This window comes from Leptinotarsa decemlineata, unplaced genomic scaffold, assembly GCF_025532065.1.
Source record: "Leptinotarsa decemlineata unplaced genomic scaffold, Ldec_3_MD MMD2_tig00026328_RagTag_RagTag, whole genome shotgun sequence".
Taxonomy (NCBI): domain Eukaryota; kingdom Metazoa; phylum Arthropoda; class Insecta; order Coleoptera; family Chrysomelidae; genus Leptinotarsa; species Leptinotarsa decemlineata.
The window spans coordinates 19,907,304-20,040,209 of record NW_027412688.1 but is presented as its reverse complement, the minus strand read 5'-3'; the positions used below and the strand labels follow the sequence as shown (position 1 = coordinate 20,040,209).

Sequence of the window (132,906 nt, the reverse complement as noted above, 5' to 3'; positions counted from 1 at the left end):
ACAAATTGGGTAGTTGTTCTAGATTGGGTGACATTTTCGTTCATACTTTCGTTTAAGCTCATATTATGTATTTTCAAAACATGAATGTCAAAATCATATCCGTATTTTATTCATTTAATTGTTCGAACTTTAATGATGGTCGTCTTCGACCGAAACGGTTAAAATACATCAATCTTGATACATGACTTAATGTAGGATAGGAATGGATACAACATTTTATAGAGGAAAATACAGACACTATAGATAGAAGATAATTAGTTTTATTCATTCGTTGATAAAAACTAAAAATTAGAATAGTTCAAAGAATGTAAGCTTTCACGGCTGGAGATAGCTGTGTGAAAGCTATTTTCCGGGTCCTTTGGCCATGGTCTGCACGTTTTATACCTGACGTTTCGTCTAAAACTGCGGTTGACATTATCAACTGAATATTTGGATCCTAGTATTCATTTATTTCTTCCTTTTTCGCTTGAATTTAGACTTTGTTATCACATTTTAGACAATGGAAATCGGACCTCTGACATTCAACAAACACCTACTTTATATGTGCGACAGCTGGTTAACGGAAAAACAGATTTTAAACAGATTTAAACAGATATGTGATGGAATTCTGGAATTCCATCACATATCTGTTTTTTTAAGTGTTCTGTGAAAAGTGAAAATCTCACGATAAAGTATTATTTGACTACCGTACTCTCTATTTAAAAATTTGGGAGTTGTAACTCTATCTCTAACAAGGTATCAAATTCAATTTTGAGCAATATCAAGTAATTCTAAAATCTAATATTGACGTTTTTTAAAGTTTTTCCATAAACATGCACAACGATTGAATTAATCAATTCAGTCCATTTGGCTGCTCCACATTGTATATCTTCTGGTATGACTGGAAATGCAATAATCTCAGAACTATTCTTTTGTAAGAAGAGGGTAAACGTCATTTGTATTGCGGTTGAAGGTCCTTCTGTATATCCGCAAAGAAGCGACCAGGAAGTCAATTCCTTAGACAAGCTGTGACCTGGTTATTCCAATCAGAAGGGTTTCTTGGAAGTCAGTGAGCGGTTAATAATCGTAGATTATAATCCTCATTAGGAATTCAAACATTCATCTAAACAAAAAGTTTTATTGCACCTTGGCCGACATCAGCTGTGTGACCATGTAATACTACCTTGATAAACACTGTCTCATATATTTTTGATTTTTTTCATTTACACAAAGTCTCTCCATAATAACAACAAAGTTTAAAAAAACAGATATGCCTGATCATTTTTATTCTCAATATTGCAGAGTGCCTGTCGAAATCCGCGATTATTATAAATTCAGATGTGAAATTGTTGAGAATTGTCTCACTATATGAGACGACGTGATTTCATAAAAAAATTCGAATTTCATTAGTCCGGACTTCCAGTATTGTCTAATGTGATTCCACAATGATTCGAAATTTATGAAAGAACAAATAAAATTAGAATGAATAGCTAACATATTAATTATATTAGGCAATAATACCTGGAATGGAAATACAATACAACGAATAAAATAAACAAGATACAAAGTAAAACTGATTACAGAGTAAAAAGTAATGAAAAAAAAGGCATAAAAATAAAAATGGGCAAAAATTAAAAATCAGTTGAGAAATATTTCAAACCAAGATACTACACGACGTTTCGATTGTTAGTATCCACAATCTTCAGCGAAATGGTTACTCCAAATTGGTGGTGGAACAGACTTTGGCTAGAAGACAGCAATAGCTCGCAAGGAAGAAAAGCCGCCAGTCACAACCAGTGCTTGTACTTCCCTACATCAGAGAATCGTCGGAGAGGATAGGAAGAATTGAGTCCAAGTATAACATCAGAATCTGCTTCAGATCCGGAAACACCATCCGTAGGAAAACCAGACCACCAAACGCAGACTGCGATTCCAAAAATTGCATTTACCGGATACCCTGTGAGTGCGGCAAATTCTATATCGGTGAAACAAAGAGGCCATTGAAAGTCTGCATTGCACAAGCACAAGAAAAACACACAGCAAGAAGAAACCAGCAAATCGGGAATAGCAAAACATGTTTGGACTCATCAACATAACATTGAGTGGTCCCAAGCTGATATTAATCATAGAAAAGAAAAGTCCAGTCATCACCCGAAGACGATTGTGGATATTAACAATCGAAATGTGTAGAAATAACAAAGTATGGCATGAGAACTATCATATTGATAAAGTTCCTATTTATAACAGCCCATTATTTACCATCATATGAATAGTAATGTTAGAACTCAGCGGGAACTTTCAAAAGAAATTTTCAGCACATTTCTACCCGAAATCGTTGATGTGTGTCAAAAAGTTGAAGTTGACCCTGTCAGATATAAATAGGACAGCTTTAGAGTAAGGAATTATTTAACTTCATCTTCTGAAAACGCCAACTCGGTTGGTGAAATGTACGTCAAGAAGAGTGTAGTAGTTCTGGTATATGGAAGTAGTGTTTGTTTTGAATTGAATGATACATGTGATTATATTTTAACTAGTGATCCGCGGATACTGAATATAAATTCACCCCACCGAAAATTTGAAGGCATAGATAAACAGTGATAAATATATAATTTTGTTTTTGAACGCTTCTTTTTCCCGCGGCTGGTGCCCCAGTTGGAAATCTTTTCTTATTGCACATCTACAACATAAAACGAACCTACATATACAATTTCAGCCTCCGAAAATATAAAACAGTGATGAAACGGTAATTTTCATATGTAAACGCGTCCCTTTATTTCCAGGTTTAAAAATCCTTTCTTATTGTACATCTAAAATACAAAACGAACCCACATGCAAAATTTCAGCCTCCGAAAATCTAGTGTTACTTACCTACGGAGAAACACTGATGAGAAGGTAACTTTATTTTATGAACGCGCCTTTTCCACCGAGACTGGTCCCTCAGTTGAAATATTTGAAAATCTTTTGTTATTGTACATCAAAAACATAAAACGAACCTACATACAAAATTTCAATCTCCGAAAATATAGCGGTACGGAGAAACAGTGATGAAAAGGTAATTTTCATATGTAAACGCTCCCCATTTATCTCCAGGAGGGGTGGCCCAGTTGGAATATTCAAAAATTCGTTCTTATCGCACATCTACAACATAAAACAAACCTACATACAAAATGTCAGCGTCTGAAAATATAGCAGTACGGAAAAACAGTGACGAAAAGGTAATTTTCATATGTGAACGCGCCACTTTTACCACCACGGAAGGCTCTCCAGTTGGAATATTTAAAAATTCTTTCTTAGTGCGCATCTAAGACCCAAAAAGCACTTTTATACCAAATTTCAGCTTCCTAGTGCTCACCAGTATGGAGGAACAGAGATTAATGAGTGAGTGTCAAGTGAGTAACTTTCGCATTTATAAGTATAGATTGAATAGAACTGACCGATACTTGATGAAAATCCATATTAAAACTCATTGATACAGTTTATTATATGTTATATGTATGATTTTCACTATAAAGGGTTTTACAAAAACCGCGACACGTTTTCGCTATACAATAGCTTACTCAAGCGTTAACTTATTATGACGCTTGAGAAAGCTACTGCAAAACTCGTACAATAAACTGTATTAATGAGTTTTAATAATATTTTAAGCCAGTTAAGAAGTGAAACTATTAAAATACGTTTCAAATAGTGGCCTTCCAATTCGTATTCCGTTAGAAAAATTCTTAAAAAATATGAGATTGTTTAGTTATAATACATACAAGTAGGGTGCTAATGACGGTTCTGAACCTCCCCTCACCCCTTCTTTTCACTGCCCTCAGACTGACTTCGACCTTAAAACCCCTTTCCACTTTCTGCATAGGACTTGGCCTTGAGGTGCGTGTGACGTCACATGACTGAGTGACACCCCCTTTCACCTCTTCGCTTATGATTTAACCTTGAAAGCCGCAACGACCTTATCACCTTGGGTCGTATGTCACACGACCTCGAAAATTACAGCGGATTCTGAACCTCCTCCTACCACTAGTGAAGTCGCATGACATATTGACTTGTGTGTGTACACTTTCAGCTTGAGCGTGCTAGTATTATGTATCTGAATGCTCACAGGCCAGCTGGCCACTACACACTCGGATTCCACGTGAGCAGATGTCTGCATCAAAAGTGTTCAGTCTGTGAGGAGACCCAGTGGTTAGAGGACGTACTGCAAGCGACAGTAAGCTCTCGACCCTCTGCCATTTAACACACGGATGGCTCGATGAGCGAACGGTCACATGGAAGCGTTCTGTCTGAACGAAGACGCTGCGATGCAAGGACGTACCTGTAGAAAAAAAATCAAGAGAAAAATAACAAGTATCACGCAGTTCTCTCAGAATGACAAACAAATTGAATTGAAGAGTGAAAAAAAAACAACATTAATGATATCATATGACAATAAAAAGGATTATATCAGAAAAAAACATTGAAATTCAAAAGAGGATTTTGCAGTAACAGATGTATTTTGAAACAAGTGAAAAAATCTACGAAATCATCTTATTTAACTGAAAGAGGAAAAGATCCAAATTCATCAGCGGGCTTATTGAGGATTTTATATACGTAAAGATGTGACACTTGTTCACGATGTAACATTATGGAAATACAAAAAAATAAAGAAGATATGGCTTCAAGAGGATAAGAACACAGTTGAAATTATATGTCGAGACAAGAAATTGAATAAATATAATAAAACTGCTACTTGAATATAGAGAAAAAAGTGTTGAAAGTAATATAGACAATACTGCAGATAATTATATCTGGGTATATTCATTGACATTGGAAGGAAGTGAATTTCGAAGACAAATCCTTTGGGTTCAGGTTATGTTAGGCCGGGGATGGTAGGGATTAAATTTCAGTTTATTCCAGGCTGCATGCTGCCCACTATCTGATTCCCAGTGGATACTCCTTGAGGATATCCTGGATTTGCTTCGTCTGGTCTTCCATTGCTCCCAGAAGTCAGGCTGGGAAAACGGGGGCCTTTTCCTCGGTATCCTTCTAAGGCATCCACGAGGCGTTTAGGGTGTGGTCAGTGAATTGATGGCTGCGGTGTTATTGCTGCTCATATCGGCTTCGGAGTTCCTGAAATCCCAGGTTTATTGAGGTAATATTTGTTTTTTATATAAATCTTGGGAAGGGTATCGGTACGGAAGGTTATGGATGTTACGTAGGATTCTTTTCTCGGTTGTTAGGATACAGCGGGATTATCTCATAAGGGAGAGCGTACAGTAGATCGTGGCTTTATCTCCAGGATCGGTCTTATGAACATTTTGTATGTGTGTAATAGTCGTACTGTCGCATCTTCCGAGCTGGCCTCTCAGCACTTTGAGTAGACTTTTTTTTCCGGACTCCACTTATTGCACCATCAACCATTAATCATGATTTGAGATTGGGTTTTTAGGATTCGGGTGTTGAGGGCGGAGGAGTGAAGAATTATGTCATTAGCGTACTGGAAGATTTTTTGTGTGGTAGGGACGGCGTAGACGTATATTAGGAATAGGAAAGGGGTTAGGACGGAGCCCTGGGGAAATCTGGATTTGGAAAGGGCATCGCCGACTTTAACGCGGATTTGTCGGTTGGCCAGGTAGGAGGCCACTAGTCTGATGTCTGATGAAGTGGGAAGACGAATTTGAATAAGTTTTCAGATCAATCCCTCGTGCCATACCTTGTTGTAGGCTTTCTGGATATCTAGGAGAATTGCGACCGTGCCGAAGGAGAAGTTGATGATTTGGGAGATATGGGTGTGATGTTCTACGAGTGTATTTTGAGTCGAGTGTTGCGGCCTGAAACCATGTTGGTGGGGTTGGATAATGTTGTTGTGTAAAAAGTCGTTAAGTCTGTTAATCATCAGTCGTTCCAAGAGTTTGCTGAGACAACTTAGCAGGTTGATGGGTATATAGGATTCGGGTTTGGTAGGGTCTCTTTGGGATTTGAGGATCAAGATAGTGACTGTCTGTTTCCAGGCGGTTGGAAAGTAGGCATGATTTGGGCATGCCTCTAGAATGTAGTTGAGGTGGGGAAGGGAAGATTGGGGTAGGTTTTATAGACTCGGCGGTAAACCGAGTCAAGACCTGCGGCGGTATTTCTACTAAGGTGGATGGCCTTGAGGATGTCTTCCTAGCTGAATGGGGATCTTAAAGGAAAGTTAGGATCGAGAGAAACTTGTCCGAAATCTCTGTCTTGTTGTGCGGGTATTTGTTGGTGTATATAGTTTGAGTGTAGGTTCTCAAAGTATGCGTCAGTTGGTGATTTGTACGTGAGTTTCAGGTCTTCGCTAAATACTTCTGCTTTTTCCATTGGTGTGGAAATTATATTATCGTCAATCATTAAGTGACTGTCGATTTTTCGTTTTTGCTCGGTTAAGAATTTTAATTTATTTCAAAATGTCGTTTCGCCCTTATAGTCTAGTTTTTTTGGCTCCTCTCCCCACCTTCTCTGGATGAGTTGGTTGATGAGGAGACGTGTGCGTGCGTTAAGTCTATTCTATTCGGTCTTTAATGCAGGGTCTCTGGTCCATACGTATGTTCTGTATATTTTACCTGTGTTTTTGATTAGTGTTATTAGGTAGGGTGGAAAGGGAGTTGGTCGATTCGTCTGGTTGTCATTGGAGTGGCGATGTTGACCAAATCGTTCATAAGTTTTTGTAGTTTGTCTATTTGTAAGTCTATTTGTCTGAGATAGTTGAGGGGTGATTATCTGGGAGCGTGAATTTTTGGTTAATCGGTGATTGGAATTGTTTGAAGTCCGTGAATTTGTGGTTTTTGAAGGAGATGGTTTCAGGGGTTGGCGGGATTTTGATGTTGAGGTTGTTTTTGATGAGGAGAGGAAGGTGGCCCGACGTGATTGTGTCCACAATGTAGGTCAAATTATCCATCACCTTCACTAGGCTCTCGGAGCATAGGATGATCGAGGCCCCCTGATGACTAAAGAACGTTGGGTCCTGGCAAGGTACTGTATATATGTTGGATAGAAGTCTACCGTTAGTATTGTAGTTTCTATCTCCGAATTGGGTATGCCTGGAGTTAAAGTCGCCTGGGGTAAAAGCTTTAGGAAGAGAGGCTGCGTATTCAATTATTTCTCTAGAGAGTGTTTGAGGAGAATTATTGTAATATGTTACGATAGTTACGTTACCGGAGTTGTATAAGTTTAGAAGGTTGGGTGGGCGGTTGCTTTTTTTAACTAGTCCCTGTTTATTTAGGAAGACAATGCAGCGGGAATGTAAGTATTTTGTTCGCTCACTTGTCCGGCAAAGCACAGCACGGCGCTGTCCATCGCCTGATGGCAACGGGTAGTAGCATCGCCCACTTGTCCAGCTACAACCAGCATACTGAAGGTGCTGTTTGTTCGATTTCAAGGGAATTTCACTTGATCTCAAGCGGTAACAGAAACATCTCTATCACTAGCAGTTCTGACGAAGAAGTCGGCATTATAGTGGACGCATTATTGAATGTAGACGAAAATAGTCACAAAAAAGAATGTTGTGGGTCCATCCCATTAATCAAAAGAGGGCATATCCAGGAGAGTTTCATCATCTCCTCAACGATCTGAAAGAAGACGAGGAGAATTTTTTCCGTGATTTCCGAATGACTCCAGGCAAATTTTCAGAACTTCTGAATATTCTAGAGCCTGCCTTAACAAGCAACTCAATTTTTTTTCGCCCATTTTCATAGGTACCGTCTGATACTGTGCTGTCAACTGATGGAATAGCAAAACAGAAAGACTGAAACTTCCCAGGCACTTCTGGACAAGTTAATGCTGGCAAGCGCTGGCCAGCGATGGACGCTCTTGGCTGTGCCGTGCCGGGCTAGTGGGCGGTTGTCCATTCATTTTCATTGTTCCAATCCTATCCGATGGATGGGCCGTGCTGTGCTGTGCCGGACAAGTGGGCGATAAGATTAAAATAGCAGAGAGTCGAGAGCTTACTGTCTTTTGAAGTACGCCCCCTCACCACTTGATCTCCTTATGCTCACTGTGGAGTCAAGGCAATATGCCATGCAACGTCCCTAGTGATGGTCATGTGCCGTGCGACCCAAGGTGATGGAATTTTTGCGACTTTCTTTAACTCAAGGTCATGTGACGTCGCATAAACCTCAAGGCCAAGTCATTAGAGAAGAGTGGGACAGTGGTTTGAAGTTCAAAGTCATCTTCAAAGACAAAGATTAATCTTCCTCTTTGAAGATGATCACTTGGTGATCAAAATACGTGTCGAGATGTTAAAAATAACAATTTGGTGTTGGGAAAAACTCCAGTAATATTCTATGATATTCTGTACTACTTAAACATAATCATGGAATGTAATAACATCTTTTAATGAATATTACCGCCGGGAATTCTATTCCCTATTGTTGAATATTCTCGTGCTCAGATAAGTTTATCCTATCTGAAAAATAGTTTTGAATGAGTACTCAGTGCGCATCATGTTTCCTTTTTTTGCCCTGGTATTATAATTGTGGTCAATATTTCTTAGGCGACTTTTGTTTTCGTATTGATCTACCGCTACACGTAGAAAATAGATTTGCCTGAGGTCCAGTATTCCACTTTCAGAATATAGTAGGATCGATGAATACGTTTGACATTGATTGAAAAAAATTTTTGGGAACTTTTTCTGTAAAATATCTAGATGTTTTTAGTAACTACTGGCGACATCACCCCAACCTAGGATTCCATACGACAATCTAGACTCTATTAATGCATGGTACAGGATTTCAATTTGGTGAGTATTCAATATATCTTTGAAGTATAAACATTTAGAAATGATACTCCTCAAAAACCTCCAGTTTTTTTATGTGAACATCTCATATAATATGTCTGTCAATTAGAACTTCAACTGAGTAATATCACTATTTTTTATTTCCAGGCAATTGAAATCTGGGATGTGAGATGAGTAACAAGCGAAAGATAGAAACGAAGTTTTTTCAAAGTTTAGTCTTAATTTTTTTTATTGAAACAACCTATAATTATACTCATATTACTTTCGAATTTATTTTTCAGATTTTTCCAGGATGTATCTTCATAGAATATTGCCGTGTTATCTACAAAACTAATGATATCTCCGTTGGTCTGTGAGGTGAGTATATTATTCATGTAGATTATAAAGAATACCGGTCCCAATACCGTACCTTGCGGCAACCCATATTGTACTATTCTTTCTTCACTCAGTGTATTATCGATTATTACCTGCTGCTTTCTGTTGCTCAGGTAGTTTTCAAATAACTTGTGTACATTTCCCCTGAATCCTAGCTGTTTATGGTCAACAGTGTCGAAGGGGGCATTGATGGGGGGAGGTTCAGAACCGTCATTAGCACCCTACTCATACATTTTCATTGATTTTTTTTAAACACCTTATATTTTATCACCTTCTTCAACTCCTCTTGATGAACAATTTTCTGAACATATGCATTACTTATTATGGGTATAAGTATAGTAAGTAGTTCTTTGGTTTTAAGAAAAGTAGTATCAAAAATATAAAGGTAAGAACTTTCCTAGTAAACACTCGAATCAAAATTTCTGAGTCAAGTTAATAGATGCTCACGTGCTCACGTTGTCACTTAGGTTTATTCGGTAAAGAAAGTTCGACTTTCCTATAAAATTACATGAAATTTCTGAATTGAATAAGGTTTATATGAAAGAAAATTAGAGAAGATTGTTTCAAACCCTGAATTCTTCAGTATTTCTTAAATACACTGAACCGTTACTTAGTGAAAATCAGTACCACTATTCATGATAATAATTAAAAATCTTCACAATACACGTTTCACTACAACAGTAGTTTCCTCAGTTGGACTGGTCACCGGCCACTGCTCTGTGTACTTTCGAGTAAATTATTATATTACTTCGAACCGAAACATTATTTGTTGTCTAACGGAACATCAAAACAAATGTTTTTTCAGCTGTTACTATTTGTCCGGTAGCTACCTCCTCAAAAAATATTTGTGTGAAACTAACTAACATCATATATGTCCGCCTCTGCACGACATGTACAAGAACAAATCAACACCAATTTGGATTGTTGTCTCAACACTTGACAGTAGTCTGAAAAACAACATAGTTTTAATTAGTTATTTGCATGACAGAGCCAGTTTTTTCATGTGTCACATTCTATAAGAATAGATAAAGATCGCATTCAAGGTGTCTACATTGTTGGTATTTACATTGATTTCAATATGATGTGTCACTGTTCTACAGAAACTCAAATTAACTTTCTATAGAGAAGTCAGCTTTCGGCAAGGTTTTTTAAACGAATTATTTAACTCTGATAGGGACAAATATTGTAGGTCGTATTGAACATTACTTTCTTATGAAGATACTTCGATAACTAGTAGAATTTTCCACATTATCGAAATCACTTTAGAAAGCTCTGTACAATCTAGAGGAATTGGTTCAAAGAAAATGGATTTCTTCATTACAAACGCCATGATATATTCTCTTTCGTAAGGAATAGACTATCTCTCTATTCGATATATATGGACCTCCATTAAATTTGTGAAATCCAATTCCTAGGTATGTTATCATCGAGAGACCGAAGTCGAAGGTAGATATTAAAATATGAAGAATGGAGTTTTAATCAATATATGATAGGGCAATATGAATTGCACTAGAATTCTTAATCTGCAATTATACAAGGCACATTAAAAATAGTTATTTACTGCTCCTTCATTACGAATTGAAACACAACAATTTTATTGACTGTTATTCTCTCATTGTTTGAAAAGTAATTTGCCTAACATTGTTTCAAACATTATTTCTCATTTTTATTAAAAAAACACTGATTTTATAGGAAACTATTCAACCAGAGCTTAAAATTTTTTGGTATTATCGATTCCGAATAAACTTAGTTGACGATGTAATCTAATCTGTAGAATTTCCCTGTGATGATTTTTAATCATATTTATGATTTTTTCTGTGTTCAATAACACTGTTTACGCTATCCAGTTTAAGTTTCCTGAAAAAACTGCCACGACAAAAAACTATTATTTTTTTCATTACCTGAAGATCTATGAATAAATCAATGTAGTTATAAAATAAAAAACATATACATATTTACTAGGTCGGACTAATATGATTCAAACTCCCTGAAAGAATACATAAAATTAAAAATTAAAATAACAATTATATTGAGCAATGAATACAATAAAATAGCAAAAAATTAAAAATTGAACAATTGAAAAAGAAATAAAAATTAGCTGTTGTTTTTCTTGAGTTCCTTAAGAATTCTAAAAATTGTCGATCTATTGACACCGGTCATACTCATGCATTTTTGCCCTACTTTCTTCTTACTTTTTATATCGGGCGGATATTGTATTCTTAAAGAATTACAAACATTCATTTTTTTATTTATATTCAATGCTGACAGTTTCGGACGCTTCACGGTTCCCGAACAACTAGCTTCCATGTTGTTTAGCTTTTTATTCAACGCGCTCTCGAAGTAAACTGAAGAATATCACTAAGACTAAGACTAACCCCTCTACCATGGCCGTTAAACTCCCAGCAGAAAATAATGTAATATTTTTTTCCTATGGAAAAAGCTAAGTCGATCCTATTGATGGGTGCAGTGTGTCTATTGACGATATAATTCAAATGATTATATATTTATACCGCCCTAAAAAACAGTGTTTTTTCAATCCCCTTCTCCTGACAACTTATTTGTTGGAGAATGTTTTGGTTACTACTGGACATATTTTTACATTTGTCGTAATTGATTTGTTTTGTTTCTTATGAATGAGATTTTTCAAGAATGAATTTTGTATATTCATTTATTCAATTCGTTGAGAGTGAATGATTTGAATGCAGTATTAAAAAAATCGATGCCGTCACTGAAGGATTCTTGTAAGTAAGCGATGGACTAGTGAATACTGAGCATAATTTCAGAGCATCTGGCGGTAGACTTGAGATTGGACACCAGATTCAGACATTTTGGTCCCTCACCAGCGACAGAAGTATAGACGTGCACCTGAAAGTAAATTTTTGTAATGGAATAAAAGGATACATAGTTTCTATAAAATGTTTAAGCAATGTTCAAACTTTGCAATTTGGAGTGTTTCTCTTTCATTACAAATTAAATATACTAACTATTTGATAATAATCCAGAATTATCATATATATCAGTTATCAATAAATGTTCCATTTTATTTATTTTCAAAGATGTCACTTTTTTATAACACGCAGAGTTTTCTTCAGTTAGCCAACTACAATGAACAAGAGTACCCCGAGTCACATAGAAAACATTGTTTACAAGGGTGGTCCCAGAAGTAAACAGATCAACAAAGAAAACAAGAATTTTGGAAAAATAGTTATTCATTTTTCAAGGCAATTTTCTTGCAGCCCTATAATACACTTTTCCCAGAGACGTACAATAAGTTCGAAACCGTTTTTATAATGAGAATTGTCTTGCTCCTCAAAATAGCCATTAACTGCCGACATCACTTCTTCATCGTTAGAAAATCTTTGACTACTGAGAATAGAAAATAATACGAGGGGTTGAATCTGGCGAATAGAATACATGAGGTGGCAATTCAAACATTAATTCGTTAATTTTGGTCATCACGATAACGGATTTGTGAGCTGATGTATTGTCTTGATGAAACAACACTTTTTTCTTAGCCAACTGCGGTCGTTTTTGCTAGATTTTTTCGCTCAAACGTTGCAATAATTTTGCCTAATACTCGCCGTTTATAGTTTTAAATTTTTTAAAATAGTCAATGAAAATTATCCCACGGTCATCCCAAAAAACCGTTGCCATGACCTTACCCGCAGATGAAACGGTCTTCGCCTTCTTTGGGGCAGTTTCTCCTTGTTGAGTCCACTGTTTTGATTGTTCTTTTGTCTCGGGTGTAAAGTGATGGACCCATGGTTATGAAACGCCGCAAGAATTCTGTTTTGTTGCTGTGTAACTTCTCTAAACACTCAATTGAAACATTTTCACCACACTGTTTCTGCTAGACTGTGAGCAAACGCCGCACCCATCTTGCATACACCTTTCTCATTTCAAATTTTCAGATAATATACGATATACCACACTTTTTGAAATGCCTACAAAGTCTGCTGGCTCGCGCACTTTCAGTTGACGATCATTCAGAAACACTTTGTGGATTTTCTTCACCGTTTCTGGAGGCGTCACCCCATTTGGTCGACCACTGCAATGCTCGTCTTGGCAGCTCGTATGGCCTCGTTTAAACCATGTTACTAAATATTTTACTGTTGTAAACGGATGAGCAAACTCACTCAGGGTACATTCCAGTTCAACTTTTATATTGGTTGGGCTGGAGCCTTTCAAATTAAAGTATTGTAACAAATAAAGATGTGGACAAATTCACCAAAACCGTTCGCTATTGATGGCTGCTAAACAAATACTAAACAACTCAGCGTCTTCAAACTTGAAACATATGCTTTCTAGATTATGTACTTTCTTATACATTCATATTTTTCAAACAACTACCGCCTTCTCAAGGTCAAGCCGGGTACCTCTGGGACAACCCTCGTAGCCATTTACTTTGTTTCATAGTAGCGCATCGTCTCAATTGTAACTTTTAAGTATTTACAGTATCTACTAGCCCATTACACGAATGCATAGCATGAACACTCTTGTTCATTCGCATTAAGAGTAAGGGACATTTTCCTGGATCTCTTTGTTGCACATCTTCATTCGCATAAAATTTTCGCTATCTAAAGCTCGTCAAATGTCATTTAAGTCAATTTTCCGTTCGCAATAAAACAGCGCTTACTTTGATATGATATTTATCCCCTAAAATAACAAAATTTTGTCTCCTATGGAAATACTCTTTCAGTTTGCACTCGAGAATACTATCTAGTATTTATTTGCATGGGAGTACAGTCGAAGTAAACGATATTGTTCACATTTAAAGTTGGCGGCACTCTCAAAGGCCAAAAATACTAATACATACAAATGAACCGGCTGAGAACTAGTCCACGTGAAATGTAGAATTGGCGGTTTGTATTGAATAATTTTTTACTAACGGAGTTTTTATGATTGGCGGCCCAGGCGAAGCTCTCTGGCTTACAGAGACAAGCTTGTCTGGCCATCAGTGGTGCCATCAGTATCACACCGTCAACGGCCATGGAGATCCTTCTAGATCTACTTCCTCTCCACATTTTTTTGGAGAGAAAGGCTAGATGGACTGCATATAGACTTGTGCACATTTCCAATTGCACAAATCAATTTATTGCAGAGTGACACGGTCTGTTGGTTGACACTGGAAGTCACAGCATTCTGGAAATAACCTCTGACTTCATGCCTCCAACTGTCAACTACGAACTGCCTTATAAAGTACTGTTCACGAGTAGGCAGGACTGGATCCACCGGGAAAAGGAAATATTAAGAACAGATAGTTGTTGGTTCACAGATGGATCAAAAACACCTTCCGGTTCTGGTGCAGGTATTTTCAGTCGCAGACCCAAGACGGAGATATCAACCTGCCTAGGAACCTATGCGACTGTATTTCAAGCGGAAATTCACGCTATTGAATTGTGTGCGAAGAAATTGGAAGAATCCAACCTCATACATAAGTCAATAAAAATATTCTCGGACACTTAAGCGGCGTTGGAAGCTCTTGGCTCCTACCGAGCAACGTCTAAATCGGTAGCAAATTGCCAAAAACGACTCTTCTCGATAGAAAGAATTAACTCCAAGGCGTTTATTTATCCTTCGAAGCTTGATACAAAACAGTTGTTGGACTACAGTAGGGATGAACTACGATGTCTTAACAGGCCTTCTTACAGGTCACTGTCATTTGAATCATCATATGCAGAGACTCAGAATGTCGGAAGACAGTGTGTGTCGCCTCTGTTTGGAAAATGATGAAACAGTAGGGCACATACTATGTGCTTGCCCCGCTGAGGACCATCAGGTTTTCAGAGTTCGGCAGAGCCGTACTCTTATCATCTGACCTGAAAGACCACTCATCATACAAACTAATCGGCTTCGTTAAGAAGCTGGGTTTATTTGTGACTAGGTGTGACTAGGTGTGAGCCACAATAAACCCTTGCGGGTTGTGGTGGAGGGTCGAATAGACCCACTTACTTTGGACCTAACTTAACCTAACCTTTATGATTGGTTGAAGAGTCATAAAATTGAATTTGAAGTCATGTTACGGTGACGAATAGAAATCGGGGAATGCGGGGATGGTTATCGACGTCGTGTTCAGTTCGTGAACTGATCACGATTTGAGTGTTGAAATTCGATATTGGTGCAGATATAACTACTTGAAAATTTTGTTTAAATTGTGGCGTCCTTGGATAGAAACTAATAGTAATAACGAGTGTGATAACAACGCAGACTTTTTCCAGTGTAGTGATTCCAATATCAACGGTGAACAATGCGAAAACGATATACCGGTTAATAAGATTCGAATGCATTGAAATATTGAACCACAGAGAGTATGGTTCAATGTATATATAAATTTACAACATGGACGTAGTGTCCAACACTGACATAAAAACTTGGCAAGTTGACTTGGGTGTCACACCAATAGGTGGTTCCACTTATGTTTCGCTTGCGTTTACGCAGCTATTTTTATCAAGTACTTTCTTGGTTTGTTCTCATTTTGTCTTCAATCGAGGACCGCCTGCCCGGTACTGACGATGCTTAATAGGCTGAAACAGCTGTATACCGGTGGCTCTTAAATTGAAATCAATATGGGAATGATCAAAAAGTACTAATCTATTTATCTTTTGATTTTTATGGAATTATTTTCCAGCAGCTTGGCTGCATTAACCTTTCTCGATTTCATATCATTTCTAGAAACATGTGGATTCGTTTTCCGATGACATTTCAGGTTAGCTTCCCAAATTTCTGCCACCGCAGTTGTCGGTTGATTGGTCAAACCACCAACACTGACATAAAAACTTGGCAAGTTGACTTGGGTGTCACACCAATAGGTGGTTCCACTTATGTTTCGCTTGCGTTTACGCAGCTATTTTTATCTAGTACTTTCTTGGTTTTTTCTCATTTTGTCTTCAATCGAGGACCGCCTGCCCGGTACTGACGATGCCCAATAGGCTGAAACAGCTATATATATATATATATATATATATATATATATATATATATATATATATATATATATATATTATATATATATATATATATATATATTATAGTTATTGTGATTATTATATAATCAGAAATGATTATTGAATAACAAAATAAGTTAGCTCCCTAACTATATTATTCAAGGGAAGCTGTTGGAGGGAGGTTGCACTATATCGTTTACTTGAACTATAATTGTTTGGGAATATAAAACCCTGTGACTATACTCACATGATGTAGAGAATTGGGCCCCGGGTGTCATCTTCAGCTCCATCACAGGAGCGTCGGCTGACGCTCATTTTCTTGGTCATTGCTCCTGAGTTTTGCAAATATTCAGAAAATGATCAATTACGAATTTTGTGATAGTTTCGATACTCGAGTAATAATCAATCTACTCCTTTCCTTTTGCATACTATTGAAATCATTGTTAGTATCTCCCTTTAAGAATTATTTCAGTAAATAGTTTTTCAATCATGATTAACGGTCTTTAAAAATTTTTTACCAATGAATCTTATGAAGGAATAATGTTAATATAAATACCAAAATATCATTACTCGATATTTTTACACGCAAACATGCCATTAGAAACAGAAAGAAAATTCAGACACTTCAATGAAAGTGAAATGCTAATTTCTCCGGGAAGTTCAGGTTTAATAGGACTAAATTCGATCCATAGGCGTATCCAAAAAATGCTTGGAGTTACACTTTATAATTTCTTCACTTTAGTACTTTTGTCAAATCATGTAAAGGAACAATTCGTTCCTTTAGATTTAGATGATTTATGAAAATAGTACCTTTGAATCAGAGTTGAAAAAGTATTTTGAAAAAAAAATTTAGTTACAAGCTTTTATCTCATTCCATTTTCTTAAAAAATTTGGCAGACATTTCTGTATAATCAAAATTTCATATGTATATTACGAAATGTAATATATTTTTATTATTACAAGCTTTCATTATGATGGTGCGGAACAAATCTTTAAAATGAATTTTAAATTAGTTAACGTCGACCGATTGAACTTAAAGTTTACCCGTCTTTGGTTCTCGTGATAATAACACGATTAATTGAATGCCTTCATTTTAAGAAGCCGTGGGAGCACGTGACTAAATTATTATCTGTCAACGATATTTTCATCTCTCTTCTTGCTTTACTCTCTCTAGCCAAATTAATCAAAGACGCACGTCCCTGCTGGCGGGTAACGGAAGTAAGCAATCGAAATAAGTGCGACGAGAATAAAGAACAGCATTTCTTAATGAATGCCCACATTCGCCTGTTCATCACTTGGCAACGCTGCCCTGATTTCATTCGTTTCTCCAGTGGCGGGACCAGATATCGCAGTGGCTGTGTGCTTTGTGAAAAAATATTGAATTTCTATTTTTTATCAGAATAGGTTCGTGAAATTAGTATATTTGATGCATTTATGCTTGACATACTTCTAGAATAGCTATTTATGTAAAGAGTTACGAAAAGTTTAATTTTGTGTAACGAGCGCGAGAAGCGCAAGTTACAAAAAATTAAATATTATTGTGTCACATACAAGTTTTTTCAAATTTCATTAAAATATTGTTTTCATTATTTTTCAATGATAAAGTATCGAATCTACAAATATTTTCACTAATCAAGGATGCTATTCATCACATAACTTGTCACTTTGGCGTCTTCTATACATTCATTTTACTCCATTTTGAGTGATTTCATAGAGGCACAAGAGACAGAGTAATGACTAATCAGAGTTCTGAATGGAAATTTGTTCGTGTGTTGTGTGATTTCCGAGTTGAAAAGTATACTAAAATCACTGAACCAAGACAAGAATTAGCGAATGGTATGAAAATATAGTTATAAAAGGCACATTTAGTAATCATTTACAAAAAATAAAACATGTTGTGATTGTTTACGAAAAGTGAGGCGTTTTGTTTTCGTTAATTTCATAAATAAATTTTTTATATCATTCGGTAATTCTAAGCAAGGTTCAATCATTTTTCCTTACATTTCAACTTGGGAAATCACTCAATGTAAGTACAAATTCTGTACTTTTTCACATTTCAAAATCACTCGATGCGAGTTGAATACATTTAAGAAGACGTCAAATCGACAAGTTATGTGATAAACATAATTGATTAGAGGAAATGAACTGTGAGTAATACTCAAAGAGAGTTTCATTGAAAACAATAAAATATAATGTTGAATGAGCAAAAAGTAAAATAAATCACATTTCTATGAAACATATATTTTATTGAATTTCATTAGTTCGGACTTCCATTGTCTGATATTATATAAAATGATTTGAAATCCCTGAAAGAACTAAAAAAGAAGAATTAAAAAAATTGAAGAACAAAAATGAAAATGAATAGCTGAAAAAACAATTATATTGAGCAAAAAAAAACCTGAAATGAAATAATAGTGAAGATATAGAAATGACCGAATTGATTAAACGAGATTGGATGGTGTAAAAGTTGAAACTTGTTGTAAAGACCAATTACCCTAACATCAAACTGATATTACTTCCAATCGACAGGTGTTTCGCTAACAGCGATGTTGCCAAACCCTTCTCTGCTCTAATATGGGTTCAGTTTTCATTAGATGGCAGCACTTGACGGGTGAAAATTCATTGAATAAGGAAAACACATTTTATAGATTAGTCAAACATCATTTCATAACTTATTTTGTGAAGAAGTTGACTATATTTAATCGTACAATGTCGCTATCTTAAACATTTGAAATTCGTCAAAGGAATAAATAGTTAAAAACATGTTTAGAAAAATAAATGGAAAACAATGAGATAGCGACATTCTTTGATACATTATCGATAACTTTCCCCTATACATATTTTTCAAGTAACATCTCATTTTTTCACAAAGTGTTTTCGCGATTTTCAATATGGCGCTGCCACTCCATAGGGCTCTTAAATCAAATATGGCGTGCGCCACAAAATGGCGCTTCAACAGTAGTAAACCTTTTGATATGAATATCAAATGAACGCATTTGATGAGTTGAACGCGATAAGCAACGTCAATTTGGTGGACGCCTTCTCATTGAGGATCCAGTAAGCTCAATACTTACAGAAGAAAGACCTGGTTATAATGATGCATTAGCAAAAGTAGGTTGAAACATATACATAAAAATCTTGAAATGAAATAATAATGAATAGAGTTTTCACAAACAAGCTCTGATTGATGCGTACTTACTCAAAATAGAGTATTAATTCTAGTAATTGTGTATGTATTCAATTTATGATTCGTATCACTCCAATATCGACAATTTTGAAGATGCACCTCTTCATTTAAACTGAAGGTACATTCATCCAAAAACAAATTTTATACAAGAAATTCTGATGCAAGTTCATCCGTTTAGTGAGACTCTCACAAAACTCGATACGTCTATCATCTTCGTTCAATTCATGAACTTGTTTAATCTTATATGGATAAAATTTGTACTTATGAAGGACCCTGAAAACATTTGTACGACTGATTCCTGATTTTCGGGATAACTTAGTAAGAGATTGCGAATTTTCCATTAGTCCAACGTGCCTTAAAACTGCAGTACAAATAGTTTCATCGTTGACAACTCCTGAACGGTTATGCTTTTTATTGTGAACAGATTCAGTTTCCATAAATTTGTTCAATAATTCCGAAACGTATTTGTGTCGTACATTTCTTCCTGGATGTTTATCATTGAACATACAGGCAGCAGCTCTAGCACTATTTCCATTCCTGGTGGTTCAAACTCACTATTTCAATCCGTTCTCGAAACGTATAAACCATCGCTTCAAAAGAATTAATAAAAACAGAAACGCCAATTATAACTTCACCTGGAAGTTAATCGTTATTGTAGAATTAGACAAATATAAAATGAAGAGAATATCGAATTCAGACTTAACTGGGCAAAATAAGACTTTTTTGAAGTATATTTCACAAAAACACTTTTGAAGCCTAGTAACAGATTGTACAGAAGTTCATTCAAGGTGGCTCGTTTTCAACTCAAATAATTTTTATCTTCCAAACTATGAGCTTCAGATCGTAATATATTCTACATTGTGAAGTAACATCAAATATGAATATGTCAAAATGTGTCCCCCTGTATACTATTGTTGGGGTATTTTTTTTCGTGAAAATCATTGTTTCAAAAGTTATTCAGGGGAGTAGTTATAGTTATAGGGAGAGTTATAGGGGAAGTTACATCAAATGTGAATATGTTAAAATGAGTACCCCTGTATACTCTGATTGACGTGTTTTTAAATTTTTCCTGCAAATCATTGTACCAAAAGTTATTCAGGGTGGCTCGTTCGAAATGGAATGCACTACATATTCTAAAAATAGTCCTTGATATAAAAAAAATCAAATATAGTTGTTGATTATATCACAGTCATGGTTTCGTTTAGTTAGTTATAGTTTGCTTAATTGACAAGATATGTTCCACTTATCCATTACTTTCGAATCGAAACATTCAACTGTCCGAAACTACAGCTGTGAATTATTCCTATTTCAACTTGTAACTTGATCATAACAGGATCTTGATGACGGCATTGCGTACTTTATAATTTCAATATTGGTATTTTGTTTTACTTACACCTCATAATATCCCCAATTAATAAATTTTTTTTTACAATTTTAAAATGAACGTTTAATAAAACTAAGAAAGTCCTCAATGCGAGAATTTCCACTTGTTGTTGTTTTGAAATTACGGATGCCTAGAGGCAAATAGTAAAGAACCACAAATTATATAGAAACAACCGCCATCTCTTCAGTATCTTCCAGCCTCTCGAATTAAACTCATATCAAGAAGATTACCGGTAAGCAAAATTAAAAATATAACTGTGTCTTTACTACTGTGAATGATGTGATTAGTGTGTTTTGTTTGTTGTACTTTTTAAGAAAAAAAAACAGTTTTTTCTTGGCACATGGTGCGTTCGAGATTTACATGTGCTTCACAAAAACCGATTGATTTGAAAATATAGCTACTTATTCCAATAAATAAAATTTTCGATAAACCTGATATTAACAATATTTATAAGACTCGGGTAGATATTTTTATAAATATTATATTCCGTGTTAGGAATCACACGTTAAACGGTAAGACCTCGTTAGTCCTTAGCTCGCACAAGTTTCTCAACCTATGAGAGTTGTATGGGGGCGACAGCTGATTAACGGAAAAACAGAACAGAACAGATTTTTTTTAAACAAATGATAATATCTGTATGTAGCATGAATTTAACAATAATTGCAGAGCTTGAATTAATTCATCATCATGACATACGATTCAATTCAAATTTAGTGCAGATTTGTAAATTTACCCAAAAAGTCATGGATCACACTCGAGAAGGCGAAAAGGAAGGACATTCGAAATTAAAGAACATTTTGACTAGTGTATAAATTCATAGTTAAATTTTGAAAAAGCAAACAATAATATACATTTCCTAATTTTTGCGAAATGTGAATTGTCACTTTAGTTGAACATTTTCATATCGAAATAAGCATCATGTAATTCGTGTGTTGAATTGCAAGAATCAATAGAGAAAAGACGGAAAAGTACAAGATTCAAAGGTTAACTATTAAATTACGATTATCTTCAGTGAAGGTTTACGAATCTCGAGTAATATTTACATACTAGCTGTTGCCCGTGACTTTATTCTCGTTGACTTCAGTTTTTGGGTTTTCCAATATTTCCTATCAGCAGCAAAACGTTCTTATGTATGTGCATATCTTTGATTTTAACGATTCCACAAACAAAATCATTTCACAAACTATAAATGAGTATAGTTAATCAAAGTTTCAGCCACATCAGCTGAAGAGAATGTTTCCAAATATTTGATATGATTCCTCAATTGATACCTTTTTTATTTATGTTCCGATTGGAATTATTCAAACGATAATGTGGAGTGCAACTCACCAAAATACATTAGTGAACACTGCTCTCAAAGCTGTGGAGCCGTGTTTGAGATTAGCACGCACAAATGTACAGGCAAACAGAAAAACATTCTGATAATTCTGAAAATCGTTGTTTGGGGTTCTGTTGTTTCAATTCAGACTACCAACAAGTTTATCTCAAATAGCTCTCATGTACAGACATTGATCGGTTATACTTTCATTATTATGTAGGTATTGAAATAAGTTTTTGAAATGTCTTAATTGAATTAAACTGAAAATATGCTCTGCATATAATATGAAAAATATGTCTGACTCACCTTTTCATAAAAGCAATAAAAATTCCTATCTTCAGTGCAAAGTCCGATGTAAAAATGTGATCTTCTAAGCGATCTCATTAAAAAGAATCTAGAGGATGTATTTAATGGATTGAGTAGTAGAAAGCCAAAAACTCTCTTTCCCAACAATTAATTACTCCTTCAATTCAAATAAGATTCCTTTTGACTGGGATTAAATCAAATAGGAGAATGAATGTCATCACGATGTCATCGATGACATAAGCAGATCAAGCTTATTCCGTGACATTAAAAAATCGTGATCCATGAATGAATTATGTGTATTTTCTATAATGTTATCCAATTTGGTACTGAAGAGCTTTAGGGCAAGTGTCCTAAGGCGAAACATCGATGTATACCAGTGAGGGTGACAGTGTTCCATGTAAGTGTAATTTGTTACCATTCATTTAAAGTAGAACTCATGTGAATAATATCTGATTTTTATTCCACAACGAATTTTTGAAATACAAACTGAGTAGAGAAAAGTATCTTCTGTATAATTCAGTGTTCATATAGAAGTATTTGTTTCGAAATAATTCTTTTCTTTCGAGTAATTTAACGAACTAGCCAAACGTTACACCCATGCTCAATCCATAAAGAGATGGGATGAAATCAAAGGATGCAATCTTGCCAGGATTACCCTGGGCGATCCTGGGAAGCTGGCGCCGAAGAAGTATCTGGCGATGACCAGGAAAAATCTACGCTCAACAGTAGGATTTCTGACTGGCCCCCGTCAACTGAGGAAACACCTTCACAATATGGAGCTAGTGGACACACCTCTACAGGATGTATGAACAGGAAGATGAAACTGTCAGACATATCTTATGCGAATGTCCAGAGTTATCGTCAATGAGAGAGTGTGTGTTCGGCGAGTCTTGGTCTACACCTGCCGATATAAAGAAGATGTCTCCCAGAGACCTGTCCACCTTCCTGGAAAGGACATGACATGAACAGGACATGGACGATGACCTAGGAGGACAACTCCTTGGGAGGATGTACAATGGGTCACATGTGGCCTAAGTGCTGTGGGTCTACACTCACCCTCCCTACTCTACAGATACAGATACTGTAGTTCAACTTTCTCAAAATTGTATGTGCTGGTGTAAACAATATTCACTCGTTTATCAGGCAGTCAAATCATTAGGTACATTATATATACCAAAAGTATAATTTGCAGTATGTTTATGGTCACTTTGGGAATTTAAAAGGTTGTATTTCAAACCAATCATTGAAGGTAGCTATTTTAGCAGGAATGCTTTTTTCTATACATTGATTAACATACACATATGACAATACGGTCATCTGATGATATTTTAGGGTTATTGTTGGGATAGAATCAAAAGGAACATATACCATATTTTGAAAATTTCAATTCTTCACATTGATATTAATAATAAATTTGAGATTTTTATGTACTATTGAGGTTATTTACATCAAATTTCAATGTGAAATTCAACAATGATGCGGTGGAATAATATAGCACAGATTTCATAATATTTTCTTCTCAGTAATCCGTTTCGTAGCATCTGTAGGAAAAATCCTTCAATTCTGATTCTTTTTTGAGCTAGTTCGACTGATTTAATACATACTCGAGTACATACCACGTTACCTACTGTGTTCCGAAAATTATTCTGTCTACTTTTCAGAAAAGCATTGCCGAAGTTTTTTTTCCGGTGATTTCCCAGGATCGTCATTTGAAAGAAAAAATCAAGCGTTCGGATCTTACATATATAATTTATTTATTATAACTGTTTTTTTTTATTAAAACAAGCCTCATCATACAGTTTAGAGAATTGGGGGAAGCAACGGACTTTTTAGATCAAACAGATATCTATGTTAAGGCCAAGATAATGTGTGATTCAGAAAAAAGTTGTCGATTCGCTTCTGTATCAATTGTGAGATTATACCTACATTTGGAAAAAAAAGTTTTAGATAAACGCGAAGAAATATTATTGCCTTCTGTTCAAGAACGGAATCTGATTTGTCGATGATGACCTGAGAACGATCTTTGGCATAAAAAATTAAATGTTCGTCATCCACGTAATCATTCAAATCGTGTATATTGATGAGAAATACCGTTTGATCCAGGATAGAACTCTGTGCCTCATCAGCAGATACATCAAATGATGAATATCCAATAATTTCTCAAAAATATACCTACATTGCGGACGTAAACAGGCCCCCCTTGAGCAGAGCAAGTATGAAAAAGAATAATTTCACAACACAACAAAAAAATATTTTTTGGATGTTTCCTACACTAAATTAGTCAATTTCTACTAATTTTGGGGTGATAAAAACGAAAATAACAATGAAAAATTTTTATTAGCTCTGGTTTTTGAGATACACAGTACTTAATCTTAAAGAGTAGTTATACTATACGTGAAAAGTGAAAGTACATAAAACAATATTGTTATGTTTCTTTTAGAATATTTTAAGTACAAAATTAATAAAAAAAACATTATTCTTAGTGTTTTGACAAATAAAAGAAGTTTGTACCACCAAATTTCAATTAAGTCCATCCGATTCATTGTAAGATCGCTGTCGTTTAGCTTGTCTTTTATAAAACACTTCTGGAGCATCCCTACACACAGACCAGCAGTAGTCTGCAAGCATTGCTTCATTCCAACGGCCCTGATATCTCTGTTCCATTAAGGCAATGTCTTGATGGAATCTTTCTCCATGTTCGTCACTCACAGCTCACAGTTTTGTGGGAAGAAATTAAGATGAGAGTGAAGAAAATGAATTTTTAAGGACATGTTGCATCCAAGTTGGTGGTAAGCTTGAAGAAGTTCTTTAACCAATGCTGTGAAGTTATCATCTCTTTTGTTACCTAAAAACCCATGTACAACCCCCTTAAAGGCTTCCCAGGCTCTTTTTTCATTTCCTGTTAAAATCATGTCAAAAGCAGGATCATTTACGATTTCACGGATTTGAGGCCCAATAAAGATGCCTTCCTTGACTTTAGCATCACTCAACCTGGGAAACTTTGCTCTCAAGTACTTAAAAGCTTGTCCTTCCTGGTCCATGGCTTTCACAAAGTTTTTTATTAGTCCCAACTTAATATGTAATGGGGGAAGGAGAACATCCTTAGGATCTACAAGAGGCTCGTAAACTACATTTTTCTCATTAGGGTTTAGGTCTCGTGTAGGCCAGTTCATTTTTTTATAGTGAGATTTTCTATCCCGACTGTCCCACAGACACAAAAAACAACAGTACTTGGTGAACCCTAATTGCATTACTAGGAGTATAGCAATGACTTTCAGATCACCACAGATGAGCCACTTGTGTTGTTCATATTTGATTGATTGGAGAAGTGTTTTCATATTTATATACGTTTCCTTCATGTGAACTGCATGACCTATAGGAATGAGGGTAGCTGATTTCCATTATGCAGAAGTACAGCTTTTAAGCTTAGTTTTGAAGAGTCTATAAACAGTCTCCATTCAGATGGAGTGTGATCCAAATTCAAGCAGTCCATCAAACCATTAACATCAGAACAAACTACGAGGTTTTCTTTTTTCTCAAGAAAAGGAAGCAAATCTTTTTGACGCTATCTGTACTAAGATATTTTCACATCATGTTTTAGAAGATTCCACTGTTGTAGTCTTGACCCTAACAGCTCGGCCTTTTTCTTAGACAAGCGAAGATCTCTTATAAGGTCACTCAACTCTGCTTGACTAATTCTTTGCGAATCACTAGACCTATCGCTTACCTCAAAATCAGGGTCATAGGATGTAGAAGGATGGGTTGCTCCTTCTAAACAGTCTTCATCACCTTCCTCTAAAATTTCATAGTTTTGGGGTGGAGAAGGGACTGGCAAATTGTCTGAGTGTGGTACAGGCCGAAGAGCAGATGGGAGATTAGGGTATTTAACCGTTCCTCTTTTCTTCATAGATAAACCTTGCTTAATGGGAGGAGTTAAGCAGAAATAACAGCCGTCTGTATGATTGGTAGGCTCACGCCAAACCATAGGTACTGCAAAAGCCATTGCCTGGTTTTTATTTTTCAGCCACTCTCGCAATATGACGGAACAAGAATTACAACATATATGAGGAGCCCATGATTTATCTTGGTCCCCAACTTTCACACCAAAATAATGTTCATAGGCCGTCTTAACGATAGGTGTCATTTTACGTTTCTGAGCCTTAAATGTTATTTCACCACATATATAGCAAAAGCTATCGACGGAATTCACACACTTTCGAGGCATTTCAGATCAGCACTTAAATTAATTTAAAAATCAACTTCACACGATAATTTCAATAGCAACCACGTGCGTACAATTGACAAACTCAAATATTTCATTTGTTGAAAACTCAATATACATATATATATATATATATATATATATATATATATATATATATATATATATATATATATATATATATATATAATATAATGATACTATATCTTGAAAACAAGAGCTAATATTTAATTTTTATGGTCACTTTCGGTTTTAACACGTGGAAATACATTAAAATCATCTAATTTCAACCCCGAAACAAAAACTTTGTTGTGTTGTGTTTCAGTGCCTTTTGATGAAAAAGCCAATGGTGAAACATCACTCGCCCAAGAAAGGCGCTATAATAATAATAATAATACATCTTTATTCTCCATAAAAAGTACAATTGAAACAGACAAAAAAATTAAAATGAAAGAACTTTCAGTATCAAGTTGAATAGGCGGAGTATCAGCCAAGGCTGAACTCAACCTGGGAATAGCAATAATTAAATAACAATAATCATAACAAAAAAATCGTATTAACAGTGACACTGTCATGACAAGATCAGAAAATTAGCTAGTGGAACCGCTGTAGAAAATTCATTTTCATATTGCCAAGGTCGGTGACAGACTAGATAATCAGGAAAGTCGTCAGTCTTTTTTGAAGTTTTTATTATACCAGAATATTTAACAAAAAAACGCATTTCTCTTTTTAATGCGGTTTGCGAGTTTTTTGTAATCAACTATGTAGTTAAGAATCTACATCGCTTTAGCCTAGTAACAGAGAATATTGTGTTAGCTTGACAGTTGTCACTATTGATACTGAGAATTCACTTCATTTCATTTCATTTATATTCTTCAGAGGAAAAACCAGAAGCAATTCATGTTTTCATAGAGGTCGACAGTGATTTTCATGAGGCAGAAAGGATCTTCAATGCAAGATTTCCAAATTCTAACTGCCAAAAATATCTCAGGAAATTGATTAAAATATTTCATACAACTGGAGGTATAGCTAGAGCTGAATGAGCTGGAAGAAAATGTATCTCATACGAGAAACAGATGGAAATCGCAGCGTCTGTAGTAAATAACCCCCTGCAGTCCATGACAACAGTTGCTCGGGTAAATGCTGTCTCAACAACCACCGTCAAGACTTAACATTCTCTCCTTGTAAACTGAAGATATTACATGATTTTATGATTTGAATGAAGATGACCCTGACAGAAGAATGCAGTTTTATGACTTAATCTTCGAACATTTGATTGCAAATCAAAACTGCATAAAAGTATTTGTTTCAATGACGAATGCACTTTTTTTTTAAATAAAAATGTCATCCGCCAAAATTTGCGATATTGGTTAGACATAAATCCATATATTTTCAGAGATTACACCTAAACTCCTGGGAAAATAAATGTCTAGGCAGAAATATTTTGAAAGCATATTGTTGGTCCCATATATCTAAAGTAAGAGCTGACTGGTGAACTGAATTTGGAAATTCTTCAAAATCTCATTCACTCACGGATTCGTAAAATTGTGGCCAACAATCAAGGGTTGTAGGCCCATAAAGGATTGGTCGGATTAGACATACCTAGGCATGTGCATTGGTGCATAAAGGATTGGTTGGATTGGACATACCTAGGCATGTGCATTGGTAGGTGCGGTCTATTGGAATAATCTGCTTGTACACCCGATTTGACTCCTCTCTATTTTTTCTTTAAGGTTATATCAAATCGAAAGTTTATGTTACGCAACTTGGGACAATACGGCGACTTAGAGACAGAATTAATGAACCTTGTGCTAGCATTATTGTTTCATGTATAATATGAAATTAACACTTATTCATTGCAGAATATGTTACTCATTTATTCCTTTCCAATGGACATCTTGTCATCCTAGAGTACAAACAGTGTGAGTCACTTTCAGAAGTGGTGTACTTCAGAGCGTTTCCTTAAGTCCCCCGCTTCTTTGCATCTCACTAATAAATGCCATTATCTGTTGCGCTCAGAAATACTCGTGGGCACTGTGGGTACTGTGGCACCTTCGGAAACCGAAGGCATAAAGTCACCCATTCCTTTTATGTGAATGATTGAATGATCTTAAACTGTATGCCTCTGGAGAAAAGAATCGCCATCAGTGCTTGAGAATGTCGGGAAAGACAACTGTGCAACGGCCCATTTCAAAAGAAGACGATGCGGGGCTTACGAGGAGCATGTGCGTAGATTCAAACGTTTTGCAACATCTGTATACCGGAGAGACGGATACTTACCTCGGGTTGGAACAATGCCACTCACAAGATGTAACAGCAGTAGAGAACTCTCTCCGTGGAAAGTATCAGCAGGAAAGAACAAAGTCGTTGCTACAATTATGCTTGCAGTTCCAATCTTACTCTACTCGTTTGGAGTAGTGAAATGGACCCAATAGGATGACGTAAATACCAGGAAAATGATGAATATCTATAGGAGTGTTCATCCTAAATCATACGTTCCACGGTTGTATGTCCCCCGACAACAGGTAGGCCGTGGACTTTTGAGTTTGGAGTATCTACATGACAGAATGATACTGGATGTAGCTTGTAAAGTACTCAAGAGTTCGGATCCCTTTTTTTGCATGGTCTGCCACAGTGAGAAAACAGAAATTGGGGCATTTCTCTTCGGGGCAGCTGCTGGATCGGCTGATGATCTCGGTATAGTATGGGACACTGAACCAGGTGATCACAACTCTGTCACCGAGTTGGAACTCGTCCAGGAAAAGTGCCATATAAAAGCTGCAGAGATTACGTTCACCTGTTTGTCTGTTAATTTAGAAAAATAAAAAAAAATATTTTTGTAGGGTTAATTAAGTATGGCAAGTAGTGTGCTTGGTCTTGAACAACTTGCAGGATCGTGCAGATCGATGAAAAATTGTATTCACAATAAACGTGGCCAATGGGCGCCAAGTATTTTTGCGTTGCTCCGGCTGACTATGTCTGAAGAGAGAAACTACTAAACGACAGACTCATTTCACAAAACTTTTAATCACTGTAATGGCAAATCAACAAAGACGTCCGAAAGTTACGTATACTTCTTATTAAATCAAGGAAAGAGGGATCCCAAAATCGCTAAACGACATTTATCCAATGGGAAAATTGACCTAACTCAAACAATAATAACAACCTATAAGTATATACACATAAAAATATAAATATGTTCTCTTTAAGCTATTTTTTTATACAAGTGAGACTACGGCTCAACAGTACGACCCATTGCTTTTGTAACAAAAAAAAAACGATAAAAGTTTTCAATAACACTAAATAAAGAAACTTTCTTCGAAGATCGACAGCAGTAGCCATCCAGGGCGGAAATAATCAACAGCGTGTTAGTTTTCTCGGTTCAAGATCTACCAAACAATGAAATCCTGAGTTCTTCCGGTTTTAATGAAGTATTCTGGTCAATATAGCATTTATGGTCAGTTAAAACGGTCTACTGCCCAAATGTATGTATGTAATAAAAGAATTCAAAATTTCGCAAATCCATAACATCTCCCGATGCCGATGAACCTAACATCACGGAGATGTTATTTTTCTCAGGGTCAAGATCAATCCGTTATCCAACTATCAGATTCGAATACGGAATTGCAACATGTCTAAGACATCTTTACAAAAGTCGCGATTCCCGGAAAACATAATGGGTTAATCCACCCAAATGTATTTTCACCTCCGAAAAAGAACCCAATCTATTTTCTAAATTATCTCCTAAGACCCAGCGATAACTAACTTGTGTTTATTCTCATGAAAATAAGCGAGGGTCACTCAGCTTTTTTTTGCGCGCTCGCAAAAACAGATCCCGAATAAACCTTTTGGACGGTGGTACCGCGATATTAGCCTCACTGCCTGGTTGAGAACGGATTTATCAAAAAAACGTAACACACTTCACTCATGTGGCACCACACTCAATGGGGTATACAACAATATTGAAGACCTCGACTTCGCCTGACCTTCGCTTTCCTCACTTCGAGTGGGTTGATGTCGGAACTGAGGAATTCGTCATGGTATGCTAGGATGGGGTTTTCAACACCTCAATCTACTACAGTCGCATGATGGCTATAAATGTTCCTGACACAAGTTGCAGGGCCTGCCGCGAAGCGCCTTAGATCCTAACGCACTTGCTGTCAGCATGTCAGCATCATCGATATAACATGGTCCTGAGAGTGCTTTATTACCACCTACGGTACTTTTGCGGTATTGATGAGTCACCGGTGTTGCCCTACGCTCCGAGGAATATTGAATCAGTAGTATGTAACAAGTAGTGCCGAATTTATTAGAACTACTCATTCCCATGAACCTCATGTAGTTCTTCTCAAAACAATCAGAGCAAAACGATATTTGTAGGGGTGTTTTCAACTAATGGAGAGACGAATATCGTCCAAAGAGAGGAGGAGAAACGGATAAAATATCAGGTTTTTTTCTTTGAACTCCGGAGACTCTATCCAGACCACTGTGTCAAGATGGAATATGTGAGTCCTGGTAGAATGATGCCTTTCAGTCTCGAATCTCAGCCGGACGAATGCAGAAGGCTGTCATCCGTGGCTCATTTCGATTGCTCAGGGCACATGATTCTCGGACCCAATGATCACTCCCCATAACACTGTGTGGTGAGTGGTCTTTAGTTGAAAATGCTGACACGTCCCCCGAATGTATCGGAGCTTCGAAGAATAGTGCCTGACCAGCGTAAACTTATGCTTATAAACAATAATAATGATAATAATAATAATAACACCTACTCTTGAATCTTAAAATCATACCGGCTTGCCGCACTAAGAGAAATTTTAGCCGGACAGATTCTTGGCTCACTGCGCTTGCTCAGGACACATGATTTTTGGACCCAATAATCACAAACCCCATGGTATTGATAATGCTAGCGCGCTCTTCCGAATGTATCGGGGCTTCGGGGGATAGGGCATGACCATCGCATACTACGGTTAAAAATAATGTGTTTTTGCATTGATAGGTTCGAAAAAATACAAAGATAAATCGAACTAAATGAACACACAAATCAACGCAAAGGCAGAGTTCAAAAATCTTGTTCAAATAACATAAAGTACTTGAAATATCATAGATATACATATACACACATCAGTATTGATTATACTGATATATTACTCTCTATCGAAAAGAAAATATTTTATTCAAGTTGGGGCACTATTTGTGATACCACTGGTATTAGAATTTATTGACTACTACAGTCGAATGTCCTGCTAGGATCGCAGAAAATTTTAATTTTCAAAAACGTTAAAGATTCAAATTAAAAACAAATCGACACAGTGTAATTATTTTGTATGTGTGGTTTCTCCATGTTTATGAATGCTTATAAATACATTGACAAATTTACTAAGTGTGTTAATAATGAGCTAATGATGTAGACATTTCTTCAAAGAGAACTGTAGATATTGTCAGCGTATTTATCAGCAATATTTTTCATTTCTTCTAAGATTATTGAAAAATTATTCGTAAATAAAAAATTGTCATAATATCTACCACTTGCTCATTTATTTACAAAATGATCAGAATATGCCAATTTCCCAAAAATTCTAGAGCTCTTCGCTGTTAGTGGTGATGAACGAGTTTTGTCTCACCAATATGATCATCAATGAGTATGTCAGAGGAACTTCTCTATGGAATGATATGAATGTTCTAATTTTTTTTGTCATTTCTGAAATTACTGATTCACTACTTTATTGTAATATTTTTTTCTATGAATCCAATGCTAATTTACTTCAGAAAAGCCTTTTGTGTATATTTTTGAGATTTTTCAACATCCTCAGTGATCCACGATTTGTTTCTGAACTGATTAGAATATTTTATGAATTTGGTGAATAATGTACTGACACAGCAAGGTACTAATACATCTCAAATGAAAACATATAAAATTCTGAAATTGTTAATGGATACAACTGATTTTTTCAAGTTTGTGAAGCATCACCAGCCTTGGTACGCGTTTGTTCATTAGAAATTTAGATTATCCGAATATGGAGTTTCGGATTCCATTCAATGCTGTTGGAGGTTTTGGTGAATGAACTTGAACTACGATATATTGCAAATGAAAATGATGTGTGGGGTGAATAAATTGGAAGAAGGTTTTGACTGGTTTGAAATTTCTTCACATACTAACAAGAGCATTAGTAATAGGCATTTCTCTCAAAATTATTAAGCTGATTTGTATCCGGGAGCACCTCAAGGTTATCCAAATAACCGATCGTTATTGATGCCAATATCAGTTATAATGAAATTCCCCTTCTCTTGATGTCTTATGATTCTTAAACCTATAAATGAATGAATCAGGTTGAAGTTTTTTAAATAGTTACTAGTCAACTAAATGCTGATAGATCATTGGAATATTGTGTCATTATTTTAATCAGGCAAGTTTGCATCTATTGATATTTGAAATTTTCAAATGTTTTGTTATTTTCGAAAAATTAGAGTTCAAATATCGCAGTTATGGTTCTGAAACACAGATGAATTGACCGCGAAATAGAATATTTTAACAAAGAAATGTATGGAGTACCTTTAAAAAATCGTGATTACTGAAAAAAGAGTGCAGTGTAAAGTGAGAAAATAGGATACCTCTGGGTGTCGGCACTTGTGAAAAGTGAATGGTATTAATTTCAATTAAAACCATTAGTTCCAGTATTTAATATAGAAGGTATACGCGGTCTGAAACTGTTAAACATCCCCCTTGTCTGCAAAGTGATTTTGGTATGTATATAAAGTTTAAATTGAAAGGGGTATATTTTTAGAAGTTATTATTTTTTGTACAAAGGTGGAGCAGTGAAAGCCAAAAAGATTTCACCCAGTACATAAAGTATTAGATAGATAGATGAATAGGTAGATAGACATATACTTTATTGTCCAAGAAAATACAATCTTATTGACAAAGTTTGTTAAAAAATCTGGTATGCAAAGCACTTCAAAAATTAAAGAAAAGAAACAATTTAAAAACACAAATACCCAGAAACACAATTTGAGCAAAACTAAGGTCACATATCAAATAGATAACATATAACAATGAAAAAATTAATTTAACTACGTTTGTCAAAAGAATAGTTTGTATATTAAATCACAGCAAAGTTCCATTGTAATAGGTATTTATCAAGATTGTAGTACGCTTTTGTTGCAAGGACATCGTAACAAGATTTCTGAACTTTTTATAGTTTTTATCCTTCCTAATTTCGTGAGATATATAATTATACAGCTTTTTACATTTATAAATCAAAGAATACTTTGTCTGACTTGGTTTTGGAACAGGAAGATGTATTTTGTTTTAGGTTACTTGCCGGATTATGTAGTTTATATGTTGCAAAGTTCCAATCATATGTTTTTTTGTTAATCAGGCAGTTTCCAGAATGAAAATACAAGTAACAGTGAGAATTTTTTTTCTTAAAAATAATGGTTTGTATGACTCACGCAATTCCACCTTGCATAAGTATCTACCCGCTCGGTTTTGCAAAACAAACACCGAATGAATAAGTTTTTGACCTGTATATTTTCCAATTTCTAAATGAAGGTACACTGAAAAACATAGATGAGGCAACAAAAATTTAAATTAGAAATCTGAAAGATTGGTAAAATTTAAAAAAATTATGACACCGGCATGGCAAAACAAACATATATATTACTTTCAAATTCAGGGTGGAGCATTACTGTATGTACCAAATTTGAAAACAATTGATTTGCAAACAAAAGAGGTATTTAAACGTTCTGCAATACTCTCTACTTTACAAATATTTTAAACTGAAGAATCCATCCGTTATCTTTGATCATTTGAAAGATAATAAAATAAATTATATTTGGCATTCATGAATTCTTGATGAAAAATACTACTATTTCAGTGGATATTTGAGAAAAATAATATAAAACCTTCCCAATTTATTCATTTTGACTAAATTACACTAAATAAAACTATCAACATTAATACTGTTCCAGGTCTACTCTAAATCAAGTTTTCAATTCTAACACTCGCTCTAAAGCTGATTTTCGAATAGAAATATTTCTGGTTGATTCCTACTGCTTGAATCTGCTCTGCCAGGATTATTGTTGTGTCTACCCAGAGCACAGCCTCCATGGAAAATAAAAAAACTGGTAGTACGTTTTTCATTCCTTCGATATCTGCTGGATGGTTCAGGCTCATACATTTCGACAAATTTTAGTTTGGATCTGAAGGAGTTGAAAAAAATTTATTTTCCACCACAAAATGAATTATTGGCACTCAAGAAAAATTATTTGTAAACCGCGGACACGTGTTTATGGCTATTGGCCTCATCAGCGCGGTGTAGCCAAGTGCAGAGATGGATTGCCAAAAACGGGAAAACACAGCAGAAACGAACGGAGTCACCAACAGGAGCCTACCGCACATTTGTGATTTCAATTAGGAGACCTAGGATTTCTAGGATATCCTAACATCACCAAGGAGGCAGCTACAGCTACCTGATTGATTTCCGGGTCTAAACTCAAAATTTTATATTTTAACATGGTCCGCTTCAAGAAACAACAGGTGGTTTTTCCTTTTTTGAGAAAAAATAAATATATTTTATGATGTAAATTATTTGTTAGTTTTGAACTTGCTGAGGTTATTTTTAGTCCATACACCTATATATGTTGTGTTCACAAGATCATCCTGCCGCCTAACCTCACGTACACTGTGAGTGTTATTGACTGATCTCTTTTTATAGATCTAATCTGTTTCCTTGTCCATATTGTAGAATCCCTGAAGATGATAATAAAGATTATCGAAAGATTGGAATCTGTGTTATAAGAGTACACTGTTTTGGTCTGCTGCACACCTAAATATTGTTTCACTCGCAGAATTTTCTGTTTTCCGTGTTTTTGCAAAGCTAACATCAAATTTGATATCAGTGTTTCCGCGAATTATTTGAATTTGAGAAAAAAATCCAGACAAAAAGAAAATCGGTTCTGGAGCGCAAAATATTACATGAGAGATTGTATGAGAAATTATTAAGAGGAAATTTACGATTTTTGAATCTGAAGGTTACAATTTTTCGGAAAACGGAACCACCAGAGCTGTTCAGGTGTCGATGTGTGTTTGAAAATCATTTATCAAAGTGAATTTTTTTCTTCATTAATTTATGGTTTTCTGTTTAGGAAAAAATGAAGCTTACCTTCATTTGTTTCACATCTCTGTTCCTGTTTGCGGAAGGGCAATTTGGAGGAGTGTTTCCCAAACTACAACTGTCGCCAAAATCATATTCCATACCCAATCCCCAACGTATCAAGGGGTCTTTATCTTTTGGAGTAGGCTCACGTGACACTCCGGCTGCTCATGTGGGTGTGCATATTGCGAACCCAGTTCCAGCAACTCTTTTTACAGTGCCACCAAATATTCCTACCATAGGCGTCCCTGTCACTCAACATATTCCGATACCTTCTGCAGTTGTTGTTAAAATTCCCGTCTCTTCTAATGAGCAAAAGATGCAAGAGGAATGGAATTCATTTAGAGTAAGTGATCATTACTTTAAAAATAATTTTTTACTTTTATTATACAAAGGTATTATTGGGATACGCTCAAGCCATCATAAGACACCCGTTTCATGATGTTTTTTTTGTTTATAACAACGTATTCAAATAATACACCTTATTGTGAGATTTTTACTTAACAGTTTATAGAACCGCGACATATGTTTCACTATACAATAGCTTCTTCAGGCGTGTACAGTACTCACTAACAATTTCTACATCGTGCTCTTACATAATATTGTAATTTGAATCTGAATGAATTTCTAACATTATTGGACACACTCATTTATCTCGTCATAAAATAAATATAAAACGACCTAAGACTTACTGTTTGTTATAGTGTTACTATTACTATTAATTTTTTATTGGGCCGAACCAGGAATTTGGCAACCTCGCTACATTCCGCTGCTACATTCAATTCAAGTGATTCAATTTTTGTTACTGGCAATTCGAGAATGAACATGGTTCAAGTTTTTCTTTAATATCTTTAATCCTTACATCATCAATCCAAATTTTTCTTTTACCACGAATCGAAGAAAACACGAATTGCAGCAGCAAGGTGGGTTTACATTGACTGTCAAAAAATCTTTTTGGGGATTTTGAGGAATTGCAAAACACTAGATATTTTTTTGAACAAGATCTACCCTGTATGCCAATTTTATGATTTTGAAACAAATTCAGTGAAGTTGGGAATTATTCAAATCTATTTGGTCATTGAACAATAGTTCCCAATTCTAAAATCTATTGATTTCTAAACATTCCAAAAGATTGAGTTGAGTAATTATGATTGAGTAATAATGATTGAACTCGTGCCTCTTTGTCAAAAGATGGTTTACAAACGTTGAATTAGTCTTCTCATTCACAAAACTACTTCTAAGTTCTTTTATTCTTTTGGACAAAGTTCTTCCAGTTTGTCCAATACAAATTTGGGACAAGTATCACAAGTCAAATCATATTTTTCCGATCTATCCATCACTGAAGTTTTGCTTTTATTGTTTTTGATGAATTTTCCCAAATTATGATTATTCTCAAGGCCACATACGAATCCTTGTTTTGCAGAAAAATACGATGTTATTAATAGGTTCATTAAAGTACGTTAATGTCATATTATTATTACTATTGTTATTTTCATTAGAAACACATTTTTGATTAATAGGTAAATTAATATTTTTCCATGCTAATTATTCTGGTTCAGTAATGCGGCAATACTGTTGATATTATCTCAACAATATTGAAAATATTCAGGTTCATGATATATCATGTACCTGAAAGAAGTTGATTCCGGAGGGCAACAAGGTAATATTTAAAATCCTCTTTTCATATAATTCATAGTGCAACAAGTCTTGTGAATATAACATTTAAAGATTATTCTCAATTATATTTAACTTGTTAGTCACCAGACTTCGATTTTTAAAGTTTCTTTGTTAACGGATCACATGTTGAGAATTGAGAAGTCAGTTGCCAATACTCTTGGAAGTGATTGTACTTGGAAAGAAGTGACAAACTACATCTTGAAAAATTCTAAGATAAAATTCAAGCCTTATTTCAAAAATCTGTTATCAATCTTAGATCATTAGCTCAGATTTCATCATCGTATCATCTACTTACTCAAAATTATTTATGAGATTTCACATAACTTGGCAGATTTGAAATGACTGAATATTTTAATTCACAAACTTATGCACATAGCATGCGAAATTATCAAATATGTAAATCTTCGTTTTCTTGTAATATCCTCATGAAAGATGGAACAATTCCTCCACTCTTTTAAAAAATAGAGTTGCAATATACATTTAATTCTACCATTATTCAAAATACCATAGTTGGCCTTTGCAGAGAGACTTTTGATAAAAGTTACCTTTATATCCATATTACTAGATTCAGAATACTAATTGATTGTTGTTTCACTTCCTTTAGCTATTTTCACCCTCCTCATTATCATATCTATCTTTACATATTTTGAAAATATTCATGGCAGAAAGTTTGGTATTGGTTTTATTATTGATGAGTAGTAAATTCATTCCCGTTATTATTGAATATTTACATGAAATATCAAATAAATCAACTACCTAATGACTCTAAGTAATTGTTCAAAGCTCTGAATATCAATATACCATAGTAAATTAAAAACTTCCCAACTTTATTTATCAACCATGAAAATACTTTATGTTGCTGGTTCCATGAAGAAAACAGTTTTTTCTCAGCATTTTGTCAAACAAGTTTGTCGCTATTAAAACTCGCAACAGTGATTATGTTGATACGTTCAGTCAAGATTATGCCAATGAAGTAGCCGACTTTTATGGAAAGATTACTATCGAAGGATACGTCGGATTATTGAGTGGAATACCGTTTAGATAAATTTAATGGAAAAATTCTTTTAGTTTAGCAATGAAGAAGAGATGGCGTAATTGAAGTGATTTGAAACTCTTCAGTTTAATGATTTTCCTTTTATTGGTTCTGTAGTCAAATGGAACTTGTACCGCAGTTGCAGACGAAACGTTAATTGGCACTACGGATTCCATTCGACCACAACATATCAGCTCTCTAATCGTGACTTAATAATAATAATAATAATAAAAGGTCGAAGTTTAGGTTAAGACTATTCTTAGACTCAACCTAAGTTTTACAATTGAATAATAATGTATTACAAAAGCATTCTTATTGAAATACAAAATATGTACATGAAATAGTGATCTGTTTTTCCGTTAATCTGATTTTTCGTTAATCAGCTGTCGCCCCCATACGAATGACAACTCTCAGAAGTTGAGAAACTTTTGCGAGCTAAGGACTAATGAGGTCTTACCTTTCAACGGGTGATTCCTAACATTCCTATACGTGTGATTCCTATACATCAATTATCAAAACCTATAAAATAGTACATAGTATATAAATAACGGGTGTATTTTATAATTCATCCTGGCTGTTGAAGAAAATTGATTTTCAAATGGCGTTCAAACTGATATTTAGATAAATGAAGCCAATTGATGAGGAATGAACTGTGCACTTTGACGGCTAAATAGGTGGAAGAGTCCTGAAACAGGGCTGAAGAACGATGTGGTACATGCAAATGATATTTATTTCGGCTTTCTTCGGCTGTGAAAGCTTATGTAATGCCTTATGTTTTCCCAAACACTCTCCAAATTCAAAAACAAACTATACGTAGAGAAAAGTCCAACCGATGTCCCAATTTATATGGATTACCAAAGATCCACGAGTAGAAGACACTTCCAAAATCTTCACTTGGATCTCCACTACAGCCACTTGAAAAATACCCAGCCAGCATAAATCAGCCACTACGACAGAACTCGGAGTATTTCACCAGTCTCAAAAAAACATCACATAAGACATAACATTTTTGTATCCCAACGTGTTTATAAATGAAGAACTAGACCAGATAGTCATGAATGAGGACGTACCAGCTCATGTTATCAAACTTTAAGACCACTGCTTGAAAAATACAAAATTAAGCTTCAACAACAGACTTTACAGACAGAAAGAAGGTGCTCCAATGAGTTCCACTTCATCACCTGTCATCTCCATTATTCAAGGGCTTTTTCGAAACCATGGTTTTGAAAAACGCCCCGATGAAACTCAACGATATTTCCATCATTTAGCCTCATGGACATGAACAACTTGACCGTTTCGTGGCATACCTAAACTTACTTTACGAGAAAATCTAGTTAACCACAGAAATAGAAAAGAACAACGGGTTACTTTTATTTGATGTACTTGTTAGTGAAAAACCCGTTGAAGAAATTAGGTACAGCCTACAGGAAACCGACTCTTAGGAACTATTCTACACAAATACATTCCATCCCATCCCATTCCATCCCATCCGATCCCATCCGATCCCATCCGATCCCATCCCATCCCATCCCGTCCCGTCCCGTCCCGTCCCGTCCCGTCCCGTCCCGTCCCGTCCCGTCCCGTCCCGTCCCGTCCCGTCCCGTCCCGTCCCGTCCCGTCCCGTCCCGTCCCGTCCCGTCCCGTCCCGTCCCGTCCCGTCCCGTCCCGTCCCGTCCCGTCCCGTCCCGTCCCGTCCCGTCCCGTCCCGTCCCGTCCCGTCCCGTCCCGTCCCGTCCCGTCCCGTCCCGTCCCGTCCCGTCCCGTCCCGTCCCGTCCCGTCCCGTCCCGTCCCGTCCCGTCCCGTCTTGTCCCGTCCCGTCCCGTCCCGTCCCGTCCCGTCCCGTCCCGTCCCGTCCCTTCCCTTCCCTTCCCTTCCCATCCCATCCCATCCCATCCCATCCCATCCCATCCCATCCCATCCCATCCCATTCCATTCTATTCCATTCCATTACATACCCTTCCATAACTTTTCCCTTCTATTCCGTTCCGTTATCTCTTATCTTGTTTTTTTTTGTATTGTTTGGTCATATCCTAACCTCTATTCTCTTCATTTCATTTTACTAAATCGTCACCTATTCTATTCTTTTTATCATTAATCAATGAATGTAAATGATTACTTGAAACCTTCGAATACAAACACACACCAGAAGTGCAACCTGCATTGTTCATCGTTCACATATACAGTATAGTTCATCTCTTCATACACATATATAGTTCATCTCTGACGACGCTAACGCATTTGTTGAAGCTCGCGCCTAAAATAATGTTTCGATTTTTGTGTATGGTAATAGTATTTGTATTAGAATAATTCTACATCATAGGTTCCAGTGCTACCATTCACTCAAAATCTCATTCAAAACGTAGAAATTGTTATCCATTTTTTTTCTAGACCACATTCAATAAGGTTTATCCGACCGCGGAGGAAGAAGCCCTTCGAAGGGAAATTTTCTTCGAAAACAGGGCAAAAATTGATCGTCTGAATGATGAATACTCTCAAGGCAGAAGAAGTTACGTCCAGAGACTTAATCCCTTTGCAGATCTTTTACTTCACGAGTTCACTAGAGCTTTCAACGGGTACAATAGGTCTACCAGCACTCCTAGAGTCAGCATTCCACAATCAACTGCTTTCATACCCAGCGCCAATGTAATATTCCCCAAGTCTGTCGACTGGAGAGAAGTTGGAGCAGTCACTGATGTCAAGTATCAAGGAAAATGTGCGGCATGTTGGGCTTTTGCAGCGGTAAGTGGGCTTTTCTTTGATTTAGTGAATTTTATAACTTTATATTGTTCGATTTGTTTTCTTTTAAGATGGGACAAATGATGAATGTATTTCATCATTAAATTTGATAAATTTCGTCATGCAATAATATCTAATGGATTTCATAACTACTTCACAAATAAACAAAAATAGATATGGTTTACTAATTCAGTGATATAATATTTTTTGGTTCTTGTTGAGCTTGCCTCAAATTATCGCTTGTATTTGTTTCCATTTCTCCAATCTAACATTCTTTCTGTTAATATTCTTTTATAAATATTACTGAATTTTTTTTTCAGTAATATTTATTCAATTCAGTAAACGCTTCAAAAATCAATGAGAGGAAGGATTACTATCGAAAGATACGTCGAATTATTAAGTGGAATACCGTTTAGATAAATTTAATGGAAAAATTCCTTTAGTTTAGCAATGAAGATGAGATGGCGTAATTGAAGTGATTTGAAACTCTTCAGTTTAATGATTTTCCTTTTATTGGTTCTGTAGTCAAATGGAACTTGTACCGCAGTAGCAGACGAGACGTTAATTGGCACTTCGGATTTCATTCGACCACAACATATCAGCTCTCTAATCGTGACTTAATAATAATAATAATAATAATAATAACTCGTCTTTATCTCCTTTCTGTACATAAAATAGGCGAAGTTTAGCTAAGGGTGGTCCCAAAATTGTATTTATTTTTCAACATAATCCCCTTGCAGCTCTATACACTTTCCCAGCGACTTTCAGCAAGTTCGAAACCGTTTTTATGATAAAAACTGTCTTGCTCCTCAAAATAGCCATTAACTGCAAACATCACTTTTTCATCGTTGGAAAATCTTTGACCACTGAAACGCTACAATAAGTTCGCATAATACTCACCATTCATAGTTTTACTTTTTTTTTTAATAATCGATGAAAATTATCCCACGCGCATCCCAAAAAACCGATGCAATGACCTTGCCTGTACATGGAACGGTCTTTTCCTTCTTTGTAGGCGAAGAAAAATTTTTTGATAAGTTTGTGAAGAAAATAATGTCACACTGAAGTAATCGCAGAATTCCAATCAAACTAATCACTGAGTTGACGAAAAATAAACTAACTAAAACAAATCAAGTTCAAGTAATACCTCATTAAGATATTTTCATTTGACAGTTCACAAAATCACAACACGTGTTTCGCTATACAATAGCTTCCTCAAGCACTTCAGGAAGCCATTGTTCAGTCGATATGAAAACGTCTGAGGCAAAGAATGTGTTGCGGTTTTGTGAATTGTCCAGTGAAAATCTCACAAAATGTGTTACTTCAATGCGTTATAGTTTTTTCAAAAAGTATATATCGGTCAATTCCATCACCTAAAACTAGTTCATCCCATAAAAATGGGATACCTACTTGAATCTATTATCGCTAATATTTCAATTAGAAAGGCAATCATTCCATGTAGATTCATAATATGTTTTCTTTTAATTAATTACTATCTAAATTACAATGTAATATTTTCATTCAGTAATTGAAAAATGGAAAGTCCATTTTTATTCTCTCTGTATTGGACTCTGAACCTAAAAAAAATGATTTTTCATATTGGTAAATACCAACCGCTTTCGAATATAATCTTACTGCAATATGAACTTGACATTAGTTTTGTAATTCTTGTAAACCTGTTTCGATTACAGTGACAAATCGTTATTTATTTCACATCTTGGTGAAACGGTTATAAACATTCAATTCTTTTAATCAATAACTTTTTTTGAGAGTACTAACTTTAATGAATTTCTTATTTCCACAGTTCTAAATGACTTTTTGTCTTTTTGAATTCATAGGCCTTTTTCTTTGTTTCTTATATGATAAGCAATTACCATTAGTGTTTTTGATAATTTAGACAGATGATATCTCTTACTATACCAAATAATTGAGATTGGCAAATTCCTGTTAGAAACAAATACCGCTCTATTTCAAAGGATTAATTCCTGCAAATACTTTCTACCATATGAAAACCTTAATACTGGAGTCTATAAAAACTCTGTTGCGAAGTTTTGACTTCGACCGCCGAAAGAGAAATCGCTCTCTATTGCTCTGCAGCTCTCATTGCAAGCAAGATACCTTTTGAGTTTAAGGTACTCGAACTTTATACACAACCTTCAAATTCGATAATTTTGTCTATAGAAAATATGCACCCTCATCTAAGAACCTGTAAAAGTAACTGAATGTAAAGATTTTGGGTTTCAACGTAGCAGCAGCACAACTGAAACGTTTATATTACAATTCCATGATATTAGGCACTGAATTGTCAGAAATATTATTGCATAAAAACGAAAACATTGATGTCAAGTTTGTCATTCTACAGGGTGTTTCGAATTCGATCCTCACCATTGGGATCACGGAAACTATGAACACGAAGACGGTTAAAGGCAAAGTTGCGCATTTACCTGACTGAGGAATATGCCGCTGAGAAAGTTCTGAAATTCGGAGTACATCCGGAGATTTTCGGAAAAAGAGAAATTTCGGAAAATGGTTTTTTTCCGGCTTTATTTTTCGAAGGATTCGAAAATAAATGGCACTTCCACTCCACCACTTTTTCCCTGCTACATAATGGTGATTTCAGAATTGCTATCCGACGTTTCGTCTTCCGGCCACCATTATCAACTCTATTTTTTCTTATGGGCGCTACATTGGATTCTTCCTGTTTTAAATAGAACCAGATTTCACATTTTCAATAATGTATCATAAGTTATCATTCTATTTCGAAAAATTGGAGTTATTAAAAAAATGATTCTTATCATAATAGGCTTTGACTTTGATGTTTCTAAATTTGTTACATTTAATGACATTTACTTATTGTACAAGTCATTGAATTTTTGGCGAAAAATGGCTTTTACGAATGAAGAAAAAAGATTTATGATACTAATTTATTATAAATACGATAGAAGCAGTTAGGACATCGGAAATGTATTTAAACTTGTATCCCAAAAAACGACAACCACATCAAACTATGTTCAATTTATTGAATAAAAATCTCACTGAGTTTGATGCATTTGAAAAGCCGAGGAAAAATACGGAGACAGAATGGACCAGGACGGGGAAATCTACACGTCAAATTTTCTCCGAAATGAATATTTGTCATACAAGTGATTGGAGGAATCTCAAAAAGCGGTTTAAAATACACATATCTCAAAAATTGCACTCAGGTGATCCCGAAAGGCGATTAGAATTTTGTAATTGGCTAATAAGAAGACCTGATTTTCCTGTTTTCCTAGAGATCTTTTACGAATTGTGAGATATTCAACCGAAATAACGAACACATTTGGAGCATAAACAACCCCATGCAGTTCCGAGAAATTCGACCTCAAGTGCGATTTAGTATTAATATGTGGGCAGGAATTTACAAAGATACAATTTTGGGTCGTCATTCATTTGAGGGAATTCTGAATGGAGAAACCTATCACCAGTTTTAAATGTCGATTTTCGAAGACTATTTGGATCTTTGGCTAACTATAACAATATCTGGTTTCAACATGATGGTGCTCCACCGCACACTACCAGACGAGTATCTAATTACGTGACTGAAAGGTTTGGTAATGCATATGACTGATTTTCCTGTTTTCCTAGAGCACTTTTACGAATTGTGGGATATTCAACTGAAATAACGAACACATTTGGAGCATAAACAACCCCATGCAGTTCCGAGAAATTCGGCCTCAAGTGCGATTTAGTATTAACATGTGGGCAGGAATTTACAAAGATAAAATTTTGGGTCGTCATACATTTGAGGGAATTCTGAATGGAGAAACATATTACCAGTTTTAAATGTCGATTTTCGAAGACTATTTGGATGACCTATCTTTGGCTAACTATAACAATATCTGGTTTCAACATGATGGTGCTCCACCGCACACTACCAGACGAGTATCTAATTACGTGACTGAAAGGTTTGGTAATGCATATGACTGATTTTCCTATTTTCCTAGAGCACTTTTACGAATTGTGGGATATTCAACCGAAATAACGAACGCATTTGGAGCATAAACAACCCTATGCAGTTCCGAGAAATTCGGCCTCAAGTGCGATTTAGTATTAACATGTGGGCAGGAATTTACAAAGATAAAATTTTGGGTCGTCATTCATTTGAAGGAATTCTGTATGGAGAAACCTATCACCAGTTTTCAATGTTGATTTTCGAAGGCTATTTAGATGATCTACCTTTGGCTAACTATAACAACATCTGGTTTCAACATGATGGTGCTCCACCGCACACTACCAGACGAGTATCTAATTACCTGACTGAAAGGTTTGGTGATAAATTGATAGAAAATAATGGGCGGGTGAGGTGGCCAACAAGGTCTTTAGACTTAAGTGTTATGGATATATTCTTATGGGGTACACTGAAAAATAAAGTTTATGGTCAGAGGGACAATCAAAATATTGAAGACATTCAACACAGCATTGTTAGAGGGTTCGGAAAATTGAGGAGAAAGGAAATTTATCGTGCAGTAAATAATATGCGAGGAACGGCACAGTTGTTTTATCATGAACAAAGCCAGCATTTTGAGCATTTCCTGTGATTCACTTTTGTCTTTACATTTTAGTTAATTATTGTTATTTGTTCAAATATCTATTTTCATTGAAAAGGACACAATGTCTAATTTACCTCATACATACCTCATTTATCAAATTTTGATTGTTCATTCTTTCTCCGTATTCTTTCATTGGCTTTTCAAACGAACCAAACTCGGTGAGATTTTGATCTAATAACTTGAACATAGTTCGATGTGGTTGTCTTTTTTTGGGATACAAGTTTAAATACATTTCCGATGTCCTAACACTGTTTCTATCGTATTTTTAATGAATTTGTATCATATCTCTTTTTTTTCATTCGTAAAAGCCATTTTTCGCCAAAAATAACAATAATGCCACTGAGTGTAACAAATTGAAAGTCAAATTTAGAAACATTAAAGTTAAAACCTATTATGATAAGAATGAATTTTTTTCGATATCTCCAATTTTTCGAAAAAGAATGATTACTAATGATAGATACATCATTGAAAAGGTAAAATGTGATTCGATCCATAACAGAAAAAATACAATGCAGCGCCCGTTAGAAAAATTAATTTGATGATGGTGGCCGGAAGACGAAACGTCAGATAGCAAATCTAAAAACACCATTATGTAGCAGGGAGAAAGTGGCAATGTAGAAGTGCAATTTATTTTCGAATCCATTGAAAAATTAAGCCGGAAAAAATAAAAACCATTTTCCGAAATTTCTCATAGTTTCCGATATCCCAATGGTGAGGATTGAATTTGAAACAGCTTGTATATATTTTATCAAAATTTTTACTCATCTCTTTAGTATAATTTCCGTACACTGCTGAAAGAGACAGACTAAGGCAAAAACGTCAGCCATTTCTAAGAATTCATTGACTACTATTTTGGAATTATAGTATTATAGTTCTGTGCATTTTCTTCCCTAATGTACAGGATATTTTCAACTAAGGGGTTGTTCAATTGGGGTGGGTAGATTTTGGCGCCCCGTGGCGGCCATTTTGTTTTGGTGACCTCTGTCAAATCTTTTGTTTATTATTCAGTTGTTTATGCCAAATCATCTTGGAAAGTTACACGATTGAACAGCACGTTCAAATGATAAAACTTTATTATCAAAATGAGTGTTCGTTAACGCAAACGTTGCGCGCATTGCGCCCATTTTACGGTAGATGTGGTGGCCCTTCACAATCGACTCTTCAACGTTTGGTGACCAAATTTGAGACGACCGGTTCAGTAAACAATCAGCCAACACCCGTACGTTCAAGGAACGCAAGATCGGTCCGTGAAAGTGTACAACAGAACCCGAGGCAGTCTATTCCTCGCCGTGCACAACTCGGCCTTTCGCAGACTTCAACTTGGCGAATTTCACGTCGGGACTTGGGCCTACACCCGTACAAGATCCAACTGACTCAGGAGCTCAAAGTTCATGACCATAGACAACACCGTTTGTTCGCTGACTGGGCTTCGGATCGTTTGGAAGAGGACCCCAATTTTGTCCGAAAAATTATCTTTAGTGACGAGGCGCATTTTTGGATGAATGGCTGTGTTAACAAGCAAAATTGTCGTATATGGGCCGACACCAACCCACGCGAGGTTCACCAGGTGATAATGCATCCTCAAAAAGTTACCGTTTGGTGTGGATTTTGGGCCGGCGGCGTAATTAGTCCGTACTTTTTTGAAAACGACGGTAGTGAGGCGGTCACCGTCAACAGCGAGCGCTACAGAACGATGATAACTAATTTCTTATGGCCCAAATTGAACCATATGGACCTAGAAGACATGTGGTTCCAGCAGGACGGCGCTACGTGCCACACAGCAAACGCCACGATTGACATTTTGCATGAACGGTTTGAGGGTAAGGTTATCTCTCGCAGGGGTGATGTGAATTGGCCACCAAGGTCATGCGATTTGACCCCGCTAGACTTTTTCCTGTGGCTCAAATTCAGCCGGAGAAGCCGAGGCGGGCATTTGAATGATGTCATATTCCACACTTAATGGCATACATGCGCCTTTCAAATTAAAAAAATAATTCTGTTAATACCTCACACACAGCTTGTTTTATTCCATTTCAATAACTACTCGCCCTTATTGAATACTACTGATATGTGACGATATATTTTTGCAGGCTGGAGCACTTGAAAGTCACACTTTTCGAAAAACGGGGATGTTGGTAAACATTAGCGCCCAAAATCTAATCGATTGTACAGAGCCTTATGGAAATTCTGGTTGCAGTGGAGGCCTCATGAATCCAGCTTTCGAATATGTCAGAGACAACAAAGGTGTAGACTCGGAACAATCGTACCCCTTCGAAGAGAAGGACGGTGAATGTAGATTCAGAAGAGAATTTGTGGTTGCTACTTGTACAGGTTAGTAAAACAAATTTGTCACATTATTCCGTTTCTGTTACTGAGTTTCGTTGAATCCTTTTTTCAGCTGCCCAATAATTTTCAGTGATATCTGAAAGTGATAATAGTACAACTTTGAAAATTCTTTGATTTTTGATGAAGTAAATTATGATATAAGTATTTCGAAATGAAATCTCGAAATAGTCATCTCTCCCAACTTCCTACACCGAAGGTTCTGGTAAGTGTCTGCCGGAAAACAACTAGTTCCCCGGCTAATATCACGCTGGATATTGAATTATAACTGACAAACATGTATGCAAGATACCTCACAGAGGGTCGTCTCGCAGATGTTTCTCTTTCATCCAGCAGCAGGAACATGCAGAAATTATTGAAGTAGATCACCTACAGACCTGTTTTGAGGTAGGTTCGAGGTTTCGGTCTTGAATAATTTCAGCATGGTCCTTCTGAAATCTCAAACCTACCTCGATTCCGGTCTTAAGGTGATATACTCGAATATTTCAGCATGGTCCTGCTGTTAGATGAACGAAAAATATCTGCGAGACTAACTTCTGTATCTTCCATCAATATCCAGCGTTGTACTAACTGGGGAAATAGTTATTTTCCAGTAGGAATTTACCAGAACCTAAAGTGAATATTTTGAGATTTTATTTCGGAATATTCATTTTCAAAAATGAAAATGTTGAAATTTTAACATAGTGAAATTGACTGAGTGAAAGGGGTATTTTCAAATGCTACAACAGCTAATAACATCATAGAGGGTACAGAACAAGAACAGATAATAGCATTTCATTATAGAGAACATATAATAAAAAATGAGACATAAGATTTCCTATGCTACTAACGTTACTGCAGTTTCGTCCTATAAGAACATTTTCAAACGAATACAATAAACTGAAATAATTAACAATGTTAACCCTTATATACAGTGCATTCCATTTAAAAATAACCACCCTGAATAACTTTTGTTACAAAGATTCTCAGGAGAAATGAAAAAACACGTCAACAATAGTATACAGGGGAACACATTTTGACATATTCACATTTGATGTTACTTTCCCTATCGCACCACCATATATTGTTTTATATTATCAGATGCTCCATGACGAGCAGATTTCAACAAAGTATAAAAGATATGGTCTGAAGCTTATAGTTCGGGAGGTTCAAATTATTTGAGTTGAAAACGAGCCACCCTAAATAACTTTTCAAACAATGATTTGCTGAAAAAATAAAAAAAAACTGATCAACAATTATATAGGAGGCCACACTTTGAAGTATGTTCGTTCTAGAGACAAATATGGAAGCAATGAATCCGAAAAAGAGATTTTTTATTAATTCTTGAATCAAAATCTGATGACTGGATGACAAGAAAAAAATTTTTCATAGTAAATTTTTAAACGTATCCACCAACATATGATGTGGTCACCTGAAATGCCTGCCCAAACATTCAGTTTTTGAGGTCTTTGAGTATAAACTTGTCGGTATAAATGAGGTTTCGTATCACTTCAATATCAACAAATTTTTCGATTCCCCTCTCCATTCAAACCAAACTTACATTCATCCGAAAAACAAATTTTATACAAGACATTCTGATGCAAGTTGATCCCTTCAGTGAGACTTTCACAAAACTCGATACGTGTATCGAAATCATCTTCGTTCAATTCATGAACTAGTCTAACCTTATATGGATGAAATTTCATCGATGACAACTCCTGAACTGTTATGCTTTTTATTGTTAACAGATCCAGTTTCCATAATTTTTTTCAATAATTCCGAAACGTATTTATGTCGTATATTTCTTCCTGGATGATTATCATTGAATATACGGGCAGCAGCACTATTTCCATTCTGGTAGTACAAACTCACTATTAGGAAAAGGATAGGGGAAGTAACATGAAATGTGAATATGTCAAAATGTGTCCCCCTGCAAATCATTGTACCAAAAGTTATTCAGGGTGGTTAGTTTTGAAAGAAATGCACTGTATCTACACACAATTGTAGGTAATAACAGACAGCCTTTAACTGAGTACCCGCATTTTGTTTACCTGTGACAATGTTCGGGTATGCTGATCTGAAAATCGGCGAATAGACTAGGTCGATTCGGTAATTTAGCAGGTTACATCCGCAATGCTTATCCTTTCTGAAAAATCCTGCAATTGCCTTTGTTTTTTTACCAAAATATGTTGAAGTCACAAATTTCTTGATTTCTGATTGTTTGATCTGGGGGTACCTATAACAATTTGTAGATAGGTAAATTTGAGGCTTTGTTTTCTGACTGTCTCCGTTGAAACCATCATTATGTCCTATCTGTATAATTATTTTAATTTCACTATATGGATTGTTAGCAGACGAATATAACGAGAATGCTCTGTGAAACAATGAATTGTAGGCTGCTAATTCATGACTGTAGGGATGGAAAAAATCATTTGGGATTGTAGTGTCTGTATAGCTCGGTTTTCTGAATACATTGAATTCAAACTGAAAGATTAATCTGTATCTCAATCTCTCTTTCGAGTGTTTACTGTATGTTTCCATTGCATTGACAGATAATGGAGATATAGGGACATGTAAAATCAATGAAGTAATTCAGAAACATTTGCATTATCAAATCATAGATAAACAGGCATAATAAAAACCATACAACAAAAAATAAGAGAAAACGATCTTGTTCTGCTGATGAATCGATTGCCATCGTTATACTTGAACGAGAAACATGTATCCAGAAATTGAATTAGTTATTCATAATGAAAATCTTACTGCCAACAGGAAAGACCCAACGAGAAATATGCAAAATGAACTGGAAAATTTCCTTTCAGATACTAAACTTATTTTCACTGAATTAGAGAAACGATAAATCATCAACATGAACCCCTCGTGCCCCAAACTATATGGCCTAATGAAACACATAAATAAGATAACCCCACAAGACCGGTAGTTTCGTTTATAAATAGTCCGGTAAGAGAACTAGGAATACGGCTCAACAAGTGGTTCAAAAATATTACCAATTTCATCCCAACTCACAGCATTACAAATTCGTTCACTTCATTAGAAAAAAATAAGTAACCAAACCACGCCACATTATTCAATTTCAGTCTCATTCAATGTAAAAGTATGTTTTCCAACATACTGTACAACGAATTTAAGTCTCTCATTTTAAATACAGTGTGTCCCAGCTGAAACTTGTCACCCCCCTAATCTGCGAACTCGTGAAAAACATTGAAAATCGCTCAAACCCGTCGATTTTTATTTCAAGGGAGAACAGTTTCACCAAAAACATCATCATTTTGTTGTCAACCCCCTCATCCCCGGAACACCTACTTCCGAATTTTCAATTGGACCACTATACTTGTGATACATCATTTTGAAGGGAATTCAATCCCATATACATCGGTGTATTGAAATTGATATAATCGATCAAGTGTTGTTGCAGTTTTAATGAAAACTGAATTTCATCAAAATATTTTTATTTTTCATCAACTGAAATGTTATCATAGTAAGGAAGGTTCACTGTGAGTACGCCACTGTATTGAAAAATAATATGCTTCCAGAAATAATAGTTTTGAAGGTGAGACAGAGGTTTTCATGAAAAAAAATTACGCCATGTGAATTTGTATTCGCATACCTACCTATCTTTGTTTAAGCCTTGGTAATTGATTCACTCTATTACCGTGTTAGGAATCACACGTTAAAAGGTAAGACCTCGTTAGTCCTTAGCTGGCACAAGTTTCTCAAGTTTTGAGAGTTGTCGTTTGTATGGGGGCGACAGCTGATTAACGGAAAAACAGATTTAAAACAGATTCAACAATTTATAAAGTTTTGAAAATGGTTTATACTATACAAGACAAAATATCCATTGTAGATGCGTATTTTGAAAATGGACGATGTGCTAGAGCTACGGCTCGAATTTTCAACGACATTCATCCGGAAAAAAACACATTATATCAGCACTGATTCAAATGATGATGAAAAAGTTCATGGAGTCAGGATCAGTGATGAATAAAAAACATGACCAAGAGAAGCCTGAGAGAAATGAAGGGGTCGCTGTTGCATTTGTAGGACAGTGATGGACAACTTTCAATCTTTAAGGCAACTTGAGACTATTTCTGAAAGAAGCAGAATTCTATCCTTATAAAATGCAGAATGTACAGGTATAATGAATATGATCATGACAGACGTACAGAGTTTTGTGAAATCATGAGTCAATTATTGATTGGTAATAATATTTACCACTACAATGTGTGCTTTTCTGACGAATCTTCTTTTTATTTAAATGGACATGTGAACAGGCACAACTGCAGATACTGGACTGACGTAAGTCCCCATTGTTACTGGGAAACTCATTCACAAACTTCCCAGAAATCGAATGTTTGGGCTGGTATTCTGGGAGACCATATTGTAGGTCCATATTTTATTGATGGTAACCTCAACGGGCAAACGTATCTGGAACTTATCAACTGTGAACCCCAGAATCACTCAGTTACTTGAAGACGATGATAGTCTACTTGAAGGTCAGCTCACCTTTCAAAATGGAGTTCCTCCATATTCTGTTGCACCTGTGCGTCAATTTTCAGTTGAAAATTTCACAGGGAGATGGATTGGAAGGCGAGGAACAATAAAATGGCCGGCTAGATCTCCTGATTCATAACCATTTGAAACCCAAAGTTTATTTTACACAGCCAAATTATCTTGATGATCTACACAAGATAATTGTTGTGGAGACTCGTGCAGTGACTCCAGAAATGTTGAGAAATGTGCGAAGACATTTCGAAAATCGCTTATACTTTTGTATGGAGCTGAATGTTTCAAATTTTTAACATTTCATATAATGATTACATTTTAGGTGATGAAAAATAAAAATATCTTGATAAAAATTAGTTTTCATTAAAACTTCAACAACACTTAATCGATCCTCAATTTCAGTAAAACGATGTATTTGGGATTTATTTTCCTTCAATTTTTTTCACGAGTTCGTAGATTAGGATGGTGACAAGTTTAAGCTGGAACACACTGTATATTAGATCTAGCCAAAATAGACCATGTCACTTCTTTTGAAATTTCGGCAGCTTTCGATGTATGCCTGAATCAGAATTACTTAGAGCGGCATCGCGGCATCCTCCGTACACTAACCACAAACTTGCAGTCGTACCCAACCGCGTACACCGTGGTGTACTTTTCCTCATATTGGTCTCACAGCATTCAATTTTTGATGTCAGTTGCCTCAACTGCAAGTGCGGTTTATATGACCGCAAGTCGACCACAAAAATGTGGTTAAGAAATTTCATTAACAGGATTCAGGTTCACCAATGGGCTCACCCCTTAGTCCCTTTTTAGAAGACATATTCATGAAGAGTTTGGAGACCACTGTGGTAATGTCCAACCTGGGTAAAAAACATATTCATTTTTGGTACAGATATGTAGAATATGTTGTGGAATTGGCCGCGGTGGTAGTGTGTCCGACTCACAATCGGAAGGTCGTGTGTTCGATTCCCGCCTCGACCAGATATTTTTCTCGAGAGAATTTATCTGGTTGAAGCTGGAATGATTCTGCAACCGTGTTAGGAATCACACGTTAAAAGGTAAGACCTCGTTAGTCCTTAGCTCGCACAAGTTTCTCAACTTCTGAGAGTTGTCGTTCGTATGGGGGCGGCAGCTGATTAACGGAAAAACAGATTTTAAACAGATGTAGACGGTATTATCACCTGTTTCATAGGTACTACATGACAGCTTAACCAATTTATGGCATTTATGAACAATCTTAATAGAAAATATACATTTACACTCTAAACAGAGATGGAGAAAGAGATTAATTTCTCAGATGTGACCATCGTACATACTCATAATAGATTTGAATTCAATGTATTCAGAAAACCGAGTTATACAGACATTACAATCACAAGTGATTCTTTCCATCCCGACAGCCATAAATTAGCAGCCTACAATTAAATTTAACATGGAGCATTCTCGTTACCTTTATCTGCTAACAATCTGTAGGGAAATTAAAATAATCATACATATCGGACATAATAATGGTTTCAATGCAGACTGAATCCAGGTTGGTCAGAAAACAAAGCCTCAAATTTACGTACAGTTTAATGTACCCCCAAATCAAACAATTAGAAATCAAGAAATTGGTATCTTCAACAGATTTTGATGAGAGAACAGACAATTGCGGGATTTTTCAGAAAAAACAATGTAAATGTGGCATTCAGACCACATGCCAGTTTATCCAATTTCCTTTTAAAAGTTTATTTGTTTACAATGTTTCATGGTGAATTTTACTTGTTCGAACTTCCATTGTCTAATATGATATGACTTGAAATCTCTGAAAAAACAAATAAAATTAAAAATCAAAATAAATAGCCAAAAATAAAAGTTATATTTAGCAATAAATATAATACAATTGAAATAAGCAACAATTCAAAATTAAACAATCAAAAATGAAATGAAAATTAAATATATTCGAAACATACAAACATACAAGGTGGGCCATCGAAAACTTGACATGGAGGTTTTGGGTACTAATCTTGCAAATTCGATAAACGCTCAGACAGGTCGATTTTATTGGGAGGGGGACATTTTTCCCCATTTACAGCGTCGTCACTTCAACCCCGGAGCAGAGGGGTGAACAACCCTTGGAATGTTAATAGAGAATAGGGGACGAGTCGCACATCGTTTAAAAGATCTTGGAATTCTCTAAAGAATGGTGTAAATTTTTTCGAATTTGAACGTATTTAAAAGAGTTTTTTCCGATAATTTACTTTTTCAATATTGTTAATAGCAACAAATTGTTGTGCGCCACTGCTCAGTTGGAACGTATTTGAAACTCTTTCATTTGTTTCTTACGCAACTTTTTTGTTAATTTTTTAGTTCTTTTCTGATAAGAGGATTATTACAATTGAGAAATGGTTAAAAATGCTGTTTCTACTTCTCCTTTTTATGCTAAAAGGGATATCTACATTATTACTAGTAGTGAGTGCCGTAAAGTGTTGCTAAAGAAACGATGGTTTACACAACTGCAGAGAGGCTTGAGTTGATTGAACTGTATTATGGAAATAGACGTTGTGCTGCGAGGGACGCTGAACTGTTTAATCAACAACATGGAATGTGTCGCGACAGTATGTTTTCGATTTAATTGCAAAATTTCGCGCAACTGGATCTGTAGCAAATATAAAACGGCAAATCGAACCACCAGTAACAAATGAGGCGACACAAGTGGCAATTCTGGGCCATGTTGAGCTTGACCATACATTGAGCATAAGAAAGTTAACATTTGTTTCCAGGGTGTCACGTACTAGCATTCGGCGTATTTTAAAAACTCACAAAATGCATCCTTACAAGATTAAATTAACGCAAGAACTGAATGAAGATGATTTCGATCGACGCTTGCAATTTTGTGAGTTGGTTAGTGAACGAGCGGTGGAAAATCCACATTTTGTTTTCAACATTTGATTCAGTGATGAAACGTTCTTTTTTCTAAATGGCACAGTTAACCGCCATAATTGTCGCTATGGGGCTGATCCCCTTCTCACTGATATTATTGAAAATGACCATAATTATCGGCAGGATCTGTTAATATTTCAACAAGATGGGGCTCTTCCGCACTATGCTCCGCCTGTTCGGCAGTATTTAGATCAGACTTTTCCGGATCACTGGATTGGGGGGCGGGACACTATTGAATGGCCACCACGATCACCAGACCTTTCGCCGTTAGATTTCTTTCTGTGGGGTCATTTGAAAATCAGAATTTACTGTACTCCTCCTGCATCACTCGCAGATTTACGGCAACGAATCACAAATGAATGTCGCCCAATAACTCCAGAAATGCTCCACAATGTTCGAGAACGTTTCCAGCAGAATTTCTATCATTGCAAGGAGGTTGGAGGTGCCCATTTTGAACATATGCTAACATGAGAATAAAGTAAGTAACTTCATCTCTAAATTTAATATGGTTTGTCAAAATAACAGAAAATGTACACCGTTGTTTAGAGGATTCTATGATCTTTCAAACGATGTGCGACTCGCGCCCAGTTCCCTGTTAAAATTCTAAGGGTTGTTCACCCCTCTGCTCTGGGGTTGAAGTGACAACACTGTAAATGGGGAAAAACTGTCCCTCTCCCAATAAAAGCGACCTGTCTAAGCGTTTATTAGGATTTGCAAGATTAGTTCCCAAAACCTCCATGTCAAGTTTTCGATGGCTCACCCTGTATATATATATATATATATATATATATATATATATATATATATTATATCATATGTCTGTTTGGATTCCAATATACAAGGTATTAATTAAGTATGTACCATAAATTCAACAGACGATTCTTTAGGTAATTTTAAGACGAAATGTTCATATAAACATGGGTCCGCAAATCCTTCGTTCTCAAGATACAGGGTGTTAAAATGAAAATAAAAAAAAAGTTATTCGTAAATATCTCAAATATTCTTTACCTAATTTTGTTGTAATTGGTCAATGGTATTTATAACATTAAGGAGCTAATGTAGCCAGAACGTGATTCAATTTATTAAGTCCGGTGACGTCTCGAGCGGGATTTGAACGAATATTTTTGACTTTAAAATGTACGCCACTGACTGAGCAATTAGAAATACAACTTTTTTGTCTCCTGATTTTTTTTCGTATCTTGCTTAGTTTTTAAGAAAGAAAAGTCTACCTAATTGCATATCCCTGGACCTCACAAGGAATAATATGGGGAATTAAATGTTTCTTTTGGAAATTATTATTTTTACAATTTTTCATTACTAATTATGTAACAATACCAACAAATATTAAATAACATTAACATCTAGACTAACGAATTGCACTAAATTAAGTGTTGGAAAAATGACCTTCTTCGGCTTCAATACAACCGTCTAGCCGCCACATCATTGAATTTCGCACTCTTCTAAAAATACCTGGCGTATTTTTAATTATGTCACATGAATTAATGATTTTATTCCGTAAATCCTCTTCACTTTGAATATCAGTTTTGTATACCAACGCTTCAAGGTGTCCCCAGAGAAAATAATCTAAGGGATTCATTTCGGGCGAGCGAGGTGGCCATGGGTGTGGGCGTGCTCTCCCATTCCAATTAGGCGAAGGATATTCAAGATATTTACGAATCACTGTTTTTAAATTTTTATTTCAACACCCTGTGTCTTGATAACGAAGGATTTGCGGACCCATGTTTATATGAACATTTCGTCTTAAAATTACCTAAAGAATTGTCCGTTAAATTTATGGTACATACTTAATTAACACCCTGTATGAGGGATAAACATTGTTAATTATTTCAGTTTACTGTATTTGTTTGAAAATGTTCTTAAAGGACGAAAGTGCAGTAACGTCAGTTACAAATACAAGTGGTATAAAAAAATAGAAAGTTTTATTCTCAGTCATCATATCTCCTACCTCGTAGTAACGGATACCTCCATAAATTTATTGAAAGAACATATAACATTACATGAGTTGCAAGAAACACTGCAGACTTAAATAAGAGTAAAAGTAATTTTCAAAATATGCAACTCAATATTAACGTCAGAGCAGATACAAAATATGCAATAAGCATTATCAGTAGCAAATTATAATAAGTTATAATAATAAAGTGAGTGACCAGAAAAGTAACGAATGATAACAGTAGCAAGTACAGCTATATAAATATGCTTAGGAGCCGTTCAAGTATTATATATGAATATTACAATTATTCCTCCCCCACCCCATCTTCATCAGCAAAAGTAAGCAAAGCTTCAACCCCCCTCCCATGCTTACGTGAACATTGTTATATGCATTTTTCATTTTTCAGACATAATCAATGTATGGGTTGCCATATGCGTAAAAAAGTAAATAACAACTGCTGACGTAATCACCATCTAGACCTCTATAAATTCAGCATTGTCCAATGATCGAGGTTCATCCGAGGTGAACTCAGTATCGGTTGGTTTACAAACTCTGGGCCCGTATTACATCTTTCCTCGAATTTTTATTCGGTACTTTGATGAACTGTCGCGAATGATGGGAAGTGTTGTCAAGAACTATTACACTATTCGCATCCAAATTTGGGATCAATGTGTTTTCAAACCATTCCTCTAAAATATTAGCTTCCATGTTCTTATGATAGTCAACATTGCAGTCCTTAAGTTTTTTTCGACATAATTTCAAAGAGTTCGGATCCCATCCTTTACTTCCTCCGCAAGGCACAATGATTAGTCGCGATCCTTTGTTGGCAGGCATGTTAGGCGTACACATTCTCGAACCATCAGTCCACCCTTTCGTAACTGTGTCGTGAGTGTCATACCAAGTTTCGTCAGAATGGAAAATTTGCCGTTGTTCTTGTCTATATTTAGTTATTTGTTCTAAGTATTTGTTACAATTCCACTATTCTTCTGCTTTCCATAACTGCTTGACGTTTGCTAGTTGTTTCAAATCTAAATCCTAGTTTCTTTATCCAATTCTGAAGAGTTTGTCACAGCAGATTACGTTATAGTCGGAAGTATTCAATTTCTTCCTGTTGATTTCAGTTGTAGTAATCTCGTTGCTTGTGTAACAGTCGTATATTGTTTTTTTCAATGATTTTTTTAGATGAATATCTAAAGGTTTTGGTTATTCTGTATCACATCGCGTCTGGCGTTCATCAGGTTTGGTTGAGAAAGGAATTTCAGTCAAATCTGATGTTGCTTGTAATAATTTGTTTTCCTCGAAACCAAACTTGAGATGTAGATTCTTATATACATTGAAACACACTCTTTGTGTTTCGATATCCAAATGCATCTGAATCTTATTCACTGATATCTCTTTTTCGCATTGTTCACCATCGCTATTGGAATTAGTACACTGGAAAAAGTCTGCGTTGTTATCACACTCGTTATTACTATTAGTACTTGTCCAAGGACGACACATTTTAAACAGATAACAAAAATTTTAAGTAATTATAACTGCAACAATATCGAATTTCAACACTCAAATCGCGATCAGTTCCTGAACTGAACACGAAGGCGATAACCATCCCTGCATTCCCCAGTTTCTATTCGTACCAACATAATTTTATATTTGATTTTATGACTGTTCAGCCAATCATAAAACTCGGTAAGTGAAAATTATCCAATACGAACCGTCAAGTCTACGGTCCACGTGGGCTAGTTCGCTGCCGGTTCATTTCTATGTATTGATTTTTTTGGCCTTTGAGAGTGCCGCCACCTTAAATATGCACAATATCGTTTACTTCGACTTTACAATGAGGTAAAAAATGTTATTAATTGACTAGGTAGAAGTGATGAATAAAATTTTTGAATTATATAAAACAGTATTCAGGCAGAATTGGCATGAATATGTTCCATATTTCATTCGTTGTGTGTTTTATGTTCAATTACCAGTAAATATTATTCGATCCAATTCTACTTAGCCATTGTTAGCTCAATCCGGAATTTTTTTCAAATAAAATACTTTTAAATGAAATTCCTACATTGAACTCGAAATTTTGCTTCAACTCGGAATTCAGTTCTGTTTACAAAATGATTTTGTGCAACATTTTTGTATAAAGATGAAGAAGTATAACGCCAAAACTTTTCTTTCCAAAAAATGTGTGGCCCTTTTACCTCTTAGTTGAATTGTGTCAAGAAAAACCATTTACTTGAAAATGCAGAATTGAAAAATTTGTGCATTATTTCCAGAAATAACATTTCAGTTATAAATTAATCGATAACTCATCGAACAGATACTGAAAAACTTCACAAATTCAAATAATATATTAAAAGATTACACGAAATTAACCAGTGAATGTTTGTACAAACTTTCTGTTAACTAAAAATTACATTCCAACAAATGGATTATATCATTTTTGATGAGTATTCTACTTTCAATATGAGTATTTCACTTATTCAATGCTTTCATCGTTTTTTTATTGGGCAGTGCTGTGTTTTCATATACTCAGCTATAACATTTTATTGAATGAGTTATAGATCCTTCGAAATTTCACATTCCTAGTATCAACGTATAATTGTAGTTACTGATTAAGATTGGTCCTGTAAATTTTATAATTCTTATAGTGGAGACAAATATTAACGATATCACGAAATTAAACATCGTTAATCAAAATGATGCTAAGAAATATTCGTGTCTAGAGAAGGTGCGTGACCTCGGCTATCCATGGTCGAATAATATTTATTAATAAAGATTTAATTCAACGACTTACCTGTAAGAAGGTTAAGTCCTCAATTATACAGGGTGGGGCACCCCATACGACACGGTTCCTATATATTGATTGGGCCTGCAGAAGGAAATCATTTTTGGAGTCTACAGGGTGGCTCAAAAAAGTGTGACATATCAAAGTTGTGTGTTTTTTATGAAACACCCTATATTTCGTTACACTCTTGAATAGGTCAGGAAAGATTTTTTAATGGAAATGCTAGTTACAATTGGAAACTAAATAACATCGAAATGAAAAGAAATTCTCCCTTTGAATTCTTACCAAGCATAAAAGAGAGTTTGTGCTATTGATTTCTATAAAACCCATTACTCAATATTATACAGAATGTTCAAAAACATTGTCACTTTTTTATAATTTCCAACAAAGATAACTTTGTTATTCAAAATGGACCACCCTGGTTTTGTTTGGTCTGAACAGTACAAAATTCAATTACTTCTCATTTCATTATGGAGTTATTAATAGGTATATAGTACCCTATATGAAATCATATTATTTTTTGTTGACGTATTCAAAAGTGTTACAACATACAGGATGTTACATTTTCAAAAACAGAACTTTGAAATGTCACACTTTTTTGAGCCACCCTGTAGATTCCAAAATTATTTCCTTCTGCAGCATCAATCAATAAATATATCATGAAATGAATCAATATACATATAATAAAATAGAGAAATTCTCGAAAACATTAATGATTTGGTTTACAGGGACCGTGTCGTACGGGGTGTCCCACCCTGTATGAACTAGCGGCTACATCCAAATTATGGAGTCATCGATAAACATATTTGATATAGCTAGTGTAAATGAGGATTGAACATTTTCACAAGTGAGTTGTTTAATCTCTAATTGTATAGGTGATATTTAAATAATCCATAAAATTATTTAACAAAAAAAACAACGGTATTGTCTTCATTCAAGCGATCTAAACCATATAATTGATACTTTATTTCATCGAAGACTTATCATTTCAGATGAATATGCTATATTTCTAATTGTTGTTTATAACATATAAGATGATGAATGAAAATTTATTCGTAAATATTATTCAAACATGGACAGCCGGGGTGTCGCACGTTCTTCAGGCACCCTGCTTCTCCATATTAATGAAAAAAGTGTGTAGAGTTCACTTTGAAATAATTTTCATTATTTCTTTCCTTCTTCTTCTTCTTTCTTTCATACAAAAAATGTGGGAATATTCCAAAGAATATTCCCACATTTTTTGTATGAAGAAGGATAAGTAGAAAGCCAAAACGTATATTTCCCAAAAATATATCTTTCCTAAAAATTTAAACAAGAGTCCTATTGCTGGAATTGAATCAAATAAGCGAATGAATGTCATGAAAAAATGATGATGTCAGAACCGGTTCCTCTCTCGTCGGACAGACTCTCAATGTTTAGTGAGCGTTATACATATATTGTTGACAGTATTATGAAAATATAACCAGCAAGCACGGAATATTCTTTCATTATGTGAAACGTGGGTTAAAAATGATTATATTAATTTTGTGTATGTACATTATTAGAACCATTATTTAGTCTTCCAAAAGTAACAATTGGCTTATGGTAGCTATGTATATACACAAAATAATACATGAAAGTATCTACTCAACTTTTATATTCCTAAGGTACCTCACCAAATTATGATTATCTAGAGTCCTAAAGAATCTCATATCAATTCTCCATCAATAATACAATTTCGGTTTCTTAAACAAGTTCAGTAATGGTGATCTATTCAAATCCAACTGTTAATTCAGTAAAATGTTTGAATTTTTAAGTTTATTAATTATTCATAAATAACCTTTCCTTACATTATCAAATTGATATACATAAAATAAAAGTAATAACCCAAGCTTTTCTCAAGTTGAACAATTGCAATATTAAATAGTTCAATTCTGATTAGTTTAATACGTTGACTGCCATGTGTTTATAAAAGTATACACACAAGTTGGGTCCTGTACGCCGCGTGTATAATTTCGTATATACCAACAACAACTTGGTTCTGGCCGTGTGTATGCTACTAGAACACGCTCAGAATATGTTTCTTATGGTGGAATGATTGACGTGGCGTGGACTTACACGTCTAGCAACTTAGCCAAAAAAAAATTGAAATATGTTTGAAATATAATAAAATTTAATAACTACAAGTAAAGTAACATACCCACAAAACATGCAAAATATGAAATGAAAATGTATTCTACTTTTTGAGTGTAATATGATGTGGAGAAAAAAAACATTCCAAACAAAGTAATGGCTCATCTGTGCATGCTAGACATCGCGAAGAAACTTGTTTTGTTTTTTGTATCGCAAATTTATTGGAGCCGTTTCGATCTTTTCCTTGCCAACATTCAAAAGTTGTATGCTTAGATTTTCTTTGAAATTTGTGATTTTGTTGGTGGCGTTACCCTCATTTTTTATTGTATAAATAGTGGGCATTAACAACGCTTGCTCCAATAATGAGTTCAATGGCAATTTTTTGAACCATTTTATGCTTCGTCGCAACGATGTTGAATAGGAAGATATCTGATCGGATTAATCGACATAACTTTTAGCTTTATTATACTCCAATAAAGCTTTCGGCTTGAATTAGGCACCATCTCTATCATTAATTTCTACCATTTCGTCGGCGTGTTTCGTGGATAACATCATTACATCCCTTTTGTGTTTTCATTTAAAGACAATTATTCCATTCTTTTCCCGGCCAATTACTTCACCTTTCTTTATTTTGGCATTCACCACTTCATTGAGCAATCCTTTTCTGTTTTTTCAAAACGCCAACTCCAAACTTGTATACCAATTATAAGTGTAGAGTGTAACTCCTTTATCGAAATTTTGTTCCATTAATTTCAGGACAACTTTTGTAGCAACACTAATGCCTTCAACTTTATCTTGGCCACAATATATCTCAGAATGAAACGTGTAACCTCCGTTGATTCATAATTTGTAGACTTTGATACCAAACTTATTGTGTTTCTCCTTGACATACTGGCGAAACTTGAGTAGGCCATGAAATGGAACCATTGTTTCACCAATATACATGTTTCCATCAGGCAAAACGAATATTTTGAATTCCACATTCAGCAAATCAACAAGTGGTTGAACTTTATATAATCTGTCACCTTCTGGACATAGGTCATTATCGGAAAAATGAAAAACTCGAAATCTCGAATCTATTGCGTGACATAAATTTAGGTGCATTTGACAAAAAAAGATCGGATTTTCGCTAATAGTCAGAAAGTGACGGCTTTTTATCTAACCCCATCCACATCAAAATTCCCAGGAATCTATATACTTCGTTTCTGTCTGTAGGATACCATTTATTCAAACGTGAAGATGGTCCTATGATTTCTTCAATAATGCCTTTTACAATTGTTTGTTCTGCTTAAATATTTGTTTGAGTAACAATGGAATCCACAAGTTCGTCAATGAATAATTTATAGTAGGTATGCCAGTTCATTTTGATTTCTAATTTAAACAAGATCATCTGTCACTCTAATATCTTCTACGAAAGGAAATTCTGCAAAGTTATCAACAACTAGTCCTCATAACTCTTCTGTATTATCGGTAACGCTCCCAATCGCTTCCTCCAGCTGTTCACTTTCAACATCACTGGACGTTTCAATCAACTGGTTTCGATCTTGAGTTTTTTTTTATTTGAGACAGCCATACGAAATTGAAAATTTTCGTTTTCTACTCACTAGTTCTGAAATAAGTAATTGGTATTAAAAAAATAAAAATTTTATACTATTCATTTATACTCATACTTCGCTCGAAGACGTATCCGGGCTATTACTGTCACTTTCTGGACATGTGTAGACCGGATCAGCGTCTGAACCGTGTAAGGTTTCTTCTTCGTCGTCACTCATGTCCATAAGTGCCTGTAAATAGTCCTTTTCACGTTCGTAAGATATTTCACACATTTCTAATATCTCAATTATGCCTCTACGCAATATAAACGGTAACTGACCGCACAGAGCGCAGTATTAAACTTATTTGCTTTTATACAAGTTCAGACCTGAAGCTGTGTATTCTAGAGAATACACATGGCGCGAAAATACATGACAACATTTATACGCCACGTGTATCTCTGAGTCACACGGGGGTGAAATATGGTAAAATGGGAGAAAAAGTAATTTCACTTCATTATAGTACAAAAGTCATTGTTAAAAAAAGTCATTTTGAAAATTGGTGTGACCTTTTTCAAAAATTCCCGCGACAGTCAACGTGTTAAGTTATCACTTCTTCGGGTGTCCCAGGACGCATACGTTTTTTTGCCTGAAAATTTCCATAGATTTCGTTTCACCATCAGTTTTTCAATACGGACCTGAGTATTTTTTTGAATATTAAGTATGTTATCCTGATTGCTTACGTTCAGACGACCTCAAATCAATTAACTTCATTTTATTTCAATTTCAGTAATAAAATTCCTCCAATAACTCACATTTACTTTCTCATTTTTCCAGGCTACGTCGACATAGCAGAAAATGACGAGAAAGGATTAGAAATCGCCATCGCAACTATTGGTCCAGTGACTGCTGCCATCGATGCAGGTCAGGAAACCTTCCAGTTTTACTCTGAGGGTATATACGACGATCCAGCATGCGGAAATAAACCGGAACAGATGAATCACGCCGTTCTAATCGTGGGATACGGACAAGAACCGGACGGCAGGAAGTACTGGCTAATCAAGAATTCTTATGGTCCCCAGTGGGGAATGGGGGGATACTTCAAGATGGCCAAAGAAGCAGGAAACCAGTGTGGGATAGCTATTCAAGCGAGTTATCCTTTGGTTTAATGAGGTGAAATAATGAGGACAAATATTCGATTATTTCAGAAACGGTTTACATGTTTAATTCAAGTGATGTTCAGGAACAAATCTGATGATTGGTGCAAAACACACTGATTTCGGTTTAATGTGTATTCTCTTCAACGTTATTTAGGCACCAATCATCTTCTAAATGGAATCAAATTCAACTTTCAATGTTATCAACGACGGTTAAAATATATTATCTACCCTTACTTATCACTTGTATAATTTTTTGATTGATTCGAATGTTACTTGATGAAGATCCATAGTAATTTTATAAACTACACCTCACAATTTCATCTCCACAAACTTTATTATCAAAAATATACCACATGTTTCACTATCATAGTAGCTTTTTCATAGTTATTGACATTCTAAAAGTTAATTCTATTTTATATACTCTAATTTTTATATACCCCACGTTATCATGAGTGAAAGATACCTACTTAGGTACTTCTACGATCATAATTACCTATAGAGATGCGTTTCCCAAAGTTTTTTGCCTGGGGACCCACCTTCATTGTGGAATTTTTTTCGCGACCCACATATTAAATGATATTAATTATAATTATTATCACTAATAATATTTTTATTATTATTATCGTGAAAATTCACTATTCAGGAATACATCTCTGAAAAAAATGGCAAAGATGATATAATTGAAGATAAAATACAGTACGAAAAAATACTTTTAATTCAGAATCTCAAAACTAAACAAATACAAAAAATTAAAAAATGAGACCTATGTAATCAATGTGACTTGAGGAGCTAGTGCACAAAGCCTATTTCTATATTCATTTTTTAAATATACCAAAGTGGAGAATGTCCTCTCACACAAATATGTGGTTGAAAACCCCATCAGCTCTTTTGAAACCATGTTCGAAAAAACTGGATACCCTCCCCTAGCCATTATCCAAAATGAGAAAAACAAATCAAAAGTATTAAGTGTTTTCAATCTGTTTCCGCGACCCACACAAATTGTTCCTGCGACCCACTTGTGGGTCGCGACCCATAGTTTGGGAATCACTAAGCTAGAGTACCTATCTACTCTTTTATAAACCTAAGGTACTTCCTCAAATTATGATTACCTAGATAATGTTATATCTAATTCTACTCCAGTAATACAATTTCGGTTTCTAAAAAAGCAAGTTCAGTAATGTTGATCTATTCAAATCCAACTTGTAATTCAGTAAAATGTTTGAATTTTTAAGTTTATTAATTTCCATTGCTTCCAAATAATTTAACTTTAAACCTTTTTTTCTATGTGCTAAATTTAGAAATCTCCATTAGATATGTTTTTACTTGATGTTGACTTGTTTTCTCATAGCTCATATGATGTTCCTGGATGCGATTTCTAAACTGGCAGAACATTTAGGAATCGCATCCAGGAACATTATATGAGCTATGTAAATGAGAAAACAAGACTTGTTTTCAGTTCAACATATTAAAAACATCTTTTAGAAGAAAATCATACCTTTAATGGGGATTTCGAAATTTTACACATGGAAAATGAAACTTTAAGGCTACATTTAATAAACTTGAAAATTTTACTGAATGACCGTTTGGATTTGAATAGATCAATATTACTCAACTTGTTTTCTTAGAAACAGAAATTGTATTATTGATGCAGAATTGATATAACATGCTCTAGGTAATTACAATTTGAGGAGGTAACTTAGGTATATAAAAGTTGAGTATATGATAGAATTAACTTTTAGTATGTCATTTACTATATGAGAAAGATACTGTGATAGTGAAACATGTGATATATTTTTGAAAATAAATTTTCTGAAGATTAAATTGTAAGGTGTAGTTTATGGAATTACTTGTATTCTAATATTGCATATGTATTCCTCCATTATAACAATGAAAGCTGGATGTGGTAGAGCAGTAGGTAGATGATTCAGATTGATGAGCTTTTTCATTCTTAATATCACAGTTCAGGCTGGATATTCATGGACCATATCTGATGATTCCTGAATAGTTGGGATTCAGCTGAAAAATGTATTGAATATCAAAAATCCAAATCTAGGCAACACAATCTCAGATATCACGATCTGAACATTTTAAAAATGTGACATTTAATTTACTCGTATTCACACCTTCCAAGACATATTAATTACTTCTTTTTCAACGCGTCAGTCTAGGCATAATCGATAAATATATTTGACTATTACAATAAAAACAATTCATATCAATATGGACTACGAAGTCATCAATGACCTTCAGAGTTCCATTTTATATTGTATCTTCCAATTTCTTCATCTTCCCTCGCCTCATCATTCACCAATTGTCAAAATTCAGTTTGATGCGATAATGAAATACGCTCATCCCTTTTAATTACCTCTAGGAGTTTGTAAAGTCAATATTCACCCTTTTCTGAATTTTTCATTATGAATACTTACATTACTCAGTGGAAAAAAATATTTTTTGGAAGTAAACTAATGTTTTCGTTGAAATAATTTCCATTCATTCATTTCTAGTTGCTCATCAATAAAAGAAGAAAGAAATGAAGATGGTGAAATTTATTTTTTCAATGTAACTAGTCTGAAATTGAAGTTCAATGACCAATTTTCGTGATCAGTTTCAATAATCATTCTACTGAAGAAAGTAAGTAATCAGGAATATTTTCTTCAAATTTTAACAGTTATACAAAAGAATCAGTATCGATATCGTCAGTCTTCGAAGGTTTCATTTAACCATTATAACTGAGTATTGATCCAACTTTCTTTGAAAGGCTCCTTTTACATATTGATCAAAATTTTGCAGATCAATTTGCGAAACAAGATTATATTTACTCAAATGAGTTATTTTTGGGAATATGCAGATTATTACTGTTCCATAATGTATCATACAAAAATTATTGGAAATGAAAAAAAATGTTTTATCAAATCAATTGGAATTATATAGGAGATTAATATTTGTATTACCTCTGCATCTAAGAAAATATAATAATTTTCAGGATAAGAACCTTTAGGCTTTCACTTCTTTATCTCACCGTTTCTTTATATAAATATGAAAAAGTAAAAGCCAAAAAGCTTTTTTTCCAAAAACTCATGATAATATAATGAATGGAAAAATAATGCACATGTGTGGTAAAATTTAAGATTGAAAATAACTCGAAGTTGGGAAAGTGTTCTATTTGTTGGAGGTTTAACATATAAAAATATTGATGAAACACAATTTTCACTAATTCAAGAGTTTTGTTCATAATATACATTTAGACTAAATTTATACCTTGATTCAACTACTCGTACATCCTATATTGTTCAATATTCGAATTCACACTCAAATTATCTACTTGTAGATAGATATATTATGTATGTTCACAAAACTTGTGTATTTTTAATTCAAAGTTTCGAGTTCCAAGCTGTTACCTATTTATAAGGATGTAGAAATTATGTTCGTCATGTATGATAATTTTCTCGAGTACATTACCACTCAATATGTCATTACCATTCAGAAAAAACAATATAAGTGTACTTGAGTATACACAAAACCTCAATAATCTAACGTGAATGACTTTCTCAGATTATTACAAGGACAATCTCTTCCGTATTTATAGATTTCAAGTGACGCAAGATGATTAATGATTCGTATATGCAAATGCAGACAATGATTATCTGAATAATAATAATGAGGTTTATTAGATAAATTGTGATCAAAAGAGCTCTTTCGAATGTCTGTTCTGATATCTATTAACGAAAAACAATTCACTAGGAAACGATTATGTAGAGTAGTTCGATCACTGCGTTCCAGGAATATAATTATTTGAAAAGATGAATCACTTCAAATTGTCAGATGTTGAGGGTGTCCTGAATATAATATATAATAAAATGAGTCACATAATTTGCTTGAATTGGGTTAATTATGAAAAACTTTTTGATTGTCAGCAAATATAAACTGATTATAATTCTGCTTAGACACTCTTCCACTACTTATGTGTTTTTTTATGAATGTGCCATATTGATCCGCACCTACATAATAAAGTTGTTTATTTCATTATACTTGATTTTCATTTTATTTCCTCCTCACTATTAGGTTGTTTAGAAAGTTTTATCCGTTTTTACGAGAACTTTAAACTTTACTATTTCAGTGAATACTTATTCAATTTAATCGAATCAGTTGCCATATGAATCAGTGCACTTTAGCCAACGTAACGCTAGTCGATTCATTCAGTCAGCATAAAATTGTGTGTTCGGGATTCGATGAAGTCGACGTTATTGGCTGGTCCTGGTTTGCGAAGGTTGTACCAATGAGAAAGTTATCGAAGTGTTCGAAAAAATGATAGTCGGTTGGCGAGAGGTCTGGGGAGTATGGTGGGTGAGACAGAACTTTGACATTTCGTCGATTTTCTCACAATTGGACTCTTCTGTGATAGTTTGGAAAGTTATAGTGAATCACACCGGCCGCGGCCTACAATAAAGTGACCATGGTCTTTTCAAATGGTTTTTTGCTTCAGGAAAGTACTTGGGTAGTTCACGGTACCCAACTTCTGTCCTGAATGTCTCCTGTTGTAAAATAATCCCATTTTCATCACACGTGATGATCCGATCCAAAAAAAGATCGTTTTGGTTGCGTAAAAGCAAAGAATATACCTCGAAACTCCAGTTTTTGCACCATCCCACGCATCATTTGCGATGGGTCAGTTCCCAAAATGACTAAATGACTGAACGGTTTTAGATGAAACTTCACATAAATACAGCTTATACATCAGAATAACATATAGTCTAGAATTTACAAAGGCTTTGCGTAATTCTGGTTATGATATAACGATAAGTGTACCTATTGAGTTAGTCGGAAAAATTCTTGCTCTCTGAGAACTATCTTGGCGTGCGCTGCCTACACCGTTGGAGATACATTAAGATAATGTACCGTAAAATTGTTTAACTCAAATAGTTCTAGATAAAAAGTCTCCGATAGCATATAACTACCTTTAATGTGGTAGCAACTGTATGCAAATTACTTAGACATAAATACAATTAAATTGGATACTTTTTTAAAATGCACATTTTAGAATATGTGTCAAATTCTAATGAAAATTGATTCAATTGTTGTGTTAACTATTTAATATACATGAACTTTGTCTTTTACACTTAGTAATTTGGACGAATCGTTTAAATGTTATCACGATAAGAATAACTTGACGCAACGCAGTAAGCCATTACGCGTCGCGTCTACTGCAAGACGACGATGATGATGCGCGGGGGTAGAGGGGCGGTCTAAGCAATGAAGCGCCATCGCCGAGAACGCGACTCGAACGCAGGAAGACGAGTGACGGCAGACGTCGTTGACGGTTGTGTTAGTTTTGCGAAGTTTCTTTATAGGTAACATAATTCGATTCTTGAAGCTATTCATTACTTGGTGCAGTTGACATATTTTTTTAGTTACTGTATTTGTAAAGTAAAAATAGCTGTTCCCGGGGCTTCGCCCGCGTAGAATTGGGTTTGTCACATTAAGTTACGTAGTAGATCGTTTCAAACAAATAGTTAAAATATTTTTTATCAACCCAAAACTTCAGGTGTGCAACTTCAAAACTGACGAAATTTCTCCTTTAGGGTGGAAATTCCTGATACCCTTTCTCGATGCTTATTTACGCTATACAAAGAACATACCTGCATATCTCAAGATTATAGGTTTATTAGCTTCGGCTGTACGTTAATATAAGAGTGTCAGTCAATCAATAGGTATCCACTTATAAAATACTAGCTGTTCCCTGGTGTTTTACTCACGCGCCACGTTACTGTGGGAACTTTCCCTATGTGTTATTCCAGGTCATGATCCACCTATATACCAACTTACATTTGAATCCGTTGAGCTGTTTAGGCGTGAAAAAGTAAAAAACGTAAATACATACATTACATTCATCAATACTCACAAACTTTACGCATTTGTAATATTAGTAGGAGGAGGATTACTAGGGTTTTTGCTGATGCTATTCAATGTTGTACCAGTGGGTACCTATTGATTGACTGACACTCTTATATTAACGTACAGCCGAAATTACTGAACCAAGAATCTTGAAATATGCAAATGGGTTCTTTGTATAGCGTAAATAAGCATCAAGAAAGGAAATCAGGAATTTCCAATCCCAAGGGTGAAAAATAGGGGTTTATATATTGTATTGAAGTTTTAGGTTAATAAAAAACTATTCATTAAAATGGTCTGTTACGAAACTTAATGTGACAAACCAATTTCTATGCGGGAGAAGTCGCGGGCAACCCCTAGTATTTCATAATATTTAACATGATAATTCACTGAGACTTCTGTCGATTCCATAGATGACGTCTTTGTACGAGACATTGTCATTGCCGGTCCACACACAATCATTAATATTGCCTACCTAGAATACCTTCATAGTAATAAATGCCGTTGACACCGAAAAAAGAAATAAAACATAGTTCTCTCAGAAGCATTCATGAATTTTTAGGTGTCAAATTGGATAACAATAATTTTCGGTGCAATCAGGTTGCAGTAATAGAGCAAATGTAGCTTTTCATTCATTTCACTCATTTCATTTATTATTCTTATGTTTTCCAATTTTTTTCATTTAAGGCTTATCATTATTTTATGCCTATAGAAGTATATTTTACCGATTATCTGGAACGTTTAATTGGTAACTGCCGTATTGAAAAATAATAATCAACTAGAAACGAAAGATCTGCGGCCATCCGCATTCTTACTGCTTGCTCTAAGATAATAGGAGTGTTAGGAATCACACGTTAAAAGTTAAGACCTCGTTAGTCCTTTGCTCGTTCGTATGGGGGCGAGAGCTGATTAACGGAAAAACAGATTTTTTAAAAACAGATTCAAATCATAGAACGACAATTTATTTCACACCCAGATGGTATTGATACTACCAAAAGTATAGGCCGGTTTAGAGCAATAGCCCTGTTGGAAGTGACTGATGATATATTTGAACCATTGAACCATTGAACCCTGGCATCCACCAAGGATCAACTCTTGGTTCTTTTATGTTTACGGTTACACCATTCAGCTAATAAAATGTCTTTAATATTGCAGTATACAGCTATGCCGATGAAATCCAGATTTATTATTTTTTTTGAACAACAAGTAGGTACAAATGACGCTAGTAGTTAGATCAATTGTAATCCCAGCACGTTATCATTAGATAACAACATATGTATGCTCAATAAAGGATACATACATCAAAAATATTAGTATTTGGCCAATGAATCACAGAGATATTGTAAAACCAACTATTCAATATTAGTAAATGATGATAACAGATTCGAGATCTATGGAGAAACAAATATAATTGAAAAAACAGCAACGTTGTTCTTCCTAGACAGTTCCGAGTACTAGATCTATCAGAGTTTGTTCTGATGATTGCCACGCGATTTCTTTTTGGGAGTGGCATGATTCATGATTCACCTTAAGGTAAGTATATGCGTCTCCGGCATCCAGATGATACAGGATTCTTCCATCTACTAGATACATATCCTCTCCGTAATCCCCGAATCATCCTCTTCTGAGATGGACCACTACGCACTTATCTTTTCCGAATTTCAAACCAATTTATTGCGTGCTTTTTTCCACTAAACTGAAGGATTGATGGAAATCATTTCCTCCAAAGGCATACAGTTCGAAGTTATGCATTAAAATAAATGGTCGATTTTATGCCTCCGATTTCCGGAGGTGCCACAGTTGTACTCTCAAGTATTTCTGAGAGCAACGTATAATGACGATAGTGAGATGCAGACAAAAAGAAACTGAAATACACGTGACGCAAAATAAATGAATTGTTTTTCCACAATACCGGACGTTTCCTTGGTGTTTCTTCTTGTAAGCGGCGCATAATTTCAAGATAACACTCCGTATGGACCGTACCATCTTGTGGCAAAAACTCGTAATGCACTACGCCACGGCAATCGAGGTCACACGCTTCATGTCCAAAATTTTCGAATAAATTGCATGGCTTGAGGAAATCGATATGCCGACATCCTCAGTAACTTCTATAATAGTGATTCGACGATTCTCCATAACAATTTTCTTCATTTCCTCAACATTTTCATCGGTTGTTGATATACTGGGGTTTCTAGGGCGAACATCGTCATTCACAATTTTTTTGACCTTGTGTGACGTTTTTCTGACTCAGAGTTCAATCACCGTATGCCACTATCAACATTTCGCTATTCGAATGTACGTAGCCCGAGAAATTTGAACATTTGCCTTATTTATTGAACAGACCTCGTACATATAAGGAATTCTACAAAAATAAGACATAATTTTGGGGATCCCATTTTCAGTATCTTTATCATATAGGAATATCCAGGTTACCCAATCTCACATAATCTCACATAATGAAAGAGAGCATCGAGAACATTATATTACAAATGTTACGTGTATAACCTCGAACTTTTTAATGTCGTGAGTATCTCCTTCAATTTGTTTTGATCTAAGTAGTTAGGAATGCCCTTTCAATTTGGAAAGAATAACTCAAATATCATTTGACATTATGACTAATTTTTCAAGGTGAATTACTTGTCACATTTTTCTAATTATCATTTTCTATTTGATATTATGTTCATAAATACAGATTAACTCTCGAATGATTAGTTTCACATTTTCTAGAGTCGAAATAAATAAAGGAGTGAATCTGCGAATTTGGTAATTTCGTGAACGTGAATACGTTATCTGCCTTGTAACGTACATTAATTTAGATGTTTTGTTTATGTTATCGGATGAGTTACAGCTATACAGAAGAAGATTTTGCATGATTTCATTATTTTTTCGATTCAAATATTTCATTCACTTGTAATCGAATGACATAAGACAATAAGATATATCATTTCATACATAAAATCATAAGGAATAGGAAAGTAGAACTTGATGAGCATGAAATATATGTTCATGGCTAGTGAATAGCCGACTAAATTTGTGAATATGTGAATAAAGAAGTTATTACGGCAAATACAAATTTTTAAAGTGAAAATTAGTAACAAGGTGTTATCCTGCTTTTGAATTTTGTGAAATTAGGAACAGGAATATGGTTCTAACAAGGAAAATCCGGGAAGAAATAGAATCAGCAGTGAATCTTTGTTGGACTAAATATAAAATTTTCTTATCATTCATTTATTGGGAGCATACAAATTATTGTATTATGATAGATTTTTTGGATGTATTAGACGATAACACTAAAATAGACACAAAAATATGTGATAACGTTATATACAGGGGAGAGCGGATGAAAACAAGTACGGTATAGGAATTATCCACTTCAATATTAGAAGTTTACAAAGGCACTATGATAAACTTTTAATATATGTTGAAAAGGCAAAAAATTTCTTAGATATAATTGTACTGTTCGAAACTGGAAATATTGAAAACATCGATGACTTTCCTATCCCAAACTATATTATTCACTACAACGAATCTCTTATAAATAAATGTGATGGAGTTATAATATAAAACCGCTCAAATAAATGAGAGTGAATTTCTTAGGTCAACTTGCTGTATAGGACGACATTATCAGAAAAATATTAATATAGGTCCAAAGGCATATTATAGATTCCCAGCAATAGACCCCAAAATTAAAGGTATATTGAAGATCTAGACGAATACTTGATTAATTTACATAAACAAAACCTTGAAGTAGGTATATGTAGGGGATATAAATATCGATATTTAAAAAAAGGATCAAACGATACCAACAAGTATTTAAATATTATGAATTCAAATAATTACATATCATAAACAAACCAACGAGAGTTACAGAAGACACAAAATCTACGATCGACCATATTTTCGCCAAAATACAAAACAACTTAAAAAATGAAATTGAAATTGAGCCTATCATATTTCTAACCGATATGACAGACCACTATACACCTTATATATACTTTCACCTACCTGGATATGAAATCACCAAAGAGAAAAGCTCAAACAAAACAAGTTACATGAACTATGCGAATTTGAAAAATCTTTTAGAGGGAGAAAAATGGGAAAATGTTCTTCAATCAAATGAGTCACAATCATCATACCAACTCTTTATTGATAAATTAAATGAATACATTATTAAATCAACAAAAGTGCAATCTTCCTTCAGAAATAAATACTACAAATAAAGCAAACCATGGATCACTGTTGATCTTATCATCTATCGAACACAGGGATCGCCTGAAAACAAAACTTATTAGAAATTTCTCAAATGAAACTGAAAAAGAATTCAAAGAATTCAGAAATAAACTTAATACCTTGATCAAAACAACAAAAAATGAATTTTATCAAAATAAAATAGCAGAAGCAGGAAACGAGTATACAAAAATTTGAACGGTTATCAATGATATAACAGGGCAAAATCAATAATCAAAGCGAATAGACAACACTCCAATAACCAGTGAAGTCGGTGAAATATTAACAAATAATAAAGGTGAAACAAATTAATGAAATCTTTACAAACATGGGTATAAATATGTCTGAAAAAATACAAAATATTAATATAAAACAAAACTTTCCTGAACGTGACAAAATTGACTCAACCATTTTTCTTGAACCGGGCCCAGATAAACTCTCTGTGAAAATTATAAAAGCTATACATGAGTACATAATACACCCATTAATTCATATAATCAATGTATTTCTTAGAAGTGGAAACAATGGAAAGAATCACTCATCACTCAGATTTTTATGACAGGTAACCGTTGTCAAATAAATAACAACAGGCCAATATCCGTCATCAACAATCTGGCAAAAATCCTTGAACAAGTAATTGAGTCACTACGGTATTCGTAGTCAATAGTGAAAATCGGGGTGCCTCAAGGAACACTGTTGGGTCCGATACTGCTTCTTGTATACATGAACAATATAGCAAAAATAGATGGTCTAGGATACTTTATTTGTTATGCTGACGACACAGCCTTGATCTGTACGGAAAAGAATAGGGAGGATGTTAAACATACCACCGAAACAAATTTACAGAATATATATTCATGGTTGAATTTAAATAAGCTCACACTAAATATTGATGAGACTAAATTTGTTGCCTTAACACCAACGGTCATTAGTCAACCACATAATTTGTCTCTGAAACTACATTCTATAAACTGTCACAAAAATGTATGTGGGTGTGCTACTATTCAAAATGTGTCATCAATTAAATATTTAGGGGTAGTTCTATACCAACACATACGATGGTCTGATCATATCATGCATGTAAACATACGCCTCAGAACACTTATACACATTTTTTATTCTCTAAGAGATATCCTCTCCAGAAAAAAACGTCATGATGCTCTACAACTCCCTAGCTGAATCAATTCTGTCTTACTGCATCACAATATGGGGTGGAGTTTTCAACAACACACTGAACATTAAGCAAACAACACAAAACACACTATTGAAAATCATCCTGAAAAAAAAATAAACGTTTTTCCACCGATGACCTATATCAGAAAGCAAATATATTTAATGTTAAACTATTACACACTTACCAATGTTTGAAGAGAATGTTCATAAATCAAGAGAAATTCGACCAAAAAAAATTAGAATGAGCAGGTCTGCCACAAACATGAATGTTAATGTACCTACAATCCTTTGAAAAAACATTAACACAAAGAATATTCTTTTCTTTCGGTCCCAAATTTTTCAACGTCTCACCAATTGACCTAAAACAGATTTCAAAAATGAAGAAATACAATATTGAAACAAAAAATATGTTATGAATTATTCTAAGAAATTTTATGATATATTGAATACAAAATGAACCTAAAAAAAAATACCAAGTGTTGACATCCTCTAAATTTCTCTGATCGAGCTCATGGCAGACAGGCAATTTTGCCTAGGCTAATGCGGTCGATCTCGAAATTTATTCTAAAGAGCAATACGTTAAGATTCGATACTCTGTACTCTTTCTGGTAACTGATTATAAATAGCAATACCTTTCCAACAATATCTTCAATAATGATATATCGGGTTGGTCTATGTTGAAACGGTTTATTTGTCTTAGTTGAAATTATAAATATGGATATCTTAAATTTTTTTTAAATGTTTTGTTGAAATTTTTGTAGCCGGTAAACACTTAATATATAAATATATTATTCTAATTTTGAGAAGAGTTTGAATATCAAAAACATTTCTTGATTAAAATAAATTTACAGTCGGTTCCAAATAAAATGATTTATAAATACATTTTATTACCTTGTAATTATATCAATGCTCTGTGCAACATTGAATTGTAGGTTGATAATTTATGGCTGTCTGGACGGAAAGAATCGCTTGGGATGGTAATGTCTGTATAGCTAGGTTTCCTGAAAACATTGAACTCAAATTTATTCTGATTGGCATTCACAATGTGGAAGTGGCATTCAGACCTGTTAAATGATCAAATCGATTCAGTTTACTCACCGGTTTTCTAATTAGCGTATCCACATTGTCCAAGTAAACAAAATTCGGGTATTCAATGTCAATGTCAATGAAAATGTCCTTATAGGACGAAACTGCAGTAACGTTAGTTACAAATAAAAGTGGCAAAAAACATAGAAAGTTTCAATTCTCTTCTTTTCATTATGATTTCCTATCACGTAGTAATGGCTACTTCCATCTATTGGAATAATTTTGGTTTTTAATTTTTGTGTGTGTGTGTTTACAGGAAATTATTTTTTAATCAAAAGAAAGATTATTTATAAACATTCAAGATTAATTTAGGTGACTGATGCCAATCATTTTGAACGTAAATATTTATGTCTGACATCAACGTTTTTACTAAAATATAATAAGGTTGTATCATCAAACTAAGTATATACTTCGAAATTCCTGAAACTTATTCCCTGATTCATTATATTCTCAGCTGATCACATCATATGAAAGATTCCAAGGAATTGTAATATTCTCATTTTCAATCAGACCCAGAATCTATCACCCTTCATCGAGCAGATTCCAATCAAGGTATCATTTTCTTCGAATACCAAATAAAATCCCTTATTGAAAAATAACTCATTGTTAGACTGCCGATAGCGCTCATATGGATATTTTATTGTAATAGAGCACGGAGAAACAAAAAACCGAAATTAGAGGGTCCGAACTTTAAATCCCCTAACTTGGGAACCATCCACCTGGATTTAATCTCTTCTTTTGTGAATGATCGGACACGCTTTGCTCTCCACAATGATTGTTGAGCACGATATTTATATTGTTAGGTCTAATAGTCGTCTTGGCCTAAACGTTTTAATGTTGGCGAACGAAAATAAACAGAGGTCCCAGAATGATGAGCTTTCCGGGAATCGTTCTTCTTTTTAGAATAAGACGATTGTGGAAGTAATCGGTTCGTTTTGAAATACGATATTGTTTTGTTGATGAAACGAATAGTGGAAATCGACAGCTTTATTTTAAAATGGAAATATGGAGATGTAAAATATAGTATTCGTAAATGGACAGTTTTTAGAGTACAATCGAAAACAGAAATATTGAATTCTAAACACCCAGTTGGCTTCGCAAGTGTAGCAGAACATTTATGCGACAAATTGAAAGGGGAGACCTTCTACTTCTTCATCTTCACACAAAAAACATTTGTGTGCAGATTATGTACATACATTTTTTTTCAGGTACAAATTGGAAGAAAAAGCCCTTTCGAAACAACTACTACATATATATTCCTTTTATTTGTCATTTGTCTTAGTGTCACATAAGCTTGTTCATGAAGAAGGTTGTCGTTTTTACCCGTTCATTTGAAGATATAAGGCTGATAGTTCGGCCCTCTAGGAAGTTCTGAAAAATTCCAGAACGTCGCGGAACATTATAGACTGTGGTGTAATGTTCGGGAACAATCGATAATACCCGTATTTCCCAGATCATTGTGAAACGATCTTATAGAGAGCATTCTACAACATTCCAGAACATCCCGAAACATTCTGAAATGTAGTGGAAAGTTTGGGAATAATCTGGCTCATTATTTCCCATCCATGAAAAGCAATCCTGTTTTTACCTGAAAAGAGTGGTTTTAAAAAGACATAAGGACTAGGATTATAGACTTCTAGATATTTCTAGGAGAGCCCAGAACAATCGGGAGAATTCGAGAACATTTCACAACTATCTTGAACATATCGAAACATTCTGGAAAGTTGTAGAATGCTTCATAATAATCAAAAACGTTCGGGAACATTCCAGAACATCCGAGGTCATTGTGAAACATTTCATGACACTCTCGAATGTTATGGAATGTTCTGGGATACTGTGAAACAAGTCTTTTTTGTATTGGTGAAAGTTTATGAAGCAAAATATGTTGATCTCTTATAATTTGAATTTTTTCCTTTCATTACAACTACCACACACTATCATAGCTAGTAATTGATAATAATAATAATAATAACTTTCGATAAAATCCATTCAATGCATTTTTTGTTAGATATTTAGGAATATTTAAAAGAAAAACAGAGTTTTTAATGCTTTTCCTTACCCTCACTTCCCGGGGCTCGTACATTGTCTGTATATAGCTCGGGCCGGTTTCTGATAACGGTCCGGCCCTGGTTTCTTGACATAAGGAGTTGTGTTGGTGAAAAACCACTATCAAATTGACTTTTGAGTGGATGTCATTGTGAGGTATTTGCAAAAATTCAAAAAAATATAGTAAACATTCAATAAATCATCTGTGTAAATCAACACATGGAACGAAGAAGTTAAAGTATGTTATGGCTAGCTAAATACTTGGCTAGTCTGGGAGATTAAAAAATCGCCTCACATATTTTTATTGAAATAATATTGGATCGTTCAGTATAATTGATGATATTAATATGTCATGAATTCATGATATAAAATGATTTGAAATCTCTGCAAAAACAAATTAAATTAAGAATTTAAATGAATAGCTAAAAATGACAATTGCATTGAGCAGTTAACTGTAAAATAAAATTACAATGAAATAAAAATGAGCGAAAAATTAAAAATTGAACAATTGATAATGAGAGAAAAATTAAAAAGAATTCAAAGCAAGTAACTTCACAAAGTTTCGATTGTTACTATCCACAATCGTCTTCGGGTGATGACTGAACTATTCCTCCGGGAAATGACTATAGGTCATTCGAGCGCTTTCACCTATCGCCTCTTCCCTCCCTTCCCTCAACGCTAGCTTGGCTGAATGCGTCATTGGACAAAAAATATACAACTCCTTTAAACGTCCTCTGAAACCAGTGTTTCTCCATGTGGATGATCCCAGCTTGGAACTACTTGATGTTATGTTGATGAGTCCAAACGTGCTTTGCTATTCCTGATTTGCTTTTTCCTCCTCGCTGTATGTTTCCCTTGTGATCAGCAATGCGGGCTTTCATGGCTTCTTAGCTTTACTGATATAGGATTTGCCGCATTCACAAGGTATCCGGTTAATGTAGCTTTAGAATCGCAGTCCGCGTCTGGTGACCTGGTTTTCGTGAGGGTGCTACGGATGGTGTTTTTAGATCTGAAGCAGGTTCTGATGTTGTACTTGGATACAATTCTTCCAATCTTCTTAGACAGTCCTCGGACGTAGGGAAAGGTAAGCACTGGTTGTGACGGCTTCTCTTCCTTGTGGTGCTTTAGCTGTCTCCTAGCCAAAATCTGTTCTACCATCACTTTGGAGTAACCATTCCGTTGAATATTTTGTTTAGTGATGGCTAGTTTCTTCTCGAGACCTTCCTCCGTATTACTGAGCACGAAAGCACGTTCTTCTAAAGCAGGGTTCTCCAAACTACGGCCCGCGGGCCAAATCCGGCCCGCCAGTGTCATCAATCCGGCCCGCGACAGCCAATGATTTACTGTCATCAATCTGGCCCGCGACAGCCAATGATTACCTAATTGTTGTTACTATTGATGTGATAAGTTGAAGAAGAAAACACAGAATGATAATTACTCGGTTTTATTTACTCGCAAGGTAAAACTTAACGACAGAAATGATGACAAAAAAAACTTAACTTAAGTATCTAAGTTTAAGCATATTAATAACTAACAAATAATTGAAATGAATCACAGTACAACAAAAACACTAATGGGATTTATGTAATTGTGATTTTCCACCGACAATACTTTGCAGTTGTGGATCAATTTTACTTGTACCAATTATCAAAAGAGATTTCAGATGCTCATCGGTTAATTGAGATCTGTAAATATTCTTTGTGTACTTCATCTTGGAAAACGTTTTCTCACACAAGTAAGTAGTACCAAAAACAGAAAACAACCCACGAGCAAATTTATGCAAATTATCAAATTGTTCCAGTGGAAGACTCTTATAAAATTCCAACAAAGATGAATTTTGATATTTGTTCTTAAGCATATCACTGCACCGTAAATCAATAATTTCCATTTGGACTTCCGGAGCCAGGGTTTCAATGTCAGAATCAAAAGGTTTTTGAAAAAGCTTAATTTCATTCGCAATGACATCAAAATCTGAAAAACGAGTATCAAAATTTATCTTCAAAGCACTCAAAGTTTCGATTGCAAAATTGACGGGAAATTCAGTCTCTGTAGTGTGGCTGAATATTTCACATATTTCAAAATGTGTGAAACATTTTTTACGTAATTGCGATTGGAATAGTATTATTTTCTGCCTGAAGGATTTGATATTGGTGTATAAATCAGGGAGAAGCTGATTTTCTCCTTGCAATCTCAAATTCAGTTCGCTCATATGATTTGTCAAATCGACATAGAAGGCTAACTTCCATATCCATTCACTATTTTCTAAATCGGCAAAAGGGCGCTGCTTCTCATTTAAAAAAGTTTCGATCTCTGCTCGAAGTTCAAAAAAGCGCTTAAGGACTTTTCCGCAACTAAGCCAGCGTACGGCAGTATGATATGCTAAATCATTTTCTCCAATCTGGTTGAATAAACTCGCGAAATTGTCGGTGATTCAGCCCAGTGGATCTGATGAAGTTAACAATTGATATGACTCGTTTTAGAACTTCAGACATATCCAAACATTTTCCGCACAAGGACTGTTGATGAATGATACAATGTAAGACTAATGGTTTTGAACCACCATCATTTTCTACAGCCTTTGACACAAGTGCAACCACTCCTTTATTTTTACCATACATATTTTGCCTCCATCAGTTGTGATAGATTTCAAATTTCTCCATCGAAGGTTGTTTTTATTAATGGCATTTTCAACTCCCTTGAAAATATCTGCCCCAGTTGTCATGCCGTGAATACTATCAATATCAAGAAGTTCTTCATACATTTTTGGAAAAGAAAGTTTTTGGCTTTCTACTACTCCATCTTGGTACAAAAAAAGGGGATGAGGTAATCTTCTTCATACACTTCATAGATTTTATCTACTTCGCGAATAAAAATCAACACCTGAGCAGTATCTGACACATCCGTTGACTCATCCAATGCTGGAGAAAACCACTCATGATGTGCATTTTTGTCAGACAGTTGAGTTGATATATATTCTGCGATGTCTTGCACCCTCCGAGCCACGGTGTTTGCTGACAAACTGACACTTTTCGGGGCATATTTCTTCGGCTACTGCAATCAAGCATTCTCTTATCATTTCTCCATCGGTGAATGGTTTGCCACGTTTTCCGATTTCAAGAGCCACACGAATGCTGGCGAGAGTTGCAGACTCTTGTTCAGTATTCGCTTTGGTAAACAAAGATTGCTGCGATTTGAGTCCGCGTTTCAAAGCAAAGTTCTAGAGTCTTGATGATTGATGGTGGTTAGATTCATGATTCAGATACAGTCCCGTGTGAGGGGGTTTTCTGTAAATGTCATATTGAATATTGTGTAACGTCAAGATTGTCATAATAAACCAGAACGTTTTAGTTGATTCTAGTCTTACTTTGGAACTATTCCAACTCCATTTCGAACGTTTTCAATCATTGATTAGGTGTTTTTCGATGACAAACAAAAAAGTAACCCAAAACATGTTAAATAAGCATTTTTGTAACACTGTCTTCTGTCAATCTAGTTCCATATGTCTTGTGGTAGGTAGTTGTGGTTGTAATGACGTTTATGTAGATAACTTTAGTTTCGAATCTACTATTGAATATTTATCATATTTATCACTAACAGCAAATAACATTTGTTTGAAGGTGGAGTACAATGTTTCGTGGTGTATTTCATCAGTTTGGACTTCCATTTTCTAATATAATATAAATTGATTTGATAACCCTGAAAAAAAATCAAAAAGATTAACCGAAAATAATGATTTTATTAAAGAAAAAACTGAAATTACAAAGAAATAACATATAACAACAACCAAACAAATAAATATTGAAATATTAATGAAAGCTGAAAACATTGAAAAATTAAAAAATTAACAAAAAATGAAAAAATAAAAATTAAAAGATTTCAAACCAAGTTATGTCACAACGTTTCGATTGTTAGTATCCACAATCATCTTCAGTTATCACCCGAAGAATTTTTCAATTTTTTCATTTTTTATTAATATTCCAATTTTTATTTATTTGGTTGTTGTTTTGTATGTTATTTCTTTGTAATTTCAGTTTCTTGTTTAATAAAATTGTTATTTTCGGTTAATCTTTTTGATTTTATTCAGGGTTATCAAATCAATTCATATATTAGACAATGGAATTCCGAACTGATGAAATAGCAAGTAACATTGTATTATAACACTATTATAAATTAGACAATTGGTGAAAAAAAGGTTGAGAGGTAAAAAATGACTTAGTTTTATCAAAAATATCCAGTTTATTATGATTTTCAATAAAATGAAAGTGTGGAAAACTGAAATCGGCCATGTGAACTGGAACAAAAATCAGAGCGAATGACGTCACGGCTCAGTGATTAGACGGTGTTTATAGAATTTATGGATTGTCATACAACGTGTAACTAAAATTAAAACAAACATAACCTCAATAATTGCTTATCGCATTTTATGGAAAATTTTGAGTTACGCACCTTTTTACTTACATCAAAGTGGTCCTAAAAAAAAATTGACGAATTTGTAGCTTTCTGTGCTGGGTCTCGTCGTGCCGATTTTAACAACTTTCATAATTTTTTGGTTTGGAACAATGTTCATCAGAGAGGTGACGTCACAATCCGACTCCATTACACTCACGATGAGTTTTTACGCGCTTATTCTAAAATGTATGGAAAAAATACAACAGGTTTCGTTAACACTTAATTTATAACTGAAATATTGTGTTTTTTGGCAACATTAGAGGCATGTCTACAATAAAAAAGTATATTTGAAAGTGAATGGCAATGAATTACCATGTTTATCAAATAAACCCTTAGCCTCATAGAAAAGTATTGCCTCATGATTCCATTCAATATAATATTGAGTAACAATAAGCATTGGGTACATAATGACTTTCGAAATAAATGATAAGACGGTTTGGTTTCTTGAAATTTTTATTAATATTATTTTTTTTAATTTTTCATATAGTTACAAGAAAATTTGATATCGACTAGAGGATTATGTAAATATGACATCGTCAATTTTAATTCTTATTTAAAATTCTTATGTACATAGAAGTAAATTAAAAATATGTTTCAGGTCACAAATGTCGTTTAACATTTTCAGTTTCAGTTCAGTTTCAGCAATTAACTAATTGTATTCATAGTTTTCAAGAATTTGTTGGGGAGGATTATAAAAAGATTCATTTTCTTTGGCAAATAATACATTAATTTTTTTGAGATGTTATAATCTCTATATTCTTTTGATAAGTCTCATGGAAAACACATTCGTAACCATCTCTATAAAAATAAGTAAGTAATAAGTAAGTAATTAAAAACGTTTGTATATTCATGAATTATGATGTAAATAATTTGTTAGGGTATATATTCAATAATGTGTAATAATTATAACACTTAACCAACAATAACTCTTCGGTGTTTGGTTTACATTACATCTATATCATTGTCATTACTATTATAATCTTCAGAAGACGTGTTCGGCTGAGATGGTGTATATTGTGATTGTAAAAACGAAGGGACGTGAATACATGGTCCTTCCAAACAAACTGGGCAAAGACTACCAGGAAATGTTCCCAATAATTTTCTGAAAAAATAAAACGCATCAACAAAGTTGTACATGAAAATTTATATTATAAAATAAATGTTTCCAAATACTGTAACTATTATTTCTATGATGGAAACAATCAAAACGAAAGATATTTACTACCATAGATTTCATATGAAAAATGTCAAATGTACTTCGAAAATGTTTCAAGTGTGAATCTTGGGGATTCCAAATATTTCGCACTTCTTTATGAGGCTGTCCATATGCGAACTGCATTCAAATAATTTACTACCAACGAATTGAATAAATGAATATACAAAATTTATTTTTGAAAAATCTCTTTCATAACAAACAAAATAACAAATCAACTACGATAAATGTGAAAATATGTCCAGGAGTAACCAAGATATTCTCCAACAAATGAGTATTTAGTTGAGGAGGATTGAAAAAACAGTTTCTTTGAAGAAGAAGGGTGCATCAATAGGACCGACTTGGCTTTTTCCATATGAAGAAAATAATACATTATTTTCTGTCGGGAAATTAAAGGCCATGATAGAGGAGTTAGTCTTAGTCTTAGTTTTAGTGATATTCCTCAAGTTAATTAGGAATCACATGTTAAAAGGTAAGACCTTAGCTCGCACAAGTTTCTCAACTTCTGAGAATTGTCGTTCGTATGGGGACGACAGCTGATTGACGGAAAAACAGATTTTAAACAGAGCGCGTTGAATAAAAAGGTGTACAACATGGAAGCTAGTTGTTCGGGAACCGTGAAGCGTTCGTAACTGTCAGTATTGAATATAAATGAAAAAACAATTGTTATGAATGTTCATAATTCTTTAAAAATACAATATTTGCCCGAAATGAAAAGTAAGGAAAAAGTAGTGCAAAAATGCGCGAGTATGACCTGTGTCAATAGATCGACAATGTTTAGAATTCTTAAGGAACTCAAGAAAAACAACGGCTTTTTGGAGCCGGAGGTATCCTCTGGCAGAAAGTGTTTGGTTATCGACGAAGAAGTCAAGAATTCTATTAAGAAAACAGTACACTCTATTTTATAAAAAAAAACGAAATACCTACATTAAATAAAGTTTTGTCAGTTATTCGTTAAGACAGTTATTTTCCTGATATAAGAAGAATTAAATTATGGAAAATAGGTATTTTCGAATCCATTAGGACAAAGGTAATGGATAATGATCTCATTCCAAAAATGAGCAAAGAGGAGAATTTATTAAAAGAAGATTTAAAATTTATAAATGTCAAACGATCCCGTAAATCTGTCTTGATAGAAAGAGAAGATATAGTCTCATGGCGACGGAGATATCTTCACTCTATTAGAGAAATGCGTTCTGCTCACAAAAAAAAATTATTATCTGAACGAAACGTGGGTGAATGCTGGTCACACAGTATCTAAGATCTGGCAAGATACTACTGTAACTAGTTATCGTCAAGCATTTGTGGACCAACGGGTGAAGGGCAACGACTAATTGTTGCCCATATAGGTAGCGAGAGTGGCTTTTTAAACGATAGTGCACTAATGAGTGTCATTAAACAGTACTGTGACAGATATCGCCAGCATGTGGTGGATACAATAGCTCGTGCTGAAGGCATCACTATTTTGAGACTTCCTCCTTACCATTGCGAGTTAAACCCGATAGAATTAATCTGGACTCAAATTAAGGGTTACGTAGCTCGTGAAAACGTAACATTTAAAATTTCTGATGTCCAACGTTTATTAGAACTCGCAATTGAACGGATACGGAAAGAAGATTGAGCTATTGCTGTAGTCCATGTGTGACTGGCGATTTCTCTTCGAACGAGTCAATGGATTCTGAAACTTCATAAGCATAACATAGGTAATTATTTCTTTGCTTTGAAGTTCTCTTTCTATATAAAAGGGACATAATAATTATTTTGTAAATTTTTTTGAAGTACCTACTGTATTAGGAGGCATAATAAGAAAATGTAATCAGTTTTACCAATGACACTAGGTAGCGCCACCTACTATGACAATTTTTACGTAATTACCTATGTATTTAAATGAATGAAAATATTATTTTGGTACGCCTCTGCAGAGTTGGTAAAAGGATCCGTTGGTCACTTCGAGTGCGACGTTGCTAATGAATCACCTTCAATTGAAAATTGTTATAGCATAGTTCAATTTTTTAGTTAATTGTCTACTGTTTTTTGACAAATTCTATACATGTTTCTGGATGTCACTAAGAAAATAAGGTGTATTATTATTATTAAAATTATAAAGGACCAATGAAAATACCGAGCTTTGTCCTTCCAATACTGCTTACATTCACGGGGCAGGTATGGAATCATAGAATTTCAAATGAAAAGTTAGATTAATTTTCAATAATTTGAAAGGAATTGAACATAAATTGATAGAATTCCCATAATGTTACTATGAATTCCAGGAAAAATTTAGGGAGTTGGTTTTTTAATGGTGACAATTTTATTTCATACCATCTATTATTATTTACTCAATCTTAATAACTACCATATATCTATAATAACTCTATGCGATTCAAATCATTACAATGATGAACTATTTCAGAAAATAATAAAACTTAAACTACTCAACGACTACCTTCCCAACACCCTTTAGATGATATCTCCATGCGAATGAACGTCATGAACTATTCTAGCGATGAAACTGATAATGTAGAGAGATTAAACACAGGTCTGTACCCTGTTTTTACACCTCGTTTAGCATATCTAGGCATTACACTTAATTTATTTGTATTTTTAAGTACCCTTTCGATGATAAGTATAATAGTTCATTATTGGGGTGGTTATGATGTATTTGCATGACAATAAGCTGTAATTTGAAAGAATAACAATTTTTATGAAACAGGTGTTTCGGAGTGATAATATCTCCTTAACATGTACTTACATTCTCAGGTATTTCTTGATATGACATTTGATATGAGGTTTTTTTCAGATCAATATGGTCGGTGTGCTTGGTGAGATATTTAATTCAAAAACGTTCTTCGCGAATCGATAATATCAAAATCTAATAACTTTGGAACCATAGTCCAATTCACAGCTGTCTAGAATGCTGAGGATTTATAATAGACTCGGTTAAAGTTATAACTCTTCTGTTCCTAAATACTCAGGGTTCTTGTTGAGACTAGAATTCAATAGAGTATGGTTCTCAAGTTCCATTTTATCGAGAATCTGACTGACCTCTTAGACCGAAAATCACGATCAACGTGCCATTCGATTTGAAGTGTTGATGTCGTCAAGAAATAAAACATAAAACTCGAACTTCTGGCGTGAAATAAAACCAAAACAAGCACTTTTACCAATCATCAAAAATGCAATACTTTTCTAGACGCGCGTTTCACCAACCAATTTGGCGTCTTCAGAAGGTGAAGGTGATTGAGAAAGTGCCTATTCTGGCATCTAAAAACTCTATATCAAATTTGAGGTAATATTTTTTCAAATAGATATTGTATATAATATAATATATTAAGTTCATCGCTAAAAACTACATGATGATTTTTTTAATTTTCAACCCACATTGTTTGAACGATTGTTACGAAAAAATGCATTTTTTTGGAGATTTTCACAAAACTTTGATGAAAACAATGATTTTCAGTAATCGTTCCTTAACATTTTAATTGCCAAGAAATTGATATTAATAAATAATTTTTTGATGATTGATATTTATATTAAGGAAACTTTTTTTGAAAAATTATTATTTATATCATATTATTGAAACAAATACATTTTTGCATCATACTTTTTCAATACTATAAAAATATTGAGAACAGTCATATTGTGAAACAACTGAAAAACTGAATCGCAAAGCATTAATTAAATCAGTACTGTATTTTCATGAAAAATTTGTTCAAAGGGTGGGGATACAGATTGAGCTTTTATGTATGTATCTCATTGTAAAAAAAGAAGACAAATCTAAGTCCACGAAATTATTTAAAATTATATAAAATCTTGCAGATGAAAATAGCGTGGACATTCATTTTTTTAATCATTGAACGAATAAAAATTGGACACATAAAAAAGTTTATTCAATATCAATATTCGACTACAGAAATAGTAATGATTTTGAAATGCATTTTTTTAGCGATGAAAAAATCTTTCGAGAAACATTTGATCACAACATATTCCAAACAACAGAAGTAGATAATTTAGAAAATGATTATTATGCAGCTTGTAACTTTAAGAAAACAAATTTCAATTGCCTCATTTGGTTTGCGTATTGATTGTTCATATATTGTTCTTAATTGATACTCATATTTACTTTGTGATATTTTTTCAATTACTCCTCCAAGCATAACACTCACTTCCTATTTCAATTCATTTTTTTGTTGTAACATTTAGTTTTACTAAATTTCATGCTCTTTGAGGATATTTTCTCAGATTTAAAGTATTTCTAATTGGTGGTTGAGACATTTAGACATTTACTAAAAACAAACCTTTATTTTCATTTCATAATTTATAACTTTTGCTTGCCATTCAAATTTACGAATTAAAGATTATTCACATAAAATTATGTATTTCGGGTAAAATTCTTGCTTTTTTTTCAAAAATATTCGACAGTGTCGAAGACATATCTCTTCCTTACCAATGACGGTTCAAATAGTTCATTCGTATAGCAGAAATGATTTATCCTTCCTCAAAACTGAAGTTACTTCAATCTCTATTTTTTTTTAAGTTGGTGTCATCAGAATGTGACCTAAACTGTTGAATAATAAGTTATTCAGTTATGTTGCATGTATAAATAGCAATTGAAAAAGAATAAGCAAAATCGAATCTAGGAAGACTCTTGAGAATTTCTGCTCTCTCTCTCTCTTTCGCTAGTACGGTACTAGCGAAAGAGCGAGAGAGCAGAAATTCCCAAGTCTCTTCTTAGATCAAACAAGTTGTAGCAGATAATTAGAACCGATAATTGAGATAATTTGACACTGGAGAGAAGAACAATCATGGACGAGTCAATGTTTCTTGCAGTTTTTTTGGGTATTCAACCTTTCACTGTTTGAACAATATATTGAGCTAAATCGATACATAATCTGTTTAAATGCAATTAAATGCAATCAAGGGAGAACTGACTATATAAATTTCTTTTTTTTCTCATAGATTATTTAATATACAAATTACTGAGTATTCAAACACGTCAGTATTCATTATCATCATTTATTATTACGCTGTAACTCGTCTGGGGAACTTTTTAGTTTGTCCTTTATTAAACTCCACCAGATACTCAATTAATTTAGTTTTGTTGATTTTTCAGATTGTGGAAGGTTGAATAAAATAAAACAGCGAGAAATCATAAACTTTTCCAGATTAAAAATCACGATCTGCCAAAATGCAGACATAGGTGTACTCACCTGTAATGATGATCTATATGAGCCTTCTCTATCCTTTTATCTTTCGCTCTTCTGTTCTGGAACCATATTTTGATTTGCGTTTCAGAAAGCCTTAAAGATTCCGCTAGTTCGCACCTTCGTCCTCTGCTGATGTATTCTGATCGCTGATACTCTATTTCTAGTCTCAGAGTCTGCTCGCTACTAAAAGTTGTCCTTTGTCTCCTTGGTCTTCCTTCCTTTCGGCGCCTTCTTGCCACTAAAACGAAATGTAGAAATTCGAAATGCCATTTCATTATTTACTTATCAATGAAGGACTTATCTATCATCATATACAGATTTGACTTTCGCTCAAGGTTTCGATTTTAAGTAAATGCCACACCTTCAGTGTCAGTACTTCAATTTGTTATGAAATTATTCAAGCGATGGCAACTATCTAATTTATCCATTAAGTCAATGAAATCGTATTGTTCGTCACTCAAACAGCTAAATAATTTTTACAGATTGTGCAAATCAGACTGTTTCAAAGTGCTCACCGAGCTCAAAACTCTGCTCACAAATTAGAAAGGGATTAACGAATCTGAACTTGATGTCCGACTCATCGTCGTACTCCGTGAAATATATACAAGGCGTTCCAACGAAAACTTGACCCCCCTGTAAGTCAGAAACGGACGTGTAATCGAAAATTTCAAAGAACACGTCAATTTTCATTTCTAGGAGGACTAATTTTGTTTTGGAAATCATACCCGAAACTTCAACCCCTGCGGTCAGCAACTACCCCCCCAATTTTTTTCAATTGCATGGGGGGTCGAGTGATACATCATTTGAAAGGACTTTTTTTCCCTCTATTACTTCTGTAATTTTTTTCAAAGTTGGTTCATTCATTATTGAGAAATTAAATGTTTAACGGTTTATTAAAAAAAAGAAATTTGCTATCGCTCATTTTATTGAGGCAATCAACAAAAATCTAGTTCCATACAAAATACAGTCTACTTTCGAAAGCGTTCCTTAGATTACTGAAGATGCCCGGAGTCAGAAATCGGCATTCTCGAACAATTCTCTGTCGCAGATCTTCTAGATTTGTAGAATTTATTCAATTAGTAGTAAACATTTTGAAATGGATGACACTGTTAGTTTTTTCTGCACTGGTAGTTTTTATTGAATATAGTTGTCGCAGAATAAAAAGTAAATAGTTGGCCACTGTCACTTCTTCACGAATTATTATTCAGTCATCCTTGTTCACTGTGTTCCAACATGGTTTATTTCAGTGGAGAAAGAATAGAAATTGTTGCAACCTATTATCGAATCAATAAAGTGCTAAAACTGCTGCAATAATTTATGATACGAATCATCCAGACCACAACATGAGCCAACAATACGTTAAACAGTTAATGGATGAGTTTCGAACTTCGGGTTCTGATCACAACATGAAAACATGAAGTATCCCGTCCTATCAGAAATGACGGAGTTGAAGTAACAGTTTTAGGAAATGTACAAATGGATAATTGACAATCTATCAGACAAGTAGCTAGAGCGTCTGGTGTATCAGCTTCTAGTGTTTTCGGGATTTTGAAAGCCTACAAATTCCATCCTTTCAAAATAAGGCTAGTTCAGTTATTAAACGAAGATGATCCTGATCGTCGACTTCAGTTTTGTGAAGTGTTCAGTCAGAAATTGACCCATCACCCAAACTTATTATACAATTCAAATTTTTCAGACGAAAGTTCTTTCTTGTTGAATGATGAAGTGAATTGACATAATTGTCGTTACTGGAGCGATATGAATCCTCATTTAGTAATGAAAACACATTCACAAACTCCACAAAAATAGAATGTCTGGGCTGGCATCCTTGATAGTCATATTGTTGGACCATTCTTCATTGAAGGTAATCTCAATGGAGATACATACTTTAATCTATCACAAGATTGTGTACATCCTATGATTACATAAATTTTAGAAAATGATGACAATTTAGTAAAAAATGAAATAATATTCCAGCAGGATGGTGCACCCCCACATTTTGATGTTCGGGTGAGACAGTTTTTGAACGAACGTTATTCAATGCGTTGGATCGGTAAAAGTGGTCCAGTGGAGTAGCTAGCTAGATCATCTGAAGTCGAAAGTGTACTCTACTAAGCCTACAAATCTAGAAGACCTGCGACAGAGAATTGTTCGGAAACGCCGATTGCTGACTCCAGACATCTTGAATAATGTACGGAACGCTTTCGAGAGTTAACTGTATTATTGTATAATACTAGGTGGAGGTCATTTTGAACAATGTATCCGTTGATTTTAATCCCATTGATATTATTTCTTGTTGTTTTCCTCAATAAAATGAACTACAGCGAATTATCTGTTTTTTATTAAATAAAACGTTCAACATTTGATTTCTTAATAACGAATGAACCAATTTCGGAAAGAATGATGAAGGTAATAGAGGGATACTAATAATTTTAATGACAACGTTTCAATGAAATGAATAAAAACACTTTTGTCTAATTTCCAATACTTATTTTATTTTTACGACCGGTTTCGAGATTTATCCAATTATTAGTTATAAAAACTATATAACGAAACACATAATCTGCCGAAAACATCGCCTCTGTCTGTGAGAGTGTGCAGAAGAATCCGAGGTAGTCAATTTCCGTCGCTCACGAGAACTCTAATTGAGGGCATGGTCATCTCACGAAAAGGTGATGTGAAGCCAACATAGCCGATGCCATCATTCAGCCCGAATTATGTGCCAGAGTCATGGAAAATTGGACGTTTCGGATGCGCTATACCCAGAGAAGCCGTAGCGGACATTTAAACGATGTTTATTCCACACATAATGGCATCAATAGGTCTTTTAAACGAATAAAAAATGTCGATGATATTTCACACACACTTTGTTTCATTTGATTTTTAAGATGGGAAGCGCTTATAATGAAATACGCTATATATACAGGGTGTAACATAAGTACGTTAAAATATTCAAGTGACGTATTCCTGAGACAATTTTGAGAAAAAAGTCTATATGAACTTGTGTCCGAAAATGCTTCATTTCGAAGATGGGGTGTTGAAATTTTTTTTTGTTCGCTTTTTGAGAATAACTCTTGAAAAAAATAAGTCATTTGCACGAAATTCGGCATCCGGGGTTTTTATGACGTGGGAAATCATAATTTCGTATTAATTTTCATGTAACATCTAGAGGGCGCTGCATGCGCTGTCATTATTTATTGCCCAACTTTTTTGACAGTAAACGTTTGGTACTTTTCATGAAAAAACCTAATTTCCACACCTTTTCCAAGTAAAAAAGGTACACGTCCTCAACAACGCTGGAGGTAATCACTAGTTCATGCGGCTAGCATAAACTAGTGATATTAGGTGTCCGCAAAAAAAAATCGATGGGATTGAGGTTCGGTGACCTCGGGGGACAATGGCCAGTGCTATCCTATTCATCGTTGGGGATATGCTACGTCTAAAAATTTTCTTGCTACACACTAAAATGTGCAGGAGCTCCATCGTGCATAAACCAAGAGTGATTTCGGAGAGCAATGAGAACATCTGATAAGTTGGGGAAGCTCGTGTTCCAAAAAATGTAGATAAGCATCTCCATTCAAACGTAAGGGGAAAAAATAGGGCCTAATTAAATAATCCCCAATTATGCCTTCCCATACGTTAAAATATAATCTGTCTTGGAAATGAGTTTGTGTTATCGCATGTGGGTTATCTTCCGCCCAGATGTGGTTGTTATGGAAGTTCATGATACCATTTCTTGAAAAATTAGCCTCATCTGTGAAGGGGATTTTCGATAAAATTTGCGGATGTTGTTCTACTTTTCTTTGAAGCCATTGAGCAAATTCGATACGTGGTTGGAAATCACGTAGCGTAAGTGCCTGGACACGCTGAATATAATAAGGATATAATTGCTGTTCCTTTGAAATTCTGTAAAATGTCATGTGACTCACATTTAAAGTTTGACTAATTTTTCTTGTACTTGTCTCTTGATGTTTACTACTTTTTTCGAGAAGCAGCTCCTTCAATTCTACAGATCTTGTAGTCCGTGGCCGTTCCACTTCAGAATTTGTTTCAAAGCTTCCAGATTCGGAAAATCGCCGAAAAAGATTCGCAAATGTCGCTACAAAAGGAGTCATGCGTTGGGGATACCTTTCCTGTTAGATGCGTCTGGCCTCGCTTGAATTTCCGTCCGCCAAGCCGTATGCAAAAATCATATCAGCCATTTCAGCATTCGTAAAGTCGGGCATGGTACCAAAAAAATCACTTTATAAACTCCGAACTGAGAATTTGTCAATTAATAGTTAAAAATGTGATATCGAACTTTTATTTTTATAAAGAAACTTTCATAGTCTACTCGATTTAATTAATGTGCAAGCGGACAGTGACAAAAATTATTGAAATCAAATTTGGCTATAAAGTAATATGCATCGATATAGAAAATTGTAAATATCTCGAAAATGATTACCTCCAGCGTTGTTGAGGAGGTATACCTTTTTTACTTGGAAAAGGTGTGGGTTTTCTCATAAAAAGTACCAAGTTTTCTGTCAAAAAAGTTAGGGCAATTTGAAATAAATAATGACAGCGTACACAGCGCCCTCTAGATGTTACATGAAAATTAATACGAAATTATGATTTCCCACGTCAAAAAAAACCACGAGTACCGAATTTCGTGCAAATAACTTATTTTTTGTAAGAGTTATTTTCAAAAAGCGAACAAAAAAAAATTCAATTTCAACACCCCGTATCTTCGAAATGAAGCATTTTCGGACACAAGTTCATATAGACTTTTTTTCTTAAAATTGTCTCAGGAATACGTCACTTGAATATTTTAACGAACTTATGTTACACCCTGTATATAAATGAAAATAAAGTGACCAATATATGCCTTGTATATTTTATACTTCGTATACGAACATGCCTCGTATATTTCAGAAGAATGCTATTGTGTTAATTCAAAATGTGATTGATGAATTCAGGGAACATTTGTCACACGAAAAATAGATATCACCGGGAATTATTGTTATAAACGTTGGCGAGCTTTTCTTAATCGGATTATAACAATTCTCGAACATACCTCAAATTCAGCGTAAATTTCAATGGATTTGTGTAGAGTATTATTCAGTCAGTATTAATAACATCGTTGTTAATTGGAATATATGTGTTAATCAGAGCGGAAAGTGCTTTTAATACATTTATAAACTTATTTGTTTACTCGTATATACATTTAATGTGTCTCATTCTGCGAAAATGACTATTTTGCGAACTCATTCAAAAACTTATTGAATTTATTGAAACAATTGTTGTGGTTTGCGGTGAGAGGCTTCAGGAGATCACTGGTATCAACTGAAACTTGTTGATACCAGTGAAGAGTACTTCGACCACGCCACTGAAGATGACTGCCGCAGTTTCAGTTGAAACGTTTGGAGGTTATAACCAAAGAAGACCACGGCAAAACCCGAAAACCAACCAAAACATTGACGCCAGCCGTGAGAGCCTACATTCCTATATGGGAACTAATTACCCACAAACTCAAATTATAATTTTTTATGGCAATGCTCATCGGTAAAATGTGAAAAATTTGACGTAGTTGCATATAGAATTGAAAGATCCTTCAAATAAGGTATCACCATTGCATTTGCATGCATTTTTTTACATAAAGGTTGTTACTAGGGGCAACGAGTTGATTTTCTCCTAAAAAGGTGTCCCCCTTAAACCCAAAGTTGGCTTATTGGACGAAAGTCATTTTTTTAGGAGAAAATCAAGAGTTTTTTCGACCACTTTCTGGGTTTTTTCACCTTTCACATTCTGATTTTTATAGTCACAATAACAAACTGACTTTAATTATTGAGTGATATTCCGGAGAGGCGGATTATGACATGCTCAAGGTTGCTCCTTTCCCTTCATGCAGACCTACGACTTTCTAGGTATGTGTGGCAGATACCACACGGAGAAAACAACAACTAACCCAGTTAATGCCGTGCAGAGAGTTGAAGTAAAACCATCAGGCACCTGTGCATCGTCTTCGACTTGGAAGATTCATCACAAAATTATTTCCCACAGCTCGATCGAAGACAAAATCAGCCAAGAAAAGTACTTAATATAAATAACTGCGCAATATATATATATATATATATATATATATATATATATATATATATATATATATATATATATATATATAAATATATATATATATATATATATATATATATATATATATATATATATATATATGATGTGTTGTTTTTGCGGGTGTTCATCCGTTGTGTACTATTCGATAGTCGACGTTTCGCCATCATCTCAGATGGCATTATCAAGACGAGTTACTGCTTCGCTTCGAGAGATGTAACTGTATATATATATATATATATATATATATATATATATATATATATATATATATATATATATATATATATATATAAAATCTAGAAAGGTTAATGCAGTCAAGCTGCTGGAAAATAATTCCATGAAAATCAAAAAATAAATAGATAAGTACTCTTTGATCATTCCCATATTGATTTCGATTTAAGAGCCACCGGTATACAGCTGTTTCAGCCTATTGGGCATCGTCAGTAACGGGCAGGCGGTCCTCGATTTCAGGTTAGCTTCCCAAATTTCTGCTACCGCAACTGTCGGTTGATGGTCAAACCACCAACAATGACATAAAAACTTAGCAAGTTGACTTGGGTGTCACACCAATAGGTGGTTCCATTTATGTGTCGCTTGCGTTTAAGCAGCTATTTTTAACAAGTACTTTCTTGGTTTTATCTCCATGAATTTTCATTTTTGATTTATATCATACACACTCAATAACATCTATATTTCTATTTATATCCTGGACCCGGATGTCATGCAGGTAGCTATAGCTGCCTACGTGGTCATGTCAGATGTAGCCTGGGAATTCTGGGTCTTCTGACTGGAACCACAAATGTACGGTTTGCTCTTGTTGTTGACTCCGTGCGTATGTGTTGTTTCCTGCTTTCGACAAATAAGTGTTGCCTATCTTTACACTTGGCTGCACCGCGCTGATGAGACCAATAGCCAGAAACACGTGTCCGTGGTTTGCCCCCCTTTTGGAGTGTTGTGTCCACGAATTGTTTCATTTTTGATTTGTTTCATGCAGACTCGATAAAATCTCTATTTTTATTCATATCCTGGACCTGGATGTCAGGCAGGTTTCTGCTACTGCAGTTGTCGGTTGATTGGTCAAACCACCAACACTGACATAAAAAACTTGGCAAGTTGACTTGGGTGTCACACCAATAGGTGGTTCCACTTATATTTCACTTGCGTTTACGCAGCTATTTTTATCAAGTACTTTTCTGGTTTTTCACTTTTTGTCTTCAATCGAGGACCGCCTGCCCGGTACTGACGATGCCCAATAGGCTGAAACAGCTGTATACCGGTGGCTCTTAAATTGGAATCAATATGGGAATGATCAGAAAGTACTTATCTATTTATCTTTTGATTTTCATGGAATTATTTTCCAGCAGCTTGACTGCATTCACCTTTGTCGATTTCATATCATTTCTAGAAACATATGGATTCGTTTTCCGATGGCATTTCAGGTTAGCTTCCCAAATTTCTGCTACCGCAGTTGTCGGTTGATTGGTCAAATCACCAACACTGACATAAAAAACTTGGCAAGTTGACTTTGGTGTCACACCAATAGGTGGTTCCACTTATGTTTCACTTGCGTTTACGCAGCTATTTTTATTATGTACTTTTCTGGTTTTTCACAATTTGTCTTCAATCGAGGACCCGGTACTGACGATGTCCAATAGGCTGAAACAGCTGTCTACCGGTGGCTCTTAAATTGGAATCAATATGGGAATGATCAGAAAGTACTTATCTATTTATCTATTGATTTCCATGGAATTTTGGGTTTGAGTGATCCAGAGACATGTATACGTCACTGTTTGTATCGACAATAAGTAACTCTTCTGGTATAGGTTGGATATAGAAAAGTGGGTATGCCGGTTGTTTAAGGATATTTAGAGGGCGGTATATCTTGAAAAATTAAAATTTTAGCAGGCATACTTTATGGATCCGTCGTTATCTTATAGAAACATGATACCATGAATCAACAAGGTTTGTTGCACGCCATCTATGGGTACCGGATTCAAGTGAGGGCGATATCACCATCTTTGGGATCGACAGAGAACTCAAACCTCGAATATTAGAGATAAATGAGGTTGTGATTTGCACATGAGAGCTTCGACATAAACCGCCGACGAGTCCTCTGTCTTTTATTGTAGCTTTCACTGTAAGGTAACTAGCTGAAAATCGAAGCCCAAATACAATGCCTGTTTCAAGCCGCCACAAATCTCGTCAGTGATGCTAGATTGGAACACAAATGCGTTGCTGGACTCAACTATCCTCAAAGGACAATTCTGAGTAAGTGATGGCGACAGCATCTTCCCTCACGAAGACGTCATCTGTGAGTTCGACACAGATCTCTATCCTTGAATATCAAAGAGAAACGAGGGTACAGTCAAGTCAAGTCAAAAATGTTTATTGGCTTTAAGGATTAATTACAAAATATTGTGAGTGTGTTTTGTATGGGGCCCTGTTATAGGCTTATGCCCTCTTCAGGGTTACGAGGTTACAGAATGATCAATATTTGTTTTTTTTCTCTAGGAAGAGAACAATAAATTATGAATTTCTGTAAGATTATAGTTTTGAATAATTTTCCTTCAATTCACTCAATGGCATCTACGTTGCCAATGCCAAAAACCTACAAAATTATTTGTCACGTTCAAATACATATTGTGACCCTTTCTTACACCCAACATTTTGGTGAAGGTGCCGATGAACATATGTTTAGTACACCTACATGGCATTTCATACCTACTTAACAACAAATTGGGAATTAGGATCGGTTGTGTCGAGTGGGTGAGACAATAGCATGTTCTTTTCCGATGACATATAGTGCGGATATAAATAGTCCTACCCCTATTAAATTTTTAATAGAGTTAGATAGCAGAGTCGGACAAAGTTTTAGTAAAAAAAAAACATTTTTTGTACTTTTTGATAAAGAAAAGCCAATAGTGTGATCTTTTGCCGTCAAGAGGGCGCTATCAACTTTTTTCAACCGGAAATGGGGGTCTTGTAGCATTTCGTATAGAAGATATTTCAATTCTCTATACAAATCTCTTCACTTTTTTGAATTTCGATAATCGGTTGCGGTGTTATTGGTATTTGAGTTTTGGACTAGGAATTTCGTACCTCCACCACTCTATGTCATATAATTTTTAATAAATAGAAAGAGAGTGTTAATTTCAAGGGCATAAAACGAAAGCATTTCATTTCAACCTTGTTATCATTCACTTCATACATGAAAATGCATTTGAATAAATGTTTGAACTACCTTTTTCAAGGGTAATGCTAACACAAGTTTCGGTAATTCTGTCTCTAAGATTCCGTATTGTCCCAAGTAGCGTAAAATAAACTTTCGATTTGATATAGCCACAAACGAAAAAAATGGAGTGTAGTCGAATCCGGTGATTCAAACTAATCCCTTACATGCCTAAAAAATATGTGGGCGTACCATCTTGTTGCAAAGAAACTGGGTTTTTGGTATTCATCTTGATTGTTGGCAACAATTTCTTGAAGTTGTGGGTGAATGAGGTTTAGAAGAATTTCCAAATATAAATCATCAGCCAGATATATGGAACCAACAATATGATTCCCCGATATTCCTACCCAGACATTTATTTTCCCAGAAGTTTAAATGTGACCTTCTAGGAAAATTTGTGTGTTTATGTTTGACTAATATCGCACAATTTGGTGGTTCACATTTCAGTTTAAGAAAAAGTAGCCGTCGTCAATAAACAAATACTTTTTATGCAGTTCGAACTAGCAATCGAACGTTCGGACATTAATTCATATAAATGCATTCTTCTGTCAGAGTCATCTTTATTTAATTCATGTAATATCATCATATCATAGGAGTGAAACTTATGTCTTCTGTTAGAAATATATTTTTTGAGATATTTTCGGTATATCAGATTATCAAAATTTTTTGCATTGAATACCTTTTCTGCCCCATTAAAATTATTTTCGGCCTAGGCAAATACCTAATGATCGCTTGTTTTTTCAACTAAAGATCAGGCACGACCCATTTTTTGAAAATTGAAACTAAATGAATTGAAGAAAATTCTCAGTATCAATAGGGACAACTTACGGAAACGCAGAAGGATCACATATTTTTATTATTTGTTTCTTGGAAATTACGACTTTGAATCTCGAAATTTCGACTTTTAAAAGGATTTGGAAAAGCTGAATACACTTATTTCAATTAATGAATCGAAGAGGTTTTGTATTAAAGTGTATAATATATAAAATTCTTGCAAAGCGCTTTCGACTTTTGTCATCATCAGTGCTCACTTGTCAGGCAACAGGAAGTATCATGATAAGTGAATTGTACATTGTAATATTTAAAATTATATAAAATAAAATAGGCTTATAGCCAAAAAATACATTTTTTGGATTCAGGCCATGTGGTTCAGTCAAAGTATTTTATATATTATACACTTTAATACAAAACCTCTTCGATTCATTAATTTCGACTTTTATCTCAAAATTTTGACTTTTATCTCGAAATTTCGACTTCAATCTCGTAATCACGACTTTAAACTCGAAATTTCGAGATTAAAGTCGTAATTTCGACTTTAATCTCGTAATTTCGAAATCACGACTTCATTTAAAGTCGAAATTTCCAGTTTGAAGTCGCAATTTCGAAATTACGAGATTGAAGTCGAAATTTCGAGATAAAAGTCTAAATTTTGAGATTAAAGTCGAAATTTCGAGATAAAAGTCGAAATTTCGAGATAAAAGTCGAAATTTCGAGATTCAAATAATAAAAATATGTGGTCCTTCTGCGCTTCCGTAACAACTAACTGTCAAGCTAAAACAATACAAGATTTTAGAAAAAAATCTAAATGGGTGTGACAACAGAAATACGCTTTTTTGTCGAATACTTTGCTTCAATGTCATTTTAAATACGAATAATTTCCAGGACCAATTTTTTCCCTAATATATTACAAACTTTGTGGGACGATAGCCGGTTGGGTTGGCCGGTTGGTGAACGGTTTGTTCCACTCATTCAGTCGACCGTCAAGTGAAACGGTAGTTCGAGCCGCGAGGCCGGACGATCGATTTTCACCGCCTATTGTCCAACCCGTGCTAGAAATCGCATATTAGCAGGCAAGACCTCGTTAATCCTTAGCTCGCACAAGTTTTTACTTTCGAAGTTTATCGTTCATAGGGGATGACAGCTGGTTAACTGAAAAACAGAATTTGAAACATTTTTTTTAACTTTGGTGAGTGATGTCACGTCATAAGATTTGTTTATTTCCAGCCAGACAATAAAATTGTATTGGGAGTTTCAATACAAAATACAAATTAAAAAAGAAAAGAAAAAGGGAAAATAGGCTCATACTTCAAAAATAAGATGAATATGAGTTATTCGAAGAATTCCTACAAAGCATAAAAACATTTTTCTAAAAAATAATTCTTTAATGATTTTTTGAATACAAAAGAACTATTCAAGGCATTTGAGTGATCTGGAAGATGGTTATATAACTTTGAACCAGTGTATTCCGGTCCACAATACGTTACTTTGACTTCTTTGATTGATGACTTGTTTATTGAAAATGTGAACATGAAAATTCATGTTCACTAAGGATACACTATTAAAACTATAAAAACACACTTTTGTCTATTTCCACGATAGTTTTATATTTGTTGTCTAGTTTCGGTCATTACACCATTTGCAAAACTAACTAGATTACATTCAAATCTGAATATTTATACCTACATTGCCTATAGGTACCTATCATAAATAATTTGATACCTACATTATCTATACCTGGGATAACCTCAAGCAAAAAAAATTTGATAAAATGTAGGTTTTGGGAACTGGGTTATAGGTTCAGAAGAGGACTACTTATTGTTTAAATCAAGTTGTTCGTTGAGGATAATAGAATTGGAATTTTTCTTTGACTCGTTTATTTCCATAGATTCCAACAAATTCACCATTTTTTCTTTTTTCGCATGTGTGGAAGATTTTTGAATTATCTTTATCTATTTTATGTTTCGAATTTTGAAGATGTTCATACATTAATGATATTTTATCCGAAATCAGAGCCTTATCGGCGCTTCAGCAGCAAATCTGGAAAACATTATGAAAAAAAACACTCAATTCTTTCATAAAATTATCATTTTATGTCACGAAAGAGTTTAATCTATTCATGTCATCGATGACAGTATGTAATGGCATTCATTCGCTTATTCGATTAAATTCCAGCCATAGGAATCTTGTTCAAATTGAATTGAATTGATTAATCAATCTCCCCTTGAAAAATAATCCTTTCAATTCAAATATGAATACCTTTTAATATAACGTTTAAGATTTGGCAAAATGCGTCTGAATAGGTCATTACGTCCACCAACGGAGACTTATCAAGAAATGTTTCGTATTCTAATGTGGAATTGAAAAAATACTTATTCGGCTCATGAGGAACGAATTGGTTTTGAGAATTTCCTACACTGTACCAAAAGATAGATTAGAGTCCTTAACAAGATTTTCGTATGAAGTTCTCATTAATAAAATTTTCAGTGATATATTACATTCATCCAAATACTCAAATCATGCCCTGATAGGTTTTCTGCATGTAACTACTTCCTACTTTTGTATGATGGTCTCGAATCAGCGGATGAACAATCAATTACAAATTATGCTCGCCTAATTAGACGTGCAGTCCACCCCCTCAGGTAGTTACAGATAGGTTTCGTGTTAAACTTAATAGTTTGGACCATATGACGCATTCTGCTCTTGGGCTTCATCGCTTCCGTCAATCACAGTTGGCGGATTTTATGATGAGGATATGACTGTAAGTGGGTTCCCCCTCAGGAACTATAGCTCTTACGTGAGGGGTGTTAGGAGTCAGTTTCGTAGGCTCGGGAATGCGCCAGTGGTCTGCGTTGTTTGAGTAGATATTTCAGGGGATCGCATATGTCATCCCTGTAGATATAAAAGTGTTTTGGTTCACACGGCGATAATTACCAATTATATTCAAAAGAGTGGGTGGAATAGTATATGATGATGAAGTGAAGTGTAATTCCCGATCCATTTCATTTCTCAGATTTTGCAAGGAAATTTTGCGTAATCACTTACCGGACAGTCCACTTCCGAAATTGGAAATGCTCATCCTTGAACTATTACCTATTTTATTTATATACCCAGTTTTTGAACTGTATCGATGAGAGATACATACGTACTAGAAAATAAATATTCCGAAATGAAATCTCGAAATATTCATCTGTCCCTACACCGTAGATTTGGGTAAATGTCTGCCGGAAAACAACTACTTCCCTGGCTAATACCACGCTGGATATTGAATTATATCCGATAGAAAATTATGCAAGATACCTCACCGAGGATAGTCTCGCAGATGTTTTCCACTCATCCAGCAGCAGGACCATACTGAAATCTTTCGAGTAGATCACCTACATACCGGTTTCGAGGTGTTCGATATCAAGTGTATTAGCCAGGGAAGTATTTGTTTTCCGGCAAAACTTTAGCAGATCCTATTGTGTACGTAGTCGTGAGATATAAATTTTTCCAGATTTTATATAAAAACAATTATTTTCTAGTTCGTATGTATGTCTCCCCGATACAGTCTTCAGACACGGTTTGATCTCTGTTAGAGTATTGGTGCATGGGATGTTTCTTCCCCGCTTGGGGCTTCGTTCACGAGATGGAGCTGTTACAAGTTAACAAGTTTTATGTTAGACGAAAGTTTCATAGATGCAGTTGAGACGCGTTGAAATCAAAAGAGTACCAGGTACTTTTATGTTTGCGTTGAATCTTCCCTGATGAGAGGCAATCTTTTTCAAATATAAAACACAAGCACTACAGAAAAATCCTTCAATCGCTCTAATAGCGGTGCCTGTGTGAAAGTAGCAATCACATTGGATTTGAATCGCTGGAAATTAAGTCAATTTGGGAAAACGTTATCAGGTAGTTTATTCCACATAAACAGTTCAAGGTGTACAGAGTTCAACCTCAAAACGATGAGCAGCGACAGTCCGTTATGTATTTCTTATTTGTACCGCTCTTGGTGGAATCAAATGTGCGAGTCACTTGAACACTTCTCGTGAAAGTATCTATAGAAGAGAGACAAATCTCCAACCTTTCTTCGACTATCAAGGTTGCAAGTAATGTTCGCGTCTACTGTCAGACGAATGGCTCTTTTCTGGATGGAATCCAGCAGCTTCTGGGTATGTTTGGGGGCAGAGCTTCACACATGAGAACAATACTCCAAAGAAGGTCTGATCTTAGCTTTATAAAGCATCAAAAGTTGCTGAGGTGTGTACATAATAATAATAAATCGGCTTTATCGATAATACAAAAAAACAATACAAAGATACATTTGAAATTTAAAATAAGTTACAGAAAATTCTGGTACTCATTGGCGAAGTGTAGCTCAAAGCAACTCTAATTCAACCAACAAGCATCATTCCATAATGCACGTAAACATACAGTAATAAAAAGACAATTAACAGTGATGCTACCACGAAATAAGAAACAGAAATAAAAATAATAATTTGTGATTACCCTCTGAAGAGAGTTGATAAATGAATAAATTTAATTGATCTGTTGTTTATTAATTTGTCCAATGAGCAAAAGTTGACATTACTGACTATGATAGATATACTTTTTATATTTGTATTTGAATTTCCTGATCTCTTCAATTCCTCGGGCAGTGAATTATAGAGTTTTACAGCACCAAAAAAACTCTGAAACTGTGCATTGCGATGTTTTGGCATAGTTAATTTGTTTTGATGTCTAATGTTTCTTGAGTGAATATATTCACGCAGAATTCGTTTTTGTATTAAAAGGAGAGATTGGTGAAGGGTAATCAATTTATGAACAAAACAACCCAATACGGTTTTTCATATTGAGCCAGCAGGAGTTTTTAAAGGCTTCAGAAATTGAATCATACTCACGAAGTCCATAAATTAGGCGGCATTTTTTGTATTCTTTTTTACCTGAATCATATAAGTTTTGCCCATATATGAAGTCACAGTAGTTGAAATGGCTTGGCACCAAACTATCACAGAACTATCTTTTTAGAGGCTGACTCAAAATAAAACTATTACAGTCTAACAGTTTCAATAACATATAGGCTTTTTTCATTAAATTTTTAACATGACTAGTGAATCTAAGATCAGTGTCAAGCATCACCCCTAAGTTTTTAGCTGTATTGACAGGAGTCAAGATAGTATGACCTAGTTGTAAATGGAAATTGTTTTCTGCAAATTTACGATCCTTCTGCGATCCAAAATGCATCATCACTGTTTTATTAGGATTAACGATTTTAAAGTGCACGTATAATTGTATGTCATCAGCATACCTACGCCTATATTTTACATTTTGATAATGTCAGTAGTATAACAATAAAGGTCCCAAAATGGAACCATGTGGTACTCCTGATAGAATATCAAGCGGTAAGGAATGATGACCCTCAACAACAACTTTTTGAGATCGACCAAGTAAATAAGACCAGATGAGAAATAAGGCAACACTATCAAAACCATAATATTTGAGTTTCTTGCAAATCAGCTCATGATTGATGGTATCGAATGCTTTAGAAAAATCTAGTAGAACCAGAGTGCTAATCTTTCCCTTCTTCGAAACCGTGTTCCAAGCTTTTGAGGAGTAGCCTTTGCAATTTCAGCGACATGATTGTGCCAAGACATCCGTTTTAGCCCCCAACAAACTTATCGAAGCAGAAAGCGGAATTGTCTGTCCTAACATTATTATATTCGGTTCGGAAAAATTTTTGAAGAAAACCGATGCCTGAATTTTTGTGACATTGAATTGAACCTCGTTACTTTCACCCCAATTCGAAATCACTTCTAGATCCTCATTAAGATATGCAACCTCCTGCTGCCGATGAAGATGTGGATATGCAGTCGATATCCTGGAATCCAAATGGAATAACGAGACAAGTGTGCTGTCGTCAGCAAAGCAATATATTAGATTATTGGTATTTCCCAGTAATTCATTGATATACAGTGAAAAAAGGGTTGGAGAAAATATGGGTTCCTGGGGAACACCAGCGTTGATGGTAACACTATTCGAGAGGTATCCATCAACGGCCACTTGCAGGGAAAGTTCTTTCAGGAAGCTGCAGAGCCATACACAAAAATGATTCGACAAGCCATAGCATCGAAGTTGGGCCAGTAAACACGGTCAAAGGCCTTAGAAACTGGTCTGCTGGTGATCTACTCTAATACTTTCAGCATGCTGCTGGATAAACGAGAAAATATGCGGAACTAAACTTGGTGAGGAATAAAATTGTCGTATATGATTCAATATCCAGGGTGGTATTAGCCGGGGAAGTAGTTGTTTTCCAGCAGGCATTTACCAGAATCAATGGTGTAGGTAGTTGGGAGATATGATTATTTCGAGATTTTATTTCAGTATCAATCTAAATGGATTAATAACATTTCAGTTACATCGATTTGAAAAGCAAAATGGGAAGTGTATTGCAAACTTTATTTGTTTTTGAACCTGTATGAGTAACTTTATAAAATATAAAGTGTGTCACATCGAGCTTCCATGCAGTAGAAGTTTGAGTTGAAAGAGTGAAGTTATGAAATATCGTTTAATTTAAACGCTTTAGATATCAAAGCATTGGGCTTTTCTAAAATAGGCCCTGAATCAGCTGTGGAGTACCAACATTTTTGGTACAGAACCTAATTGGCAAATGGGTTTATAGGAACCATGAAGAGTACTGAAAGTAAACACCCGGAAACACAGACGGGAAAATATTAATAAAGGTACTGCCCGACAAGGTGACCGAAAAACTGCTTCAACAAAGCAGGGATCAGTTCAGAACAATTACAGGGCTACTCACTGAACACTGTCCATTCGGAGGACACCTGAACAAAATAGGGCTGCAGGTAAAGCAACAAAGGAATAGAGACGGCTCGACATATTTCATGAAACCAAACAGGAAGCAAACAATTCATTGACAACCTGAATTTTGTCCAAATGAATGTGACATACGAGGTCTGGTAAAAAAATGAGGTTAATTTTCATTTTTCCCAAAAAGTTTTTATCTATTCATCAATTTCTATTTTGTTGTCCCTTTCGAAGTAGTCCCCCTCAGACATAATACACGAGCGTTTTTTCCAATCCTTGAAGCAGTTCTGATATGCACTTTTTAGTATGTCCCTGAGCTCTCTCTCTCTCTCCTCAATCGTCACAAAACGTCGTCCTTCCATGGACCTCTTCAATTTTGGGAACGCAAAATGTGGTGAATACGATGGCTGAGTCATGATTACGGTGTTGTTTCTGGTCGAAAAATAACCTCAAGATAATAGTTCTTATTAACCGTGCGACCTGTCCGCTTAGAGGACACCTGAATAAAATGGTGCTGTACAACGGAGACCTCAGCTGCAGATTATGCAACGAAGTGATAGAAACAGCTGTACACATCTTATGCGAATGTGAGGCACCAAATTACAGGAGGCAGGCAATATGTGGACGTACAAACTTACGTCCAAAGAATATGACGAACATCCAACACGGAACCTGTACAAACTAGTACAGGGAACGAGACTGTCATGAGAAGATGGGAGAATAAACGCAATTAGCCCAAGAGGCTGCAGTGTTTTCTGGAGACTTGGACTAAATGGACAAGTCAGACAGCTCCCAAGGGACAACAAAAAAAAAACCGTGCGACCACGGTAATCGAAGGAAAGAGTGAGCAAAACCTTTACATTTGAACAAACTTGGCGAGCTTTTTTGCTCTTGGCTCTCCATGGCTCTTCCATTTGGACGATTGGACTTTCGTTCTGATGTCATAACCATGATTTGTCACCAGTTGTGACTATTTTAATCTGAATCGTCGTTGAAGTTATTCAACAAATCCAGAGCGATGATCATGCGACGGTTTTTTTTGGTCAAAACTCAGCAATTCTGGAACTAACTTTGCTGTCACACTCTTCTTACCCAGAATTTACGATAAAATTGCATGACATGAGCCAACCGATATGCTGACATCCTCGACAACTTCTCTAACAGTGATTCGACGATTCTCCATAACAATTTTCTTCACTTTATCAACATTTTGATGTGGCGGGTCGTGATGCGAGCATCGTGCCTCACATCTTCTTGACCTTTTGTAAAAAGCTTGTACCACTTGTAAACATTTTCTGACTCGGAGTACAATCACCGTATGCCACTGACAATATTCCAAGTGTTTTTGAGCACTCACTCAATTCTATTTATTACACAAAATTTGATGCAAATTCTTTGATCCATTTTTTCGGCATGTTCGGCAGAAAATTGCCGAACATGAAAAACACTTCTAACTTTTATGCGTCTTACCAAACCAAACATGATATACAGCTGAAATTTTAAACATATATTCGAGACGAGTGTACCAATCGCTAATTGTATGTACGCGAAATTTTAACATTCAGCTTATTTTTTGAACAAACCTCGTACATCCAGCAAGGGACCTGTAGAAACTAGTACAGGACTGGGTGTTACGAAAAAGATGGAAGAAAAACCCAACAAGCTCATGAGGCTGAAGTGTTTTCTGGAGGCTTGAGAGAAGGGAACATCTCAGACGGCTCCCAAGTAGTAGAAAAAAAATATTCACTTTCATCGAAATAAAATGATTGTAAAAAATGAAATATCTCATATTGAAGAAACTATGAAGTCCACGGTATTAATAAGGGTTTATTACTTATGTAGTGATAATGGTAGTTTTGCACAACTGTATAGAGTGACTTATAACAGAACAACACGAATGAGAAGCAGAGATAAAAAAGGTAGGTAACTGCGACAAAATTCGATAGGACGACACATGTTTAGTCCCACCCCCACTAAGCGGCGGCGGCATTCGGGTTCTTCAACTGTGCGGGAATAATCTCATCATAATAATATTTTACATTTCATATTGTTATGGACTTATTTTCTTGTAATTCGATACTCCAACTGTGAGAACACACGCCTTGCATTTACGGAGGTGTGAAAAGCTTTACTTTGTTGAATTTTCATTTCATTTTGTGATATAGGCTGTGCTAAGTAGTTATCGCCTTCTTGACTGGCATGCGTATTGAAACTTAATAATTACAGAAATTTATTTTTCACACTGCTGACGTTTCCAATAAAAACACATGTAATGCAAATTGTTTTTATGAATGCATACTTTGCACAAATTTTTTTCCATATAATAATAATAATGTTCATTTGCATAATAAAATAAAATCTTACAAAACAATGTAACACATGTAAAAGCCAAATAATCAGAAAAATCACAGGAGCAGTTCAAACTGCTTGGATTTTTTGATAAGTTACATGTAGAGTAGATTTCACACGGTAAATGACATAATCAGGAAGTAAATGACATAATCAGGAAGTACCCTTTTTTTTCTTGCATATACTCATTCAGAATTTATAATATTACTACAAATATTACCTCCCTTCTTGAGAATCCACTAAGTTGAAGAATTTTTGAATTTTCTAAATTTTTCAATATTCTGGATCGATAAGGTATTTGCTTATATATTCTTGATGCCAGGTAACTGACACTTCGTTGTCCAATCGTTTTGTCACATCAGGGTAAAAATATAGAATAATTCTTTCGTTTATTATGATCAATTTCATAAAAATTATCTTCAATGATTTGTTTCATATTTGACGCCAAGTTGAAGAAGTGTATAAAATGGCAGTTTCATCGGAGAAACTGATAGTTTGACCAGTGGTATTTAAAGAAAACAGACTATTCATATAGATGGAAAAAAGAAGTGGCCCCAATACAGTGCCTTGAGGAACACCATAGGTCACACGTAGGACACCATCAATTTCAACACTCTGTTCACGATCTGATGAATAACTGGACAAAAGATTTTATGTATTCCCACAGATGCCATCAATCATTCAGCTTTATTAAAAGGGTTTTGTAACATACAGTGTCAAAAGCCCTAGAGTGGTCTATAAATATTCCAAGTATAGGTATTTTTTATCTAGAGCATTATAAACAATTGTAGTAAGTTTATAAATGGCATCCTCGGTTAATCTGCCTTCTTTAAAACCGTACTAAAATTCCGACAATATGTTAAATTTCTTCAAAAACTTGGTCAGTCTAATTTTTATCAATCGTTCCAAAATTTTAGAAATATTGAACAGTGAAGAAATTGGTCTATAATTACAGATTTTTAATGTATCTCCATTCTTATATAAAGGTTTCATCAATCCATATTTTAATACCTCTGGAAAGCAACCAGAATCGAAACATTTGTTAGATAAAAATGTTAGCATATCTCATTCGCTACTTCTTTCAAAGTTTCTGATCGGGTATTATCATATCCGGGTGATTTTTTTGGTTTTGATTTTTTTATTGTTTCCATAATTTCGAACTCATTTGTGGGGTAAAGGTACATCGTGTGTTCCAGATTGACCGATTCAACTCTATAGTTTTGTAAATTTGGTAAATTGTTTGCAAAGTTTTTCCCCATATAAAAGTCTTCAAAAGTTATTACAAAGAGCAGGACTCTATTCTGGGAACCAGGACACTCAAGAATCACAGGCAGGAAAAAGTTAATGAGCGTGTTAAACACAGATCATCAACACCATTTATAGGCCTGGAATCAGCTGTGAGGTATAAAAATCATTGGTAATGGGCTGAAACTATAACTGGAAACAAACATAGGAAAGGGACTGTATCAGAAAAAAATGGGGAATCACTTCAACAAAGAGTGAACGAATAAGTAGATGGCTTCTCACTGGCCCCTGTCCCTGTGAAGGTCACCTGAACAAAATAGAGCTGCAAATGGACACATTAGCTGCATACAATGCAAAAAAGGGATAGAGATAGCTCATTATGTATTATGCGAATGAGAAGTCTGAATAATAGGAGACAAGCAATTTATGGATTAGCAAAATGAATGCCAAAAGAATTTGCCAAATATTCAACGAAATGCCTGCCATGAAAAGATTGAATGAAAAGCATAATGATCCTATGATATCAGAGTGTTTTCTAGATCCTTGTATTACCCAAAAATATCTTTTGTTAATAAAGGAATGTTTTATAGATTACTCCTAAATGAGGTATCATCTGATGAGTATGTGATCGGACTGTAGCATCAAATTTGCTGATCTCGTGATTTCCTGAGAAAGAGTTGCAAACAAAATTATTTGAATCCTTGGAAATTCACAAGCATAAACATTACGGGTGCAACCTGTTAAATGATCAACCTTTCAAATTAAAAACTTGTGATGGTATCGCTATATTCTAAGCGAGAATATAGATACAGCAGTGCGAAGTGATATTGAAACCAATTAAAAATTTAATATTATGATAAAGGACACGAAAATTGTTTTATTTTCCAAAAATGGAGAAGGGCAGGATCATAACAACATATGCTTTACCAACATCACGGACGAATCTTTTATCAAGATTAAAATAGAATTGAAACCAAGCTGAGAAAAACTCTTTGAATAATGTGTGTTCCATGGCTAGAAAAAAAACCTTTATTTTATTCACATTTCTCTGAGACAAGTTGGATGGGGATATTAAAATTCGTTCTTTTTCTGTTGGTTCAGATTTCGATGTATTCATGACATTTTGCAGGTAGAAGAAAAAGAGCGTGGAGATATTCATTGATTTTTTCGCAGGTAATATCTGTTTTTTTTAATTCCAAATACATTTGGTTATAGTCGGCAAAATGGCATAAAGAGACATTTTTCGGATGATTGTTGAGTTGGGAAGTATTCAGAGTAAATAGTATCGGGTTTGATATCGCAAACATTGTGGTACGTATTGTCTTACATTAGCGAGAAATGAACATTCATAATTGATAATAATAACGATAAGAGTTTTGTAGAATGTTATAAGAAGCATACATAATTCAGAATAGCAATTAGTAAGTCATGATTAATTCGATTGAAGAAATGTGTAGTCCATGACTACAAGTATGCACATTTTCATATTATGTAGTCATAAGCAGGGGCCATCGAAGACTTCCAGAAAGGCAGTAGTAGGTATAGCTATGATTTAAATGGAAACCAAAAAATGTATAGAGCATAGATGTTTCTGAATCATACTTCTTAAGTATCTAATATTCATAACTCATGTAATAAAACACTTTATTATGAAATTTTCACTAAACAGTTTTACAAAAACGCATACAATAGCTTCTTCTGACGTGTCTTTATTTTACTTCACTTAAGTATCGGAATCACGTTCATACGCTTCTATAAACTAGAGCAGGTAGTTATTTTTCCAATACTCTAAAACATGAATGATGACGGGCAAAAGTTATAGACAGCAATAGATATGATATCAATACAAAAAATTACTGATCGCTACCGGTAGACGGAAGTTTCTGTGGGGAAGTTTTATAGGGGTTCTTTAATAACGCAATCTAAATTTTTGTCTGTTTGTCTGTGCGGGGTGTTTGTATGTGCGCGCTAATCTCAAAAAGGCTTGACCGATTTGGGTGCGGTTTTCACTACTGTACTTTGGTAAGCTTCACTAACAGTCACTGTTGAATATATTTTTATATTTTTGCTGAAAATCTGAGAAAATCCAAACGCGATTGAAGTTGTGGGTAACAAACAATCTGTTTTTCCGTTAACAAGCTGTTGCTTTCCTACGAACGACAACTCTCAAAAGTCGAAACTTGTCCGAGCTGAAGATTAACGAGGTCATGTCTTTCAACATGCGATACCTAGCAAGTAAATCTATATTTATATTATCAGGTTCCAAATTTTTAGAAAACAATTTGATGTGGTGATTATTTTTTACTGTGTTTTTGAAATAATATAACAGATGCTTGCAGAGAAACTTGTCAAACTATGTGGTGTAAACGAAGATTTTCATTTCTGAACAGTATCATTTATGCTATTCCAAAATTTTTCTCTCTATCCCAACTTTTTAAATTGCAAGTTTTTACCATAACAAAAATGTAAAAGGACAGGCTATTACTAAGTGGGCTGAAAATTATCGGGCCTAACACAAACCGAAATTTTTGCGTCAATTAGTGACACTGGATGAAACAGAGATCCATCACCTCACTTTGGAATCAAAAGAATCGTCATCTGACTGAAGAGCAACTGGTGAACCTAGTCTAAAGCGTCCAAAAGGTTATGGTCTCGTTAAAGGTTATGGTCTCGATATTTCGTAATGTGCGTAGTGTAATATTCATCGACTATCTTAAGAAGGGAAATACCATCAACAGTGAATATATTGGACCGTTGATGGAGCGATTGAAGGCCAAAATTGCAAAGAAACGACCGATGGGGAAGAAAAAACATTGTTTCAATAAGACAACGCACCGCGTCACAAGTCAATCGAAACAATGGCAAAACTTCATCAATTGAACTTCAAATTGCTCCCACATCCATCGTACTCGCCAGATTTGGCTCCCAGTGACCACTGGCTATTCGCAGACCTCAAAAAATGCTCACTGGTGAGAAATGCCCATCGAATGAAGAGGTTCGTGATGAAACTGAGGCCTATTCTGAGGCAAAATATAAATCGTTGAAATGTTAGAAAATGTTATTGCTGCACTGAATGATTGTGTGGCTCTTGATGAATAAAGCTCAGGCACGGGAATTTTTAGCACATGTGTTGAGTCTACCAGAGAAGTTATTGTGCTAACAGGTACCAAAAATTTTGACAGTCAAAACTTTTTTATGATTAGAAAAATTCATTCGAAATCAGACGGTGAACATCAAGTTGAATGGAACAAGACGAGAGTGATTGCCAATGAATTGAGAAACGTAAACTTAAAGAATCAGCGTATATTCTTATACGAGTATCTGGAGACGTGTATCTCAAATAACTACTTAGAAATGGATCGTACTGGGCTATCCGTCTTGAAGAAAAACATGGGTAGTAGCGAAATAGCTACAGACTGATATCAACAGACGCTATCGGAGATGGTGACGTTAAGATAAATATTGTATAATGTCTTAGTTCTTTTTTGTGTGCGGAGAGATTGGAAGAATCCAATCCCATACACAAGTCAATAAAAATATTCTCAGGCAGTCAAGCGGCGTTGGAAGCTCTTGGCTCCTACCGATCAACGTCTAAATTGGTAGCAAATTGCCAAAAACAACTCTCCTCGATAGGAAGACTTAACTGATTGTCTCTGGTCTGGATTCCTGGCCATACTGGCCTGGAAGGCAATGAGGCTGATGACAACCTTGCAAAGGAGGCTTTGCCAAACAAACACTGAACTCACTCCAAGGTGTTTATTCACCCTTCGAAGCTTGATACCAGACAGTTGTTGGACTACAGTAGGGATGAACTACGATGTCTAACAGGCCTTCTTATAGGTCACTGTCATTTGAATCAGCATTTGCAGACTCGGACTGTCGGAAGACTGCAGTCAACTTGCTGCTGATCTCCACCGAGATGTCATCTCGGCATCCGCCGTACACTAACCACAAACTTGCAGTCGTACCCAACAGCGTACATATTGGTCTCACAGCATTCAATTTTTGATATCAGTTGCCTCAACTGCAAGTGTGGTTTATATGACCGCAAGTCGACCACAAAAATGCGGTTGGGTCAACCGCGAAGTGCAGTCAACGTGGCCACAATGTTCTGGTTGCCTCAACTGCAAATATGTGGTCCGTGTACGGCCGAACTCACGATCTGACCTGAAAGACCACTCACCATACAAACTAATCGGATTCGTTAAGAAGCTGGGTTTATTTGGTCGAGTGTGAATAGGTGTGAGCCACAATAAACCCTTTCGGGTTGCGGTAGAGGGTCTAATAGACCGACTCCCTTTGGACCTAACCTAGCTCTTTTTTGATAGACAAAATTATTAAATGAAAGTTACTGATAAATGAAACATTTTTTTTTTTGTAAAAAATACTATGAATTCATGCAGTAACTTATCGGAGTGAACTAAAAATTTTGCCCTTTCTATACGTGTATAAAGTTCTCCATTACAAATTTCATATTTTTCAGACTGTGGAAGCTGAAAATACTCAAATGAGGTTGATGAAAATTTTTCCCCATGCACAGTACATTTGACATATATCACGTTTCTTCAAATGTTTGATCGAATTGATAAGAGAATATAGATATGATTAATTATCAGTTTTCGGAAATATTCATTTGATGAATAATGAAGATTCTAATATATTTTTCAATTACTCACGAAATGCTGACAATCCAGCTGCAGCTGCAGCAAACTGCGACTCACTTCCGTGAGGTAGAATGAATGGCAAAGGATTCGCTAGAATAGGAATAGGTGTGAAAAGATCACTTTCTTGTTTGTCAGTTCTTGTTCCAGATGAAACCTCATTCTTATCGATCTTTTGGTCCAAGTCTCCATAAATTTTTCGAAAAAAATCTCTAGGTGACGACGGTTGATTTTGTTTAGGTTTTGTAGGCGAAATAGTGTTGCTGATGATCATTTCTTATTTCATGAAGGCTGAAAAAAAATTATTTGTTGGTTATTTCTATTTGATTATTATGTGAAAATATAAATTATTGTTAATTAAATACCATTAGCCTGTAACAAACAAAAATACCTATTATTATATATGTATGTCCTATACAGCATGTCTAAATATATCTAGTAAGTGACATAGAAATAAGAACATCCTGTATTAATGAATGTATTACAACAGTTTTTGAATTCATATATAAATCTTGGGGTTATGTAAGTAATTGATCAAAATCTCAGAAAAATTCAACCGTTGGCAAACATCCTAGGCGTGTTCAATGGATGAAAAATCAGAAGATCTAGTGGGTCAAGACTTATTTGTCCTCAAAATGGGCCAACGTAATTCTGGCTATATGTGATCGTGCATTATCTTGTTGGAGAAGTAGAATCAGGGCCGGATTTGAAAGGCTGAAGGTCCTGGGGCAACGAAGAAGTGGAGGCCCCTTATTATTAATTATTTTCCAAATGAAGGAAAATTTCCATTCAAGTGATGTCATCAAATAATCCGGTGTTGAGCATCCGTGTATGAGATAGAACATGTTGCCTCTGATGAACACGCTTCCATTTGCAATAGCCCCCTATATCATAATTCCAACAGTGTGGTGCACATGCCTTTCCATGGCGCACCATGTCGCATCCTCACCCTTGCATGACCATCATGCATTACCAAACAGAATCTAGATTCATCACTGAAGACAATGGTATTCAATTCGAGGTCCTAATTCTGCCGTTCTCTACACCAAGTCAGCCGTTCACAACGGTGCCTAGGAGTGTGAAGTGGGACAAACTGAGCACGATATGAAGTAAGTCCAAAACTTCTTAACCAAACCAATGGTTCGTAATTGTTCTTCTAGACGTCAAGCGGTCCCGTAGAGCCAGAGGCTGTTCTTCTGACACGTCATGTACCTCTGGCTCTCCGTCTACGGCCTTCTTGATTATTTCTCAAATGACAAATCAGCTATACACAGGATCACTATTCGCCCTTCATCAAACTCGCCAAGCTGTTGAAAATTTTCACGTCTTCTCACTCTAGGCTTGATGAACAGAATAAAGAAGCTCTTCAAAATGTACTGTACGATGATCAAATGCCAATTGTAGCTACAGCACAACTACAGCTTACTTACTTTTTGTAAAAACAGACGATATCACAAAAACCACTTTATGAAAAACTCAAACAAACATATTCATAGAAATAATTTGTAATACTGGGTATTCTTTTTTCTGTCAGTATATATTGAACTGTTAGTATAGGTTAGGTTATTCAAAAGACAAATAAGACAGTCTAAAGCTTTATTTAAATCGTTTGCTCATCTCTAAATCATCTTCATATACTTGAAGACAAAATCCATTACATTCAGTAAATCATTGAAAACCTATTCGGAGATGAAAGAGAAAATCTAATATTTGCCCCTATCAATTTTTGATAAAAGTGGGGCACTTTTTTCCGATGTTTTTATCCTCCTCTCCCACCCCAGAACAAGGACGATAACAAGGACGATAACAAAATCTTTAAAAGGCATGGGCGTTTTAAAGCTCTCAAAATTCTCTTTCAGTTTTAAAAAAGTGCAGACTATTCATGTTAAAATTTATTATTATATTATTTCAGGTATCAATTGCAACATTGCTTTTGAAAATAGTTCCACTCGCGTACAAATAGTGCTGCCATCAATATATTTTCGTCTTTTGTCTCGTCTTGTCTTAGTTTAGAGATGAGAATTATATTTTTTCGGTTTTTAATTTTCGACTATCTCAAAATATGCATTCAGATCAAATAATTCTATATTTTTGGAGAGTCTCCATGGATGATTGATTTTTTTCTTCAGTAAGGAAGGTATATCAGTAATTTGTTCTAATATTTTCAATTCACGGAACACGGAACAAATATTTTAGGGATGTGACAAACATTTTAAAGTTTAAAGTAATGAATTTTCGAAAAATAGTCTACACACAGGGCTGAATCAAATTTTGGTCTATATTGGTTTTTATATTTTTCATATTCTAAATATGGAACAATAACTTCAATATTCAAAACCAATTCCGCAAAATAGTTGTTTTCTTATATTTCATTTTATGTGAAAATTTTTGAGAAGAACCGTATTACCCTTATAATTGCGGATTCTGAAAAATACTCCAGTAGATTTAACTTGAAAGGGTTATAATTTTAGGAGTGATACATTTTTTGGGAAAGAAAGTTTTAGGCTTCATACTACTTTATCTTGAAACAAAATAATGTGGAAATCTTCCAAAAAAAGGAAGGAAATGTCAATAGAAGTAACTCTACATATAGATGTGTAGATCATGCAGTAACTTTCAGTAGATTTATTGTAATAGATTTTGTATATACGGGAAAAATAAAAAATATATTATCATTCTTTACAAAACGTACCTTTCCCTTAATAACGATAAATTACCACTACAACACAACCAACAATAACAATTAAAACCGGAAGCAGTGTCTATGGTCTGGCCGCAAATTTCGAAATGTGGCCTAATCACCAAACCGCAATAAGGGCGCGTGACAGGGGCGGTCTTTGCAATAGAGGGTGTGGCTAACTCTACCCAACGAATGATTTTGATTCTAATAGGGTTAGTTCTTTATTTACCAATAATGAAAAGTTTTATTTTCTGCGTGATAATATCATATGCTAAACAAATGTTTATACTTTATTTTACATTATGGTTTGTATTGAAAGGGATATATTTTGAATTCAATCGCGCTCTTTCTTCCTTTGGAAAATTTCCATATTTTTTTTATAAAGATGGAGAAGTAGGACGCCAAGAAGATTTTTTCCCATTATGATTTAATTTTTAATTCCCATAAAATACAATAAATGGCCTTAGGATTACAAAAACATATATCATATATTTTTTTAAACTTATGCTGTTTTATTGATAGATTTGATTTTTTTCTTCCTTTTTTGAAGTAAAATTTCTTTACGCTAGCTTTTCTCTAGATATCTTTCTAATTTTCATACGAAAACATATGTATCTAATTTCTCATACTATAAGTTTATTGTATCGGTCTTACAATCAACTATAGTTATTACTGATGTATCTGATGATACATCAGTAATCAGATGATACAATATATCAATAACAGCCCAAAAAAAACTTAAATATTTGTAGAAATATAATGAATGTATATTTATTTTTCTTGGTCCTACCTGAAAATCTGATTATTTTTAGAAAAAAAATATATTTCCGTTGGAAAAAATCTAAGTCAATTAGAGACTTCGCTCATTTATTCGTATTAGTTTAAAAAAAATGAATGTGCAGATTGGAAACTTTCAATATTGTTTCTGTTCCTCATTACCTATAAGTTAAACTCCGATTATATCTAAATGTTTTAAATCTATTTTTCCGTTAACCAACTGTCGCATCCCTACGAATGACAACCCTCAGAAGTCGAAACTTGTGTGAGCTAAGGATTAACGAGGTCTTACCTTTTAATATGTGATTCCTAACACGGGTTGGACGATAGCAAGTGAAAATCAATCGTTCAGGCTAGGGCTTGAACCACGGACCACCACGGCAGTCAATTCGAGTGAGTGAACAAAGCACACACGTCGAACCACTCATTTAGTAGTATCATTTATGACGCGTACATTTTTTTAAATTGTTAGGCATATAGATATTATAATCTTTATCAGATTTCCATTGATCTGGATGTAGGAAGTTGAAATCGCTCAAGCCGCAAAAATGTCTAGTCATGAAGGAATCAATCTTGACTGTTTTGATGTTGACACGTTTCAAATTAGTAGTTATGCTATTTTTTGATTCAGTGATACGATAATTTCAGTTTAAATTTCTGAAAATGGTAAACAAATGAGTTGTTCAGACAAATACCAGAGATAAGTGCTGAATTTTTTTTATGATGCTTCTGAAATTTTCTTATTTATCGTTTTATATTCCATGCCATACCATGCTTATACATACAATAATAGTATGAAAATAATGAAGAAAAGAGGAATGAAACTTTCTATGTTTTTTACCACTTTTATTTGTAACTATTGGTACACCAGTTTCGTCCTATACGGACATTTTCAAACTTATACAATAAACTGTCTCTTGGATCATGCATGGTGTGCCGGTCCAGGATCTTTGAAAGTAGTATCATGGAACAGTTTCCCAAATCACTGACGCTAGTTCGAGTAAAACTAAGAAGTTTGAAAATTAAAATACGCGCCAAAATTTTAATTTTAGTTCATTGATATTATGATTTCATAGTAACTATGGATTAAAATGTATCTATACAAAATGCCGTTTCTATAATTACCAATTCAATAACTCTGTAGATTCGTATATATTGGTGGAAAAGTGATAAAAGCCAAAAATTGGTTTTTCATATAATCTTCCCCTTTTTCAATAAATGACATTTCTATGGCTGGGATTGATGTGACTAGTTGAATGGTAATTTTTAACGAAGTAGCATTGTGAAGGAGTAGATTTGTGTCTTTCAGTATCACTTTGCCGTGAAGTTTTTGAACGATTCTCTGATTGGTACCTCACAGATTAATAAGAGGTGCTGATAAGAAGTTAAAAACTATAATTTTTCCACCCGAAACTTTAGAAAGTCGACCTAATTTGTAAGTCGAAAGTATTTTTTTCGTGATATTTTGTATCAACACTTTCTTGTGGTCCTAAATGTCATGTAAATATTAGTAGTGATTTCATGGATAATTCTGAGAAAAAACTCTTATAGATATATACTATCCAAGAAGGCTTTGTTTATGATATAACGTCGGACGTTGAAATTTAATATTTTCTTTTCATTTCTGAAGCCACGAAATTCAAACTTGGCACACAACCATGAAACGTCTATAAAAAAATGTGAAACTTCCTATAGGCTGTTACATTTTTCGAGTCCTGATCCTTTCAATCCTTACAAAAGTTTTTTTTAAGTCAATAACTACTTTTCCTAAAAACTAAAACAGATGGCACATTCTCTGTGAAATTTTTGTCTTTTAATCCAGTTTGAGAGTCTATACTTTGATGATTGATTTAATTGAATAGGTAGAAAGGAGTACATGGTTACGTTTTTAGGCAAAAATACCATGAAATTGGTATTTTGGGATATTAAGGGATAAACCATGATTTGAACAGTAATCATGAAGTAGGCCTTGATATTTAGCACACACTATATATTCCTACCATGTTGCGTCTTTTTAAAGATAGTAGTATCATCTGCATATACCTAATATTTGAAGATCAGAATTTTTTTTTGTGCAAGTAGAATCGTTTACAAATACTATAAATAAAAGTGGACCAAGAACTGATTTATGTGAGTCTTCCTGAGATCCGATCTGAATATCAGATCTGTTATTGTTGAAAACTACAACTTGTCTTCTTCCTTCAAGATATGAAATTAGCCAATTTGCAACTATTTCTCTTACTCCAACTCTTTTCAGTTCATCCAACAATAGTTAATGATCAATGCTGCTCGACTCAAGTCAAAATATAAAGCAAGTAGATTTTTCTTTTCATTAAGTATGTTGTAAATGGTGTTAGTTCACTTATAGCTGTAATCGTAGACCAGATTTTTCTGAATCCTTGTTGAGAATTAACCAATAGGTTATTTATTTCCAAGAAAGTTTGAGTCTTGAGCAAAAACTTATATCAATTTCAGCCAGTTGTTTAGCCCTTTGTTTTTATAAACAAGTTACTGATTTCGGTAATTTGGGTATGTCTGGATGAGTGTCCGTAGTTTGGACTATTCAGGTATGGTATTATTTGCAGGGTGTTCCATTTGAAAAAATTGAAAAAAGTGATCCCAAGAGTTGGTTACTCCAGTTTATAAGGATATATTCATGCCCGAGAATAACTTTGGCTCGGACTCGAACTTTTTTATAACACGAGAGGGTCCTGATACCTGTTTACCCCTTGGAGATAGATTTATAAATGATTCAGGTGTAGGTGTCCTCATGTATCTGAGTGCAATTAGAGGGTCTACCTTCCTTATCAACTCCTTAATAGTTAGTTTTTGACAGTTCCCGACGCACTACATATAGACACTTAAAGTTGTAAACTGGTTACCTACCTCGTGGAGAAAACAATTAAGAAATATATATTCAAAGCAGTATCCACAAATTTAATTTATTTATAAAAATATTTTCATTTTTGTAAATTTCACAATTTTGAAGGTGGGCTCATGCTCATATAAGAAAGCCGCCTAGATCGCAATGTTACTGTATTCAAATTATGGCAAAATTCTAAAAAACCACAATAATTAACAAACGGCAGCTACAAAATAACAGTTAACACTAAACTATACAAAGACAACTCAATTTCTCGTTTTCGCCATTAGAGATGCCGAATATAAGAAGGTTCAGCCTCTTTTTCGCCCCCTTGAAATTAGTATTTCAAAAAACCCACCAGCTTTCTAGGGCTGGGCAATGATAAATACCAAAAAAATTGATAATAAAAGCTCGGCTCGATTTGGCGCGAAGTTCGACTCGATTTAAATCCGAGCCGGGGTGTCAAAGGCAAGCTGAACCAAGCCAAGCTTTTTGAAATCGAGCCGAGCCGAGCTCAAGTCAAAGCTCGGCTTGACTCGAATACATACTTACCAGTATGGAAAAAGCGCCTCTCGGTAAGATTATAAATAGGATATGAAAATGCACTCTTCTCAAGAATATTTGGCTGAGATATTTTTTATTCCATTTGATCGAGTAGGTGATGTTAGTGTTGACTGAACAAATTTCATGACATATAACCCACCGTAACTTCCGAGTCACCCGTTATAAACGCTAATAACTCTATATTTTTCAAATCGATTTTTTTTCAAAGAAATCAGTGTAGTTATCCATTAAAAAGACAACGTTGTTAGACACCTTGTATATTGGTATTAAATTTTGTAACAGTTTTCATTTCTCTGTACACTCATATTCTGAATATTTGTTTTCTGTCTAAAATAGGGAAGACACCTCTATCCCCACCACACATCGATGATTTGTGTCTGTATAGGGGTATACCTATTCAAGCCTAGCCGAGCCGAACTTTGACATGAGCTCGGTTCATTTCGATTTCAAAAAGCCTTGGCTATGTTCGACTTCCTAGCTTCGAGCCAGAATCGTATTTATCAATGCCCAGCCTTAGAAACTCAAATTTGACAAATATGCACCTAACAACACCCATTCAAGAAATATGAAAGGTTTTTTTTTAAATTTCTACCTAAGAAGGTAAAGACGGGGCTAGACATTTTTACGCACTTTCGCCATTTTCAACATTATAAACATGAAACTTGATATTTTGAATTTTGGTTAGATATTAAAGGACACCTACATCTGGGTTGCTTCAAATTATACTCTCAAGGGAACGTTAGTTATAAAACTACACTTTTATCGGAAGTTATCAAATTTCTATCTCAACGAGAGGTGGGCTAGAACTTCGCATAGTAGATCTTCTAGAGCTCTAGACCTAGTAGAGCTCTAGACCTTCCCATGGCAAACTAATCCTATCATTTCAACATTAGCAACACGAGACTTGGAATAGAGTTTCTTGAATACTTATATAAGTTACGTATGCGATATACGAAAATACTTTTTTAAAAAGACTTTATTTTTGGACAAATACAACGTTACAGTTCAGGCGAAGTAACAAGAATACCTGATTATTAGATTAACAATAATTTATAAGTTATGTTTTGCCGACTTAGCATGTAGTCGCGTCTGGAACAGCGGATGTAACTCTATCCCTGAGTGATGCTCGGTCAGCGAACTCGGGTTCATAACTCCTCCATCCCTAAGACGAAAACAAGAGGGATACTGGTTTGTTTTCGGTATTTTCGGTATGGACGGGTCCTTCTTCTTCTTTTATGGGGGTGGTCCTTTTCTTATAAAATTTCCAGATTGCGAAAGCAGCGGCAGCAACCATCAAGAGGGTTATAAGGATGCTTGCAGAACTGGAGACTGCAGGATGAATTACTTTTGTGTCCTGGATTTGAAGAAACTTGGCATCGTCTTGAAGTTCATGAATTTTCTTCAGGTCTATGGATTTTAGGTGAATTTTTCTGGGTTCCAACCCTTCAGGGTTGATCTTGTTTATTTTGATTTCTGGAATGGTTAAAGGATGGCCTTTCACAATTTCCTTTCTGTTCCATAATTTGAAATCTCCAATTGTGATTCCGCAGTTGAATGGTATTTCAACAAGGCTGGGTTCTCTTAAGAGTGTGAATTCATCGCTTTGGCAGGTTTCCAGGATTTTCAGGGGTTTTTCAGCTGGGATTACTAATACGTGTTGACTGGAGATAGGTTCTATGATGGGGTTGGCTACGTAGACTCCGGCGGTGTGGCAATTTGGATTGTCGGTTACTTTGATAAGAGCTGCTATACAATCGTCTATTTGTAGATCCCGATGATCGTGGCAAATATGTGTGTCCTCGATTGTTGGGCACATCTCATCCTCGTACTGTTGTTGGTTTTCTCCAAGTAGTAGGAACGGGTGACTTGGGACGATTGTGGAATTATTAATTGGGATAGGAAATAGGCGAAACATTTCGAATGAGTTTTGAGAGAAAATTGGAAAATGTATAGCGAATATAAGTTTGTTTTCTGAAAAGGTAACCTGTGTGCCAACCAATTGATAATATGAGATATAACTTTTAAATTGAGGAATCCTGTCTTTATTGTATAATGAAGACAGATGCCCCATTATCTTTTCTAGCTCCGTAGCTGAGATCACAGTGCTGTGTAATGCATTTAATTTTGCAAATGTTAATGCATCTTCTAAATTGTCCAGAAAAGTAATTAAATTTTGGCAATTTAATATAATTTGATTTAGTGTATTTTGCGTTCCCAAATATTCTATCAGGTTTTGACTGATATTGAATTGAAGAAAATCTAGCCGTTTTTTAATTACTTCTTGATTGGTAGTAAGAAGAGTTATTGTATTATTGTAATTGTCTATCAGCTTTTTTGAAAGCGATATCTGCATTGTGATTTCCTTCAGAGTGGAATTTTGGTCACGCTGGAGTTTCTGAATAGCATCGTTATATTTAACTTCATCGTCTGAGTCCAGAGTACCAAAAAGCCATTTGGAAGTTTTTCCCACTAAATTCAACAAACCGCGCTTCGAACGCTTTTGAGGTTCAATATTATTAATTTTGTTTTCTACTTCTAGAATAAGATACTCGGCGTGTTTCAGTAGATTGGACAAAAGTGTTTGCGGAAGGTTAATTTTGACATTTTCTACTATTTCATCTATTATTTCATGATGGGGCATTTGCTGATTAGATTTCGCTACTTGATGACTTCTAACGTGGTCGGCAATTTTATTATAAAAGGATCGTAGATTTTTTAGTTGATTGAAAATTGGGGATATTTCGACAAAATGGATGAAGGTGTGTTTGGTTTCGATTAGTTTGGAAGTTCCAAGGTGGAAAGGGAGCAAAGGAGTTTTCAGTGGTGAGACTTTTATGTCACTGGTTGCTATTCTGGACGTTGTTAGGAGTATGGCTACACGAAGCAATGGCGCCATCAGTTTCATTGTCCTGTGAAAGAACAGATACTTTTTTGGGTCTTTTCATTTGTGATTTGTGTACAAGTTTGTCTTTTGTCGTCTGTATTTTACTCCCTAGGTCTTCAATTACTGTTTTCTTTCTATACCGGGGTTTACTTTTACTTCTGGATGCTGTTTTATCTTTGACAAATGCCGTGGTTCCAGGTTGGAATTCGGGCGGTTCTTCACGCTTTTCATTTTGTTTTTCGTTAAGTTTGGTCTTGTGTTTCAGTGAGGTTTCATGTATTTTTTCAAAAAGGATTTTTAGTCTTTTTCGACGGTCGATTATATACTGGTTCATTATGATTTCATCAGACATATCAAATGGGTCTAGAGCGTCAAGTCGTCCGTGGATAATGTCAAAAGGTTTTTGTTTCGTGACACTGTGAATTGTGGAATTATACCCAACTATAGCGTATTGCATTAATTGTTTTGGGCTCGCTCGTTGGTCTTTCATTTTAAGAACTCGAAACATTTCAATAAGTGTGGAATGGAGTCTTTCTACTGGGCTATTACTATTTGAATTCCCGGGTGTTGTAAAATGAATTTTAATATTGTGGAGGGTACAGAAGTCTTTGAGTAAAGAAGTTTTGAATTCAGTGCCACTATCACACGTGATTGATTTGGGGATTCCGTGATGTGCAATGAAAGTCATTAAATTGTCGAAAACCACGCTTGCCGTGCAAATGGGTTCGAGGGGGTATGCTTGAGCGTACCTCGAGAAAATGTCGATAATAGTCAAAAATTTGGAGTTAGAAATTTGAAATGTGTCTATGTGAATTGCTTCCAAGGGGTCTGTCGGTGTTGGGGTCAATGCAAATTTGATCTTAGGTGGATTTCTATCATATTTTGCTTGTTGGCATATGTCGCAATTATTTATGTATTCTGTTATTTGGTTTTTCATACCTGGCCAAAAATATATTTTTCTAAGGGCTAAGAGTGACTCGTTTATTCCGCGGTGACACGTTTTTTCATGGTGATATCTTATGAGTCCTGTTCGTCTATCTTCGTCCGTTACGTCTTTGACGAACTGTGGCGAAATACAAAGTTTGAATGCTTGATTTTTGAAAAATTTTGGGAGAATGGTAGATAATTTTTGGGCAAGGTCAATTTCTGATTTATTAATGAATATGCAATGTAGTTTTTTAGGGTCCACGTATTCTTTGAAAAAATTTAATATTTCCTGTTCAAAGTTGCCAGATAAATAAACAGTTTGTCTGCGGCCTGTGCCGAAGGGTTTACTGCGAATGACATGATAGGAACCAGATTCTTTTTGATTGAATATAATCTGATTAGTAAATTTATTGATGCAATGCTCGGTTATTTTGATTTCGAGTATTGGGTTTTCTATAGCAGAGTGAACGGTTTCACCGTCGTCGTTGTCAGGTGGCGGTGTTATAATGCGAGGGGATGGATTCTGATTAGAAGGAGGTACTATTTGAATATCAGATATTATGTTTATTTTCTTGTTGTTTTCGATGTTGGGGTTGAATACCTGTTCCAAATTGTCCAGGTCTTCTGTGGATACGTCCAATGGTTGTTCAGAGTTTAGATATTGATTTATATCATCATCTATGTCTCCAGGATTGACTAATATTGATTCACTGTCAATTTGATTGATTTCTACCCTTGATAAGGCATCGGCGTTTGTATTTTGTTTACCCTTTTTGTACATTATCTGATAGTCGTACTCCTCAAGTTTCAGTCTCCATCTCACTAAACGTGAGTTTGGTTCTTTTAGACTGAAAAGCCATTGGAGAGGTTTATGGTCGGTAAATATGAGAAATTTTCTGCCAAACAGATATGGTCTAAAATATTTAGTAGCCCATACTATGGCCAGTAACTCCTTCTCAATCGTGCTGTAGTTTACTTCAGCAGGGTTCAAGGTTCGGGATGCATAAGCAATAGGGCGATCATTTCCTATTTTGCCTTGACTCAAGACAGCACCGATAGCGAAATTAGAGGCATCTGTTGTTACTATGAAAGGTTTTTCGAAATCTGGGTATTGTAGAACTGGGTCATTGCACAGTATTCTCTTACAAAGTTCGAAAGTATTTATGAATTCTGGTGAATGTTCTATCTTTTCTCCTTTTTTGAGACATTTGGTAAAGGGCTTTGTTAGTTTTGCAAAGTCCTTTATGAACCTTCTGTAATATCCTAAAAGTCCCAAAAATGACTTGATATCTTTGGCTGACCGGGGAATTGGAAACTTTTGAATTGCCTCGATTTTTCGAGGATTGGGCCTTATCCCGTCCGGCGTTATAACATGGCCTAGGAATTCGACTTCCTTTCTAAGAAATTCGCATTTATCTATTTGAATTTTCAATCGAGAACTGCGCAATTTCTTAAAGATGAGTTTTAAGTTGGATATGTGTTCTTCAAGGCTTGTCGAAAATATAATGATGTCGTCCATGTACACCAAGCATATTTTATTTTGGAGATCACTCAGGACATTATCAATAACCCTTTGAAATGTTGCTGGAGCGTTCTTGAGCCCAAATGGCATCCTGAGGTACTCAAAATGTCCGTTTTCAACATTAAAAGCGGTTTTTTCGATAGAGTCGGGATGCATTTCTATTTGATGAAACCCTGACGCAAGGTCCAATGTTGAAAAATATTGGCATCGACCTAATTTATCCAAAATATCATTGATATTTGGAAGAGGATATCGATCATCGATGGTCTTTTCGTTTACCTTCCGGTAATCGACTACGATACGCCATTTTTGTTTGCCACTGGCGTCCAACTTTTTTGGGACGATCCAAATGGGGCTACTCCATGGACTCTGGCTTGGTCTTATGATGCCATCGTCTAGCATCTTGTTGATTTGTTTTCGCACTTCCTCTTTATGTACGAATGGATATCTATATGACTTTGTGTATACGGGAATTTCATCATGGGTTTTGATGACATGTTTGACTTTATTTGCGAAGGTTAGTTTTTCATTTTCTTTATGGAAAATGTCTGAAAATTCTCTGCAAAGAGATACTAGAGCAGAGTGTTCTTCGCTATTCAAGTGGTCGCAACGAATTAGGTTTGTTATATCAAGAGTTTTTTCGCAAGGAGATTCTACTTCAGAATTTTTGAAATGGAATAAATAAAAATTTTCTTTTTGATTATCAGAAAAAGGAGAACCTTTTATTGGTTCATTGAATGTTATTGAAACTGATTCGTCTGAGTAATTGTGAATTTCGATTCTAGCTAATCCATTTTTGGCTGTCGTGAGTGTTTCAGGGATGAAAATATTTTGAAAATTGCATTCGGGTATTAAAACATCATCAGAATATTGAGAAACAGGGACTTCCACTGAGACAATTTCCTTGGCATTAATAGTTACGCTGTAAGCTTCCTTATTTGGATTTCTAAACAGTATTGGAATTTTAACTTTTTCGTTAACTAAACAATTTTGAACCAAATCTACACGAAAATTCATTTTTTGTAGTTCTCCCAGGCCCAAAATACCATCGAAGAATGAATGAAAATCAAATAGAATGAATTTTATTATTTGGTCTGAATTGAGTTCTTTAAAAGACCTAACATCAGCTTTGAATCTAACTTCCTTTTCACCTATACCTGTTTTAATTTTGGAGGGGCTATGATAAATACTTTCTGGAAAGAATTTTTCGGCAATAGAGGGCCGCATCATCGAATGATAACACCCTGTATCAATTAACAATTTCATAGGTGGGTCAAGTATTTCTATATAGGGTAGGCTATTGTTTATTTCGGTGTACATTTCAGTGGTTATGTCCCGTGGTTGGTGTGGCCAAACTGCTGAAAATTTTCAGGGGTTTCTGGAAAATCTCCAGGGTTTTCATAAACTTCAGTTTGGGGATTTACGTCCGAATTGTGGTCGTAAGTGTAATAGTCATGTTTAAATTCTGAGTCATAGTTATCAGGAATATTGTCAGAGTCGTTTGGGGCATTAGTATTTTCTAGAAGATCGGGCGACTCTTCATCAATTTGGTAAATTTCCTGAGACGTGAAGTTACGAGGACCTGATGGTGCGAATTTATTTTGGGGGTTATTCGGTTGCCTATGGAATGTGTTTCTGGATGTGACTGACATTGGTTCTGGTTGATTTGGAGGTGTCCTCCCTGTAGGTTTGAAGACATTTGGGGGTGGACCAAAGACTTGTCTGTTTGTTGGGAAGTTTCTGTGGACAGGTCGTGGCTGAACATTGATAGGTTGTCTGGGAAATGAGTTTGCAGAAAATGACTGAGGTGCTGAATGTCTCGTTTCGAATTTTGGTCTTTGGGGAGTGTCATAGTTGAAATTTGGAGTGTTAAATGAAAATTGTTGATTATTTCCAAAATTTTGAGGAATGTTTTGTGGGCTTGCAAATCTTGAAATTTGCGTGTTTTGAAATTGCGGTCTTGTGACAACTTTCGTATGTTGAGGCATTATGGAAGTTCTAAACAGATTTTGGGTATATTGAAAATTTTCTTCTTCTATAATGTAAGTCATAGCGGCTTCTAAAGAATCTGGATTCTTTATTCTAATCAAGCTCTGTAATGGACCTGATATACCTCTAATAAAAGTTCTCAAACAAATTTGTTGGTATTGTCTTACATAAATTAATTTAGTAGCAGCATCCATTTCTGTGTCAAGAAATGAATTTATTTTTTGTATAAGAGTGCTTCTCAAAATTTGTAACCTTTTACCAAAATCCAAAGTGGATTCATTTCTTAGAGGTCTACACATGAGTAAATCTTGTTCTAGACATTCAAGATTTCGTTTATCACCAAAACATTGAACAAGAGCGGACTTTATTGAATCCCAAGTAGTTAATTCACTTCTACAACCTACTAATAATTGAGCTCTGTTGATTAATTTTGTTTGAATTGCTCTAATTAAATATTTTTCCAAGATAGGATCATTTGTATTACTATATGTTTCAAAAAGAAAATCACAAGCTGATATAAAGCTAGTCAAAGTATTCATATCACCATCATAATTAGGTATCGTATCGACAAACATTTTCAACATGCTCAGGGTAACTGTTGGGTTTACCGTTTGAGCAGGCGGAGTTTGACTTGGATTATTATTCACCATGATTTCAGATATGGAATTAGACACGTTTAAAGAACTGTTGAAGCTTTCTATTAACTCGTCTAAATTTGTTTGATTATTATTCATAAAGTTTCTCTAAAACTATTAATTTTTAACTAAAATTAAATAATTCCAATTTTCCTATCCAGGGAAAAAGAATTCGGGGAGGAAAGAAAGGATACTTGGACTCACCAATGTATTTCAATCTTCCGGTGATTCTGTTACCAGCTTATCTGCTTTGTTTGAAATGTCTGGACTCCTCCTTAGGCCCTCAGGTTAACTCAATCCCTTTTTGGTGCACAGGAACGAAGAAAGTCACTAAAAGTCTCGATAAGTGCCGAAGAGTAAAAACCCACGTTTTTCTAGTCCGAAATCGGTTTCGATGCCGTGTATTTCCGACGAAAAAACTGCACTTATCCTACCGACTGCGCCAGTTACGTATGCGATATACGAAAATACTTTTTTAAAAAGACTTTATTTTTGGACAAATACAACGTTACAGTTCAGGCGAAGTAACAAGAATACCTGATTATTAGATTAACAATAATTTATAAGTTATGTTTTGCCGACTTAGCATGTAGTCGCGTCTGGAACAGCGGATGTAACTCTATCCCTGAGTGATGCTCGGTCAGCGAACTCGGGTTCATAACTTATATAAAAAAAAAGCTCATCCGTAATGAAGGTTGAAGACTGCGTAGATCCAAAATGTTATATGTCGACAAAAAACGGTTAGAAAAATAAAGTTATCGTTGAACAGTGTAGTGTTGATTGTCATTTCATAGCTGATGTTTGTCGATATTTGTTTCTTTTACGAATTTTAGCATAATTTGACTATAGTGATATTCGCGCCGTCCTCTTCTGAGCATACGCGAAATTACCAAAAATGAAAATAATTTCAGTTTCGATATCGATATGTAATGTATGGCAAAAATCAACATTTAAGGAGTTGATCCCCTGATTCTCAGATATTTGAGGACAACTATATATGTTTTTTTATAAATCTACCTCCAAGGGGTGAAAAGAGCCAATACCCTCCCGTGGTTCGAAAAAGCTCGAAACAGCTCAAAAAATCAATTATGATGCTATTTTTACGGCAATTTAATCAGTTTTTAGACAACATATTCAATGAAATGCACTTGTATTTCGTCATTATGTTTGAATTGGAATGTTATTAATAATTTTTCAGATAACGTAAAAGATGATCTTCAGTCAAAAGGAGTCACATACGTCACCCACATTTATCAGAGTATATTCATAACATTATTTTTGAGGATAATTATCAGGGAGATCCACATTATCCATGACCAGTCAGATCACTAGATCTTTTCCCTTATCCCTTCTTATCTTTAGGTACTTTTAGGATCAATTACATAGTTTAAAAAAATCTGTTCTCTTACCTTTTGGAAATTGGTCACTCAATTTGCAGTATTGAAGCTTCGTCCAAATATAATTATGTGAATTTCTGGTATGGTTCGAAGGGATTCATCTTCCAAAATTTTTTTGTCAAAATAATCATCGACTTTTTTTTCTTATAGCTTGCAATTCTAGAGTTTTCGCGTGCTCTTCCGTGATATGTTTTTCAACAAACTGAGCACATACTGCTGAATATTTTAATTTGACTACGATTACCAACATTTCATTCATATCAGGTAGTCTGTCAACATCCACAGAAACCTCTGGGCTCATATGAGATTCCTTTCTAATGAAAACCTAATGGAACATATCTCTGATATTTTTACCCAGTCTAAATTTTCTCAGTATAACAACTAATGGTTGCATCAGATCAGAAAAAATTTGTTCCTACAAAAAATCATTAAGGCGAATCCATGTGATTTTGAAGCGGCTTTAAATAGCAGCTTCATTGTCCCAGGTTTATTTGGGTAAATAACGTTAAAGTATGGCAAATACCACGTTCGGGGGCTCTCAATCAGTTATTCCTTTGACAAAACCATTCTCTGCTCAATAATTTATTTTCTTCTTGCAATCTTCAGCAAATTTATCACTTTCAGGTTTATTTCATATCCATTTCTAGTCTATCTTATCATCTCATCTTTTGTTGGCCTCTTAATCACTATATATAAAGTGTAAGCTATGAGTACATTTTCTCCCAATAGTCTAGTTCACATGTAGTTTTTTTTGTAACATTTTTCAGCCCTGTCCAAAAATTACGAATCGAATCGAATGACACCTTGGTCGTAATTTTTGGACAGGGCTGAAAAATGTCACCAAAAAGAGCTAAATCGAGTACATGTGAACCAGACTACAATACTGGGCCATGCAACCCAATTTACTGAACATTTCTAAGTTTAGTAACATTGGCCAATCAGAATAAGAGAGTTTTTTTCTTGTATGATGATTGGTCGATTTTCCAAGAGAGAAGGTGTTTTCTATTGATTCATATTCTGTACAGGAAGTGAAATATTGTTGTAAATCATCCCCTATAACGTGCCAAGATCGAGCTCAACTCGACGTGCGCCTTGCGATCGTTCTAGTTAGGTGCCGCGTCACATCGATAGACTTCTAGCGAATTTCCTATTGGCTTCCAAATACCTCAATTACCATATATAAACACTACCAACGGCATATCCGGGAAAGTCTAGTGGGCAATGCGGTACGAAGTGATCTAATAAGGCTGTTACGAAAAT

The 132,906-nt window shown here is 34.9% G+C and overlaps 2 protein-coding genes across 3 annotated transcripts; one reads left to right on the top strand and one right to left on the bottom strand.

Moving 5' to 3' along the window:
- Positions 1-20,753: 20,753 nt before the first annotated feature.
- On the top strand, positions 20,754-68,971 carry LOC111518177 (procathepsin L). Of its 2 annotated transcripts, none has more exons than XM_074182020.1 (5): positions 20,754-20,835; positions 35,597-35,950; positions 40,704-41,054; positions 47,731-47,971; positions 64,623-68,971. In XM_074182020.1, exons 2-5 carry the CDS (start codon positions 35,603-35,605, stop codon positions 64,952-64,954), a joined length of 1,272 nt encoding a protein of 423 aa, XP_074038121.1. In that variant the 5' UTR covers positions 20,754-20,835; positions 35,597-35,602; the 3' UTR covers positions 64,955-68,971. The 2 variants fall into 2 exon arrangements, with proteins under 2 accessions (XP_074038121.1, XP_074038120.1); XM_074182019.1 differs by lacking the exon at positions 20,754-20,835 and adding an exon at positions 32,748-32,856.
- Positions 68,972-84,314: 15,343 nt separating this feature from the next.
- LOC111518162 (transcription factor rough) lies at positions 84,315-132,429 on the bottom strand. The gene is made up of 4 exons (XM_023174522.2): positions 131,659-132,429; positions 115,424-115,699; positions 90,236-90,470; positions 84,315-84,917 (listed from the first exon to the last, which is right to left on the bottom strand). The coding sequence occupies exons 2-4, from the start codon at positions 115,680-115,682 to the stop codon at positions 84,758-84,760; spliced, it is 654 nt and encodes a 217-aa protein (XP_023030290.2). The 5' UTR covers positions 115,683-115,699; positions 131,659-132,429; the 3' UTR covers positions 84,315-84,757.
- Between the last annotated feature and the right edge of the window lie 477 nt (positions 132,430-132,906).

Bases quoted from the DNA above. Each gene is read 5' to 3' on its own strand.
- LOC111518177 (XM_074182020.1), top strand. From the start codon at position 35,603: ATGAAGCTTACCTTCATTTGTTTCACATCTCTGTTCCTGTTTGCGGAA. The intron at 35,951-40,703 runs GTAAGTGATCAT...TTTTTTTTCTAG, and splicing joins AGGAATGGAATTCATTTAGA to ACCACATTCAATAAGGTTTA. The intron at 47,972-64,622 runs GTTAGTAAAACA...TCATTTTTCCAG, and splicing joins TGTGGTTGCTACTTGTACAG to GCTACGTCGACATAGCAGAA.
- LOC111518162 (XM_023174522.2), bottom strand. From the start codon at position 115,682: ATGATCATCAGCAACACTATTTCGCCTACAAAACCTAAACAAAATCAA. The intron at 90,471-115,423 runs GTGAGTAATTGA...ATTTCGTTTTAG, and splicing joins AGCTGGATTGTCAGCATTTC to TGGCAAGAAGGCGCCGAAAG. The intron at 84,918-90,235 runs GTGAGTACACCT...TTATTTTTTCAG, and splicing joins CATATAGATCATCATTACAG to AAAATTATTGGGAACATTTC.